A 103,280-nucleotide genomic window follows, 5' to 3' on the forward strand; every position below is an offset into this window, starting at 1 on the left:
GGTCAAATAATACTAAGAAGGGAAAAAATAATTATGAGAGCAAACTTTTAGAAGTGACTTGCTGGTAGCTATATCTAGCATCATCCTCAGGTATACCATCTGAAAAAGCTGTTCCACTTGGGGGGATATATTATTGTGTAATACAAAAATCAGAACTGTAGTAGTTTGTTTCATTTTAAAATCTATTCCTAACCAAAATATGTTTATTGAAAAGACTGCCTTAAAGACATAAGTAAGGGGCAAACAGAAACTCTCTTGTTAGCACCACTGGAGTAGAATTATTTGCATTGAGTAGTACTTGATGTACGGAGCAGAAAAACAGTTCCAAGGACATCAGCAGAGTTATTTCTGTTTAAGAGTCTTCTCTGCATCAAGAAGAGTATCACGATGCTTCGTGAGAATTTGGGTTCATTCTATTCCAGGTTTGAGAAAACTTTAGATTTTATTTCCCATCCACAGTGTACTGTCAGTTTTTATAGCTCATGTCCCGTTACATAACAGAGTGGGACTGACACAATGCAACCTAACTTGACAGAACCTGAGCCATCATCTGTGAAACCTGAAAAAGCACTTTTCTAATGCTGCAGTGACATGAAACATTTTTTTTTTAACATCAGCTTACTTTTTAATACTTAAGGCAAAATCCCTTATCAAATAAAATACTTAACTGACACCCGAATTCTCTAAACAGTGCAATTGCTTTGCCATCACGGTCATTCTCATGCATAGGGCTACATAAATTTTGTACCAGTTTAGCTGACATTTTTGTTCCATGTGTTAGTTCATGCATAATCCAGGGCTGAGTACCTATGAATACACATCACCAACAGCATCAATCACAGGTGTAAAGGTTAGTTAAGAACTGATTTCCACCCCTTTTACTCTATTGAGACCAAGTATTTAGAAATCATCAATGTCATACTGAACAGGACATAAAAGCTTATTAAAGTAAAACAAATCAATATTTACTCCCAAGACTTGTATGTCTGCATTTGTAGCTAATGTTGATTACAGTCATGAAACTCATAGATACGAAACTAAAACCTTACTCAAGATACAAAGCACACATGCAACATTTTGACACACATTTTGGTCTCTTCATATTGCCAGAGTGCCCTTAATCTGTCATCTACTACTCTTGGTGATGGTGAAGCTGATAATGTCAGTAAATTGACATGAACCAGCATTGGTACTGAAGACAAAGTACCGTATGATTTCATTATAAAAATAAGAAGATTCAGCAAGACATTTCTTCATAGATTCACTGCATTTCCTTAAGATTCTGGCGGGCAAATTTAATGAGCTAAAATAGCTCCTGATGATGACTGCTAAAGCCAATCCAAGTAGGAGGTGGTACTACTCTTCCTGGTAGCAAACCACTGTACCAGTTTAGACAATTTTTGACACCTCACCCAAAAGCATGAGGTTCCAGAAGATTCAGTAAGCAGCATAACAGCTTGTAAGCTCTGAAATGGGCAAGTTCTACTCTGCTCTACTGTACTGTTCATCATTTTTGTTTTGTATTAGGTCATACCACTCTCAACTCTCCACACATCAATTTAATGCAACGGTCCAGCAAAAAAAATCTCTAACTATTGACTCTGGGAAGACTCCAATATTCTCCACCAGGTGAGATCAAGTATGCAGTATGCAACTGCATGGTCACAATAAAGAGGAGAACAACCCCCCTCCCCTTCTTGTAGCAAAGACCCAACCCAGTATGGGTGAGTCTGCCATCTGTGAAACCGCCACCTTAGCTGTAACCTTGATCTTTTACCCGATTTAATTCATTGCCTTGCTGTACATGCATTTATGCCAGCACAACCGATAAAATGTAGCAGCCAAGAGAAGGGAAGAGAAAGATGTCTCTGGATGCCAGCACTGGCTTATACCGTGTGTTAAACCACTGCCTTAAAAGCAGACTGGTATGAAATTCAATCACTCGGGATGATCTTAAAGAATAAGAGAAAAGCACCAAGGAGAGGAAAACAGGGTTAAATAGAAAACAAGTGGTAGAAAATAAAGGACATAATGACAACTAGATATCACAAAATAAAAAAAGGGGGAAACTGGAGCAGAAAGTAACATTTCAAAAATGAAGTTATTTGCAGACATACTATTTTAGAAAAATTGCAAGTGAACATCTTTCTCTGCAATTCTGATACACTGACGCAAATCCATATTATTTAAAAATGTTTGACACACTGAATGTGTCAATGTAAGTGCATTTTGTAGGACTCACAGGGAGAAACAAAGTGAGAAACAATACTTCTTTTAACTTCATACACATGATAAAAGTTTAACAGCCCTGCTGTCCATCTATTCTTTTGCAATATGGCTCACTGATACGTTTCAGTATGTTTCATTTAAAATTGCAGTCAGACCACAGAGATCAGCTTTTCATGTTTAATTCCTGCCATGCTTTTCTTATTCTTGGCATGAACCATAAACTCCTGTCTAACTTCTAGTCTAATTGAATCAAAAAGTAATCTTTGATCTTATTCCTATGGGCCCCTATTGCTATTGAAATATTTGATGCTAACGTATTTTTTGTATGGCAATGTTCTCCAAAAATCCTCTTGGACACCTAAAAAGCATGAACCAAATTGATTGTTTTGGTAGAATACATTAGCAGAAGACTTGAACAAACTATTAAATAAGCTCAGATCTACTGAAAACGGATGTTACAATACTTGGTTTGCAAAGATGTTTTGATATCAACCCCTAAAATCCAGTAAACTGGGAATCTGTTGCCAGATCACTGCTTACATGAACAGGAAACTGCTTCTGGCATCCTTGCCTGGTGATTTAGCTGTTCTTGGCATACTGCTTCCACGTGTGGCCAGAAGTCATTTGCTACCTATGACCTGAAAGCACAAACCTTTCTGAGTTTTACCTTGCTCTAATCTTACTTCAGTTTTCATGACAAACCTTCAGTAAATTGCATAGACTAAAGCAACCAAACAGAACTATTTGTGTGGCAACAGCAACAGAAAGGGGAAAAAAACCAAGCCAACAAGCCCAATCCCCAAATGCAAATTGGCCTTGAGTTTAAAAACAGCAAATAGCAGCTAGGATGACAGAATACTATTTTCAAAACTTGGAAAGTTAACTAGGCAGAGATCCTTGAGGAAAAAAATCCAATATGAATTATGTGTAGAAGTACCATTTCCAACAGTGATGCAGACTTTATTACTCAGATCCTTACAAATATCTAGTCTCCCACAGCAAGTGATTTTGAAAATTTTATGCCTTATCACAGTCTTCTAAATATCTGTGAAAGCAGTGAAGAATGTTTCTCTTATATTCACCTTATATTTTTGGCAGCATCCAAAATGACTTTGTAGAAGTATATAGTAGCAGAGTGACAAGTAAGTGGGTAAAAACTGGCCCAGGTACATTCTGAAACTGTGCTATTGATAGAAGGTGGAAATACATTGCAAGAAAGGACTAGTTAGTGGAGGCTAGCATTAGCCTCTCTCTAACCTATGCAACAGGGACCTTTCCTGAAGTTATTTTTCTCCCTAGTGACAGGTGCAACCCCACAGCATCCAGCACTCATGCTTCATAAGAATGGGAAATTCATAAGAATGGAAAAATGTGTACTGACATTTACAGCTCACATAAGATTAATTAAAGCATCAGGAAATAAAACTCCAAAATTAGTCCTGGAAAAGCCGTAGGTGCCAAGCTGCTGTTTACAGACTGAGAGGATGTAATATTTTAAAATTAAAGATTGTCATGCATCATCTACAAGGAGATAAGAGGAGAAATATACAGCTAACTCAAAGAAAACAACACTCAAACATCAGCAAGAACATAACTACAACCTAGATTATTATAGTTTTGTTAACCTTTTCATGGCATTTCAATAGAGATAACATACCACTAACAGAAGCCACCAAACCTAGGGAGCTAGAAGCTTTTATGAAGTGATTATGTTCTCCCTCCCATTTTATTTTCTTAATTTTGTCTACAACATTACTTGTAGCTGTTTCTTAAAAAGCTGTACAGTATTTTAGAATAGTATCTCCACCTCTACCGGTCAAAGGGATAGAAGAAATGTCAGCCAAAGAAAAGAAACACCTGTAGTGTGCTTGTTTTATTTCTTTCCTCTCTCTGCACTCACCCAGAAACTATGGACTGCACTCTAAGCAGCAACCTTCATGAAATCTTAGAGCTATTATTTAGGAAGTGACAGCAATGGTCATCCTATGAAACACAGAGGACAGTCTCTCAACAGCATGCTTTTAATATAAGAACTTAATTTGGTTTAATGAGATCACCCCAAGCCTTCCGTGCAAAACTGCAAAGTAGATGCAAACTTGATGCAATCTTACATAAGCCCAACATTCTCTTAAGATTTAGGTATTTAGCGTTTGGGTGGCTCTTGGGGCTTGGGGGGTTTTTTTTGTTTGTTTTTTAAACTAGAATTTCCTCAGAGCAATCTGAGTCATCAACCATAAAAATGAAATTTAAAAATTCATCTGACAGTGGAGTTCTGATCTTTTTGCCCTCTACACAAATGCTGTGATTTAATATAAGATGCCGCTGCTATCTTTGAATAAGAATGCTTCTGGGTTTTGTGCACAAACTACTGCTGGCATGACTTCAGTATGCTTTACAACACTTACTGATCATGTATGTTAGATTTAGGTAAAGAAACGGCTACTTTAAGGATATTTATCAAGCTTAGGAGTGAGATAAGCAGCAAATGGTCCTTAATGCCAAAAGTAGCTCTACACATGTACAGAAGCAAAGCTTTGAGTTGCACATCAAACTTCGTACCTACTTGTAAACATCAGTGCTTTTCATTCTGTCTAAGGCTCATTTTCTACCTGCATCTCTTCTTTGTGTCTCTAAGTCAAGCACTTACCCTTAAGGTTGTGAAAACTAATGCTCATCACAGAAATATAGATAAGAAGAACAATGGAATAAAGAGAAATGGAATAAGCATTCTGTCTTGGAGAAAGAACAAAATATTCCCCCCAAAATGAAACAAGTTTGTGAATGGATCTGAAAGAGAATTACTGTCATTTAAAAAATTGTATTAACTTTCTGTGTTCTACGTAATGGTTCTACAGCCATTGCAACCTTGTTTCGAACTCCATTTTCTTATTTTTTATCTGTTACTCATTATTCGTGCTATTTATACAATCTATATTGTCAACTGCTTTATTTAATGTATATAAAAATCTTGACTAACAAGATGGCAAAGGAGGGTAGGGGAAATTAATATCCCTAGCAAATAAAATTCTTTAGGGTGTCAGCAAGTGCTGTCAGTCATTTATTTAGGACAAAGTCCACATTCTGGACAAAATATTACTATTTTCTTTTCTGATCATACTGAATTTCCATGCTCGATTCCTAAAGCCAGTGACTCTATTAAGATTGCTCAAGTAGAAAAATACTGTTTACAAGTAAAAGAAACTTGTACTTCAGTTAGCTCACAGACGGGTCTCCATAGAATCACTTTACCCAAGTACTGTTCATTAGAACACTTACCTCATTCCTTGTTTGTTATGTTCTAGAGAATGCTCATATTTTTGTATAAAGATTTCAGTTAAAACAACTGCTGTATTACTCATTTGTATATTGTCTGACTACCAAACATGAAATCTTTCTGACAGTTAAAAAGCCTAAACATTTTAGTGAGTCTCTTCAAAGTACCATTTCAGAATTTTATACAAATGAGTTCTTCCTGGGCTATTTGGTGAGCAATGTCAAATAATACTGAATTATTTTTGCTTTAAGTATTCACAAATTCTTGATGTGAAAATTGTATGAACTTTATAGCCTGAAATAACTTTCACAACTTTGAATTGCTAATTATTTAAATGGAATTTGTCTGGAACAGGTTGGTTTCATTATCTGAAGTTGAGACGTGCATCACAGGCTGTGAGTGGTAGGTCTTGAATTTAAAACCTCTTCCTAAATTGAAGAGTTCCTCCACTGTAATCTAAAGCACAGCAGGCATACTTTTTATCCAAATGACTTGAATCACCATGGGAAAATGTAATGAGGGTTTCCTCACATGAATTAGAGATTTGAAGTTTAGCAAATTCAGAACAAGCACTCCTTGATTTGCTAGCCTTGAGAGACAGTAGCATTCTCCGCTAGTACAACTGCTCACCTAAGCAAAAACCAGATTCACAACCCACTCCTTTGAACTCATTCAATTCCTCTCTGTGCAAAAGCATTCATCCAAGAATTGTCAGAAAAAGCTTTATGCCTTTTTAAAATACAAGATTTCACAAAAAAAGGACAGTACAGAAGATAAGGAGTCCAGAACAGCAACTTGGTAACAATAAATCAAATTGCAAGGAAAAGGTAAGAACCTGCAAATGGAAGAGAGAGAAGATACCATGTTTTTTTCCCTGAAAGTATGCTGGACAAAAGAAATAAATTACTAACACTGAAGAAGGAAAAGCTATTTACTTTGAAGAATGCTCTTTTTCAAGGTTTGCATCTTATCAACAATTAATCAAGATATCGGCTTACTTATAGCATTGCCATAGCCCACATTTATTTCTACTGAATTAAAGAGACTAGCTAAAGCAAAGTAGTATACATAAGCGAGGGAATTAGACTTTCTCCCTGTATTTAGGGGACAGTCAATAGATTCAATAGGTCCAGATTCTAGACTGACACTTATAGCTTACCTTATGTTCTTAGTAGTAATTGGGATCTCCAAACACTACTATTAGAAGGATTTAATAATAAAAGCTAGAATATTCTGTGTATTTTTCCTTACTGTACAGATAAAGATTATATAAAATATAATTTGAGGAAAGCATAGTTTTCCATAATGGCTATTCTATACTGGATTTGCTAAAGCTTACTTAACTTCTTATAACGGGAAACAAACCAGCAAAAAAACTCAGTAAGATATCATTCACTTTAAAAAGCAATCAACTTCTAATATGGAGGGCTCCCACACACAAACTCATTTGAAAAGAACTTACATATTGCACTACCTCAATTATCTGAATTGTTTAAAAACAACTACCACCGATCTTTCCATGACTTTAGCTCCTTTCCATCTCATGACTACTAGTTGCAGCATTTTTCAGTTAAGGTTCAGCCCTCTTGCAAAACCTGTTGGTTTGGGAGGAAGGGGGTTGCAGACTCTCCGACTTTTTCCTTCTGTTCTCCAAAGATAGCTGTACTTCTCACCCTTCCCCTTCTGTGGGCAATATATGCACACCCTGACCAAAAGCTTGTTATTGCATAAAGATTTTCAGGTTATTACGGGCAATATCGGACCAGAATTCAGCTCAGAATGAAAAGGCCACATTCCCCATCTACAACATGAAGAGTCAAGGGTGTAAGAACAGTACTTTCAGAAGCCATCAAGCTGAGCAGGTGTCTCCTACATGAGTCAGTGCTGCTAGTGTAGTCAACATAGTCATGTTTGTGTAACTGCAGATAATTATGTCATTATGAGATATGTGTGCCACACTACTTAGCAGTTGCTAGCGAATCAGTATGCTGACAATGCCAAGCACATATAGCCCTGATCTCCCATAATGTTTTTTTCCAACCAGTCTCTTGGAAGCAATAATTTGAGAAGTGAAAGAATATTCAAAATGAAGTCACTTTGCTATAGCCTCTAGGGGACCTAGGTTAGTTTTTCCCCTATTTAGTGATTCTATAGGACCGTGAAGTGCATATGAATGCACTGTTTCTGTCTTTTTCTGATTGAAGGAAAGCACGTTCACAAGGTTTTTACCTGAACCAATATACAAATAAAAAGTAAATTTAAATATTTGTATTGTGTTACATTTTGTCTACATTTATTATTTTGTCAGCACAGAAATTTTGCTCAACATATAAAAAGGGGTAAAAGCCAAGATTTTTAACTATTCAGGAGATTATGTTGTTGCCAGAATCACTGGCCGAACTAAATGGGGCAGTAGTTACTGCAATGCAAAAAAAAAAAACCCCAAATAACTCTCTTCCCTTCTACTAGGGAATAATTCCTTACTGGAATTATTCTACTGGAATAATTTTCATTTTATTGCACCTAAAATATTGCTACCAACATCTACAGCTTTCTATACAACACCTTATACAAACCATCTAGTGAGATTTACATATTTATACATAAAAAAACCCAACCCAGCTTATGATCAGGACAATAAAATACCATGTGTGTATACAGTAGTGAGAATACCAGAACTGTACCTAGGGAATCTCAGCAGCTCAAGCAGAAGCTTCCTGGGCTTAGGAAAAATGAAAGTGCTTGGAGATGCAGGATATTGGCTCAGACAACTGATAAGTCAGTCCGCATGCAGGACTGCCCATGTAGGTGGGTAGCAGGAGCCTGACAGGACTGGAGCAACTACTGGAAGGGCCTAAGTGTCTGAGAAACTGGAAAGTAACTTGTTACAGATGGTCCTAATGCAGCAAACTGCAACGGAACAGGAGGGAGATCATTGACAAAGGTGTGGCCTCACCTCCTTACAGCCGCATGTCACCACAGGCATGGCGTGGGCCCAACAGCTGCCCCATCAGAGAAGGTAGGGGCTCAGGTGGGCGAAAAGCCCAATCACAATTTCTGCCCCATGCTCAGAAGCAGGCTACAGTGCAGGCAGGCTGCAGGTTAAGCATCCTTTGGCAGCCCTGCTAAAACTGGTTCAGATTTATTCAGCTCAAATCCATTTTTCTCCTACATCAGTTTTCAGCTTTTGACTCTTCCATCCCTAACCATCCCAATGTGCAATAAAATACTCCATTTGCACATATACCCTATTCAATTAAAAATGCAAACAGCCCCCTACATACATAATTGGTCATTTCCGTGTTCAGCTATCTAACTGACATCAGGCACACAACAGGACAGCACTCGTACACATGCGGATCCTATAAGACGTTTCTTTAAGGCTGTTCTTTCCAAAGTCACTGCAGCTGCTTCAGCTGGGCAAGCAGAAACACCAGCCACCACACCGTGGAGGACAGCAAGTTCCAAACATGCCCTAACTCCTGTTCACTCTGTCAAACACCAGAAGACCAGAACACAACTGGGGAGAAGAAAAGCCCCACCAGTCCTACTGCTGTGCTTATTTTTAAAGACACGAAATGGTAAGATAGGATCCTTACAAGAAAGGACCGACTAACGGGAGCTGGTGTGTTCCTGCCTTACCAGCCACCCGGGGCCTGCCTGAGAAGGGCGGGAAAGCGTGAGGAGCAGCAGGGTCTCGCGCGGGCCATCCTCCATTTTGGGAAGCGTGGCTTCGGCGAGCCCGAGGGAAGTACCTGAAAGGGTGAAGTTCCTCTGCTTGGCGCTGGGGTGTGCCGGTGCTCCCAGCAGTCCTCCCGGAAAGCCACTCCGCCGGTCGCGGAGAGAGGGAAAGGCCGCCGTGCCTGCCCGAGGTGAAGAGCCATCCTCACGGCTGCTCTCGCCTGAGGGGAGAAAGAGGGCCCGCTCCCGCCGGAGGACTGGGAGAGGGGCCGCCCTCGCGCCCGCTCTGTGTGTGCCCCTGAGGGGAGGGGAAGGGAGGGGAGGGGAGGCCGACGGCCACTGCGGCTGTCCTGAGGAAGCGGTATGGAAAGCTCCCACTTTCTTGTGGGTGTCCTTTTGTGTCGGCTGCCATATAGTTACTCTTTTTTTCGGGGCTGTGGTCCCTTTTTAGTGCTGCTTTGGGAAAAGTTTGAGAGGAGAACGTACTTTACCTCAGTGACTACGAGGCGAGGGAGATGGAACAGCCCTGCGGTTTGGGGTGACCTTACTTCAGCCTCCTTTTTTACAAACTCCTGGTCTAGAAGAGGATGAGGAATCACTGAAGGTCTTCTGAGGAGGCATTCCTGTTTCTCCCCACTTAGCTGAGGAAGCGCCCTCAGGAGAGGGAAGGCAAAGGATGGAGGTGGGTGCTGAGCAGGTGAAGAAGGGGACAGTTCTGAGCAGTGCTGGTGCACAGGCTGAGGGGCTGCCCGTGTTCAGGGAGGAAGAAAGCATCACAGGGTGGGAAGGCCCTGCATGACCTTTCTCAAGAGTGTAGGGACTGGGGTCCTGTGGTACGCGTACGGTGGAGAAAGTAGAAATTTCAAAAGATAAAATATGTGCGTATGGTTTATATGGAGAGAAATAAGTGGAACGAAAGAACAAAATGTAGGAACAGTGATGGTTTACGACAGATATTCTAAGATGCAGTAATTCCACAAAAAGTTAATGTTTGTGTTTGCCACTTTGTAGACTTCAAGAAAGCGCTTAACATCTTTCATTTAAAGAGTATAAACAACTAACTAAAAGAGTATTTGAGTTATTTAACTTAAATATCAGTTTCAGCGACATTCTTCGTCAGTGTAACTTTTTTCAAAATCAGTTATTACACCTTCAGACTGTATTACCAGACTGCAATTGCCAAAGCTTTTTGTGAATGCCTATAACAGATTTTACTAAACCAAAAATGTCTCGATCGTTCTTTAATATCAGCTGCCATGTATATAACATTCATTATTGCGACAGATCGAATAATGTGGAGATCACAAAACTGCAAAGCGGTAGAAGAGAGCAAATTGGAAATGATTACATCAGATTATTCAGGACTTTATTCAAACCATAGTAAGGGTGACTAATATGTTTTAATTTTGGATCAAGAATGGGCTAGCTTGATCTCTTTAATAGTTTTAATGATCTATAAAAGTCTGTAATTTAAACCATTTAGATTTACTTGAGCGTGTTACCATTCAACAGCAGAGAAATTATGCGAATAGGATTATTGTTATATTAGAAGTGGTGCTAATTTGAGGCTTCTAAGAATACAGATGTACAGCTCAAATGTTGCTTTCTCATTAGCCGTGCAGTAGCATATGACATGAAATAGGTATTTTGTCATCGTTAGAAAAAAAGTGGCTTGAGTTAACAACAGATTCCACATCTTTTCATTAGGGGAGGGGATATACTTGTCAGCAAAACAAAGTGGCTCATAGGAAAACATTAGTGAATAAAAGTAATAAGGGAAAGTTGTTGCCCATGGAAGAAAAAGGGGAAAAATGTGACTCTCAGCTGTATTGTTATTTGCTGGAAACAAAAATGATAATACTACCTCCTATATAAAAAAGCCTGATTTTAATGGGTTACCTCCACTAGTGCAGAAATAATGCAGGCAAACTCCTTGTCATCCCAAGGATGAATTGATTGATTTCCAACTCCAAAAAATAACGTGGTTGTGTTTCAAGGAATAAGAAAGAAATTGCAGCTATTAGGTCTAGAGTGAAAAAGGACTGGGAGATCTGCTGCAGAAACCAGTAACTCAAAGTGGCATGACCACATTTGTTTACTGATACCTGGAAAATAGCTTATTCTTTCTGGGGTCATTTAAAAAAAGTATTTTGCTTTGCGGTGAATATTTTAGTATCAGGAAATGAGCCACAAAGTCATGTTCATTTTGTGTTCTTCAGTATTCTAGCAGAACCTTTCATAAATCTGTTTTGATTTATAAAGCAATAGAACAGTTTGAGAAATGTGCATGCACTAAATATTTTCACAAAATTGTAACCAAGCTAAGCAGATTTCACATTAGTTCTGTTCCAGGCTACTGATACTCTAATGTTTATCCTTGAATAAGCAACCTATTTTAATGAACTCTCACCACACCAGTATTAGCATTGTTTTTCAAGAATGAGTTGAAGGGTGTGCTGGTGTAGCCACTACATCCTGTCCTCATCTGTCCTGTCACTGGGCAAGCATGCATGAGAATTAGGGTTTCCATAGAGTTGACTTTGAGTGTCAGTTTTTAACACTTTAAAGTGTTACTCTTAACACTGAATAGCTAGGTTATCTTCAAGGAAATAAATAAAGGAAAAGAAGATACAAGTATCCTTTATTCATGGATGAGGTTTCTATTTAATTTTCATTAAGATCTTGGTACTCTTTCCTTGATAAAAATTTTTTCATATGCACAAATGCCATTTGGAATACTTGGTAACTAGAAAAAGGACACTATAATTAATGTTTCTTATTCTAATTTAGCCATGGATAGTTTTTAATTGTTCTACAATAAGATGCATTGAGAAAATATGTAATATAATTTAAAAGTACAAAACTGCTTTTGAACTTCTGAAAAAGTCGAAGCATGCTTTTATTTTGTATTTAAGACTGATTTTTCTGTATGTGTACAGTGAAAATATGGATAAATGTAACTTTTGTCATTTTGAAAGCAAATAAGTAATGGAGTACACTTTGAAAACACTTGATGCATCTGCTGTGCTAAATGATATATTTTTACTGTATGGGCACAGCTGTGTTAACTTGTGTTTCTTGATGACTCTTCATTTTGGTAGGATGCTGCTGGCCATTAATACTTCAGCTGCAGTTTTTGATTTCTATTGCTTTTCCCTCAGGCAGAATTAGTATTCTGGTGGACATTTGAGGATATCACTTATTTTTTGTGGAAATTCAGATATGAATTTCCTTAACTGAGGAGACTGTTGAGATAAAATTGTTAGTATCCTGTGTGAACTATGTGATCTTCCAAAACCCTCCCTTAGCTGTCAGCTTCCCTGGATGGAAAATACGTTTTGATAGGGAAGCTCTTGCTCACGGTACTGCACTGTTGTTTTCTTTGTTATTTTTGATTCTAAGAATAAAAGCCGTGTCTCTGTTACTCATGAGATGTTAGGTTTAAATAAGAAAAATGAGGACAAACAGAAAACAAGAGATGAAATATACTTTTCCACCTTTATTTTCATACCAGATCTCCTTTTAAATTGGTATTGCAAGACTGTTCTCTTTTCCTTTCACTGCCATTTTAGATGAATTACCTAGCAGTTGTTGCACAGACATAAATCAGTTCATCATAATAATCTGAGCTCTTTCATGTATTTTAGCAAGCTAATTGCTGTTCCTGGATAGTCTTGAAAGAAACAGAATATACTTTTCGGGTTATTCTAGGAAGGTTATTTTTATTATTTAATTCAGTACAGTCATTCTTTCATATTTGTTGTCTGGACATCTTGAACATGATAGTTTCTCCAGACTTTGTCAGTAGTATACTTAATGACCTTTAAGCTTTGTTGAAGTGTTAGTCTAAATAGATGTCACCTCTTAGCCTCCATTCAGAGTCATTCAGGTGCTGGAATTGATTATTTCACTTGTGATATTGATGGCTTTCTCCCTGACAGTTGGGATGGGTAAGGTCTCCTTCACTTAAATAGTTTGACTAAAATTCTTTTACTATCTCACTGGTAAATATGAGAGAACTATGCTTTAATCTACAAATTCTTCGTATTTTCTATACAGTAAAATATACAACCCTTCACCTCCAAATTACTGAAATATCATTGTTAATTTGAACCAATTTTAATAATATTACTGCAGTTAAACTACACATTATCTCAAAGCTGTTGCACTTACAGATAGCATATGCTCGTTATCCTTGAGGTTATGAGGCCAGCTTGCACCTAGGAGCTCATTTTAGATTAATTTACTCAAAATGTTTTGTTGTTTCCTTGCTATGGGGCTTACAAATCTTGTGAGTTTTCATTGAGGATCTCTTTGTTTTGATGTATGTTTCTGTTTCTAGAATAGTTAAAATAATACAAATATTTATTCAGTTTTAATGTTGCTGCTAGGGTGAAATAAAGCAGTGCTTGGCATACCTTTTTATTATTGTTACTCTGTTCTGAAATGATCTTTCAAGTGGGTGCAGTTTCGGTTTAACACAAGTCCTGCTGTGTCCTCCAGTTTAACCAAGGAAATTTATGAGAAGTGAGAAATAATAAAAGCCTTTGCCAACTCGTTTGTACTGGGATCTGTACTGGTAGCAGCACCCTTGTCTTCTGATCCAGCTAATCTATGTCAGCCTATTGCTCAAGAGTGACCCAGTGCTGTTGATCTTGCTATTGAATTCAGCCTGTTTCAGAATCTTCAGAGACATTTTCCTTTCTGAAAAAATCCTGTTTTACCACTTATGTTTAGTGTTTAAAGAAGAAAAATCAATGAAAATTTAGTAACTTCATGTTATCTTGTATAGCTAAGACTCAGAAATGTCATCTGCAGGAGAAGGCTTATTTTGTTCATCTCTTGGTAAAGATGAGTGTTACTATTCTCTGTATATGACACACTGTGACAACACATTAAAATAATGCAATACATTCAGTACCAAGTGGATTTCTGGTCCAAGTTCATTAATGTATAGATCATTTAAAAAGTATATAGTGTTCAGGATATGTGGTGGTACCTAATTAAAAAAAATATTTCAGACATAGCTATGTTTTAGCAAATTTATTTCCCAGAAGACCTTTTTTTTTTTTTTACAAGGATAACTGTTTTGTGTGTGCTTGCATGTATGCGTAGCTAAATAATACAGTGCAACAGTTTCGCTTGCGTAACTATACAGTCTTACCATGTTATATTTTGATCTCGTATGATGCATGATATCCTCAAATCTGAAATTTTTATCTCTGATAGTCACTGTATGAATATACTACATCACTATAAATTTATTATGCCAATTGTTATCTCCCATATTGGGGAAAATTATTTTTATGGATGGCAGAAAATGTTTTTAACACTTGTACTAATCCTTTCGTTTAGAATGACCTTTAACTTGTATGGTTGGTTTACATCTATTATACATTTCTTGATTCCTGCAGGGTAATGAGTAGTCCCACTTGATCTCAATGGTGTGTCGAGAATGGCTAACATCTGCTCAGCATGAAAGTGGTACAAAGATCACAAGTGACTGTAAAACTGCAGTTACTTTTTATGCATTTATCAGAAATAGTTTAAAACTGCAGAATATGCTAATACAAGATGAATTCTTGTGACTCTGGAATTCTGTTGGAGAAGCTATTTTCCTCTGTGGCTTAGCAACAATATTGGGAAATGCTATTTGGCCTTCGCAAAAGAAAAAGGTTTTAGACTCTGTAATCCCAAATTACATTAAGATGTGAACCTTTTGGCTCCAGTAAAGCTTGTTTTACAGCAAGTTTGTCAAAGGAGATTTTTATTTTGCAAAATAAAATCTGGGCATCCTGTTTTGCCATGGGATCTGGGAATAGTTATTCAAACAATTACCCTGTTGATAAACAATTTTCTGTCTCGTGGCTGAGCTGTCTTTAGGTAATGGGGACTGTGGGATTCCATTCTTTCAAGCTCCCTATTGTGGTTCAGGGAAATCCAAAGATGCTATCTTGTGTGTTTTTTGCATAGAAATTTTATTTAGTGAATGAATGCCCTGACTCTTTACCTGTCTGAAGTAGTAAGCTTGCTTTTCAAATTTATTATAACTTATGTCGATCTCATATTTAACAATTTGATCAATAAATTCATGCAGCGTTTCATGTAAACAAGATGACCTCAATATTCAATAGCTCCCCCCCCCATTTTGACAAATGAAAGGCGTATTTATCTTGCTTTCCTATTTACATAGGCATATTCTTTTCTACCCTTTTTTTCCAGCTTCAGGCATTCAACAGCTGAAACAGACATTTAGAACTGTATAACCAAGGTCTGGGCCTACAGTTTCTAGCCTCACCTGGGTTTTGCCTGCTTTATTCTTCTCACTTTGATGCAAGCAATCCTGTCAAATAACTTCAACCCTGATCCAAGTTCTATTTATTAACTCACTTTAATCAATGTGATGGAACAATGCAAACAAATCAGGGAAACCATGAGGATAGGTTCAGTCTTTTTTTTTTTTAAATGTCTGAATGCTTTTTCTGCCTAAACATTTAATGGGTATTACATAAACCTGAGGATCTTCTGAATTTTTTTTTTCAAGTTTTTCATTTGTCCTCCAAATAAGTGTCTGACTAATATTTCACAAATAGGTAAGTACAGTGGACTACTGCACCTTGGCCAAAACTTACTGCTTGCTTCAGTCTTCGGTGGCTTTAAATATATTTGGAAAAACCTGGATGTAATCAAGCTGCATGTAAAATGTCAGTTCTTCATGGAAAAAAAGAAAAGATCATTGTAATCAGATTTCTTAAAATTCCTTTAACGATGTTTACCTTGCAGAATTCTAAGGACAACGCTCAGTTCTCAATAGTGAGTGGGGTGCCCAGTACTGCTGGTACCAGATAACAAGGTGAAATAAGTGCATGAGATGCACAGTAGGCATGGAGTCCTAGCTAACATCTGCATGAAATCAGAATTTAAAACTGTTATTTGTGCAGAAGGCTATTTTGGATACTGTGAATGGAAAAACAATTCACTGAAAAGCAAATCTTACTGTCACATGAACAACTACTGATTGATAGAATTTCAAGTACAGTTCAGAGAGTAAGGACTCCAAACTGAGATTGTTTTCAGTCTCTGTTGCATCACAGGATTCAGCTTGAGTCTTCACATGGTGGGTAATTTGATAAACTCTGAAAACTGTAGTATCTAGGGTAGATAGAATGAATTGAAAGCATCAACCTTAATTATGAATTTTCTTGCTTTTGTGAGTGTAATTTTTGTAGTTTAATGTGATCACTGCTACTCTTACATCTGTAACAATAACTGTATAGATTAGATAGAGATGTAAGTAGTGAGGAAAAGGGCATTTAACACAATTTATAACTGTCTTATTCAAGTACTTTTTTTGAAGGCATTCTGTCAGAACTGCTAGAAAGCTGAACAAAGAATGCATCTGAGCTGAATTGATGTAGTATGCATGTTGATTACAATTAGAAAACTTTGTGGCTACTGTGTATTAATTGGAACTTCTGCTGAAAATGATTTAATGTGAACCATTTTTGTCAGTAACAGTATACTTGAATTCTCTTGAGCTGTTTTCTTGATGTACGAAGACTGGAATTCTTACTATTTTAGCCATACGGAGCACAATTATCCTGAGAGGATAAAGTGCTTTTAGTATGTTTTGTATTGTTTTTTGGGGAGTTGTTTTTGTTGGAGGGTTGTTTTTTTTTTTTGGTGGAAGTAGACCACCTAATCACTTTGTTGCAACTACTTTTTCATTTACAGCCTTTATTGTTGGAGAATTTGCACAGGGAGTTAATGGAATAGCATATTTAATGCCTGGCAGTAAAGCTGAAGTCTAAATTGTCAAAGATGAAGCTTTTAATGTCAGGGTGACTGCCAAAACAGGATTACTGAGAAGCTGAATGGATTGGCTTGGTGTCCAAAACAAGCTTCTACAAACTCAGCTATGGCATCTGAGGTATAATTTGTGCCTAACATAACTGTGCTGACAAAAGCTACTTGCTTTACGCTTGTACTACCAAAAATAGGGTTGTGATGATGTTGCCAATTACAGCGCTCTTATAATCTCTCATCTTGATCTGTATGATGATCATTTATCACAGATATAATGCGAGCAAGGCCCAAGAATTTGAATACCAGAAACCATATTATTAACTATCTTATGTTAATAGCTTTGAAATATGTTTTGGGGTTTTTTTGATACTGAGGTATATGTGGTTTAGGTATTCCTACTGTTCTATGTGTAGTAATACTACTGCAGTAATAAAAAGGAGAGAAAAAAATTGCAGATGGGACCAGATTGGCTCTATTTTGGCTTGATATTGATCATTAATAGTGATGCAAGTTCTGTGTAACTCTTGTGATGCTCTGTGTAAAGCCATTACACAATGGTTACCATTCTATCTTCAGCTTTCATTAGAATTAATTTTTAAAGATAATTTTAAATAATTTTAAGTACATTATTAGAGGGAACTTGGGAATCCAACAAAATGTTACCATTCTAACCCAGCAATAGTCAAATTAGAACCTTGGCTGTGTAAATTGCAGGTGTAGTAGTCTTCTAGCTCCTTATACTTGAAGTGTTGGGGAAGATAAGATCGTGGTTCTTGCCTTAACTGTTATGCCTAAGCCTTAGGGTTTCCATGTTGTGGAGGAGACATGTATAATTTATTATTGTTTATTATCTATATCCTCTCACCTCCATGACAGTGATATAGTGAGGATGATCAGGTAATTTCAGAAAGAGGTCTAGTTTTCTAGAACACAGTTCTTGCCTCCTAGAATGACTCTCTGCTGCTATGGTCATCAAGCATACTTCAAACAGGTCTAAGGCAGTTTCAGATTATACCTCCAAACCGATCTTGTGACAGATTCATTTTCCCATGGTATCTCTTCTGAACTCTACTCAAGTCATCCCTGATCATGAAAATTATTCAGAACCTTGGAGCTTGTCAGCACAGATAATTTTGAGTCCACTAAACCAGAATATGAAATGCAATGTCCTAGTTACTCTGCCAGCTATCTTTGCCACACACTTTCTGTCTGCAGCAAGGAATCTTGCAAGTAGGCATTCTTGGGTGTGCTAGGAGAACGTATGTGGGGTTGGTACAAAGTGGCTTGTGTGCTGCCAAGGCATGCAATAGTTCACAGCACTGACTGTTCCATGTTAGACAAATCCTGAGTAAATAAAAGTCATTATCAATAAAATGTCTTGACTCACATTTGACATTAACCTCACTAAAATATTATATTTTATGGAAGAATACACTGTTCCTTAAAAAGAAAAAAGAAGGGACCCCCCCCCCCCCCAAACATAGGCCTTTTTGTGGCTTTAATAGTCATAATGTTTTTGTTTTCCATCCCATTAGATATTCTAATGTGGCTAGAAATGCAGTTGGAAAAAATTGCCCCCAAATGGTATTGAACCCTTGAAATCAGAATCTGTATTTTAAACACAAACTGTATACAAAACAGGCAAGACCTACTTACAACATGTGCTCAATTAAAAATGTCAAAATATACACAGTCTTTTAAGAGTTTTATAAAATAATTTGCTTCTAATATGTATAATTATTAACAAATAGTACATAAGCCTTAAGTCTTTGAGAAATACTTTTCCAAGCATGATTCCAGGAAAAAATTTTAATATGAAGATGGTACTTAATAGAACTATCAATTCCAATGATAAATGATAATTTAAAACACAACTCCTTGTGCATTTAATATGCAGAAGAACATTTATTCTTTTTGATTAAAAGATCAGATCTAAACAAGCAATTCCTAGTATAGTTATCTGTTTCCTTTAAGCAAATTTTGATATGTGTATAAATTCTCCAGAACTTGTATACAGCTACACTGCAGATGAAAGGCTTTTTCAGGGGGAAAATATGTTTGCTTTTTAAAGTTGTTCTTTCTACAATATTAAGTAAGCTTGACTATGATTGCTTTAGATTAATGGTCGTGTTTAGTTTATATTCATTACAGTATAAAACCAATAAAGGTTAATCCAGTGGTTGAGGATGCTATATGGGTTTGAGTCACTTCCGTAGTTCAGTCTTGTCATAGCTCTCTTATTTTATGTTGTTCCAGGTGTGGGTTTTAGGTCTGTTAGATACTCTAACTGCATTTACTTGCATAACATATAACTTTAGCCTACAACTTCTCATAATTACAGCATCACTAAACTTGTAAAGAAGGTAAAAAGGCCAATAGTGTCATGTTTTTGAAGAAGATGCTTGAAAGCTGTCTCTCAAACTTACATGATGGCACTGCTTTTGCATGGCTAGATATAGCATAGGACAAGAGAACTAAAAAATGTGTTTGTTTTCTGAAATATAGAAATGTTAGAAACTGAACAACCAGACTATGCCTCACTGTCTTCTGAATTACCTATTTCACTGCAACATCCATTTACAATACAGTACCAAGAAGAACTAAGTGCCAGATCTTGTTTCTACTGAGATTGGCAGGTCAATCTACCACTGACCTTAGGTGACAATTTACTGTTTTTTAACCTACTATTTATAATTAGATTAAAATTATGAGGATTTGAGAACCTGATGAGCATTCTGAACAGTGAAAACTAATGGTAGGCTAAACACATTTTTAGAAATAATACATAAGTTTTTGAGAAAAAAACACAGTCAAAATATCTTGAGTCATTCCAGGCTGTCTCAACATATCCTTCAAATCTGTGTTGGAGTGGAATCAAGTCATAGATTGCATCAACAACCTGGAAATTTAGGGAACAATTTGGATTGATGTCTCCAATTGATAGTGCATGACACATCAAAAATTTTAAGAAAAAGATATTGATCTTGAGGATATGAATGGCAGCAGTGAGGAGATAAGGTTTGTATATAATAACTAGACTGTAGTTTGACACCTACTACAAGAGTATAAAATTGAAGAATGAATGAAAAGCAATTTTTCAGATTAAGATAATTTGACAGAACAGCTGGGAAAAGTGGATCTGTTAGATGTTAATATATAAACTCCAAGTAGTAGGCCACTCAGTGCAAAACACTTTCTACTTCTGAAATGGGTTTGTTAAAGGTGAATAAACCTAGAGATTAGGTGCTGTTAAATTGCTGTCACTTTACTGATACATTTTTAATTTTAGCCCAAGTTAAACAGTACTTCTGTTTGTATCATCAGGTTTTTACTGAACTGAGTTGACTTTGAAAATCTTGCTACTTTATAATCACACTTTAAAGTAGCTGCACTGTAGCATATTGTGATGGAAACAAACTTAGTGTTGGTTCTTTTGCCCTTAAGACTTTACTAGGCTTGCTGGTAAAGAAACTATGTTGTTCAGCTCGTGAAGCATCCTCAGGTTAGTAGAGCTCATATAAGAATTAACCTGCAGATTGCTCTTAACTGTGCAGTAGGACAGATTGACAGTATAAGGAAGGATCAGGGAGATAATATTGAAGCCTAAATAAATCTTGTATAGAAGGGATGTATCACAAATTTTGCAGTTGTTCTTGTCTGGAGAAAGGTAAGGGGTTTCATTCCTGGATTTGGGTGAATTTATATTTCCTGTGTCTATATAGGACCAAATATCTGACTGCATGCTAGTTAAAGGTATTGACCCTTTTTTCTTAGCAAATTCATGTAACTAACACTAAGATTTAAAGTTTGCAATAATATTTGTTTAAAATAATACATCTTATAAATATTTGTGTACATTTTTAGACTGGTTTTGTTGCTGTTTTCCTGGAATATTTGCTACTTATTTTACGATGTGCCTGGCTATTCTGTCTTTTTTATTCTCTGTACAGATTGCCAAACTTGCCTAAATATGAACACTGCTAGAGAAATCATTTAAGGGGAGGGAGTACCTCAAAGTGAAAGAGACTGAAGATATAACTCTTACAAATTTTTAGACTTTTAACATGTTTTCCTGTTATCCACTAAGGTTTGCCATGTAGGTAGGAACCTTCCTTTGAAGTACTTGTGTTCCTTTGTGACTGAGAGAACTGAACCAGATTTCTTAGTTGTCTAGCTAACATAATAGGAATTGGTCAAAAGAAAATTGAATGCCAAGTGCCGTAGTTGTGTATGTGTATGTAAGTAGGAATGGTCAAGTGGACTGTTCTTTGTACAATTAATTTCACTCAATAAAGGGAGAGTTCAGTTGTTCTCTCATGTATACTGTGATCCAAGCATAAAAGCTCATGGTTTTGTCAATGACTGTTCCAAATAACAGGTTTTTTTTTTTTAATTATGATGCAGCAGGCAGAGTTGAACAGAAGGGCTGTTAGACTGAGCCAGTGTGTTCAAAGCGTATTTTTTTCCCCACTTTCTCATCTGAGCCTCTGTGTCTTTAAAGAGATATTAGGTATTTATTATTGGAGAATCTAAGTCTAAACTCAGCCTGTCACCAAGAGGCTTTGACAATGAAGTCACCTTTGACAATGAAATCTTAGTTGAATCTTCCCCATTTTTTCCTCTCCTCGAGTCCTCTGTACCATATACTCTCACATACACAATTAATATAGGCAAAACTGTAACAGCAGAAAAGGTTCTTCCTCCAAATTGCTGCTCCTTTGTAGCACTGAACAGAAATGAACTTTTGTGGTAAGAGCTTCTTGAACTGGAAGCTGGTAGTTTATAGAAAGGCCAGAAGCAATAGTGTGGCAAAAAAGATAAGCATTTGGGTGCATATAAGAGAGTGAGTCTAAAAATATGGAAGATAAGTTGGTAAGACTAGAAGACAAAATAACAGAGAGGGGAAGAAAACCTTTAGAGCTATTTAATGAGAAAATACTTGGAATAAAGACTACAATAGGAAAAAGTTAGTTGTATCAGTAGCTGTGTTCTAAAACCATAATTGCACTGCTTAGCTGGGGAGGGAAGGAGATGAACTGAATTCATTGTCTTAATGATAAACTTAGCAGATGGGCAAAATGAATACATAATAAATTGTGCTTCATTTCTTACATACACAGCAGTTTCATGAAATATAACAATGTTCTGTATTTTCTCCATCTGTTTCTACAAAAATAAATTTATTTCTTCTGTTTTCCTCACTCCTCCTTCAAAACACTATTTGATTTGGATATCATCTAAACTTGAAGGAAATGGTCCTTTACATAAGAGGTCTCAATCAAAGCCTTGTCTTCAAAGGAAAGATGTGCCAGTATGGAATTCTACCCCAAAAGTTGATACAGATACAGTTGCAGAATTTTGAGTTGTCAAAACATAGTATATAATTTGTTAACACTTTTGGATTTGGCTGGTTTGAGTTTCTTTTAGAAGAGTAAGCTTTGGTGTCATAGGTGATCATTCTCAAAGATAACATGTTTTCTAAAGCACACACAGCAGGATTTATAGCTTTAGTCACACAACTAAATTTTTGATGTAATTGATGAGTCATTTGTAGGACACCTGGTATCTGACAGATGTTCATAGAAATAAAGTTTTCCTCTGTGCTATATTTACATATTGAAGTATAGCAGTACAATTTATCTGCGAGTGTTTTAAAAAAAAATGGTATATAATTTATCTTGAGGTCATACTTGGTTTCCTTTCACATCCATCTCTTTATAGAACTCTTTATTTAGCCCATCCTTCCGCACTAATTTGGTATCAAAAAAACCCCTGGTTCAGACCTTAGGTGCATTGATTGTATTATTATGTGTAATTAGTATTCTGCTGCTGCACTTTTTGTTTAATTACAACTGTACCTGGAGGCATGTTCAGAGTTGGGTTTGTTCTTTGATTGTTATTTCTAGGATGGTTTTTGCTAAAAGTCACTGGAAATGTCCAGAAAATCTTTTGTAAGCAGCTCACAATGAGGACAGGCTAGGTGACATTTATGCAAATGATGTATGAAATTCAAGTAGCTGACTGCATGAGTTATCATACCAAACCCTAGTTGTGGTCCTAATCCCAGTTTTCTGCAGTGGCAAACATTGGGTTCACCAGCAGTGAAAGGTGCAGAAGCCATTCACTCAAGATGTGTGAGAGAATCCTTGTCAGGGTTATATGAAAGACTTGTGAAAGCAAGTTATACAGTTTCTTAAAAGTTTTAAAAATTAATTATGATCTTAATTGCAAAGGGTTGTTAAACTAAAGAAAAAGTGTTGTTAAAGAAGTTATATTTCTCAGAATTTTGCAAATGTATCACTCTAATTAAAAGATTATGCCTGGAAGAACTGGAAAATTTTGTAAAATATGGATGAAGTTTAGCCATGCAGATAACTTCATCAAATGCAAAACCTTTTACAGTAGCTGTTAGCATTTATATAAGTGCTCTATATTCTGTCCTAGCAGATCTAGATTTTTTGCATCAGCTTCATACCATGTATCCAAAAAAAAGACTTCTGGTTGTTCTATGAATCGTGAATGTGTATTGATGTTTTATGGATATGACTGCATTATGTTATAATGGAAGCTATGTTCCATAACTACTGTAGTGGTCTTCCCCCCCCCCTTTTTTTTTTCCAATATAACAATTTAAGATGAAATCTAGAAACAGATGCTTACTTCTGATGCTCTGCAATAAAATGCAGCTCTGTTTCAGATATACTCCCATCTGTGAAGAGTTAAGCACCTGAAAGTTCAGAGTTCCTGTGAGGTTTTTTATCCATGTGGGGGACTGTTAGGCTGTAGGTATTGGGAAAGATCTCTCAACAATACTGGTTTCTGGAGAAAATTACCATAAAGGACAGGTTCAGAAATATCTTATTTTGTACCTAAGTGAAGTTATATTGGATGTTGTTATAATGAAAGGTTTTATGATTATATAAACAGCACTGGTGTTTAAAAAAAAAAAAGAAAAAAAAGAAAAAAAAAGAAAAAAGGCATTAGTCAGTAAAACTTGCTGCTTTTCACAGGTAAGTTGTATAGATACTGGTCCTATTTTCTTGCTATAGTTTATAAATCTAGAACTAATATTTTTTCTTTTTTTTTTTAAATTTATTGTGAACAAGAGTAATACAACCCAGTAATCCAAAAAGCATCCTGTGCAAAACATGTATTAAGAACTATACTGTGCTGTCTGAAAGTGATTCTGAATGGGTTTTGTGCTTAGCTACATCTAACTTTTAATAAAGAGTCCTTAATACTCTATATTCAGCCTTGCAATTTAAGAGGCTTGAGAAAATATATACAAAGGAACAAAGACATTGTATTGAATGGAGTGTTATCCTTTGTTGCTATGCTAATGAAAAATAAGTCTTACTGAAATTTTAGTTGCCTGTGTCCTTTTTATTTTAGAGTGTTAATTCATCTTTAAGTTGAATGTTTCTATCCCTATGAACCATTTATCTTTTTAGAAGACATTGAAAACTGCTTATAACCATATGCATTAGACCATATGCAAAATATTTAAATTCTCGTCAAGTACAATGCATTATAGCCTTTGACAATGTGACTTTTTCAAGTGAACTTACGTAATATTTGTGTTCTAGACACATAGTTCCTATGGCCCATCTTGTTGCATAAGGGTCTTTAGTTCTCTGTGTAGGTGTACAGTACCCCTATATGGAAAGAAATACCATCATCTCCATTTTACAGAGAGTAAAGCAGATAAATAATTTTTCCAAGGTTATTCAAGGATGGTTTCACGAGTTTTAGAATTGTGCTCTCGCTGCTAGGTTACTTTTCTGATTATTGAAACGTACCAGAGTGAGATTGCTCAAGTTACATGAAGCATTTTGAACCTGAGATTCAGTAGCATCTCTCAACTGGGAAAAATACCGTAACTTTTGTCAAAATCAATATTGTAGTTGTAGCTGCTTTAACATTTGGACTGTATTTCTACAGATGTGTCTATAAAGTGAGGCCCATTAATACACTAAGATGTACTAATGATTTCAGTAGGACTTGTCAACTGCTAATTAGACTTCTGAGCTGGTTCACCTCAGGCTACCTAACACAGGCTAAGAAAGCTTCTAGGTTCTCCATGCTTGGTGTAGGCTATATAGCAGGAATCTTGCAGACAATCAGGGGGCTTAATGTATGAATGATCAAGGTGCCCTTATGGTTTCGCTGCTGTATACCATTTAATAGCACAGTTCAGAAGTGTACCAAAATGATTTCTCGGGTAGAAGTCAAAACTGTATGATGAAGGAAATGGAAGATCATGAGAGCAGCAAGAAGCACAGTAGTAACAGATACTGTGCTTGTAAAAGAAGCATGTTAAAAACACAGGAAAAAATATAGTTTAGGGAGGTAGGTTTTATACCGCAAGTGGAGGGAAGAGTGTTACTGAAAGGTTTTAAGTGCAGTGACCCCAAATGGCTAATTGCCTAGTGCTTGTCGTTACTTAGAAAAGATTTTGTCATTGCTTTGTTATTCCTCCAAAAGAAGTGCAAGGTGCACTGAGAGATCTGGTGTTCAGATTCACACATTCTTTACCTGTCTCCTGCAAGTATATACAGCTGCTTCCCTCCCTTTTCAGATTCCCTTTACTGTGTACTGCTGATTGCAAAGGATGGATTTAACTGCCAGAGTCATATTGCAACATATATAACTTCAGTGACAGATTCAACCATTTTTTTACTGCAAGTTTAACTTATATGGATTTCATTTATAGGAATCTGGTCCAAAAAACTGCCTTTTGGATAGAAAAAAGCCTTGAAAGTTTGATTGACAAAAACTTCCTGTTCAAAACATTGAAGATTAAAAGTATTTAAACTTAGAAAGAAATTGAGATATATTAAGAACATATTTTGTAACAGAAAAACATATATTTTTCCTGAATTAAATGAAAATTTGCCTGTTGTCTTTCTCCAGTTCTTCTATTGAATTAACTTCAGTGAATTTGTAATGAGGTCAGAGGTTTGGCTGGTGCTTTATTAAGCACAGTACATGGCCCTGCCTCGTGGAATTCAAGAATTGTAAAAATTTCATATGGTAAGTCTATTAAGTGTTTTAGTTCTATTTTAATAATAAGGCTATAAGGAACCCAGAACTAAATCAGACTTCACATTTTGATTAATTGTGTGGCCAATCAAAGGAGAAGGTGAAAAATTGACCTTCACTGAGCATACTTTGCTTCCCCTGTGGGAAAGAGAGGAATCAAATGATGTTTTATTTTTTCCCCTCTGTCTAAGTGGAAAAAAGAACATTCATGCAGAGAAGAGGGTTTTTGTTGCTTCTGAGAAGTAATTGTGCCTTCTTGTAGAGATACACTTTAGATTGGAATGTTTTATGCTAGACAAGAGGCTTTTTGTTCCATATTGAACAGTTTTATAGAGGATGAGGATCGCCTAACAACTGGGCAACTAGTTTGGTAGCTTTCCCTAAGTACCCAAAAATGATCCTTGTGTCTTCATTGCTTGTGTCGAGAAGGAAGAGGGGAAGGAAGAAGGAGGGGGAAGAACAGAACTATAACATTTGTATTTGGTTAATTTTTATTTTTGTCATTGATCTTGAAAGTAAACAGCCCCCAAGATACTGTGGGGCCACAGTACACCCTGTATTCCAATATGATCTAGTGCAGTGGATATTTTAACTAGTGCAAGATAGCCCAGATTTTTTGTGGTGGTGTGGGGGGTTTTTTTAATAATAATTAAAACCAATACTGTCCTGGTTTCAGCTGGGATAGAGTTAATTGTCTTCCTAGTAGCTGGTACAGTGCTATGTTTTTGAGTTAGGTATGAGAAGAATGTTGATAACACTGATGTTTTCAGTTGTTGCTAAGTAATATTAGACTAAAGTCAAGGGTTTTTCTGCTTCTCAAGCCCAGCTGGTGAGAAAGCTGGGGGAACACAAGAAGTTGGGAGGGGACGCAGCCAGGGCAGCTGACCCAAACTGGCCAACAGGGTATTCCATACCATGTGACGTCACATCTAGTATATAAACTGGGGGAAGTGGGGGTAGGGGGATCGCCACTCAGGGACTAACTGGGCATTGATTGGCGGGTGGTGAGCAATTGCATTGTGCATCACTTTGTATATTCTAATCCTTTTATTATTACTGTTGTCATTTTATTAGTGTTATCATTATTAGTTTCCTCTTTTCTATTAAATTGTTCTTATCTCAACCCACAAGTTTTACTACTTTGCCTGATTTTGTCTCCATCCCACTGGGTGGGTGGGAAGTGAGTGAGCAGCTCCATGGTGCTTAGTTGTTGACTGGGGTTAAACCACGACAAATACGAACATAATCTTTGACTTTTAATCCATTTTCATTCTTGGTAATATTTACAGTACTGGGACATCAGTATAACACTGGTAATGATCATAGGTCACATGACTGTGGAGAAAGCAAAATACTCAAGATAATTGGACTGCCTATTACTCTGCATACATAATTCTGTTCAGTTCAACTGTTGTATCTATACTTCATGTGAGGAGCTGTCAGTGTCACCACTGGGTTGTCCATCACTCTGCTCCATTTATTTTCAGACTATAGAATTGATAACCATTTCTGGATTTGCCTTTGGGATTTGGATATCATTCTATATTTCCTAATAGCTGGTCGTTCATGTGGTGATCACACACACTAACTGCTTATTCAGAAATTCCATATTCAGCTTGAACTGATGGATGCACTGATAACCTGAAAAGTTAATGAGATAAGTTTACTTGACTCTATCCAGTTGTAATTCTTAAAATGCAGAGTATATATTTGGTACAACTGTGTTTGTAAGAACTATATATGTAAGGAATATACTTCTATTCATTGGGGTTTTGGTGAATAACAGCTCCATTTGCATGTCACATTTTATTATACTTCATTAGTATTTGATCAGTAGCAGTCAAATGGTGGAGAGTGCTAATAAACTGTTCATTGTCAGTTACTACAAACCAAGGAAGTGGTGCTGTCAAATGCATTCATAATGATTATAGCTACAAGCAGTTGTAGTCAGTCACATGAGGAGGAGGTCTGTCCAAGTCAGAAAGGATCACATTACAGATAAAAACATATTCTATAAAAGAGCAAGACTAGTTATGGTGGTGGTTCTCACTATTTCTGTATGGCATCTGCTCAAGTTTGAGAAGCCTTACTGCGGGATTCTGATCCAAACAAGAGCCTGCCTGTTTAACTACAGAGGTTCCTTAGGACTTTTCCAAACAGTGGAGTGTCAGTGAGAAGGATATGGTGCTGGAACTTTGTTTTCTTTTGTTTTCTTTGATTTACAGTATCTTAGACGTAGATACATATCTCAGTTTTCAGTTTTGTATTGCTTGTCACATGGTCCTGAAGAGAGAAGCTGTAAGCCAGGCTGTCTATTAAGGATAGTCCTCTGGGAAGCATGCTTAGAAAGGTAGCATGATTGAACTGTCTTCTCAAACAGTAATTTTTAAAGCCTCATAGGCATGGGGTTGGGACTTAGGCATCACTGGTTGTGCATACACAAGTGAAGCTCAGTCAAAGCTTTGAAATGGTAATTGGGATCTTAAAAAGTCCCTGTCCATTACTTTAACCACAAGATAAAACTTTGTCTGTTATTTCATCTGTATCTTAAGTCAAATATTTGCAGTAATAAAAGTTTACAGAAAAATCAAATATCCTAAAGATAATAATTCCTTTAGCAAAAGTACAATATAAATATATATAATATAATTGGGGGGGGGGGGCAAAGTAAAAAAATTTGACACTAGAAATTTAAAAAGCCCAACTAAACTTTTCTAATCTGTTCTGCTAGTGAATAATTGCTTAATGTTACTCTGTATTGTCTGTTGATCTAAGGTTTCTTAAGAAATTAGGCTTTCAGCATTCCTCTCTAGAAAGCCTCTGTATTTTTGTAGATTTCAAGGATGGGGAGATTTGTGGGGCTAACTTTTTTTTCTCTTCTGATTTATTCCATTCCAGCAAAATGCACCAAATTCTTTTTCCTGTGATTCACCTGTGGTCACTGATAATGGTCCTCTGAGAACAACAGAAATTACTTCAGAAGTCACTATCTGAATATTCTCATTTTTACACTCCTTAAAACTTTATTTATAACTGAATTCTAGCTAATTCAACTTATATATCTTTTTTCACAAATCTATCCCTTTCTCTGGATTGTCTATAGTGCATTTTCTTGGCAAAATATTTTCCAGAACTGTGCAGAGTGTTCTAGTCTGATTCCTCATGATGAAAGTGAAAGGTGACTGTAAGGTAGTATTAAATATGTGTATCATTTAATGAGTATTTCCTTTCTGCATTTTATTTCCTTTCACCTTTTTTAGAAAGTGCAGCTTAGTTCTGGTGTAAGAAAAATGCAAAATATTATGTACTTTTCTGACTTTCAAGCAAGATTTTTGTATAAATTGGCATGAAGCAGGTTATGAGAAATATCTTGATTCATTCCAGCTGGGTCAACTTTTTTGTTCCTAGAAGTACGAGACACCTTATTAGAAAAATGTGAATACGGATTAACTCCCAAGTACTTGCTACTTCTAGAGAAGCTAATAAAAATGAAATGAGCTTCTCATCAGAAAACAAGATTTCCTTTTATTAGAAAGGAGGTATTGTAGTATGTGTGTGTGTTGAGTGCAAGAGAAATAATGTACAATGATTTTTCGAAGACAACCAATGGAGTACTTTTTCATACCTATGCAGGAAGAAACATGATTGAGTATCCCAGAACGTTATTGAGCTTTTCTGTGTGAATCTGTTGAGAAAGTAGTTACGTTTCTTTATAGGTTGTATTTGAATGTGTTTGTATATATCTGAACTATTTTAAGAAATTATAAAATAAATGCTATACCTGTACTTACTTACTCTGTGAATGAAACAGCTTTTTTGATTTTACTGCTTTTCATCGGTCAAAAAGGGCAATATTTTAATGTGCACAGAATTAATCTTATCGTGCATGAAATACATCTCACCAACTTTCAAAGATTTTTTTTTTTCTTGTAGAAAATAAGTGTTTTCATTTTGGTGCACATTACTATCAGAAATTATGATATCATTCACTGGGTATCTGTTTTTTGAAACTTTTTTTTTTCAGATGGCCTGTATAGTGCATTATTTCAATAAAAATTCAAGATGCCTTGGTACAAGACAAATATCACTTATGCAGCTGATATCAGATGTTAGAGGTAACTAAACCAAATTCATTTAAACTGCATCATAATTCGCCTGTCTTTCCATTTCCAAAAGAGCAAAGTGTACTGTAAGAGTCAGGTTTTGTTGCTTCAATCTCCCTTGATAATGATTCTAATTAGTGTTGTGATAATTAGATACAGATGGTTTGCAGGTGGGGAATGCCAGGCTTCATCTTTTCTGAATTGCTCAATGTGTCACCTGTTTCACAAAATAAACTCTAGAGGGCTCTGACCAAAAGCATGTTGACATAACTAAAAGACTCCACATGATTTCATGGGCATTTAGAATAGACCATAAATTCCACTGTGGTTTTTGATACTTTCTACTTTGCAGAGCAACTTGTGTAATACTGGACATTCAGAACTGTGTGAAAACATCATCTTGAGGAGAAATGGTGTTCCAGATGAGTTATGTTTATGTAATCTTCCTCTAATTGTACCCGTTCTTCTCTGCTGCTGAGTTCTGGGGAAAACCTTTCCCCCTACTCATTCTCATCTTTTCATAAGCTAGTAAATTACTTGGTCCAAAATGCATGAGGGATTACATGAAAATCATCTTCAGCATAGTTTTCCATGGAAATAGGTGTGTATACTATGTATCTTTTAGATCCTGAAATCAGTGACTTTATTTTACTAAGTGGGCTATTTTGTGTAAAGGTGGTGACAGAATTGCAGCGAGAAGATTTCCACTGTCTCTGGAGAGGGGGAGGGGGAAAAAAAAAAAAAGACAAAGCTGTTGTATGTAATATCGTATGTAAGTCCTTACCTTATTTCCCAAGACAAAACATTTTGCAGCTTAGGTGTATTTTGTGCAAAAAAAGTGTGTTTAGATATGTTGTTCATCAGATGTTAATTTATGAACAAGGTAAAGTGTGAGAAAGGACTGCTATCCTGGAGATGGTTGCATTTCTGATATTCTTGCTTGAAAGGACTTCAGTGATCTAGAAAATTTGAACCTAGCCCTTACGTACCTCCAAGCTTCTATTCAGGGCACTTCTCGCATATACCGGAAAAAGTTTCCTGTTATAAAATAACATTAAAAAAGCTAATTTGATTTTTTACAAATTAACCTGATTAAGCTTTGCAATATTGATTTATATGGTTTGTTTTGTAATTTTTTTGAGTCTGAAATTGCTACTGCCTGGAAGGCCACACTTTGCAGAATTCATTAGCATGGCCTTTAAACTTCAGCGATTGCATTGTTCCTTGCTAGTGTGTGCTGGCAGGACCCAGCTCTTTGGCAATGAAATGGCTAGTACCAGCAAAGAACACTTAAAAAGGAAAAAAAAAAAAAATCTTACTTCAAATGATTGCTAAATACCTGTGACATGATTAGGTTCTTCCAGTATCCTATAAAGACAGACATAGAATATTGAAGATCTGTCTCCTTGCTCTTGCCCTTAGGAACTGCAGTATAGAGCAATCCAACACCATCCTTACCAGAACTTAAATGCTAAGAATGCAGCTCAAGAAATGCATCTCAATACATCTACTGTGGCTATATATATCTCCATATTAGCACACCATGATTTGTTGATGCTTACAGATGAGTACTTGATAAACAGTTTGCATTTATAATTGGTTTATGGCCAGTCCGAGTGTTGAGTGATATTTACCTCAGCTAAACTACTTGTCTTCCTAAATTGTATTTGAAATATTGAAACCACACAAATAGGGTTACTACTCCTTCTTTTCTTTTGTTCCTTAAAGGCCAATTGTTATTTTCTGTTCTTAAATACACAAGCATGTTGAGGAGTGAATTTGGGGTGAGTTTGTCTGAATAGAAACTGCTGTGGGTCTGATGCTTCGGACTTTTTATATTGCAAAGCCCTTTTGTCCTTGTCTGTGGTTTTGTATGGGAGATAATAATTCTGCCTTTATTACACACTTGACATGGCAAAATACTCTTGTCACAGGGTAGTCAGATCCAAGGAGGGTCTTGCCTCAAGATAGTATTTCTGCCACAAGGCAGTATCTTAACAGATGGACTTCTCATTGGATATTCATGTCACATTCACCAGGACTGTCACCTTTGGATCGAGAATGAAATTCAATTCTGGCTGCAGATAATTACTTCCTCACCAAGCAGAACTGTGAGATCAAAGATCAGAAGTGGAAACTTGTCAGATACTTTTCCTTCAGTATCATTCCTTCTCTCCTCTTGGCTGTTGCAAATACCAAGAAATTATGCAAATTTAGTTGCATTTATACAACTTCCTATAAATCAAACATATTAAAAATTTCAGAAGTTTAGATAATGCCAGGTATTATCACAATCTAATTAATAGGGAATAGTGTAAGCATTAGGAAACCTTTATCTTGTTCCTTGCTTTACCAAGAGCTTTGCTTCACTTGTGTGAGACTTTCTCTTTTGTTCATCTTGTCAAAATATCAATTTTTTGTGCCTGGACTCTCTCTTGTGTATCTATGATGGAGGCATTGCTGTGACCACAGTGTAATGTAGCTCTGCCCAGGCTAGCTAGCTTGTGGGTGTGTATATCTTATCTGTTTATCTATCTGTCTGTCTCACTGTAAGTATTACAGCCAGAAACTCACTGTGTGCTATTTGAGTATTTATTCAGCTTCTGATAGATTTTACAGCTTGCACTACTGATCCTGTAGCTAGTTTGCTATTGGTGCCTAAGCAACCCAGTTTAAAGCTAGCTCAGTAGACTGGTACTGCAGAGTAGTCCCAGAAGATAGTTTCACCCGCTCGATTAAACATTTCATTTAACAAAGCTCTCAGCTTATCAATGTGTTAAGTCCAGTCCTTGCTTATTGTTGTGTACTTAATAAATAGGAGTGATATCGCAGGCTTATGTGGATTGGAGGTTTGGGCCTTTATTAAAGATTCAGTAGGCCCTCTTGTAGAGCAAATGTCAAGTCACATTGTGGATTTCATTGCAACAGCTAAGAAACCATAACTTCTTCAGTCCTTGATACAGATAAAACTAATATAAGCCCCTAGCTGGGGATGTGTTTATTATTTGAAATGCAAATATTGGTTGTTTTTCTATGCATCTTATCAATAGGTTGTTATGACATTTTTTCTTGTTGTTCCTCTATTTATATTTTCACCCATTCTTTTCCATTGACTCCCCCCCTACAATACAGAGGATATCTTACTCGTCAAACATAGATGTTTTTTCAAGGTTGAAAAAAAAAAGTTTAAAGTAACTGTCTTTAAAACATTCTGCACTATGGTGCAAGGTAGTCCAGGGAGACACCGTTATCCTTGGAAAATGTACAAGCTTAAAAATAAGCATTAATTTGGCAGCAGTTATAACCTAATTTATTTTATCCTGTACTAAATTTCATTGTGCAGCTGGCTGATCAGCTGTGGCCTGATGATGCCTGAGAGGCACAGTGCTGTGCGATGGACCGTATTTCCATCTTTTCCTTGACTCTCCTGATTCTCTTTTAGAATGCTTTGCTCCCGAGGGACAGAGAAAGGGCTGTTCTTTTGTTTTGGAGTGAATGTGCCTTTCCTTGGACTCCCACACAAGAACTAGACATAAGAGGATCTGACACAGTGATGTCAAGAAACCTGTAAACCTCCTAATTAGACATGTCTTAAGTGTGAAACAATCAAACTTGGGGTTCTGCCCACCTCCAGGGAGCAGGCAGATAGAGAAGCTGCTGTTTTGCCACTTCATTATCACCCAGTGCACTGAATAGGAAAACTCTGATGTCACACAGTTGCTATAGCAACACCATCCTTGCTTATCTTTGTTTCTCTGGCAACAATCCCTTACTTTCTACTGTACTCACACTCTCTTTGTTACTATAAAATTCCTTCATCGTGGTTTATATATTCACAGCTCATGTCAGGTCATTCCTTAGATTCAGACTCGGTGTCTTCCTTATACAGAGGATTACTGGACTTCTATCAGTTCACATTAATTTTGGTAGGCTTTGAAACTGGAAAAGAAAACCAAACCATTTAGGAGGCTATAGAGAGCTGTGGTAATAGAGTTGCTAGAAATGAAATTTCATTTTATAGGGTGTAGGATTCATTTAAGCCTGTAGGGTCTGGATTTCATTTGGGAATTACCCTGGTTCAAAGTTAAGAGTCCTTGGGAGGGTTTAATCCCTGGGTTCCAATTGGCTGCTCTCCCTCAGAAGTAGACAAAACTTATAGTCTGAAATCACAAGGTACTTAAGGAAAGCAGCCAGAAGTGATATTTATGGGCTGGGATTCTGTGAAGAGTTCCAATGTGTGTAGAATTAATTACAAAATAATGTTTATACAGAAGTTGAGATTTGTAGCATATTTTAAGTTAGAAGGGACCTCCAGAGGTCCCCATCTGTTCTAACCCCTTACTTATAGCACTTCTAATCAGATCAGGTTGCTCAGAAAAATTGTTCAGCTCAGTTTTGAACATCTTCAGGAATGGAGATTCCATAACCTCTCTGCGTGACTGTTCCAGTATTTGACCACTGTTATTAAAAAAATTGGGAACAAAAAAAAGGAATTTCCACTGTTCCAACTTGTGTCTGTTGCTTTGCACCTCTTGTCCTATTTTTTGTTGTGCACCTCCAAGAAGAGTTCATCTCTGTCTTCTTTGCATCCACCTACCAGGTAGTTGTCTCCCTGACCATCATGATGGCCCTCCACTGAACTCACTCCAGTATGTCTTCTACTGCAATGCTCAAAACTGGATGTAGTACTCTAGATGCAGTCTGACAAGTGCCAAATAGAGGGGGAGGGGAAATCTTCCCTGGGCCTGCTAGCTACAGTTTTACTAACAGCTTGGGATGTAATTGGCTTTCTTTGCTGCAAGGGTGTGTTTCTCACTCATGTTCAACTTGGCATCCACCAGGACCCCCAGCTTCTCTTCTGCAGAGCTGCTTTCCAGTCAGTCCACAGCTATATTGTTGCACGGAGTTACTACGTTCTAGATGAAAGATGGCATTTGCTTTTGTTGAACATTAAGGTTCTTGTCATTGCATTTTTCCAGCCTCCCCGGGTTCGTCTCAGTAGCATCCCTGCCCTCCAATGTATTGACCACTCCCCCTGTTTGTGGTCATCCACACACTTGCTGAGAATGCCCTCTGTACAGTCATCCAGGTTGTTAATGAAGACATTAAACAGATCCCTGTAGGAAGCCATTTGTTACTGGCTACCAGCTGGACTTTGCGCCTGACACTTTGAGCCTGGCAGTCCGGACAATTTTCAACGTACCTTGTTGTCCACTTACCTAGCTGGTACATCACCAATTTGGGGATAAGGAGGCTATGTCAAACCTTGATAAAGTTTAGATATACAATATCTGTTCCGCTTGCCTTTTTCACAGTACCTGTCACCTCATCATACTAAGCAATGAATTTGATCAGGCATAATTAACATGCCTAAAGGCCTTAGCTACTAGGGACAAACAACGTAACTTGGAACCAGAAGGCAGCAAAACTAGGATCACTTTAGTTGTTTCTCTTCTCTATTTGCTTTTTGGCTACAGTGGAGATTCTGGTTCAAGCACTTAGGGGAACGAGAGGGGGAAAGAAAAAAAAAGAATTAAAAAAAAAGGGAAAATGAGTCATTGTTTTAATTAAAGTTAATACCAACCTAGAATTTTCAGAACAAGTTAAAGATTTTTCTTTCTATGGCTAATAGGTTGATGACAGTATTCCATAACTGAATATTCCCATTCATTATGAACTGTTGATAATAAACAACTGATCTGGTAGCTGAAGGGAAGGTAAAGAATCTTGATATTGTTGGTAGCAGCTACTTTGGTCATCCCTTCCCAAAGATCCATTTGATCACAGAGTTGTAGAAAAATGACCCTTGCTAACATTCACGTGAGTCTTTTGTGTAAGTATTCCTGTCCATTTCAGTGAAAATTTATCACTCCGTATTCTACAAGTAGAATTACAATCTGCATTGTGTTGTGTATGTGCAGAGACATGTTTATGTTCATGTAATATAGTGCAGTATTAATCACTGGAAAAGTAAAAGAACTATTCCTAAAGCTCTTAATCATAGCTTTTACATTAGCTCTTTTCAGACTTATGGATTGATGGATGCTGCATATTTATGTATTGTGTCAATGCTGGAGCAGTTTATCATTTAACACTTATCTCACTGAAAAGTAATATGCTCTCTCCATATTAGGTAATTTTTGAAACCCTTGTATATAGTAAAATACATACACTATAAATTTATAAAGACAAATTTGAATGAGCTTCAAAACTGACTACTTCCTTTTAGGCAAAGTAACTACTTTTCTATTATTATTGCTGTCTGATGTGTCAGTATTCTGTCATTGTCTGTATGATTGTCGTGGCCTGCATGATGGTATGAAGAAGGAGATACAGAATCATAGAATCATTTAGGTTGGAAAAGACCTTTAAGGTCATCGAGTCCAACTGTAAACCTAACAATGCCAAGTCCACCACTAAGCCATGTCCGTAAGTGCCACATCTACATGTCTTTTAAATATCTCCAGGGGATGGTGACTCAACCACTTCCCTGGGCAGCCAGTTCTAATGCTTGATAACCCTTTTGGTGAAGAAATTTTTCCTAATATCCAACCTAAACTTCCCCTGGAGCAACTTGAGGCTGTTTCCTCTTGTGCTATTGCTTGTTACTTGGGAGAAGAGACCAACACCGACCTCGCTACAACCTCATTTCAAGTAGTTGTAGAGAGTGATAAGGTCTCCCCTGAGCCTCCTTTTCTTCAGACTGAACAACTCCAGTTCCCTCAGCTGCTCCTTATAGGACTTGTGCTTTAGACGCTTCACCAGCTTCACTGCCCTTCTTTGGACACGCTGCAATGTCTGTCTTGTAGTGAGGGGCCAAAAACTGAACACAATATTTGAAGTGCAGCCTCACCAGTGCCAAGTACAGGGGGATGATCACTTCCCTAGTTCTGCTGGCCACGCTATTTCTTATACAAGAATCAATGAAAGGCAGTTTCATTTTTTTGATAGAATAGATTCTTGCTATCAGTATATTTCCAAGTGAATTGTGTCAGGGAACTTAACTACACTAGAACTCCTCTTTAAATTTAAATAGCTAAGTAGCAGTTAAGGTTCCATATATAAATACAGGAAACACAGTATCTTTACATGTTATTCTTGACACTCTTTGTCTATCAAGTCATAATGAGCACCTGAGCTCATTCACCTACTAATTGGAGAGACCCATACCGTCTTTCAGTTCCTCTCCATGTCATGAGAAGAAGAAATGGACTGTATTTTTTCCAACTTTTGTTATGGAATTAGAGATTTCCAAGAAACTAGTTAAGTGCAGGCTGGATATTTCTTGCTGATAAGCTAGTTTGTTGTTTCATTTTTTTTGGTATTCCTGTGTTCGTGCCTATTTCTCTCTTACTAGTTTGTCATCACTGATCCTGGATGAGATGTTAAGGATATGTTTGTAACCAATTGCAAGAGCTATTTCATGTAATATTTCAGTGAGTAGTGTAGAGCCTGTCTCAAGGCAACTTCTTGTGTTGTGGTTTAAATGTTCTGTTCAGGAATGGTGCTTAGCACTGCGCTAAAGGACTGCTAGTGAGAAAACATTAGAACTATTCTCCTAGTATTTTCCTACACCCCTTTTCCCAGCGATCCAGTGATCTTCACCCCCCTATACCACCACCACCACCCCGCCCCGAGGATTTAACAGAAGAGCCAGGGTGGCTGTAGCCTGTCAAGCTGAGCTTTCAAAGTTGAGTGTATACCAAAGAAAATAGGCTGTCACCTATGTGACAAGGAGTCTGGAGAGGAACAGAGGAGATATTACCCTTCTGAAACATTAATTGAAGATTTGATTAGGCCAGGGAGAATGGTCTCTGGCATCCAGGGTTTGTCTTTTTAAAACATAATTTAAAAAAAAAAAAAAAATCTGACTCTTGCTTATTGCATTTTATGACCCTTGTGTGTTAGTCATTGTTCTTGAGATGAGATCGGAAATAATAGTTGAGAAGCAATCAGAATTTATAGTTCTAAATAGCAGTCTTAACAGTTTCTCAATAAAAAGTAATTCAACAAATTGCCAACACTTTTCCTGATCAGAGTACTATTCATAATGCAACAGATAAGTGACATCAGGCTCGGCAGGCTAGTAATCAGCATCCAACACATAATGATCTTTGTAATTTGGTATGTATCTGCTCTGTCACATTGGCAATCCGTAGTCATCCCATGTCTGTTTTGTTCCTTGCCCTGCAGCAAGCCTTTTGAATGTAAAGAACATCTTACAGGAAAACTAAATGAACCAATCACTACTCTACCACCTCCATTCTTGCCTTGTGGGATTAAAAGATGTAGTTGAGAATTTAAATTATATTTTAAAACTTACATTTGTAATTGTATGTTTTAATAAATTATATTTGTTATCAGAAACTTCTGAATTATTTATTCAAGCTATGAATTTTGTGCTTTGCTGCTCTGAGTAGTCAAAGGAGAGTATGTTCTGGCTACTTGAATTTCCTCACTTGGTTTTCCCCACTCTTTTTTTTTTTTTTTTTTTTTTTTCTCATGTATGATAAAAGATTTCCTAGCAATTTAGCACTGCCTTAGCAAGATTTTACTTTGTGGTATGTTTTGGTTTTTTGGTTTTGATGGGGGTTTTTTTTGGAGGTCAATTAAAATGGGAGTGTGATCTTTTCATGCTGGAACATTTAATGTAGACCATGGAATCAGGACTGCATCTGCTGATTTTGGTAGGTTAATTATGACAACAGAAATCATATTCTTTCAGTACAGTAGGAGTTGCATCTCTGTAGCTGTAAGTAAATAAAGCATTACTTAATTGTTGCAGTGTTATGCTGCTTTTAATTTCTGTGTGCCTCCCAGTTTATCAGGACACCAAATACAAGGTGTTCAGGATGTGCCTAGATTTGTAATACTAAGCAGATATATCATCTTACACTTATAAGTTCTTTTGTTCTTCAGTATTCCTGCTGTGTTTTGCATGGTGTCCGACCGTATCTTCATGCACCATCTTTCTCTGTCTATATTTAAATACTGTCATTTGAGGTGGTGGTTGCACTTTGTGTAGAAAATCTTGGGTGGACATTTTGGAAAGTACTTCTACTGTCTAGCTGTTTGCTTTTAAGTTAGCCAAGTAGTTTTCACAGGCTTGCTTTGTAGCCAGTATAGAAGACAGAGAGGATTTGAATGGTGGTTAAGAATTTGATTCAAGTTTCTTCTCTAGATGATCCTCTGTTTCCATGAATACTGCAGGAGTCTAATGAGACTGGCTAGCCAAATTAAGTGCCTAAATAGTGTAATAGGAGTATTTTCCTCTTATACTGCATGTAAGACCTGAAAGCATCTTAAAACCTCACTTTGGCTGTACAGACAGTCTCAGAGCTGCAGATCAGCTCCCTCTGGTGAAAAGAAACAGAGGTGTGAAATATGATGGCTGTCTGGGGATGTAGTCAGTGGTTAATGATTTATGTGACTCCTTATTTTTCCTGACATAATTATGACAGTTCTTCTGAATGCATATTCAGGTTGTCTAGACTTGAGGACTGTGTTCCTCATTGCCAAGGAGTTGCATTCCACAATTTCTTACTCATGTCTTTCAAGTCTCTTTCCAGCTGTTAGCTTGAGACAGAAGAATTTTTAGTTACTCTTTGTATAAATACACCCAAATTACAATGTGTGAAAATGCCGTAGTAAGTCATCAAGATGGCAGTTTATAGCTACTGTGCATTTTAGACCACATCATGCTGTTCCTGTTACTTCAGCCTGTGGTTAAAAAAGCAGAATTACAACATAACTGTTGAGAGAAAATGAGTTGTATGATGCCAGTTTTGTTTTGCAACACTGGAAGTCAAGACAGTTAAGTTCTGGCACCTCGTTTATAGACTGTGTATCTGCATTTTAAAATGCTTGTGTGAGACCGGGTATAGAAAGCATTTTTTATATGCTTCAAATCTAGTAAAAGAGAAAAATTAAAAAGCAGAAGAAGGAGAGTTACCATTGCTGAATTGCTAGAGGTGGCCAAAAAAGGGATCAAATAAATAAGTTTTGCTGGTGAAAATATGTGTTTGTTTAGATAGTAAGAATAGCTAGAATGTAAAGCAAGCTGTAAATACATTCAAAAGTAGCTAGAATGTAAAGCACATTGTACATACATTCAAAAGTAACAGGACTAGATCATGAATACTTTGAAGTGGGTAGAAGATACTGGCTAAAGTTTGTAAACATAAGCATGTATTTTTTTCATCAGTACGATAATTCTAAAAAAAATACTTCCTATCAATATGAGACCTTAAAATTACATAATCTTGATTCTCATTTACATTACACTTGTATACTATTCAATTAGAATGAATACAAATACTATGAAGTGGTCTATTTAGAGGAGGGAAGAAAGGAAGGATAAGAAGTAGGAAATCCTATTGCTGATTCAGCACATGGCACTCAGATGTGACAAATTCACTTTCTAGGTCAGACTGAATCACTTGGCTACGTTTTGTTTGCACATCTTGTTGGTGACCTGCTGCTTCCATTTAGCACTTTAAAAAATATAGCAGTTTTCCGTCTGCTGTTCTCACAACAGACTTTATAGCCCTGTCATCTACTTACATCTTCTAGAGAAAAGTAGTTGCCTGCAATCTTTTCTACTGTCAGTACTGTCAGGAGTATCTGCTTGGGTTTCTTCTTCTGTCCCATAAGAAATGGGCAATGCAGGCATTGTGAAATCATCTCCCCTTTTGTGGCTATTGCTATTTTAAGGCCAATTTACCGATCAAGGAAATGTAATGTTAAAGGCTTTTTGTTACCAAATAGATCCTGATAGTAATCCCTATTGTGGAAAAGTAATTTACGTGTTTAAATATAGAATGCTTTTATAAGGAAACCGGTGACAACAGTTTGTCAGTGTACAAAACACACGAATGTCTTGTCATGCTAATTTTAGCATCTTTTGCTCATTTGAGTCTATTTATGTAATGTTGATGCACAACACCTATTTTATCTTATTCCAATACTTTTATCAGTTTCTACATAATCTTTTAATGACATTGATTTATAAAAATGTCAATCATGTATTCTTTGTAGCACAACAAATGTTAAAGTGATTCAATTTCAACTTCTTTGCTAAGCTCTTCACCTTTCTGAAGAATTATTATAACCTACTTGTTTTGAAAATAAATTTTTATTTTAAGTAGCTTGACAAACTTGGTAGTAATCTCTGGTGGTTCAATGTAACAGCAGCCATATGGAACTAAAATTTCAAAGTCCCACAGATCTCATTTAGTTTTATGCTATGTTGAATTACATGTCAAAATTGTCTTCATGCCATCTGTAAGAGTTCTTACATTCTGAATTGTTTTATTGTAGTTTTACTGTAGTGCTTGCTATCTAGAGTTTCATTCTTTGCATCAGTTACCAACATTTGATTTCTCACAGGTCCTATACAGCTTAATTTTTCCCGTATCATGACTTGGTCAGGCTCTAGGAATTTCCTGAAAAAGTCAAAGTGACTCTAAAGATGGGGTAACATGCATGTAAGTGAATGTGGTTAAAAGGAGGAATTTATTTGATTTAGCTTCAGCATTTGAGAGTGCTGTTTTGCTTGTGCTTACCATTCTGTTTTTCTGTAGTACACTGAGATACCTTCCCCTTCATGGGTAATTGCTTGGACTTTTCCACTGAAAATGTCTTCTGAGGACAATTACACATACTGTCATGATGGCCATGTTGAAGGGGAAGAAATGTGAGGAGAAAAAGAAAAAAAGGTGAGTAGTCCTGAAAAGAAATGAAAAGGTAACTGCCTTAAATGTTATTTTGGGGTACCAAAGAAAGCTTTTCAGAGCCAAATAAGGTGGCAGCTGTTGTTTTCACAGCCCTCAGTTTTACCTTATTAACACAGTCTTTTTTTCTTTTACACAAATGCTCCTGGTCACCCACTGGAGTGCCTCAGTGACTCTGCAACCTGTCCGTGTTTGTATGTGCAAACTTATTATTGTGGTCAGAGATTGGGTAAGAGTTTTCAGACTGAGTCTGCCCTGTGGAACTGCTGCAGGCTATGCAATCGTTTTAGAATACTTTGGAAGGGGAAAAGTGGGAGAATCAAAACAAAATCTCAAGTGGCTGTTTAGCAGATGTTTTAATTCTTTGTTCATGGTCAAGCTTTTTTGTCCTTCAAATGAATGTCTTCTATTTTCTTTCCATTTCACTGTCCTCTCATCAAAGTTCCATTGAAAAAATTAAGCACATCAGCATACTAAGCAAGTAGTAAATTGCAGCACTAACATAACAATTGGAGACCTTCCTAGTCCTTTAGCTTATATTATGGGGGTTTTTTGGTTGTTTTTTTTTTTCTTATGTCTGTTTTTTCCATTTGGACTATTAAGCAAAATCATAAAGGGGCTACATCTTACTTCATACTCTTACAGCATTTGATACTGTGGGTCTCATGCCAATTACTGGTCTTAGATGCAGTTACAACATGAAAAATAAAATCCAGAATTTCGCCTGTATGGTATTTTCTTTTTTCTTTTTTTTTTTTTTTTTGATTAATTTTTTTTTTCAAGGAAGCAGTTAAGAGCACAGGTCAAATATAAGCAAAAAGATTCACTCTAAAATAGTATTTTCTAACATATGTCTGCATACATATTACCTCACTGGGGTATCTTGTTTGGTAAGGCTTTAACAGTTCTTTTCACTTTTGCTGATAGATCTACCATACATCTTTAGTCTATCAGGCCTCAATAATACTGCTGATACCATCACTTCCAGTGTTCATGTTTTGGGGTTTTGTTTCTTTGTGGGGTGGTTGGTTTGTTTAAACCTGCAGGTCTTTTGCTTGTGTGTCAGCTGTAATTTAAAGGCACTATTTTAAGTTATAGCTGTAAGACAAATAGCAGCTTGTGGTTCTGCATGACTGACTTTTCTATTGCAGCATATACAAAGTGTTGGCTGCTGTATGGATTCAGTCAGGATCTCTTGCAGTTTGACATCTACTTCACACTACCTTCAGAAAAGTGATTTTGTGGAGGTAATACATGGATGCAGTTTTAGGTCCTGAAATAGATAATAAACAGTTTTAATGATTTGTAAATCAGCAAAGCAAAATAGTCCATGATTGCCACAAGGAGAGGCTACTTGCCTACTACCAGAATTACATAAGACTACTGATATAGTTTATAGCTAATAAAACTACATGCATTAAAGATTTGATACATGGAGACACCTAAGCCTGTGTAGTGGCCTTAATTGATACATGCTAATTCTAAAATCAATAACCTCTGTCTTCAGTTCTTCCTGAACTGAAACTTTGTTCTAGAAGTGTATAAGGGATACCTTGTCATTAAAATTTTCGCCTATGCATTTCATCTCCTACTGCTTACACCACTTACACAAGTTTGCTTTCTGGGTGATCTTATATATGAAAAGTCAGTTGATTCAACTTAAGCTATGATGTATTCTGCTGGAGTTTTCTTTACCCCACCATACTGGAGTCTGGTATCAGCTCTACCTTTAGCATGGCTTTTGTTAAAACTTTCATTTTGTAGTAACTTGCTGTGTTTTGGAGAGGTTAGAATAACAAGACAAACCATAAGAAGGTAGGACAGACAGAATAATAATGTCACTTAAAGAATTTGTACAAAAAATGGGGTTTTTACTTAGATAAGAACATTTTGTAATACTTAAGTCAGAGACATAAAACCTGAACTTTCTCTGTTTAATCCTGTCTTTGTTTTGGCAAAAGCGAGAAACCAAACCTTTAATGGTCAGTTTCACTCTGAAATGAATGTATCCAAGTAAGTGGATATGGATACTGGTTTTGTTCTTTAGGTAGACAAAATACAAGATCCTGCTGCACAAAAAGAATGTCAGAATATATGGGATATTTTAAACACTTTGGGGATACTGAGAATGGATCCAGCTTTATTAGACTGATAACATTTGAAGAGTGGTACTGAAATCACTTGACTGTCATTTGATAGTTGCTCTTGACTGCAATTAGATAGTTGACATGCTTTTGCCATAGCTTGTTATGTTGATCATCATCACTGCTTCTCAGTATCTATTCTCTGTTATTTCCCATTTTATTTTAGACTAAACTTAGAACAATCCTTAGGGCTATCCTTTCTGTACTGTTGTTTCAGCTACAGTTATAACAGATGTTTCATCTGCAATTGCAGGCTTTAAGCACTATCTCCAAATAACAGTATTTATTAAGAACAAACTTGGTCTTAAAAATAGACACTTTGTTAGGGATTTCTAGAGAAATCTTGACCTGTATGTGTATAACAAAATGGGATGCATCTGAGTGTGCTGAGAGAACTGGCTGATGTCATTGCGAGACTGTTCTCTGTTAGATTTGCCAAACTGTGGATATTGGGAAGGTTGGAGATTGGGGGAGGTGGGAATACGTCCCAGAGAGGTTGTGGAATCTCTGTCTTGGGAATTTTTCTGACCCAGCTACACATGGACCTAAGCAACCTGGTCAGAATTCAATGCTTATCCTGTCTCAAGGAGGATGTTTAACTTGGATCCCATACTAAGGTCCCCTCTGGCCTGAAAGATTCTAAGAGAACAGATTTGTACAGATTTGAAATGTCTATGGGAAGATGTTGGATTTTTTCCCTCACTCCTGAGGTAATTGTGTTTTATTTTGTAACTTATCTCTACCAATAATGAAAAAAATGAAGCAAAACACCTACAGAATTATTAAAACGTATTACCTCAAAATTTTGGTTTATCTGTCTTTTGGAGAATCCTTTGGGTGTGGGGGTTTTTGTGTCCCCCCCCACTACACACGCACACTTACTGTGGCAAAGGAAGACCTTGGTGCTGTCTCAGATTTCTGTGATTTATAAAAGCCATGTGTATACAGGGATATCTAAATGCAGATTAGGTACAAGACACGCTTTGGAAGAACAAGAAAAGAGAATGAATACGTAACTGTGGATTTGATAAAGTACTCTCTTCACTTTACAAGACAAGGCTGAGAGATAATCCATCAGCAATCTCCTGTTAAGAGAATTATGAAGGCAGCAGTCTTGATGGTTTTAATGTTACACCATGCTGTAAGAGACACTACTATACTTGCTGACTTTCAGAATAAAAAACTAAAGATATTTTGAGTTGCAGAAGCCAGACACTAGCTAGGGATATAACAGGTTCCTACCATATGTTTGTAAAAAATGGAATAAATGCATACACTCTACAGTTCTTGCTGACTGCTAATCAATAGAAATTTGCCCAATGCAATGTATGAGCTATCAAAATTTCATCTGTAAGTTATTGGAAGAAGGGAAAAAGTCTCGGGGGTCAGAGGGGAGTAAAGAGAACCTGTGTTTCAGGAAGCATGAATTTTAGGATCTTGACTGAATAACCTGCCTTCCGCTAATTTTGAGAACCTTGTTAATGTTTCCCTTTCACTGGCCTTAGATCAGATAGCTATTTCTAAGATCTCCAAATTATTGATTAAAAATACCTTCACTTCACATGCCTGCATTACCCTGGCAGCTAAATGCATTACAGCTTCATAGCTGTCATCACTGTTCATTCTTATTTCCTCCGGCGATACAGACAGTTCCCATGGCTGTATTAAATGCATGACCTCAGGGCTTCCCTGCCTTTCTGCATTTCATAAGGTTTAATTCCATTTTGTGTGTATTTTCTTTGCTCTAAAAACTATATTCACAGTATCTTTAAACCTTGTTTTGCTTCCTTTTAGGTGATTATTGTTGGTGTTGCTTCTAAAATCTAACCTGAAGCTGTATTTTTATATCTGTTTACTAAGCTCTTGTAATACTTCACATTTTTCCTCTCCGAACAAACACTTTATGCTCATTGCAGAACCAAGGAACTAACCTATACCTTGATCAATTTGAAAAAGAAATGCCTGAGGCAGTGCAAAAATATATTTCATGAGATTGAAAGCCAGCTACGCAAAGGAATTTGATGTTACAGTTTACTGTGTAATATTTCTGTACCATGACACAGTGCAAAAGGCATTAAAGGACAAAAGATAAATATTTCTAAGTGAATCTGCAATATATTTCAAATCATATTAGAAAATGGAGGCAATTCTGTTACATGTAAGTGTACTGGAGCAGAGGAAAATACCCATTGCACTTTTTTTTTTAATTAAATGCTCAGTTTAAGTTTTACATTCATCTTGTAGCTGCATAAATGTTGAATCTTTTATTACTGTTGTGTGGAAAAGCCAATGAAATTACTGGAAGTTCATTGTACTGAAAGGGTGATTTTTAAGTAATAATCTGAAAAGCTGCTGAGGAAAGGGAATATTCATTAAGCTGTTGCAGTGTTGCCGTTTATAGTAGACCACTGAGGTAATACAATGTGAATATGTATTTATGCATTGTGTATCCCTGGATATGTATCTTCTTGCTCCCTGGGGAGTCACTAAGTATCTTCAGGATACTTGCAACTTCCCCCAAAGCTTTTTTTTTTTTTTTTTCCCCTTCCTTTTTTCTGTCCTGTCATGCTGCCTTAGCCACTTGCCCATAGATCTATGGAGATGGCTAAATAGTTGGAAGAGCAAAGAAAAGCATGGAGATCTGTATGATATATACTTCTACTTCTCCTGATTATTTTGCCAAAATTTCCTTTTTCTTCTCTTTTTGCTGCCAGAATTCTGAGTGCTTCTAAAAATATAGAGAACAAGGAAATTTCTGCAGCAAATTTTGACAAATTAAACCTGGATGGGTTTAATGTAGAAAGGTAAATATTAATGCACTCACAGTGAGTAATTGCTTTCATCATAAGTACATTGAAGAAGTGCAGATTGGTCTCCTTTCACACTGCTCCAAACCAATACCCCCATTTATAAAGTAAATATGAGAGTTTTCTAACAGTTTAGAGTAAAAAGATATGCTTCGATCAGATGCTGTCCCCAGTACTGTGCAATAAAGGTGGTTAAAACAACATGTTGTTCGTGAACGGAGGGTTTGGAAGGGCAGCCAGTGCCACCTTTGAGTTACCAAGCACTGCTGTGTGTCAGTTCCTTGAGGCATTCTTTTAAGACTGCCTAGCTCACTGGCTAAGACAGAAAAGAAATGGCTGGTTGAGTCATAGCTGTTGGTATCCTTTAACCAGACCCCTTATCAAGAACAATTTCTGGTAGTCCACAGGTTATTACAGCAGCTGTACCAGATGAATTCTGGGAGAATGTCCTCTGTAGAGCTAGTTTTGTATCTGATATTACTGCTGGCTATCTGATTGTAAGCGGTTTTATAATAGATTTCATAAGAAAGAAAGGACTTACATGCTAATGATGTAACTGTTCTGGCAACTTTGGCAGCAGCTGTCATGACACACAGTTTCTATGAATTCTGTGAATTATTAAAGTAGTATAACTTTCTTCTCAGCATTTTCTTTTTCTTTTGGAAGGCCTAAACTCTGTAGGTTTCTATGGGAGAAACTCTCAACTCTCAGAAAGCCCTCACAGGGAACAGCTCCGAATCAAAAAAAAAAAGCAGCAGTCAAAACTTTCCTTCTACTTACTAAATATTTGCAATCCAGTTGTGTAGTGCTCTCTGCAGTTTTATTAACAGAATGAGAGAAATTGACATCAAGGGCTTTGAATTTTTGCCTTTGGAGCATCAGCTTGGATCACAGGTAGTTGGAATGAGTATAAAAATGGTCCTGGTCTACATAATAAAACCTTAAGGATCTTGCTTTTTTGCTGTTTGCTGTTTCAAGTCAAGTTACTAATTTTACTTAGCTTACCAGTAAGATGTTGTTTGGATGCCATGCTTCCTATACTGTAAAGAGTAATTTTCAGTTTCTGCCACAAAGTCAAGCTTTATGAAAAGCTTGATATGAATTAAAAAAAAAAAAAAAAATCAGTTCTGAATTTAATCAGTGCATGAGACTTCTATATCAAAATATTATTGATAAAAATGTCTTAAATGCAGAAATGGTAGAATGAAAACATTATTAGCTTCTCTGAATCTTACATGATATGTTTACTATATACATAATATATAAAAATACATATATAATCTTACATTATATATGTGCGTATTTTCATATTCTGTTTAGAGACGTGACTGTCCCAATGAACATGAAGCATAAAAAAAAAAAAAAGACAAACAAGCATTCAGCTAAGCAGTGGAGCAAAAAATGAAGTACCATTTTTTTTCTTACCGATTGGTTAGTGTGTTTCTAGGTAACAAAATGTTTGTTGATGTTTCTAGAACACCAAAAATTGTAGACCAGCATTCATATCACGATACACAGAAAGTGTCTAATATTCAGAAAAGACACAGGTGTAATTTGATATGATTTTAAATAAAGGGATTTCCCCACACTTATCTTAATTAACTTATAAGCTAACCAAAAAATCTTATATACTGCTCTAGAGAGAGGTTTCCTGTGATGTTTTAGACAGTGATTCTGCTCATGGTCCAGAAGAGAAGACTTGAAAACCTGAAAAGCATACTGTTTGATTCATTACATTATTATTAAATATTATTATTAATTCTAGCTTAGCAGCTCTAGTGATCTAGAGGTGGTTAGTGAATGTGATATCCTAGTTTCATTAAGAGAATGGCAATAACATGTAAATAGTCATACTTGCTAATTGATTGCACCAGGTTTTAGAAGCTCTGTGTCTGGGGGCAGGCCTTCTTTCTGTGTCTTCCCACAGAAGGTGGATCATGCATCTTCCCAAATACTCCAATTCCTGGACAAAGTTGGTGGAGCTCTGTCACAAGTCTGTCATGGTTATATTAAAAGTTGACAGAAGTTGAGTTACTTCAAGTGAACCTGCTGCAGTGTCACTGAAGCAGTTTCTCATCAAAGCTGCTTTGCTGAAACATTTCATAATAGGAGTTTCCATCTGAGTATCTTCTGGTATTGTATAGATGATGCTTTCAGAGTGCAAGGACCCTTCAGATACATGATTCTGTTACATGATGGTGTCAGTTCTGTACAACATAGCATTATAATGAAAGCAAGGAAGAATGGTATGAAACACAGGTAGAAAAATAGTATACATGCCATTACAGATGTTACTCAAACCACTTTCAAATTTAAATGTTTGCGATGTTACTCAGCTGTTGTTTTGTGAGTCTCTGTGGGTATTGCTTCCCTAGGGATTTGTTGAGGCACTTGAGTAACTCAAGATAATTCTTGGCACTGCTGGGGTTCGTTTAAGTTACTACCATCTCATGCAGGATGTTTCTGCTAGTCAAAACCAAACATATATTGGGTGACTGACTTCATGAAAACTCCTAAAACTGGCGAAGTGCCACATCTCCTCCTGAATTTCGGTGAAGGCTCCAATGCAAGAAGCAAAAGGGGCTTGTAGGTTGCCATTTGCCTACAGCATGAAAGCCCCCTCCTGCCAAACCATTGTGCTTTGTTATATAAAAAACATTGTTCCTGCTGTGTCTTTTTATGCCAAATGTTTTCTGTGGTTGGGCACACAGGCTCTAACTACCTTCTCACAATTGCTTATCACAAGAGCAAATGAGCTGTGACACTGCTTGCCTATTTTTAAATAAGCTCAATGTTGTCCATCTAATGAAATGCTAAAGCATAAAGCATAGTCTGCCTGTGGGAAAAGCAGGGTTTGCATGGAAGAATAGTTAGGGAGAAGGTTTGTGTATTTTATATTTAAAAAAAACAACCAAACCAAAACCCCCCAAACCACCAAGTGTATGTTCTGAACGTGGCAATAAACAGCCATTGTTTAATTTAAGTAAATCCCGAGTTGTTGATTTTTAGTTAGAATGGGTGGCATTGGTAATATTGAAGAATTATGTATTGACTGTGATAAATGTGTTAACCGCATTTCGGGGGCACTTCGGGAATTGTAAGCATGGAAGTTCTTGTACATGGAAGTAACTGTTTACCTTTGTAATGGGAGTGTATGGTTGTGCTGTGGATAGTAGATTAATGAACATATGAAGATTGGAAGATCATCACTGTTTTTATGTAAATCTAATTTGCTTGACTGACATGGTATCCCATTTAAATGAATAAAGAAATTTAATTAAGAGATGCTCTGCCTTCTATTTAGTTTAATGTTGGGTCCTGCGATCCTGATAGTTTTGTCTTCTGTACTGAAGTCTGGGTTTTGGCTGCTTGAGATAATCTCCTTATTCCTCTGCACATTTAGCAACTGCTTATTCTGGTTTTACATTTTTTTCATTAACTTTTTATTTTACTTGAAAGTCTACCGATAATCTGTTATAGAGTATGAGCTCATTTCTCTCCCTGAGTACAGAACTGCACTAACTGATTAAAGGACTACTTTTGGGCTGTAACTGATGCAGCTGACTGACATGCAGGGGATCAGTTTGCAATAGCATCACAGAGAGGATTTTCAGAGCACTTCACAGAAGGTGATGCAATCATCATAGTTATGTGCTGGTTATCTATCTTGTTTTAGGATACTGCCTCAATTGGTGGTCATTTATATCTGTAGAGAAAAAAGATGCAAAACTGATGTTGGATCAGTAACTGCCCTTAAATTTTGTTATGTTAGAAAAAAGCATGTTGCAGTAAACAAAGTTTAGTTTAAAAAAAAATAATTGATCTAATAGGTGCCCTTTTTAGAGCTTTACAGATAGAAATTACAAGAGCAGTAACAAATTCTCACATGCACAGATATTTAAGCATCATATAGTCTTTTTATGTGAATAAGTCAAAGCATATATAAAATAAATGAGATAACAGCAAGTCTCCCAAAAAGTCAGATCAGACCTGGGAATAGAAGGCTTTTTTTCCCATATCCCCATTGTGAGGAAAGTTTTGTAGAACAGCATAGTTTTGAAGAATTACAAAAAAGAAGGAATGAGTGGTAGGGGAAAGCAAATGTAGAGAACTGAACCTTTTTGTGGGCCAGCATAGGCTAAATTATTTCGTGACAAGAAATTATTATTAAGAGACTAATATTCCCATAAAGAAATTCAATATTACAGGCCTATTAAGTGACCAGCATTAGAGGTTTGGGATAAATTGTTTAAAGTGTTTGTAATCATCTAAAATAATCTGGCTGTGAGTGGGTTGAAGTTGAATGCAGACAAGAAGGGGCTGCGTGCCAGGGAGCTGTCCTGGAAGTTGGCCATGACAAGAATGTCACAAGCAGAGATAGAAACAATCCCTCAGAACAATTAAGTCAACAGTAGTAGCCCATTCTCACTGATCACTTGATGTTTAGAGAATTTTTTCCAGACAGCTTCAGATTTTCAGATGGGTAAATTCGTATTGTTATACTGAGAGTCATTAAAGCTGTGGTGTGACAGCTATACAATCTAAGATGGGAAGTCTTTTATATGTTCTGCATATAACAGCTGATTTTTAAAATTGTTACAAATTGACTTGCATTCCTGTCTGCCTCACTTGTATACATTATTTAGGCAGCTGTATGAAATATTTCATGGGAAGTCTTTGGCCTGTGAAAATTAGACATGCATTTCAAAAATCAGACACTTGATGTGCAGTGTGCTTCTCTAAATATGCCACTGCTCTCTTAGTGGTGCTACAGCTAGATAGAAAGCTTCATTGATAAAGCTTCGTGTAATCGGGTGTGAAGCAGATGCCAGGACAAACAGTGAAAATGCAACAGGTCAGGCCTGAGATGATAATCACACTTCTTAGCTCATTAGCACCTTTAATCCAAGAGGCACAGAGCATTTTGAATTTTAATTAATTTTTGTACTATCTGTGTGAGCTGCGAGTGCTGTACTATTTCTGCATTTTGTAGGGAAGAAACCAAATGAGGAAAAGGTTAACAAAGTAACCTGCAAGCTCCTGACCAAGCCAGAACTACGTCTTTTACTCCTGCTGTTCTTTAAGAACTAGCCCAGTAGCTTTCAGCATGTTTGGAGACCGCAGAAGAACGCAGTATTACTGCCCTGTTTCAAAACAGACTGTGACTGGTAAACAAGAAAACAAAGTGTGTTCCTCTTAGGCTTTAATTTATTTGATAGGACCCTGTCTTTCTGTCAGAAAGTATTTAGGGGTCTGCAAACTGAGAAACGTTGAGTAATAGTGAAGTAAGATATCTCCAAAGATATTCTGGCAAAACTAGCCTGGATGGAAGACAGCAGAGATTTCTGAAGACAAAGGGTGAAACTAGCAGGAGAAGCAGGGGATGAGGCATGCAGCAAATCTGAGAGGGTATGTGAATAATGAGAGCTGCCATAAGGAGAGCAGTGGAGCACTCACTGGAAGAGCTGTTTTCTCTAGCAAGAGGTGTGAATTTATAATTAGAACATCTGTGGAGACTCTAATCCCCAACTGTAGCTTTTACTTACTAACATCTGGAAGTGCTTTTCTCTTGAGTCCTTCCTGCCAAACCTCCAGCCATTGGTGATTCTTAGATTTGGGAAACTTAGACTTGACAATAGTCCATTTTGAACCATACGTATCTGAAAGTGAAAATGCAGCTATATTATTGGCAAAGTGAAAAAGAATGGAATAGGAAAGTAGCTCTTTTCCCTTCCATAAACAGCTGCTCTACTCCTCTGTAATCAAAAGCTAACACCAGTTTGAAGTTTTTTCTAGCTGTGGGGTATTCCTAATGGATTTTTCCTGATAAACTGTAGATGTGATTTCTTATACCGGAATGAAGGATGTATATTCCTGTTTAGTTAATCTGTTAGACTACCTTCCCTTTGTTCTTATTCTTTTAAGGTTTATTGAATAAAACCCTAATTTTTCAGCCCCATGATAATCAATCAAGCATGTCCTATTCCAGCCTAAAGCAAGCTGCTAAGAAATAAGTGTGCGTGGGAGGGGGTGCTAATTGAAAGAGCAAACACTTTGTAGGTAACCTTATTTTGAACTGAATTCTTTTATCTAATTTAGTGTGCTTCTGCCAATGCTGTTTTCCCATGAAGACAATGCCTAAAATATAAAACATTCAATATTAGCAGGTCTGCCTATTATTAAGGATCTAGGGGAGTTTTGTCCTAGGTCAGAGTAGAATTAAGGCTAGACTTTGGAGAATATCAACCTATTTTAGTTTAACTGCAGACCTAACCATGATGCATTATGTTAATCAAAGTGTTATGTGTACATGGTATTTGAAAGCAGATGCTGGTTGCTCTGTCTGACCTTCAAGCTATCCAGGTGCACATTGGAACTATGCAGCCATGCTTAAGATAATGGTGGTCCAGAGTTGTGTAGGGAGCATTGCTGAGCTGGGGCTTAGGACTTGGCTACACCATTTGTAGCTTGTGCAGCACCTGGGTGAAAGTGCTGCATTCTGTTCTCTTACTCTGATCTACTCTCACTGTAGTGTAGGCTTGAATATCAATTGAATGGGGTCCTTCTACTGTCTTCCAACTCATTAATTTTCTTGTGAATGATAAACAGTTACCAGTTTTGTTCTCAGCACAAACATGTTGGACCTATTGTTGGTCATTTGAGTTTCGTCCTTCTCCTATTTATGTGCTTTGTATCTGAAACAGTTCACTATTACAAAGACAAAACATGTTTTTAAGCGCCATATAAAATTTTCTTACCTGCTTTCAATTTTGTTCTGATTCATATGTGATTGACTTGACTTTCATGGAGCTCTTGTTCTCTGAGCATGAACAGAAGGGTATGCATTGGGTGGGGGTTTTGTTGTTGATGTTTTGGGGGGTTTTTTAATTGTATCTTGTTCATTGCATTTAAAATTATAGTGACTGAAAAACTGGCAGAATATTGTCCTGTAATGCCAGTGTTTTATTCAAATAAGTGTTATGTCTGGTCAGTTCTTAAAATGGCACAACTCATTTTGAAAAACCTTAGCCCCAAAATTTACCTGCAATCTAAATTGAGGGATATTATTGTGTACTCTATAAGGTAAAATCAAATGCAGTTGGTGTTGCATAAATTTCCATTATTGGCTACATTAAAAATATTGCAGGTAGCTGATAAAGCATTTGCTAGTTTTCCATCTTTTTGTTGCTTGTGAAATGCATAGTTTCCTCTCAGACTAGTATGCTTTATTGCAAAGTAGTTTATGCACAGTTTTTATTTGATCTCAGTTACTCTTATGGGAAAATCACAGCTTTTGAGACTTTAGCATTTTGTGTGTTCATCAGTTATTCAGGAGCACTCTGTCCAGCTTGAGAACAGCTTCAAAAGCTACAAAAGGATTTCACTAGGTAGTAGGATTTCACTAGGTATTAAAATTTTACTTCGTATCTTACTATCTCACTTATCTTTTTTAATATCTTACTTAACTTGATATCTTACTTAGGATCTCTAGTATCACACTAAATATTAGTATTGCACTTAAAAAAATGTTAGATATGTCATAGAATCATAGAATGGTTTGGGTTGGAAGGGACCTTAAAGATCATCTAGTTCCAACCCCCCTGCCATGGGCAGGGACACCTTCCACTAGAGCAGGTTGCTCAAAGCCCCATCCAGCCTGGCCTTGAACACTTCCAGGGATGGGGCATCCACAGCCTCTCTGGGCAACCTGTTCCAGTGCCTCACCACCCTCACAGTCAAGAACTTCTTCCTTACATCTCATCTAAATCTACCCTCTTTCAGTTTAAAGCCATTACCCCTTGTCCTATCGCTACATGCCCTTGTAAAAAGTCCCTCTCTGGCTTTCCTGTAGGTCCCCTTTAGGTACTGGAAGGCTGCTGTAAGGTCTCCCCAGAGCCTTCTCTTCTCCAGGCTGAACAACCTCAACTCTCTCAGCCTGTCCTGCCATGTCATATTAAATCAAGTATTCTTGCTTGGTTTACTGAATCATAGAATGGAATCATAGGATGGTTTGAGTTGGAAGGGACCATCAAAGATCATCTAGTTCCACCTCCCTTGCTGTGGGCAAGGACATGTTCAGTCCCATCATGAAGGAAAGGAAAATATCAAAGCTTCTAATAAAAGCCATTGTTAAGAATATATGAAAATGAAATGTACATGTGCAACAGTGTTTATTGTAAGAGCTTCTGAATTTGCTATTTTTTCTGATGCATCCTCCTTCACTTCCACAAAGGTGAATAAGAGTGTAGCTTTTAAAGGGAGAAATCTCAAGAGGTAGTAAAGATCTTTAAAAGACAGAAGTTTAATTCACAGAATTCTTGTTTTAAACGTGTCTAATAGTCAACCCCCAAAGTTTTACAGTAAAATACCCCTCTTCAAAAGATGAGTGAATATACTTTGCACTTTTAGAAATTGCAGTTGTTAAGATCTAAAAGGGATTAAATTATCTTCAACCTACATTGCTTAGAATGTAGAAAATGTTCTCCTTTCTACTGTAAAAGAATCATATATATTCTTTTGTCTTTTTTTTTTTTTTGACTGCCTGTATTAAGACATATTTTTTCTTTATCTGCTACAAGAGATGTGTGTATTACATGTTTGGGCCAAAATATAATTAATAGTGTGGACAGCAGTTGGCACGCTGGGCTACCACATAGGAGTTGGATATTGTGAGAAAGGGTAGATAAACTGAAACAAGATGAAGGAAATAAGTACTAAACAAAGAGATGAGGAATGGGTGGAGGGTAAAGAGAATAAATGGTAGATGCTGAAAAACACCAGGAGATGCAAAGAAGGGAAACAAAAACAAAAAAATAAAGAGCAGTATAGGCAAAAATACAAGTAATGAAACAAATTCTGAGTTGAGATCTTTATATAATCACTGAGTTGATGTTTGATGTCAAACATTGCAATAAAAGGATAAGAAACCTTATGCAATTTCTTTGCTGCTCTTAAATTGAAAGCTTTAGGAAAAAGAACTCTGTAATGGTATTTCTGAATTTTAGATCACTCTCCTTCTTTAAAGCAGGGTGTTATTTCTGTAAGTAACGTGTTTTCCAATTCTGACCTTGCTACCTTAATTCCTACAAGGAACTTAGAAATGTCAGTTTTGCATGATTGAAAGTTGGGAATGGCTGTTTTTATTGATACAATCAGTAAAGCTTATGTTGTATATTTTCCAGAAGTGTTTGCTTCAGTGACTATTTCAATTGAGTGAATACATTTTTCTTAATTTAAGAAGGGCAACTGATTTCATTTAACAGAAGAATAGCTATGCTAAGTATTTCAGACTTCCCTTGAAAAGAAAGCCTTAATTCTTTCTTTCAGCTAATAATGTGGTAGCTGAAATCTGAACTGATACAACTGTCATAGTAAAATTTGTTATTAAATTACTGCATCAGTTAAGAAAATAATTTAGCTACAAGTTTGACAATAATGCTGTAATGTTGTGCATCCTTTGGATAGATTTGATTTATTATTGTAAGAATAAATGAAAATGAATGTGATCTAGTAATATTCTGTAGAATTCCACTGCTGTTTTTCACATGCCAGCTGATAAGGTGAAAATAAGCATCTTCCCAGAAAAAATATGTTGCAGTATTCCAAGAAGCAAACTATTTATTTATAATCATAATGTTTCAGAGCATTTAGAAAAGTTTCAAAATATTCCTTAGTAGATGCACATGGATCAAAAACATATTCAGATGGATTATAACTAGTATCAGTTTAGGATATTGGTGCATGTCATGAATTTAGACTGCTTTTGTGAGTGAGTAGTGTGTGTATGCTGTTCACAGTGTGTACAGTTCAAACCAGTAACTGTTTTCTGAACCAGATCTGTGAGCCCTTAGATTTTCTAGCACAAAAGTGGTTTGGTTTTTGTATCACAGTGATAGTTACAGATATTTCAGATATTCTCCCCCTTCCCCTTTTTTCAAAGAAACACAGCGAGTTTTACCACATTCTGGCAGTTACTTTTACCACAAATGCTGTTACAGAATTGGGTTGGGAAATGTTCTAGGAGTCTAGGTCAGTTTCTACTTTGATATTGCGGGGCTGAGTTTGTCAAGAGAATGATTCTGCTCCCCTGTTTTTTATTTACTTTTCATAATTTATTTGTGTTTAAAAAAAAAAAAAAGTGAAAATTGCCAAGTGGCATATGTGGAGAATAGGCATCTCATCCTTTTAGGAAAGATACCATCACATCTAACATGCTTATGTTTCCTGGTTTTGTTTAAAGTTTAGCTTTTGGATGTGTTCAGTGAAGGACTCCTGAATTACTTGCACATTCCTATCTTGCAGCAAAAGTCAGTATGAGTTGAGGGTGTAGAAGGAGTACAAAGATAAGCTTGTCCCTCCACTGCTGGTGGGTGTTAAACGTAAATTATAGGATATTGCCATTGCTTATTAAGAGCTAGATGGTGAGTTGCAGTCCTGCTCAGGTACAGCAGACTGTTGAAAATTCAATTTAATTGCCAGTCGGGCTCCAGCAACAGAGGCAGTTTTGAAATAGAGGAGTTGGGAATGATGCTAAAGAAGTTAACTGCTTTATCAATGACTTTTTAATAGTTCTAATGAAAAATGAAAGAATCCAGATCATGAACAAATTCTTCACTTGTTAACATTCTTGTCCATTGTTAGTGAGCTACTTTGAGAAGTTATCTGAAAATTATTTTTTTCCTTCTTTTTGTTTTGAAATGGCTTTGGTGTTTAAGCTAATTTTTTATAATTCATCTTAAGCTTTTCAGAAATATGATTGAACACAATATTGTGACTCCACCTACTGTTCCTATTACCTTCTTCAATATTTCTGAAAAGGTATTTATTTTTTTTTAAAGTCCATTTGCTGGAACTGCATTTTAAATAAAATTATGTTGGCCTCCCTGTCAATGTTTAGTTTATACTGTCTTTTCAGTGGGTATGTAGAAGTAATTGTTAATGGTTTCGTTGCTTTCATGCCTCTCCTTTTCAAGAACACAGGAAATAAACTGTTTCTGGACCTGTGGCTGTCACTGTAGGATCCTATTTCTTGACTGTGATTCACTCTTTCCCTTCTTCTTTTTCTTCATGTGGGAAATGCGTCTTATTTTCAGAGTACATCTGTCATTCTTCTTTTTGAACACAGAACTGAAGAAATAATTATATGTCAGGCAATGTGGTGAAATACACATATGCAGACATAGCAAAAATCTACTGCAGATGAACACAAAATCCAGTCAGGCATTTGTTTTGCAAACAAACTTGGATTCAATTTTATCCTTTACAGCTTTCAGATTCACAAAGCAGTATTTTGTGTGTCATCCCCCACCCCCAAACAGACATATGTTTAAAAGTGAAGACTAAGGGGAAAGGGCCATGTTTTCCTTGTAAACTGTGTATATGCCTAGAATCCTTTGTCCACCAAATCACTCTCCTTGTCCCTGATCTGACCAGCTCTTTGCATTTTTTAAATTGTCTAGCCTTTTTCTATGGCTTGAATAGACTGTACAGTTTTCAGAGCATCGACCGTTTAGTTTCCTGTGTCTTGTACGTTTGTGTTGCTACATAAGGGATATATTGTTATGACCTTGCTGGAGGATGAGACAGGGATAGCGTAGGAAGACAGAAGTTTCTGGCACAAGAACTAGCAGATAAGGTGGTGGAGATGAAATAAGTACAGTCTACCGCAGGCTCTCTATTTTCAGAGCGATAGAAGGCCTGTCCTTATACTACAATGCATCTAAATGCGAAGATCTCAGTCTCAGATCTTTTCTTTCACTCTCTAGAATGTCTGTGTACGTGTACAGAGGCTGGTTGAAATAGTGTTGTTGGTGTGGGTTTTTTAATTTCCTCTATCCTATGTAGTGACTCTGGATGAGAAAGGACACTCCACCAATGGTAGAGTGATCAGTGTTCCCTGGTCAGTAGCTCTGTGATTCTGCCAGTTACTCAAGATGATGCTTCAATGATATAAAATGGAATATGAATTCTTAATTATTATTTCTCTTGATGGCATGATTTTTAGTGCAGCAGCTGAGTTACAAAGAACCTTGAATCCCAGTAGACAATGGATTTTCTTCAGGGTGTGCTGTTTATGAACAGAAGACAATAATGTTGTATGTGTTTGTTTTAAAGGTACCTGGATATTTTACAGAAATATATAAAAGAGTGTTAAATTCTCAATAATTAAACTGGTTAATTATTGCCTGATATCTTTCTGTTAGACATAGGTTGTTTCTGCCTGCTTGCATCTAATGTTTAATGGCTTTATGAGAATTATGTACACGCACTTGAAGGCAAAATCTGGACCTGTTATGTTTTTCTCATTTCTTCAATGCGTTTCATGAATGTTGCCAATGAATGGCTCTGTTCTGGGAGTATGCTTATAATTTTACCTCTTGGATTTGTGTTCTCAAAAGACTAAAGCAAGCTGTTACAGTAGTGTATGAAGTATGTAAATGGCAGCATGATGTAAATTAAAGACGATAAGTATTTATGATATATTCTAGGAGACTATTTCTGCTAAATAGTTGCTTTTATGATTAAGTCTAATTTGGGACCTGTATTGAAGAGAGAGCTAAGCCACTTTTTTGTTCTACAAATTCTGGATCCTGGTACTACATACCAGTCCAGCTACTGAATGATACAGGTTTTGAGTGGTGGATAGTGAATTCAGCTGGCTGTTGCAGGTGTCAGAAATTTCTGTAGCTGCAGGTTAGTCCAGCTACACTTGCAGGCAGCTTGTAGGGGGATCATTAGTTGTACATTTGTACTTAATGTGGATATCCTTGTGCTAGGCTGGGACGGTCTGCATAAATAATCCTGGAAAAACATGCTTTTTTCCTTTATTGTGTTGCTTTGCCTGTTGTGATTGTAAGTCCAGCAGGAAGCCCATACAAGACAGTAAGATTATTGCTCAATAAAGTGTTTTGAATATTTTTTCAGTGATACTGTATTTTTAAGCTATAAAGTAACATAAGGAAAAATGGAAATAAAAATATTTTTCCCTTTAGTTCTGTGAAGGGATCATTCACTCTGCCTCAAAGAGAAGCAGGAAAAAACATTCAGCAATGGTGATAGTCTTTCAGTGTATGTCCATATCTGGTGGTCAAAAGGTTAACGTGTTTGAGGAAAAAATAATCAGTGTGGAGGATTCAGTTGTTTTAAAACAATGCACATTATAGGCAAAGCTCTATGCCCTTAACGGAATTTTCCACAGAGTGGAAAAATGAATTTGATGGTATGTGTTCTAACTGACGCTTACATCATTTCAAATGTTAATAATTTCTGTTTTAAAAGGTGACTTTTTCTTCATTCTTTCCACACACTAAACGCTTAACTGATCTAGTCAGATTTCTATATACTATTTACACATGCGTGAATGTTTTTGCCTACAAATTTCCTAGGCAGATTTACAAATGGGAATTCTGTTCCTGCTCTACCCATCTCTGCATCTGAAGAAGCATGGGAACTAGAACGTATATACAAGCAACTGTGTACTTAGCAACATAGACTGTGAATCTTATTGCAGTCATGCTTATAAAAAAAAATCTTGAGGAAGGAGATGCCTCTTACTTGTCATAGTTTTCCATCCTAGAAATGTAAAGTTGGAGGAGATCTTACATGGTCATTTGCTTTGAGACAGTTTGTGTGTGCCCATACTATCTCTGATGGATATTTAATCAAGGTGATCTTTAACAATCCAAGAGTGAAGAGGAAGGAGGAAGCTTTGAACAAATCGGTTAATTTGACCAGTGCCTTAATTTCTCCATCCGCAGTCATCTGCCTGGCTTTATGTATTTAATAAATTATTAGAGTGAATGCAGTAATACTTGAAAAGAGGTGGTGTTGTACAGGGTCCCAGTCACTGGTCTCACACTCTACTTTATGGAGGAAAGTCTTTTGTAACAACTAGGTCATATTGCTAGGTCATATATTTCAAATCATAGGGAGCTACAGTAAATTGTGCTGTTTCTAACCAACATGGATCTTTGGAACCTTCTGTTCCTTCTGTCATCTTTCATTCTTTCACCACTCCAGACAGTTGTAATGCATTTATGGCTTCTTCCAACTCAACAGCTGTACTGTAGCCTATCTCCAACATTGACACTGTTTTCCTATTCGTTTTTGGATACAGTTCATGATTATACTTATTGTGATTGGAACTCTGTTGTTTTATTCCAGTCCAATTTACAGATTCCTTCACTTTATCTTTCTTTCTGTAATTCTCTCTGAGCTTTCTCTCCTAGTCTATCACTATATCCTCTTTGTCTGTGTCTATCATTTCCCAACTGCACTGTAAAAGGGAAGGTAAGCCTTTATACACCTCTGCATCACAGTATCTTCACCTTCTTGAATGTCCAATCCAAAAACTAAATGCTGTAGGATCATGACGTGATGCAAGGAAGTTCTTAGAATTCGATCTTTATTTGTTTTGGATCATGCTTCTGTCTGATACTTTGGACATATCACATAACAGCACTCTCTACCTGTTTGTAAAATGTTTACTATTTACCTAGCTCAGAAGCATATAGAATGGATCATGATGTCTCATTACTTTGCGACGGCTGCTTTACAAATGAATCACTGTGTAGTTCGAGTTACCACAAACTGATTCTGCTATACATTCTACCACTAAGCAGAGCTTTACCTTCCAAATAATCACATAAGCAGACTTCTAATGTAATATGGCTTGGCACAGACTAAGGACAAGAGATTCAAGAACAAATTGTAAAGCTCAAGATCTAGCTTGGCTTCCTAATATCAAGGCACCTGATTTTTAAACAGAATTATCCAGTAGTATTTTAATATGATGTTTTCAACATTATGTAGAATTTAAAAAATGGGTTGTTTACTTATATCCAAAAAATTAATGAGCTGTGTGTTAGGTAAATGATTTTTCTTTGGTTAGGGCTGACTGGTGAGGAAAGTCTGGGGGGAATTTGAATTTTCTTGGTGTGATTAAAAACTGTAACGAAGCAATTCCATTGGCAACAGTGGGACATATCACTTGAAACTAACCTCAGGCTGTTACTTATTAGATCTTTTCAATAGAAAACAGGAGATTAGGGGAAACAGCTCCTTTAAATTGCTTGTATTTTTACCTTTTCCAAATGATCCCCTTGCTACTGCCTCCAGCTAGGCAGCTTCCTGAGATGTGCACAGACTTTATGGAGGTCAAAATAGTTTAAAAGGAAGAAATAATTTTAACGAGAACTGCCTCTGAGTATGTAATTTAACTTGAACTAAAACCAGCATTCTGGAGTGCAGAAGAATTGGCCCTTCCTATCTGAAATGAACAGAGCATTGGGGTTGACAGAACATTCTGAGTTACCCATCGCATCATTAATTAATTTAGAATACACTGTGCTTCACTGATGTAACAGTGATCATAATAAATTCATCTAGTAATAATGTGCAGGGCATAGAGGTTCTCATATCCACACACCCCCACCTCACCGCCCCAAACGTAGGCTAAGTATTTGTAGAGGTACTAGCTGCTTAAACAAAGTTCAACTGGCGGCAGTCTACTTTTTATATATGTTCTTTTACCTAAGGGTAATAAACATGAGTTCGTGTCCTGTTTGTGTGCTTGTCTTTTGTGCAAGAAAGAAGTGTAAAACATCTTTCTTGCTCTTTGCCTGACCTTTTCTTTTGCCAGTAAAGTGCAAGAAAACCACCTTTTTTATGTTTCATGGAGTGTTACAGACACAATGTGACTGAAGGACTAATATTACGTTTAATGGATATAAAATGTATGCCTGAAGCCCTAAATGTTTCCTAGTTCCTATAATTTGCACAATTTTTATTATCTGATCAAAAGAGCAGAGAGTAAAAAAACCCTGAAATCGTAGGATTTATGTATCTTAGGTGTGCAAATATTAATTTGTTAGATTATTAATTAGGAAGGCTTTATATTAGTATGTAACTTTTTAATTTGAAAATCTGAGCCATCTAGAGTTGGGTGAAATGACTTGCCTCCTGTCTATGAATGGTGTCACTGTTAAAAAAAAAAAGTCTTCTCCTGTGTCTCTGCTACCTGCTCTCTTCCATGCTTTTTTTGTGTGCTTATCGCAGGCTTGAAGGCAAGTGTTGGAAAATGTGGATAGACGAGGTGAAAAATCTTGAGTTACAATTGCAGTCATCAGTTGCAGATGACTTCCAGTGATGTTACTAGGCTTTCTTATTTGTTAATGAGCCTTTGAAGGGTCTCCAATTAGTTACCGAATCAGCTTATTGTTGCTCCATTGTCTTCATCATGTTCTTGCACTCAAAAGCAACACCCCCCCCCCCCAATAAAATTAAAACAAACCTTATTTTAAAAAAAAGCTCATAAACCTCAGGTGATAGTACATGGTGACTGGGAAATGCAGACCATTTCAATTGTGGGCACCAGTGGAGTTGGTAAAATGGATGAGGCCAGTCATGACAAAAGCTCCATTTTGTAGATATGATTTTTATTATTTTATATAAGGAGACCCTGGAAGCAGCAAGTGGTTCTTTCAGAGATTCAGAGTAGAATGAACTGCTTCAAATAAGACAGGTACAGGGGCTTGAGGGTAGAGTACAAGAGATATGTAAGGCCATCCTTCTCGACTTCTGGTATATGTAAAACAAACAAACGAAAGTCCCCAAGAGGTGATGCCATTAAATCTCAAACCCCACATTGTTCTGTATTTTGGTGAAGCAGCCAGGAGAAGTATGAGGCTTTTTCCCAATAGGGCTCTGACATGCTCATTTTATTTTATTACCTTGCTCTCAAACACATTTAATACTGTATGGATATGAGAACAGGACAGATCCCCCCGATAAGTCCTTTGAAGAGTAGAATGTAGAGGCTAGGAAAGGAAGCACTTCAAAGAGTCCCAAACAGCTCTTTCCAGTTTTCCTTTCCAAATGGAGTGGAGCTGCCACTTCAACATAATGAACAGGGATAAATAAAGTAATAAAACTGTCTGCATCTACAGCCGTATGGTTCCTATTCCCATAGGCTCAGCAACATCAGTCAAAAGTGAATTAGAGACACACGTTATGCTTCTGTTACATATCAGATAGCTGTCCAGGCATTACCAAATGTAAGTTCATTTTAGAAGCTTGAAATGAGACAAAAGCCTGGTAACAGTGTATCTGAAAACTGTTTGCTGTGTTCTGGAATAAATGAGGGTAACATGAGAAATGTGCCACAGCCCTTCCTCTTGCAGTAGAAGCCAGTGGGGGACGAGGGGTGCTTCAGGGGCAATTGAAAAACAAATATTGATAGTCAAATTATTTGAGAAGTTATTCACTGTCCTCTAGCCTCAACCTCCAGTGTGATGCATCTCTGGTGGACAAAGCTATCTTAGCAGTGATTTATTTAGCTGACTATCAGATGATTTTCTTTCTGGATGGTTGTGCAGTCACAGCATAGGTGTATATGCTGCTGCTTCTAGTTTACTCAATAATGATGGTAGTCTGGATTCAGATGAGGGCTTGAAGCACCTGCCTTGGATATCCTGAAATGGTCTAAGTTGTTCTTGCCTGGTAAGGACTTGTTTCTTCTTGAGAGAGAAACACACTGAATTAAATTGGTTGAAATTCTGTTCAGAATGTACTCTAGGTCTGGCTTCCAGAAACAAACATTCTAGGTAATTTATATGCTGAAAAAACATTTACAGCTTTCTAGTATTTGATTATGACTTTTTAATCTAAATCTGTGTCCTTGCTACCAGGTTACTGGTATACAAGATCCCATAGAACCTTTTATGTGGATTCAGCATACCAGCAAAGTTGCAATTTATATTGATATAGTGAAACAGATCAGTGAAAGCTCATCTTTACTAATACATAAATGTATGAGCATTAGGGGCTTCTACTGGCACAAATATGCATTGCAGTAAAATATCTAACTGGTGCGGTACAGATTTTTGATGGCTTTGTTACAATTTGGGGATGGTGTTGCTTGTTTTTGCTGTTGCTTAGAGGCTCTAGCCAGATTTCATGGATGCTAACCCCAAAGCATTCAATTAACATGTTACAGCTTACTATATAGATGTGCAGGTACTATAACTATACAATTTTGGTAAAATATAGCTCCCAGGCATAGCATTACTATTTGTTTGTCCACCTTTATAAAATGAAATGTTAATCTCCATTTTGGAAGATATTGTGCATTTCAAGTGATTAAATGAAATACCTTTGATTGTTTTCTGCACTGTGCTCCCCTTATTTCTATGAAGTAGCAAGGATGGTACTGAATGCAGTTTCCATACAAAAAGAATTACCACTGTGTCCTCATTTAATACTCCTCCTGTTGCTGTTATTTCTACTTACTCCTGATGCTTGGCTGGTTACAATCTGAGATTTTCTTCTCCTGAGCCCAAAATGCAGTCTTGAAATAAACTGGTGACATGTACATGCTCTTCTGGAGACAACAGACTGTAACATAGTTTTAGACTGAGTAACAGTGGACAAAGTTACTGTATTTACATCTCTGTTATCCTAGAATATTACAGTGGGGTTATATTTAGATAATATACAAAAATATCTGGATTTTAACTCCCATGAAAATGCAAAGTGAAGCAATAGCCAGTGAAAAAACACTTAAATAATATATGGCAAATAGAGGTTGTTTGCTAATCTGTAAGGTGATTTTTGGCCAGTTACTTCACCTCTGCATGTTGTTTCATCTCTTTATCTGTGTTTTGTTTAGACCGTAGTTCTTTGGGCAAGAACAGTCCCCTTTTTAATGCCAAGCCCTGCCATACTGTGTCACCTCAGTCAAGAAGTAGGTTCTTCCATTTTGTACAAATTAGAGTAGATTTAGAGGAGCTAACACAGACTAGAGATGATTCTGGGTTATGATCTGGATTCAGAGTGCTATTAACCAAATATTAATAGGAATTTTCTCATTTTATGGTGTATTTTGTTTTTCCACACACTAAATGTATACATAGTTAAGATGCAGTCTGAGCCCCAAGGAACATTTACTCTAAATGCAGAGACTGTGAAATTTGAATTCACATCTTAGTTCATATACCTGATATGTCTATTCTGATATAGAAGATCTAGCTATTTATATATATACACATTATTATATGGATCTATGCATATATATATGTATATATGTATGTATATACTGATGCATCCCCATTTGGGTCTCAGATTTAAGTTATGGCCAGTAATTTAAACCTGTGATGTTGGAACTTAGTTTTATGTATAAACAGGAGAACTCCCCCAAATCCAGGGAAATAAAGAGGTATGATATTATTGGTGTTCATAAACAAAGCAGAAATAGTGTATTTTGGTCCCAGGACAGAGTCCCAGGTTTATTTTACATGTTTATTAAAATATTTTTTTTGTTTGTTTATGGAGAGGTAAATGCTTTCTCTGAGGTAATTATTGGGACAGATTATTTTGTTCTCAGTGCTAACGTGGAGCTTCATTTTTGAGATGAGAATGCTGATAACTGCATATGGAAAAAAAAAATCACTTATCTAGCTTTTTACTGTACAATTTGGATGGGACAAGTGTGTGAAGATTCTTCTTCAAAAGAGGGAATTCATTCTTATTTGACCATATCAGGAAGACAATAAGAGACATTTGTGTGCTCCTTTTTTAATTGTATGGTGGTTTTATCCCACAACAAAATGTTGCATTACCTATACTCTTGGCCAATTATTAAATCCATCATTTTTCTGTAGATTCCTTAAGCCTTCTGATTAAGCAAGGAAACGATTCTTTTTATGTACACTGAATTCTAGCAGGGAAGATTTTATGATGACAAAATGAAAAAAAAAGCTGGAATGACATTACAGGACTTCAGCTGAATTTGCATAAAAATTGAAACTGGCAGGCGATGAGAAACTACCTTAGATTACTTTTTAAAATAAAGTTATGTAATCTCTGAAAATGTTGATCAGGTAATTTTTTTTCTTAAAAACTCAGTGCACACAAAATTGATAAGTCCTTTAAAATGTGGGAATTCATTATAAAGGTAAAGATTTTCAGGGTAGTTTTACATGTTGCAATGCAAGCAAGAAAGAAAGAGTTAGAGCACAATCAGGTTTCATGTCATCATTCTTAGCATCTCATGAAAGATCTGTCACAGCCTAGACTAAAAGAAACCAGTGGAAACAATCTTCTTAGTAAACCTGGAGTAAAGTTTTAAAAGAAGCTGTTTTACAAAGGAAATAGTGGAGTAGATAGTGAATACTGGAACTACACGTTCATGTCATGAAACGGTCACTAATTTTTCTTTTTCATGGTTCTGAATGTTCTGTTTTCCTCTAACGAGAGCAGCACCTAGTGGCTGTAAAATACCCGGCTCTGCAAACAGAGCAGAGTCCTGGTGTTTGGCGAGCAAGAGAGAGAGACTTTCTGATCGTGCATGGAATAATTCCATAGCAATGACCGTACGATTACTATGGCTCAGTTAAATGCTACAGCAATTTACATAATATTTTCTGCTAAAGTATTTTAAATGTTTTTGATTGCAAACACCAAAATAAGTCTCATAAAATCTTCAGCTCAAAATCTCAAAACATGTTGGGACAAACCCAATGCAGCTCAGAAGCACTTTGAAGTCAGTGACATTTAAAAAACAAACAAACAAACAAAAAGTTGCAGATGCTTAACATATTTTGGGATTTATACCTATTCTGTGTAAAAAAAGATTAGGTTTGAAAAGTGATGTTTAAATATTAAATATTATTTCATATTTGTATGCTGCCTTTGACGTTGGTGAAAAATATACAACAGCTATGTTTATAGTTTGAATGCAGTATTCACTTTGATCCTGGAATACCTTCCTTCTCATTCAGTTAAGATGACATTAAAATCCAGGTGCTTATCTGTTTATCTAGATATTATGTTTGTTTACATTAAAGAGAAACATTTTGTAAGCTGCTGTGCATCATTTCTGCACTGGGATGCAGTCACTATGTATCTCCCACAAACTCAGGATGATTTAGGAGGTTATACTGGGGGAAGAGTTAGAAAATGTCATTTATATCCTATTCCTGTATTTGCTTCTTTTATCTGATATGATGGAGCTTTTATCTCCTTGAGGTGGTAGAGAGTCCTGCAGATTTTAGTGTAACAACTTACACGAGTAAACAGTAAGACCATTTCAGTCTGTTTTTACCTTGGAAGCTTCTAGCACTTTAGCAAGATAGAGGGCTAAGAATAGATTTTTTTTTTTTTCCCAAAAGAACTCAGAAAAATCATGTTCTGAACTCTTAAAAACCTGGCATTGACTGTCACAATGGCAGCTGATGAGTGATTTGCTTGTGAGTTTAACTTCATTTAAATGTTGGAGTTAGAACTAAGGGGTTTTCCTCTCTTGATTTATTCCGGTTGTATATACACAAACAGAGGTGTCCGTGATTTTGAAAATCCATCCACATGTGAAAAACTAGAATCAAGACAGGATTTGGGGGCTGCATTAGATTCCTTTTCGAAATAAATTTGCTAATGAAATGTAGACTACCATATTGACTATTAATAAGAAAAAAATGAGTGTATTCGTATTTATTTCTTCAGCCTAACTAGGGGGTTTTCTTCAGCCCAACTATGATTTGTTAAAGGCTCTTTGACATTGGCTCTGTGATTCTGAAGGTTTGCCTGATTACAGTTTTGTGCAGTGTAAAGCAGTAACTGCTTATTTACAATTCTTTTTGTGAGAAATTTACCTGCTGAGTAGTGGAATGATAGCTCTTGATCTACACTTAATTAATACTGACATTGTTCACATTTATTTAAATAGAGCTAAACACAGAGATGTGTAATTTTTATGCCAATTATTCTGGTCAAGTGAGGTTAGCTAATGAAAGACTATTTAACTCAGAAAGGAATTGGGTATTTGTTTATTTAAAAAAAAAAAAAAGTTTCACACTGTTCCAGCCTCTTGCATCGTTGTAGAATGTACAATACTGATTACATGCGTAGGAAGGTGCTTAACACTAGTGAAGTTTTACATATCTGGAATCTTGGGGGAAATGGGGGTAAGGGAACAAACCTGTTCTTTATAAATTAATGGAAGCAGGTGTTTTTAATGGCTAGTGTCTAGCCAGCTTTGTATTACTGTTGGTTCTAGCTGAGGAGAAATCTGGCCATCTCTGTAAAAGCCTGACAACATGGAATAGGTGTAGTTGTCAATTTTGATTGTAAGCAGAGGAAAACTAAAGAACAGTGTCTCCTTGTTAGAACAGTGGGAGAGTCTTGGACATTGAGTGGCTGTGTTAGTGTTTTGTCATGAGACATTGCCTCAAATTTAGCTTTTGAGAATTTCTGCCTACAGGAATTGCTTAGAAAAACTGAAATGTGGAGAATGATCATCCATGGGAAAGGAAAGGACTGTGGTGGTGCATACCACCCCATCCCCACCACCCCAAGGCCGCTCTATAATCTCAGGAATTCCCGTTAGGCCTTGGCCTTTGGGTAATGAGTTGGGCGGTTAAGCATCCCTTGACTATACCAGAAGCTCTTGCATGGCTAAGGTGGTGAGTGGCTGTACTAAGAACCTGTGCCTGGCCAAGGTGACGAACGAGATTGGGAGTAATTAGTCAACCCTGACAGCCTTGGAACATCCCTTACCTGGATCATAGCTTGAGTGCAACAGTACTAGTGTTACTGGAATTCCAGTAATTTTCTGATGACTAAAGCCAATCATCTTGCAAGCCTATAAACAGCAGTCCTAAGTGAGGTCCTTTGAGCTCTCCTGGACTGCAGGGGGCTGCAATTGACATTTCCCTCTGAGTGGGATGCCTCTCAGAGCTCACAAACTCTCCAGTTTGTGAAGTTCGGAGGACCATCACCGAAAGCCAGTGACAGCACCTGGGCTGATACCCTTTACTCTTTGAGGCTCAATCCTCGCCCGCTGAGAAAAGCCGAGACATTTGAAGCGAATATTTCACTGAACTCGAGGGGAATTTTTAACAGGTATACCTTTGTTTATATCTCTCTCTATATATATCTTTGCGTCTGTATGTGTGCATGTGTGAATTGACCTAGGTATCTGATAGCAAGTATAGCATAAATACTGCTATTTCAAATCTATAATTAAGTCACTGTTGTGATTGTATTAAATTCTATTGAATCACTTTGTAAATGTTAAATTAGTCAATGATTAAGTGCTGCTAAATCTTGTGATCCACCTTAAACTGCGAATGAACCTTAGACTGCTGCTTACACTCATATAATCTCTTAAGACAGAAACCATTGCCCAAGTCTGGTACTAGGAGTGGATCCAGCTGCACCTAAGCTCCATCAGGAGTTTAGAAAGCAAGGGGGTCTTCTCTGAACCTTGTGACTCAACAGGAGGGTATCCCTTACCCTTTTGCATCTTCAGTCTCTGTATAAATCATTCTAGTTTGATTCTAACTTGATTTTCCTTTGTATGCTTCATCCATGTATTAAGTAACAGAGTGAACCTTGCCATTGAACTTTGAAGTCACGCTTTTATAAGCTCCTATTAAATCACTTTTGCTAATACCCTTAATGGTGATTCTTTAAGAGGCCCAAACCACTCATTCACAACAAGGAAGTCAGTATTCTGGATATTTGGGGTTGAAGTTAACTAAATCTGGTCTGTGCTATTTGTCAAATTCTAGACATGCAGAAACTAAGGCAGAGGTCTGGTCCGATCATTGTTAAATAAATTGGTAGAGAAATCCATCTCTGTGTGAGTGGGACTCAAACTTATACATGGCAAATCCTGTCAGTAATATTTTTACATATTTTCTGTGTGCAGTCTGGTCACATCAGTCTGTATACATGCAGCAGGTTTCTAGCCTTTATGTTCACCTTTTGGGGGGATTGATTTGTAATTGAGGAATGTTCATTTGTTGAAGTTGGACTTTTCTTCCATAGCTGCTAATGGATTGATAAAGTAAATTATGAAGTTAGTTACATGTAGCATATCTTTCAGGTGACTAGTACGAGTAGAAAACCAAAAATAAAACTAGTGTTAAACAGAAGTGCATTAAAACAATCCTGCTGGCTTTGAGATTTAAAAGACACATTGTACATCTAAAAAGACTGCCTCCACAGTCTTATTATAGTTCAGAGACAAAATTAGAAAAGGATTTGGCTTAACTAAAAGAAAAAAAATAGTCTCTACTCCTTGCACACCACCTCTGGCTCAGCATTCAGCAACAGACATTTGCTTCAACCGTATCTGTACCAGACTAGAAATGGTGCCACCTTAATGAATATATGAGTCATTTGCAGTTTCCTGGAGATGGTTATACTGTACACTGTTGTCCTGGTTTAAGCCCAGCCAGCAACTAAGCACCACGCAGCCGCTCACTTCCCCCCTCCCCCCCCAGTAGGATGGGGGAGAAAATAGGGAAAAGAAGTAAAACTCGTGGGTTGAGATAACAACAGTTTAATAGAACAGAAAAGAAGAAACTAATAATGATAATGATAACATTAATAAAATGACAACAGTAATAATAAAAGGATTGGAATGTACAAATGATGTGCAGTGCAATTGCTCACCACCTGCCGATCGACACCCAGTTAGTCCCCCAGTGGCGATTCCCCCCGCCCCCACTCCCCCCAGTTTCTATACTAGATGTGACATCACATGGTATGGAATACCCCGTTGGCCAGTTTGGGTCAGCTGCCCTGGCTGTGTCCCCTTCCAACTTCTTGGGCCCCTCCAGCTTTCTTGCTGGCTGGGCTTGAGAAGCTGAAAAATCCTTGACTTGAGACTAAACATTACTTAGCAACAACTGAAAACATCAGTGTTATCAACATTCTTCACATACCTAACTCAAAACATAGCACAGTACCAGCTACTAGGAAGACAGTTAACTCTATCCCAGCTGAAACCAGGACAACTGTTCACCAGCCAACCCCATAGGGAAAAGCCATGCCCTGTTTTGGACTGAAGTACTAAATGTCAGGAGAAGATTTCAGATTTTCAGTGGAGGGGGCCTCCCTGATCTGAAGCAGGCTGTTCCAGCTGTGTCTGCTGAGGCTCAAAACTTGAAAAGGCCCTGAGGGAGGATAAGCAAAAGTCAGAAGTAGAAATGTAATAATGGTTCTGTTTGCATGGAGTTTACAGACTGCACGGCTGCATGAAAGGATGTAGTTGGAAGCTTTGCTGGTCTGTGTGTGTCAGTTTGGTTGAACAAATGTCCTGTAAATAAATGAGAAACCCTAGAGAGCCTTTGCTAAACCTGGTCCTTCTGTGAGCTCTCTTGCTAGCTGCTCAGAGCATGACTATTACTGTCTGTGCAGCTGATGGGGTCTTGGCTGGTAATCCATGTATCCCTACCATAAAGAAACAGGGCAAATATTGGCATCTGGAAGCATTAAGTGAATTTGGAACAATCAGCAGTGAATTTCAGTCTGATTAAACAATTTCTGTATTTCAGCAACTTGTGCTGTATAATTTTGATCCTACATAATTCATGCAGTTTAAGAAAAATACTATATATGAGGTTATGACCGGTACTGCAACACTGCACACCTTTCAGTGTGATTAAACTGTGGAATTATATGCAGCATTGATTTGGAATTTGATTTAAAGCTTCAGATATTTGCAGTGGTCAGATTTCTTACTCAACTGAATTCACTTCAATTACTTTTGAATTTTGAAGTGGTGCTCTTGCCATGCAAAGTAGCTGCCATGCCCCTCCATTTTCAATAGCTGCTTGAGGCTTCCTGGCAGTTTTAACATCCAGAGTGTGTTTTTAAAAAAAAAACAAACCAAACAAACAAAAAACTACCAAGACTTTTCTTATGTTCTTTATACTGATTGTGCTCCACTGCGCATTTGTTTGATTTTTATAATTAGTTGTCATGTATCTCTAGCTATACTGTACTACATAAAAATGGAGGAAAGTGCCTTTTAGTTATAGTACACTCATGCTAATGAGAGTACTCATTCAGTATTGTTGTTGTAGCCTTCATTAATAATTATATGCCATAATTCATTTTAGTACTTTTATCAGAAAATAAACTGACTGAAAACCCAAAATACATACTGTATCTTTCATAAAAGTTCTTTCAAGTGCTTGCCAGACCTGATCATCTGTACAGTTGCTGAAAGGATCTAAACTGTAGCTGAAAGAGGAAGAGATAGCATTTAAAAAAGGCAAAAAGTCCTGTTTTCCCAGTGTCTTAAGTATTAACATTTTGGGAATCATTACTATTCTAAAGAAAAAGCTATATTCTTATAAAGTATACTAGCTTCCTATAAGCAATCTTCCATAATTAATCCCTGCCTCACTTCTAAGAATGGCTGCATTTACCTTTCTGTTTAATTATTTTTCCTAAAAAGATGGCATATTATGAAGCTAGATTTACAAAGGTCATAATGCTAACTTTGTCAACAAATTGAGCAAGGTTTTCCAAGGCTACGTAACAGCATGAAAGATGACACTGATTATTTTGTGAAAATGAAGCAGAGTACTGGAGAAGAGTTTAAGGAAAAAAAAAAGTTAATGGAGACCAGGCATTCATTAATTCATTATGTGTTCAGATGCCATTACTCAGTGTTCTGAAGGGAGGTTCAAGAACAGTTGTACACACTCTGAAGCCACTGAAAAGAAAGGCCAGAGATTGTGCTAGACTAACACTTTGGATAGGCTAGTACAGTAACATCCACATAATGGGAAAAAAGGCTGCTAGAGAAGATTTAGGAACTCAGTTTGAAATAATGTCTATTCAACCCAGTTTGTTGTGGTACACGGTGACACATTTCATACCAAAGAGAGAGAATTTTTTTAAATGGTTCACTCATCCATAATTAAAAAATAATTTTACTGTAAAAGGGGGGATATTTACATGTTTTGAAATAGTTTGTACTTTATATAGTTCCCCAAAATTTAATTTATTGTGGATGCCTAGGCAAGTGATTATGAGATTTGGGTTTAGTTTCCAGCTTTGTCTTGACAAAGTCACTTGATCTGTCCCTGTTTCCAGTCTATAATGAGAATTAGTGCTTCCCTTCTCCAACCTTCTGTTTGCTTTGATTGTTTGCTGTGTACAGTCTTCATCTTAGAACCGTGTAATGGAGCTTGGATCTCGGTATTACCTGAGATATTACTAGAAACAAAACAGTACTTGGATCTCAGAGCTTTAAGCTTCTATAATAGCAGTGCAAATTTTAGCATAAGCTAAAAATATTGTATTATGATTTTTTGTATTCCTTTGGAGAAAAAATGTGAGTGTTTAATCATAAAACAACTACCACCTTGTACCTATGAAGTGAATGGTGTCTTCAAGAATGACAGAAAATTTTGTTCTTAGGTCTTGCAAACTAATTATACAGATGTTCACATTGTCTATTAGGACAGTGCCAGCAGTTGGTTCTACTAGTTGAAACAGTGCTACATGTACTGAAGACTTGTCTGCAGGAAATAAAACATGTAATGATGTTTTAAATAGTTATTTGTAGTGGATACTGACCATAGTTGCAGGGGGGTCTACACTGGCAGACCTCTGACTGAATATCTGTGCTCTATTTCCTACAAATGAAGTAGACTATAATTGGCATGACTGCAAGATGCTAACAGTTATGTCTCTTTGCCATTGTATCGTTATGACATGTCTATCATTTGGAGTGTGGAAGAGAGGAATGTATTATTTTTAAGATGTGTGAGATTTGTTCATGCTACTTACTTGCTCCTTTTGGGCTCTCTTGTTGAACATGTTAATAAGTGCACCGGTAATATTAAAAATGGTTTAAAATAAGGGTATTCTTTGAAATTTGCTGAAAGCTACTCAGAAGGTTTCTAATTTTAAGAAAGGAGCATTAATATCTTAGAGGAGCAATGTAAAAATTGAGCCTACACAGTTAATTCTGCTGTTATAGGACAATTTACAAGATTAAATTAATGTACAGCAGACTGTGTGAGCAATCTGGTGGATTAGACAGTTTCACAACTCATAAAGAGTTCCTTCAACTGTAAATGGACAAATACCAATGTGCTAGGATAATCTTTTCATTACTTTCTGAATAGGCAACATTTTTCATGGTTTGTGTGTAATTAAAGATGAAACTTCTAGACTGCCCTCCCTCTGGATATGTTTATACAGCATAATGAAATGTTGCATATCAATAACAAGGTTGGATCTAATTGTGTGAACTGAGATATTAAGAGTAATGCTGCCATATTTACATACTGTTTCACATACGTTAATCCCTGTTTCTCAGCATCATTTATTTATGTGTATGGAGTATACTACACTTAATGCATTGCTTTTTTTTTTTTTTTTTTTCTTTTTTCTTTTAAGCTACTTTATTTAGAATTGTCTTAGGATGTCATTTTATAGACTTGCAATATGTGGTGTGGATCTGTATAGTATAAAAAAATCATAATTTACAGATTAATCTACTTAGAAATGTAGATCTGTGAGAAATACGCCATTAGGTGGCACAAGAAAAAGCATACCCAACAAAAAAGAAGGTGTGTAACATCAAAACATGTTCTTCTGACAATACCAATAGTTTCTTGACCATTAGATTTAATATTTAGTCCTGTGAGCACCACAGAACTGTTTTCTCTATATTTGATTTGATAATCTTTAAATATAATTTCTCCTTGACTTAGCCAGCCTTTGGGAGATTTCAGTGACTCAGTGTTTTGGGTTGTCAGGCATATGTCTCAGAAATTGGTGGGAAAAGTATATTATTCAATGCATGCACAATGTCCTTAATAATACTATTACTTTTTAACAGAATTTAAAATAACTGTATAAACTGTAGTCTTGCTGCCACATTTAGAGGTAGGTCTTCCCAAAGGCATACTCCATTATCTCTTCAACTGAAGTAAATTTTGAGTCTGTCTCAGTTCCTGTTCTCACACACACCTGGAGAATTCCACTCAGCTATAATTTAACCAGAAAAAAAAATCTCATATAATTATTGGAAAATCACCTTTTGTTCATTTTTATCTGTAATAGCTCTGTTGATGAAAGAAAAGTGACTATCAAAGTAAGAGGCTGCTTAAGAGTGAAGCAATACAAAAGCTCATCAACAACAGAATTCAGTGATAGACCCTGAGGCAATTTCCAAGCTATTAGAACTGCCTGTGGAGACTGCCAAGCTGCAGTAGTTACAAAAATATCTTTCACAGTTTGATGTTTTTCTGGCCTCTCTTCTTATTTTAAGGAGATATTGCATAGTTACTAAAAGGCAATAAACAGTATATTTAGTGTGAAATTTTAACTAAATATATTGTAACAACACTAACAATCAAGTAGTAATGCTACTATAGTGTGTTCATTTCTCTACACTAATTTTTAGTAGGTGTTCGAATTTTAAGCATAAATAGAAGTACAACTGAGGTGAAAAAAGGCTAAGATGGAAAAAATGCTTATTGCACATAAGCGTTTTATTATGATTTGAAATATTTGCAGACTGAAAGATTATTTAAAAAAACAAACAAAAAACAAAACAAAAAAACAACAGAAGCACTAACCTGAGATTGCACGATGATGATGATGAAGACAAAAATAACACAATTCTGTTTATTATGAAGGAAGCAATTCTAATTCCTTCTATGCAATGAAGCAAACTAAGATTCATTTTTTCTTATGCATTCTAAAAAACTGAGTTATGTTCACGTATTCTAAACACCCATGTTTAGAACAGTTACTTTTTTTTTTTTTTTTTCCTTAACAGTACACAAAGAAAGTAATCAAATTTGGGGCATACTGTACTAAATGTGATACAGATACAAAAAGAAAACAGTCTCTGCTTTGCCCTTAGTGAAATACTTCCCATCTCATTTTAAGAAGATACTACAAGTGAGTTTAACAAGCTATAGAAGGGCATTAATGTGAAATGAAATACATATTCAATAACAACGTGTTGTGGTTTAACCTCAGCCAGTAACTAAGCACCACACAGCTGCTCACTCACTTCCCCCAAACCCAGTGGCATGGGGGAGAGAATTGAAAAAAAAAAAAAAAAGTAAAACTCATAGATTGAGATCAGAACAGTATAATAGAACAGAAAGGAAGAAATTAATAATGTTAATAACAGTAATAAAATGACAATAATAATAAAAGAATTGGAATGTAAAAAACAAGTGATGTACAGTGCAATTGGTTACCACCTGCCGACTGGTGGCCAGTTAGTTCCTGAGCGGCAATCTCTCCCAGCCCCATTCCCGCCAGTATATATACTAGGCATGACATCACATGGTATGGAATACCCCGTTGGCCCATTTGGGTCAGCTGCCCTGGCTGTGTCCCTTCCCAACTTTTTGTGTCCCTCCAGCCTTCTTGCTGGCCAGGCATGAGAAGCTGAAAAACTTAGTCTGAACATAATTGGCAACAACTGAAACATCAGTGTGTTATCAACATTCTTCTCATACTGAACCCAAAACATAGCACTACCAGCTACTAGGAAGAAGATTAACTCTATCCCAGACGAAACCAGGACACAATGGCATATAGATTAGCTACATGTATAAGTTTGTGTTGTACAAGATCTCTTTGCAAAGTATGGACTTCTACTGCTCTCCTTTTTGTTGCTGTGCCTTGGCATGCTTGCAAAATGCTGTCTGAATATAAGTAGGGTACAATGTGGCTCAAGAGAATTTAAGTCTTGAGCTATGTGTTATAAACAGTGGCTAGAATAAGAAAATTACATGTAACAACGTAATTTAATAACTACATTGACCTGTAAATAATTTGTTTTACCTGGATGGTGTAAGGTAATGTCAAATATTTTGATGCAGCGCTTAACGGAAGGAGAGCTCAAAACAACAAATAATGCCACAATCAAAGTCAGGAAGCTCACAAGGATATCTGTTGTAACTGCAAAGCAGAATAATGCACAATTGAATAACAGCACATGTTTGGCATTTTCATTAGTTAAATTTTTAACCCTGAAATGAAAGCAAAAATGAACATTCAGTTTTATATAAAACAGTTTTTAACATAAGCGGAAGTTTCATGTCAAATGTTGCAGTGCTGATTTTTAATCATAAGCTTCCTGAATGTTTTCACACAAAATACTGTGCAAGCACCATTTACTGAAGCAGGCGTGTTGATTACAAACTTACAAAGAATCAGTTTAGATTGCCACATTTTTTAAGGGAAGTACTAAATTCTGAAGAGAATCTGGCAGGTCAGGTGTTCTTACTACTATGCTCCCATGTGATAAAGATACTTGGATTGGTATGTGCTGCTTGGGGAATATATTTTCTAAAAGATGCTGTTTCCAGCGAAACCCTATCAGTTTGAGAAGCACTCTTCTTGGGCATACTTTATCTTTTCTCTTTTTACTGAACGTAAATGCACGTGTGAAAGGACTAATATTTAATATGGTAATAAACCTGTTGTTTACTAAGTCTGGCAGATTGGTGGGTAAACTTTACTTCAGTACACACATTGAAAGGTAAATTCTATGCAAGCATGGAAATTGAAGCTAAACTCTGTTCAAATGTAGAAAAGAGAATTACGTATGTAACTTATTTCTGTCTCCGTATACAGATGAGGCAAGAGGTTAGCCAAGGAACTCTGGAGGTAAGTTGAAGAATAATGATCCTGTCTTGCAGAAACTGTGATAGGCATCTATAAATTTCACTTATATTGACAAAAGTGTATGTGATATCTTCACTGTATTTGGGTAGGATCCACAGTCCTCAAAGGGGCAGAGTATGTACAAATTTGAGATTTTATGAGTATAAAGGGACTACAACTAAATGTAATCATGCGGTGTAGGGCCCTTTCATTGTTCCTGAGAATCAAATCTCTGCATGGATATGAACTATCCTATTTAACATTTCTGTTGGACAGTGAGAGAGCCTCTGGTCTGCACGGCATACCTTGAATATACTGATGTCTCACTGTTTAGAAACATGTTAGATCAGTATGTTTTAATTAGCCTAATAAACCACTGGTTACCAGTTTAAACTGCAGTGCATTCTCTACTCCCTTATATGCTGGGTTCTGGACAAACCTTCTTACTCTCTTTGAGACAGCTTCCCTGAGGATAGATGTAGCAATACCTGTTGCTTTAAAAACCCACTAATAAGAGTCATTGAACCTTATCTCTTTAAAAGGGTTCTAGAGATTGCTTAAAACTCAAAGGTAAAAGTATGTGCTGTGTTTAAATATTGGCACAATGAGATTGGATTTAATGGTGTTTGTTAAATTCTTTTGAGGGTCTGTAGTGGAAACTGGTAGCATTCCTGTGGCTGCTCATTTTCTAAATATAAAAAGCTCTGGGATCTTTGCTGCTTGTGTAGCATGGTAACTTTGACGGAAACATTCTTTTATCACTCTGTCAAGGTTTCGTCAAACTCAGTGGGGATATCAGCCTACAGGATCCACAATCAGCTGAATTTAAAGGTAGTGTTGCCTACCTAAATTAGAGGAAAAATGAAACAAAGAATGTCAATTGTATTTGTCTTACTGGTTGATAGAGTCGTCTTTTCTGTCATAAGCATGAATTATACTAAGACCTTGCACAGAGGAGACTATATGAGACAACAGTGGTGATCTGCTGATTTTCATTCTTGTTAGTTCATGGATAGTTCTCAGAAAAAACCTGCAACACTATAGAAACACAATGTACTAATTCTATGTGCCAGTAAAACCCCCAGGTGTAAACCACAGCTGATAATTTGGTAATGATACTGCCTCATGCAGGTGATTTGAACTGAAACTTTGCAATGTGTGTACAGTGACAGCTCTCAAATGCTTTGTGCTGTATAATTTTGCCTGAATGTCCCAAGAATGCAGAACTCTATATTCTTCCAGCCTCTGCTTTGCTTTTTCTTATCAACTGAGTTCTGCTTTCAAGTTGGAGAAAATGGAGACTATGGCCTTATCTCTTACTTTTAACTTTTAAAATATTTTGCACCCTCAGAAACCTACAAGAAAGTAGTCCCTCTATTTCTGGAGCAGGGTGACAATAATTTTATCTAGGTTTGGCATAGTAATAGAAAGTTAGGACAGCCTTCTGGCTTGCAGTTTCAACAAATACCCATTTTAGGAGTCTAGCCTAGGACACCTTTAAAAGCCTGTTTGAGGGAGTAGCTACCAGTATTTGAATTGGTTCCCTTCAGGTTATCTCAGGTCACTAGTCAGTTGAAAACTGTGGCCACACTTGCTATTTCTGTACCTACTTTCTCCTCAGGTCCTCCCTGAAGGTTTTAGCATAGAAAAATGTTACTAATACATTTTTCGTATTCAGAATCTCCTGTCATGTTTCAGTGCTCATAATGCATTAGTAACAAAATAATGCAAGATCCTCAACCTTGCAAAATCTCTCTTACATTATTTTGTGTCCTTCCATTGATGATGTATTATGAATATTGAAGTATGACAAAACATACAAGAAGAACAATGAAAATGCTTTAATTGATAGTCAGAAGGGGAGAGAGGCTTGAAGAATAGCAATACATCTAATCAAGCATATGCCCTTCAAAAAACCCCTGGGTTCTCTGGAGTCACGGTTGAATGTGAGAAAGTATCTTTGAATTTTCTAAATTCTTGCACTGCTGGATGCTCTCTGTCATGTGCTATAGCAGTGAATTTCCAGCCACTTCAATTTGCCATTCCTGCTAACCTGGCCTATTTCTGGAGCTTTGTTGCTATCCGTAGGACTCTGGGTGAACAGGCAGTAGTGGTTGACATGTACCTCTGTAATCATACTCTGCACAGATGAAGAGACTTGGCTACATTTGGAAAAAATGGTTTAACCAAAGCCTGAATGCAGCCCTTTATACAAAAAGCAGAGAATAATTGACAGCTTGCCATGCTGGATGTGCTTGCTATTTAAGATACTTGGTTCTACAGTTCTCAGCTTCTGATAAGCCTTTACAAAATAATCTGCAGAATTGAAGTTTAAGAATAAAATACAAAAGCACACACTATAAATTTCTTTAGGTCAAACAAAAAGGATAATTCAAATCACTTAAAATATCTTGAAGGAATAGTACATCAACTTACTTGAAAAAACCAAAAATAATAGCTGTGATAGCAACTGCAATTAGCAGAAAAGGAGAAACGAGCTATTTTGACTAGAATAAAGAAGACTTGAAACTGCTGCAAAAAATTCTCAGCATGAAATGGAAGGCTCACATCCAATTCATCCATATTATTAGAAAAAAGGTTCATTAGCCTGCCAGTGGGATTTGTATCAAAGAAACTCATTGGACTCTAAGATCTGTGGATAAAGGGAAGGAGCAGGATCAGATGGTAGCCTTTGTCTTTTACTGTAGTGAGAGTTTATGTAGTAATGCATACAATATAATCTTGGCTAAGATTAAAATTATAGGAGTAGCAAACAATTTTATTACAGCTTTTACAATATCAGCATTTATAAAGCAGCTTTTGAAAGTAAAATAAATTTCATAAAGTCTTTCTGTTGTTTTCATAAGTAAAGCAAAAAACGAAATAAGTGCATGAGAGTCAGGATATCAAGGATTTGATGATTTTTTAGCAAAACCTACTGCCTCCACTCAGCTCTGATTTATACACGAATAATAGCAACTTAAAGCAGATTAGAGGTGCTGTTATAGACTTAGGTTACACAGAATGATAGTTTTTACTTAGAGACCTTGTCAGAGGGTTTTAGACATTTTGTGAAAATTAACCAATTGAGAGGGTTTTATAGGTAGTACTTTTTGTAATATAATAGAAAATCTGATGCAAAAGACTGAGATTCATATAATCTGCTTCAGGTACCTATAATGTAGATGTCTGCATCCAAGCCTGTTATCTAAGCTCCCTTTACAATCAGTGGAAATAAGTACATGCTTGTAGAGGACTGTTCATCTGACATGTTTCAGGCATTTTCTCTCAGGATGGGATGAATTTCACTTAAGTTGCTAGTTTTCTCCTTCAGTTGTTAAGGAAGTCTAGATAAATAAGTATTCTTTACTAACTGCAAAGACCAAGGTAGTTGCTTTACCTTATAAAATACATTATAAGATAATGTAGAAGGAGCCTTTAATGTTGCCTTTGTAAAATATAAACCCTTTAATGATGCTTAGTATGATCATGGTCACCATGCTGATTCCATAGACTAATAGATAAAAGTATGTTCTAGGATTGGCTGAGATACTTTGCAGCACAACAGTTTTTGTTTCGTTATCCAAAATGTTGTAGTTTTCCTTTAAAAAATACAGAAACAGAACCATGATCTAAATCTTTGCTGATCTTCACTGATACAATGATAGATAGGAGTGGACAAAGACAGGGCAGCCGAAATAGAAGGCAGCTCTTCTACACTGCTTTATCTTTTTTTCCCCCCCTTCTTTTTTCTTTTTTTAAAATTGGAAAACGGGTCCGAGGAAGACTGACGTATAAAGCGGTTTGAGGACATCTTATGCATAGAAAAATCCTTGGATCTATAGGCTTTATACAAGGCGCTCTTGTATCACACAGATGCCACATTTTTATTGTATTGAGTTATGAAACATTTGTAATAATTTTACTGATTTATTAGTTAAGTACTCTCTATAAATTTTTACAGTATTTAGTTTCACCATCTAAAACTGCATTTTGACCCGAATCATACTCCCTTCTTCTTTTAATACCTCACTTTCCATTTGATGTAACTGTCAACTTTACTTTTTTTTATGCTTTCAGACTTTTGTTTTAGGTGTCTGGATAGCTTGGAAGTTTGTAGCATTTCCTCCACTAAACACAGTGAAGTTTTTTCACAGGCAGTATAAAGTTAAGTTACAGAGGGTAATTCTCTTGAGTTTTTAAAGATGTGTTTGAGCTCCGTGTTATTGTAACTAGATTCAGATGGCTGTGATGTATTTCTTGTTGCTATGTCTCTTCCTCTAGAAAGAATACATTTAAAGTTCTACGTGCCTCCTATGCATCTGTCAAGTTATATAGAATCATGGAGTGGTTTGGGTTGGAAGGGACCTTTAAAGGTTATCTAGTCCACCCACCCTGCAATGAGCAGGGACATCTTCAACTACATCAGGTTGCTCAGAGCCCCATCCAACCTGACCTTGAATGTTTCCAGGGATGGGGCATCTACCACCTCTCTGGGCAAATTGTTCCAGTGTTTCACCACCCTCATCACAAAAAATTTCTTCCTTATATTTGTCTGAATCTACCCTCTTTCACTTAAAAACCATTACCCCTTTTTCTGTCACAACAGGCCACGCCAAAATGTCTGTCCCCATCTTTCTTATATAACCCCTTTAAGTATTGAAAGGCCACAATAAGGTCTCCCCAGAGCCTTCTCTTCCCCAGGCTAAACAACCCCAACTCTCTCAGCCTTTCCTCATAGGAGAGGTGTTCCATCCCTCTGATGATTTTTGTGGCCCTCCTCTGGACCCGCTCCAACAGGTCCGTGTCTTTCTTGTGCTGAGGACTCCAGAGCTGGATGTGGTACTCCTGGTGGGGAGCAGAGGGGGAGAATTGCCTCCCTCAACCTGCTGGCCACACTTCTTTTTATGCAGCCCAGGATATGATAGAAATACCTTGAGTTAAGAATTTTTCATAGTCAAAGCTTTAGGTGTTTTCTAAAACCCACACTTGTTCAATTCAAACTATTTACAGTTAAGATAGAAGTCAGAATTCTTAATTGGATTCTTTGGAAAAAGGGGGGAAATGTTGCAAAGTGCATGAAATATTTCTTAAAACTAGTGGTTTATAATTCTAATTTTGGTTTGATCAATGTAGTGACTATAGTAACAACACTGGTTATTGTGAAATGAGGTTGATGACAATAGAATAGGGATGTGCAATTACTGAGATGGAGATAGATGACTAAAAGGTTAATCTGTAGTAGGATTCGAGAAGAGCAGGGTTGTATGTCATAATTGTCTAATAGTCAATATATTATAAATATGCTAAATTTGACCTTTATTGCTCATATATTTCAGATATATCTACAACTATCCCTCTAAGAATCAGAAATCAACTAGAATATTACTTATATTCCTGTGCACGTACCTCTGAGCCTTGCTGTACCCAGGAACTCAGCCACCAGTTACTGAAGGCTGAAGAGCCCATCATCAGCATACAGAAGGAGTACCATGAAACACAAAGTGAAACCCAGCAATGGAAAATAAGACCACATTGAGGGAGTAGAAGTAATTTCACACATGAAATTTATTTAATGTGCTGGGTAGCTTCTCAGCAAAGACATTATTACTTAATCCTTACTTGTTTTTCATTTTTCATATATGTGGAGCTTCTGTTTACAAAAATTGGAATGAAGAATTGTGCTGGTTTTGGCTGCGATAGAGTTAATTTTCTTCATAGTAGCTAGTATGGGGCTATGTTTTGGATTTGTGCTAAAAACAGTGTTGATAATGCCGAGATGTTTTTGTTACTGCTGAGCAGTGTTTACACAAAGCCAAGGCCTTTGCTGCTTCTCACCCCACCCCACCAGCGAGTAGGCTGGTGATGCACAACAAGTTGGGAGGGAACACAGCCGGGACAGCTGACCCCAACTGACCAAAGGGATATTCCAGACCATATGATGTCATGCTCAGTATATAAAGCTGGAGAAAGGAGAGGGAAGGGGGGAACATTTGGAGTGATGGTGTCTGTCTTCCCAAGTAACCGTTACGCATGATGGAGCCCTGCTTTCCTGGAGATGGCTGAACACCTGCCTGCCCATGGGAAGTGGTGAATGAATTCCTTGTTTTGCTTTGCTTGTGTACGCGGCTTTTGCTTTACCTATTAAACTGTCTTTATCTCAGCCCACGAGTTTTCTCACTTTTACCCTTCTGATTCACTCCCCCATCCCACTGTGAGGGAGGTGAGTGAGCAGCTGCATGGTGCTTAGTTGCTAGCTGGGGTTAAACCATGACAAGAGTATAATCTTTTTTACTTAGTGACATTAATGTAAATTCTGCCCAAATAAAATTTGAATAAGAACATCAAAACTTAGTTCATATACAGGGGAATATCTAGCTTGATGTTTATCAGAAGCATGCCAAAGGGCAGATTCATATTAAACAAAATTATTCCTGTGCGTATACGTCTCATGCATGATCTGTGAGTGACTTTTCATTAAATTAGTGACTGAGAGAAGATGTTTTGTGTGTTTATAAAGAGGAACCACTGGACACTGCATAAAGAATCTGAACCTTTTAAAAGAACTGGCATTCAAACAGTTAGCAAAAACACACTGGGCATAAATCCAACAAGGATTCTAAAAATTTGTAATACACGTGTAAAAATTTCAGTGGGTCTCAGTCCTTTTTTTAGAGATTGATCAACAGAATAGAACTTTATTGATAAAGGTATAAAACAACAACAAAAATCTAATAATTCTAGATTGCAGTTGCCAGTAAACCTAATCTTGTTTTTAAATAGCCTGGAAATGTCCCCACCGTATGTAAGTTCAGCTGACCAAGATGTTCCAGATTTTGATAAGTCTAAAATCCGAGTGAGAGCCAAGTGTTAGCTGCTTTATGTTCATGCTGGCTATACACAGTTCCTTTTTTTTTTTTCTTTCAATGATTTTCTCTACTAAAATATTTCTTGTTGAAGAGGAAAAGAAGCAATCTGCATTTTTAGTTTATAGATCTTTCAAAAGTTTATTAAGCTTTATTTTTTGGAAAATACATTCTTTAATGTAGTGCATTTGTCACATTTCAATAAAGTTAAAGCAGGGATATTTAGCTGAAACAGAGAATAACTCAGTTTGATACTGTGCACCTTAGTTTTGAATGAAAGGAGGAGAACTCCTGTTTCACCTTTTCTTGAACAAGTTGGTTTATAGGAGCTGCAATACAAATATCTTTCTAGGACTAGATGTGGTCATTTTTGTGCTAGTGTCAGCCAATATTAAACATGTTTTAGCCCAATAACCAGACAAAAGAACCTTTGTGTTAGTTATTTCATGGGAACATTCTGTCAAATGTACTTATTCATATGCTTTTGCTAGATGCTGCTGTATGGCAAGTACTCCTTCCAGTTTTGTAGCAGTTATTGAATGACTAACAAATTGTGATAAATTATATGTACTTACTAAGAGTGATGAGTAGCTTTTAGGTCTGCATACAAAAGTGTATTGATATTCCATTTTTCCCTTCTCATCCTTGACAGAACAAATGTCAATAGAAAGAAATGCAAAACCCAAATTTTGTTCCATGAAAAAGTAGTTATAAATCCATTTCCCCCTCCCACCCTTTTTTTTTTGTCTGAATTGAACTAGGAGGGCAGAATTTTTATAGATTAAAAAGTGATTTGTCATCTGTGAAATGAATGTTCAAGGTATAAAGAAAATGGCTGTGGGATGATGTAATAGAGATCTGCAAAGATGGGAGTGAACTGAAGAGGATGAGTAGGAGGACCCAAGGGTGATGGTTCTTTGTACCATATGCAGTAAATTTGTAGAACTTGCTGTGGATGCTTTACATGGTTTCAAAGGTAGACTGGACAAGTTCGTGAGGGGGAAATCTATTGAATATTACTAAATATTCAGAAATTACAGTTAGTTCAGGAATTACATAACATGGCATTTAAATAGTTAAACTCAATCCCACTATCTGTGTCATTAATGGAAATGTTAAAATAGTATTCATCCTAGGTAAAGACTTGTACAGTGTTTTTGCCAAGGGAGGAGTGAAGCAGATGAAGTAGAAGGATGGTTCTGCCTGTCCATTGAGGCTGTAGGAATTTCAGAGTCCAGGATTGTGTTGGGTGCAAAGGAGGAATCAGGTCAAGCTAGTATAAAAGGTCAAAAGAAAACAGCTGTCAGCGAAGACAACTAGCTTAAGCCTTTGCTTAAATTGTTCTGGAATGATCAGTAGGCAGAACCCACACAGGTGATGCAACTAGTAAATATTTGCTCTCATTTCTTGTTTTACCTTGTTGATACAAGATAATTAGTTAGCTTGCCAAACAAACAAAAAAAAGGTTCTTTTTATTTAATGATTTACCTTTCAAAACAGTTGGGCGCTTAGACATTTATACATCAGCTAATTGGTTTTTATGGCCACTCCTTTTATTTCCTGAAAGGTACTTGCTCTTAACAAACAAACCACCAACATGTTTCCAGTCCTTAAGGCCACGAAGAAAACTCAAAATCAAAAGAAACAAATGTAACGCCGTGGAGGTTTGTCTTTTTTTGAGATGAGACTGACAGAACTCATAAGCTCTGTTCATCTCAATAGATACTATGTGTGAAGTTAAAAATTACTTTTTAGTGTCAACATTGTCTTGTTACTGATCTTTGTAGTGGATTTGCCACAAAAATATGTCTCTCTACTCTTGAAAATGTAATCACTTTGTATTTACATATTATTCCCTCTTTTCTACCCCCAGTGCACCTACAGCAATCTTCAGATGTATTGCTCATTTTCTATTCTATTTCTAAAAAGAAAGCAGTGTCCCTTTGATGCTTATTTGCTTATATAGTTTGAAGAATTTTTACTATTTTGTTAAAATACGTATACATCTCTTATACCACAGTATTCATAAGTGAAAAAAAACCCCCTCTGTTTACCTCCTGTAGTTGATGCATTACCGACAGTATTGTTTTTCTCCTTTAAGGCCTCTTTTATGCAGTGTTCAAAAATATGCATTCCAGCATGTGCATTAACTGCTGGTAAGGGATCATCCAACAAATAAATATATCTTTTGGCATAAACAACATGCACAATGATGATCCTTTATTTCTGATCATCAGAAAGGTAGAGACCTCTTTCATCTAAGAGGAAGAGAGAACTACGTAAGTTAGAGGACAGACACCTACACAAAACACAGTATTATAGAAAATAGCTCTGCATTCATAATTACAATTGATCCATGATTTACACTGGATGTGTTCTTAATCAGATGAGGATTTACTTATCTAATACAGTTTTAGCCTTCCATGGAGCAACACTATTGAATGACACACAACTTTTGTGAGGCTTGATTCTGAGACTCGGTCTTTGTTAGTGTTGCAGTTGCTGGCTTGCACACGTTCATAAAAGAGCACTGTCACCTGTCTCCTGATCTTTGATAATTTTGATAATACTATGGTTATGAGAAAGTATTCTCTCACAGAGATAGGCATAACGTGATAAACATGTCCCTGAACCTTAAGGGAATTTGTAGCAAATTTAGACTTCAATTTCATGTTTTTCATTACTTCAGCTATCGCATCTTTTAAGTCCAAGAGTCGCTGAAATTAAAATTTTTGACAGAACAAGACATAGCTCTTCACTGCAGTGAATTCTGAAAAAAGGGGTGTGGCTGTCTAAAGCTACTAAAGGGCTATCATAACAGGAGGAAAAAAAAAGTAGTATGGAATCTTGTGTACAGTAGCAACTTGCATTTAAAATTACTTCAAAGCATTCTACAAAATGGCTATTGCTCAGGCAAACTGCTACATATTTACTAAAATTCTGCATATTGTTCTTGACCTGTTTCAGCTGAATCACATGAGGATTTAGTTTTCAAAATGGGTAAGTCTATCAGTACTTTTCAGAGATGATCACCAGGTGGTAAAAGGGGCAGAAACAAATTGGGTAGAAAAGTGGTTCATGATGTCGCTGCCCCCCAAGTTTAACATTTTTCTGGCTATGGTACAGCATTTGATCCCAAATCTTTCTGAAGAATTTAATCCTGTCTTTCCCAAATCTGAAATAAGACTTGCAGCTATCAGCTGTTTAACCACAATGCACACCTGAAGAAATTATTATATGAGCTTCAATTGGGAGTTGAGGGGTATAAATTTATAAAACTTCTGTTTAAATATATCTTTCTGATAGCTATTTCTCTAGCCAAGGAGGAGAAAAAGACTTTTCTCAGAACAGGTCAGGTCAGGTCAGTAACTGATCTATTATAAGCCGGCATGGAGATGTCTCCACTTCTGAAATTTGGAAGTGGGTCATTCTCATTCCAAGATTTTTGAAAGAAGAGGATGAAATCTTAAGGTGAACAAAGTGACTGTGTAACAGGGTGCTCCGATTGCATCGCTTTTGTGACTGATCACATTAGCATTTGCTCTGATTATTAGGAACAACTATATAATTTGAAATGCATGCCTCTGGAGTAGTTGAATTAACTTAATCAGTTATAGTATAATTTTCTACTGTAAAATTTTTCATCTGCATTTTGAATCCCTAAATGCAGATCAGGGATTAGTCACTTTAAAAAAAATTTTGACTAACTTCAAAACATTTGAGAATGTTTGTTCCTACATGCATGATCAGAAAAAAAAAAGGCAAAATTCAGTAGTTAATTCACCATTTGGAAATAACTGACTTAAACATTCAGTACAGATGCTTAGCAGTTGTAATATTGTATAGCTTTATTCAGTTTACCCCTGCTGAGACACTGTCCCTTGTTAATGGACTATAAATGACTCATAGACAGTAACCACACTGAAATGGCAGAAGAGAACACCATCATTCTCCTTAGTCTGCTAACAAGTTTCTTGTTATAAAGACACTCAGTGAACTTCTCTATATTTCATTGTTTTACCATCTTGATTTCTTAATCTGATAGGATGTGGATGAACTTTATTGACAAGAGTATAAGAAAAATATTACAAGATGGTAAAACTTGTAGCTCTTTATATGCAGTATTACCTCTAAAAGGAATAGATACTGAATAGGTTATTTGAGGTTCTTAGAGGCAAACCCACCAATATAAGGAAAATGTATCACAAGATGATGTGCACTTAGGAGAATACATGCATACACAAAAGGCATGTTGAATCCTAAGGCCTACTAACATGGCAAGATGTCTGACAAGCTAGAGTCAGTTATGTCTGAAATAGGCTTTGATGCAATTGAACATGTGCTGCTGTGCAGAATTTTTGAGAAATTTAAGTGTATAAAAGAAATCCTGGGATACAAAGTGAGTGACTTTGTTTAAAGCCTTTTCTTCTGGGTAACAGTTCTTAGGGTTAATTCTATTAATAAACTTGCTATAGGAAGATTGCTCCTACAATACAGTTTTGGGTTTTCTTCACTTAAAAAATTATAAGCATTTTAAAATCTAGTCTTTCTCCTTTATTCTTTCTCCCTTTTTCTTAAATGGCAATATAATTGCTTACATTTTAGAATGAATTGTAATACTTACTTCAGTCATATCTCCATGAGGAAGAATTTCCATACCTGACTCCAGGCTGCATACATTGAGTGCATAATTGTATCTGAAAGTAAGAGTTCAGCATTTCTTATTTTTCATCATCTGAATAAAATCTCATGCATTTTTATTAATTGTGGCATCTGTGCTCTGAAACAGTGCTTTAAACCGTATGGATATATGACTAAAATTCAGTCCTTCATCTAGCTCGCATGTTTTCTGTCTGTAAAATTGCAGCTTTTTCATGCTGTGAGACCTGTGGTATTCTCTTTAGTTCTTCTATGATATTTTTTTATGAGAAGAAATAAATTATTGCACTTCCTAGCTTACATTTTAGACAAGAAGCACTGGATCTATTTGAAATTTTGAGCACTTACAAACCAACAAGTTATGGTCTTGACATAAGATTTTACTGAGGATATACAACGCACAGGTTTTTTTCCTGTAATAGGCCAGTTTGCCTTAACAATCAAGAGTACAAATTTACCAGGTTGGTTATTTGCCTGTTCCATCACATTTTCACAGACACTGTTACCTTTGCTAGTTATCTTAAGCCAATATGGGTATGGTAGCCCATTCTACAAATGCCCCTTTATTTTGTTGCATATGGCATGCTCAATTTTTATTCCATGGTGAATCCCTCTTCACTACTTTCTCTCATGTTTTTAATTTTTTAAGTACATGTATATGAATATTCTGTTCTCTCTGTGTATATACTAGTTCTGCTTTATGAATTAATAACTTAAAAACGAGAAAAATGTTAATATCATCCTTTCCTGCATATTCTCCGTTATATACCTTTCTTTATCATTCCACTGAGTATTTGGCACTCCATCGCATTTCAGTGTAAGTGTTCACATTCACAAGTGAATACAAATTAATACAGACTGATCTTGTGACCAGAATTTTGAGGCATTATATTTACTCCTTAAGAACCATACATTCAATACTTACTATCTTCCTATAATTTATGAGAAGTCAATTCCAACAAGACTGAGTTGCTCCTTATCTATCAACATTTCAAGATTAATGGGGAATATCATTTCAAGATTATTAGGGAATTTGGAGTGAGTTTAGAAAAATGCATGAAAAGTTATTTGGAGAGTAAGGGAATAATTTATAAGAAAAGATAAAGTGAGTTAAATATGCATGCCTTAGTTAAAGAAACACCTATGTCGTTCGTAAAGGTCTACAGATATTTAACAGATATAAACAGCAAGGAGAATGTGAGTGGAATTATTTGGAATTATTAAGGGGCTGTCAGTTATCTGACTAGAATAAGGAAATGAAGTGGGGGTTTTGGTTTGTTTGTTTGTTTGTTTGTTTGTTTGAAATGTCATCTGAAAATCTTTGGGCCAGCGTATGTAACCTTTAGCATGCTCCAAGATCAGGGTCATGAAATAAAAATAAATCTCTGAAGAATCATGGCAGTTTGAGACTGTTATCACATTTCATCATCTATCATGGTTTTTAAGACAGAATTTTGATTTTAAAATGGTTGGAATTATGAGTATAATTAGTTTAAGTGCTTGGAACATTTGAATTGGATGTGAATCAAGTACGAAATAACATATGTTAGGAAAAAACATGCATTGGGAAAGCATTAGCATAAATGAGTTTGGTGTTTTGTGGGGGTTTTTTTGTGGTTCGTTTTTTTTTTTTTTTTTTACTCTAGAAGTAAAATTGTAAAAAGCCCCCAGTGATTTAGAAAACTAAATTTAGAGGAATGGAACTGTGAAGAAAAATCTGTAGTACCTGAATCTTCAGATCTGTTACTATTGGCTTTTCACATAGTAGGAGATTCTTTCCTACTGGTGCAGAGAACTTTTGTTGCTCTGGGATGGAGCAAAAAAATACTACCCTCCTGAGATAATTTCTGATACTTTGTTCTCTTTGCCTCTTATTAGGAGAGAAAACTCTGAAGAGCAATGTATAAAGGTCCTTCCCAATAAAAGTGTTTTAGAAACTACAATAATGCATATTGTTTCTGTGAACTCTTGATATTGGAAAGAAAGCCACAATTGCAATTGTGTTTGCTACTTTGCAATCACAGTTTTCTATACCTTAGGTGGTTGTTGCAAAAGCTATTTCCCAATAGTACATTATAGTCAATTTAATGCATGTTAAAATCTCATCCTTTATTTGCATACACTTACCAGTTACTGAAATTGCTTCTTGTTGAAATTCAGTTGTGAATTTAGACATCTTCATCTGTAATCAAGCTGTAAAAATCTTGTTAAAACATTTCCTTAGTACTAAAATATCTGACAAAAAATTAACATAAGTGGAGATAATTGAACATGAGTGTTACAAAGTAGAAATGTTACAAACCATGTGCCACACTTTTTAAAGTGGTATTTGTTATCTCTTTTTATGGTTTTTTTTTTCAAGCATATATGCTTCCTCATTCCCTACTGAATATTCATTTATTCCTGTGACTTCTATTACATTTTATTTCTCATTATAGTGTTCTGTTGCTCACTTAAGAACATTAGTCAGGTTTCCCTTTTTATACTTATCACTGTATGCTAGCAAACGAACCTGGGAAAAAAGCTTTTTTTAAAAAAAAAAAAGCTTGTTTAACGAAATAGCTCCGTGTTAATAACGGCTTGAGTAGGAATATATATAAGATATATTAGATATATAGAGGTTATATGATATATTAGAGTTATATATATGCTTTACAAACATACAGAAAAAGTAGAACTTCTGAAATACAGAGTGATTCTTTGCACATGAAATTCTTCTATGTGTTTCAGAAATTTCTTAGGATTTTACCCTGCATCTTATTTTTAACTGAAGGGACTGTCTAGATAATTGATGTAACTGACTACAACAGCTTTTATGACCCAGATGACTTTGTTGTGAAGAACCTCATCGACATCATCTTCGTTGATATCCTAAAAATAGCTGACATGAGATTAATTGCTTTGACAGACATGTGGGCATTTAATAAATAGTCTGGCAAATAATCATATTCAAATCATGTGATACAGCCTGTCTTTTAATACTGTGCAAAGTTTTGAGTCATAGAACAGGATTCCTTTGGTTTAGCTGATGCAGTCATTGTGGATCAAGTGGAAGCTTTAGAAATGCTGCAAAGCACATGTAAATGCTTAGGTGAGCAAAAGAATGTTTGATTAACAAAACATGTTAGTGCCTCCTTTCTTAGTAAAAAATGAAGGAGATATATTCATATTAAATAACAGAGAAGTTCCATTCTACTGCAAGAAGCTTTATAAACTATTAATAAATAAAATGTGTTCTTTAAATAAAAAAAATGTAAGCATCAGAGTATAGCTTAATATCTTAAGAATTATTTTTTTTTTGCTCCTACATAAAACTTTTGCAGTGATGTGAAGCTGAAGAATTGTTTTCCTCTGACCATTGTACCCAATATCTGGCCCACATATTTTCTTCAAATGATCCACTCCAAAGTGGATGCGAAGAAGTGGATTTAAGTGGAAATCTGTTGGTTTACTCCTTACAGAATTGTCCCTAGTTGTAGTAGCTGAGTATTAAAACATTTTTCACTTCAGTAAGAAAAGGCCATTTATTTCTTGGAAAGGTGTTTTTGTTTAGATTCTTTCACATGTTGTAGGGAGGAATAGATCCATGAAAGGACTGGGAAGGAGAGCAATCACTGAACTCTGGGAAATGCAGGTACTGAAGTTTTGTTCCTGGCAGAGGAGGCGTGCCATGGCTTTGCCTTTTCTTGCTCATTAATCAATAACACTGGCTGATGGTATCAAGCAACTAAGTCATGTTTGATGCACGCTGTCTCTTTCCAAGAAAGCACCAGGCAGTTATCCTCTATCAACAATGCATATATTTTTGTGTGGTGTTTTTATCTAGTTGTAAGTTTGTGCTATGCATAATCATTCTTCTAAAACCTATAACGTCTAGTCATTAGGAACAAATTTGCTATTCGTACTTGGTGAAATAGATGTAGACAAACCCATTAATTTTCAAGTAGAAATACTGGAGTAAGTTTAGAGAAGGGCTCCTATGGCACCATAAGAAAATAGTTGAAAAGGAGTTATTCCCGATTTAATTATTATTACTATGCATACAGAATGTTTGAGAATAACTTGAATAAAAATGCTAAATGTCTTTTATAAAAGAATCACATGAAAACTTGTACAAGTACAATAAATATCAAATAAATTTTCCTTTTAATAAATTCAGAAAAAAGGTTTTAGAAGTTATATGTAGTAGAATGTTTTACTAATCTTTTATTTTCTAGCTTGAGTTATATTTCCTTGAACTTGAGCACTTTTCAAATCAGTATTAACTCATCAAAGAAATGGAATGTAAACCTGTGGTGGATTAACCCTGGCTGGATGCCAGGTGCCCACCAAAGCCATTCTATTACTTCCCCCCTCCCCAGCTGGACAGGGGAGAGAAAATATAACAAAGGGCTCGTGGGTCGAGATAAGGACAGGGAGAGATCACTCCCAATTACTGTCATGGACAAAACAGACTCAACTTGGGGAAAATTAACTTAATTTATTACCAATCAACTGGAGCAGGGTAATGAGAAATAAAACCTAATCTCAAAACACCTTCCCTCCACCCCTCTCTTCTTCCCAGGCACAGCTTCACTCCCAGATTCTCTACCTACCCCCCCACCTCCAGCGGCGCAGGGGGACGGGGAATGGGGGTTACGGTCAGTTCATCATCACACGTTGTCTCTGCCACTCCTTCCTCCTCAGGGGCAGGACTCCTCACACTCTTCCCCTGCTCCAGCATGGGGTCCCTCCCATGGGAGACAGTCCTCCATGAACTTCTCCAATGTGGATTCTTCCCACGGGCTGCAGTTCTTCGTGATCTGCTCCAGCATAGGTCCCTTCCACGGCATGCAGCCCTTCAGGCACAGACTGCTCCAGCGTGGGTCCCCCACGGGGTCACAAGTCTTACCAGAAAACCTGCTCCAGCGTGGGTCACAGCCTCCTTTGGGCATCCACCTGCTCTGGCGTGGGGTCCTCCCTGGGCTGCAGGTGGATATCTCCTCCACTGTGGACCTCCATGGGCTGCAGGGGGCTGTGACAGCCTGCCTCACCATGGTCTTCCCCACGGGCTGCAGGGGAATCTCTGCTCCAGCACCTGTAGCACCTCCTCCCCCTTCTTCTTCACTGGTCTGGGGGTCTGCAGAGTTGTTTCTCTTACGTGTTCTCACTCCTCTCTCCAGCTGCCGTTTCTGTGTGCCCTGTAACTTTTTTTCCTTCTTAAATGTGTTATCCCAGAGGCGCTACCACTGTCGCTGATGGGCTCGGCCTTGGCCGGTGGTGGATCCGTCTTAGAGCCGGCTGGCATTGGCTCTGTCGGACACAGGGGAAGCTTCTGGCAGCTTCTCACAGAAGCCACCCCTGTAACCTCCCTGCTACCAAAACCTTGCCACACAAACCCAATAAAAACCCCTATACTTAGTTGCCTACTACTACTGATTTCTTTAGCACATAATGCTTGAGTGCCTTTGAAGAGCTGGACATCAGATACTGTAGCAATATGAGAAGGAATCAGACCCTTTTTAGAATAATGAAAAAGTACTACTAGAGTCTTTGTGAAAACTGTGCTTTAACATTAAAAATTACTTTTAATTCCCACTTTTTGGTCACATAGAATACAGAGATTCCGGATGACTGAAGTTCTCACTGGTCTTCAATCAGACTATTAAAAATTTATATTCTGTGTTGTCAGAAATCTTCCTTACATTTGGACTAAACCACCAGGTTTCATTCACAGCTTCCATATCATAAGATAAAAAATTACTTTTGTAATTTACAATGAGATATCACGTTATGGAAAATGTGGAGAAATAGATTTTCTTTTGCTCAGGGCAGTCCTAGGCTCCTCTTTTTACATACAGTAAAGGTGGAGAGAATAGTCTTTAAGCCTTTTTAAATTTCTGAAAAGTTCTTCAATAAGTATGGAGCAAAAGTCATCTGGGGTTTTTTTTAATTATTTTTTCTTATTCAAGATAGGTAGTTAATTTCATCATACTGAAATTATTCCATAGTAGCAATGAAACCTGCTCTTCTCTTGATAATAGCAGCTTCCAATGGAACCGGTTGTGGGCAAAGAAGAGAGAATCCAGGAACTGTATATCCCTGCTTTTGAAGATCAGATCTGTGTACTAACATGTGTGCAAACTATAAGATGCAAATGGGGAATGATGCTTTTGAAAAGGAAAGATGAGGAAAAAAGGTCTGCTGCTGTTATTCTTTGCCATCTTCTCCCCATTAGAGAAGCAGAGTGTCAAAACAGAGATGATGCAGAGACAAAGATACTCTCAGCATCTGCTTTCCACCATTCAATGTAGACTTAAGGAGACACTTAAGGTTAAGTGAGTTAGAGATTGAACAGTAGGGCCTTTGCATCAATTTAAATACATTGGGGGTTTTTTATATCTATTTGCTTATGGTGGTGTGATGTGGTGTAAAGCAGGCAGGCTGAGATGCACCATTTCTTTGTGGAGCACAAGTATTTTGTGTTCATATAGTTGAGGAAACTAGAGTATACACACTCTTCTGTAGTCTCTATATTGTGGTCTCTGTTCACGTGTAAGAGGAGATAAGCATACAGATAAGAGAAACTTCTGTAGAGCCAATGGTTTTGTATTTGGTGGTTTGAGGTTATGTTAACCTGTCAGATTCTAAGAGCATGAAAATACAGAAAATTAACTCAATTTTCATGTGAGGTTCATGGTTTCCTATAACAATTCTGCAAATACATCTGTAGAAAAATGAAGGTCAATGATTAAAAAATGAACAGTCACTGGAGGACATGTTGGGACAACTTATCCCATTGTGCTGTTACTTATTCATCGTAGGTGTGATATATTCATCTCCTGTGTTGTTCATCTTGCTATGGCATAAGAAAACCCTGAATTGTAGCTGAGGATTACATTCACAAAAAAGGATTGATAGTTTATTAATATTCATTCCTAGACCATATAGTTTACGTTTCCAAAACCAGACTGTATTTTAAGTGTTTAAAATATTTTCATTTTAAGTATTTATGTGGTAATAAAGTATAATAAGAATATTAGTAAAATCATTCATAAATATGAAATAGAACTTACAGGTATTAAAGCAGCAAATATAATGCTAACTGAATGTGCTATGATATCCATGAAAAGTCTTGTTCTTTGGAATTTCCATAGTACTTTGCCCAAGGAAGACTTTTTCAGGCCCAATGCTTGCAAGCTGTACTTTTCAAAGGTGTTGAAATCTGTAAATAAATAAGTAAATGTCCCTGATTCAAAAAGTGAAATATTTGATGGAATTTTTTCCAATCCCAAAAATTTGTAAGACACTTGTGTGGGGCAACTGCTTAAGTAATAAAATTCATCTTCTTGCGCTGTTAATCAGTTTATTTGAAGACATGTTTAGACGTAACATACAAAGCCCATTTCCACAGAGCAACATCTCATGAAACAAATTTATTATGCAAAATGACTCCTCTAGGAAATTAGTAAAATGAAGCATTAATTGAGAAATTGTTTCATGAGGACAGACAGTCTTGATTTTTGAGCTAAATGCCGACCACAGGGGAATAGGATGAAATCATTGGTTTTTTCAACCCCTGGAGTGAAGTCACAGAGCGCTAATGTTAAGTTGAAATAAATGTCAGGTTCTAGCACTAGAAACTGAAGTTTCATGGGGTGTTTAATATCAAATGTAAAGCTCACTCATTTCTTTTGGACTTGATACTATAAAATTCTGAGCATTCTGATCCCACCCCATGGTGCTATGAACGTGAATTGAAGGTTATAAATAAATTTTACAGTATTCTTAAGTATTCATGCCAATTATGAGCAGGACATTTGGATTCAACTTACACAAAACCCTTTTGCAGCTTCAGCTGGTTTTTGATTGGGACTCTACACTAATTTGGCTGGAGAGGCATGCAGATTGATGAATTTTGAGAATTTTTCACAGCCTTTTTCATTTTATGGGTATAGACTAGATCTTCTTGCATAATGTTTAAGGAGGGATGCAGCAAACCTTTTTTATTTTTGCTTTTATGTTTGTTTCTCTGTTTTTCTGTATATTATACACAACTCCTACTTGTCTTTTTCTTTTATATGTTAAATACGTTATGTTCCTCCCACCTTTTTTATTTTATTATTTTCTGAGAATCATGTACTAAGTTAAACAATGGGAACAGCACAAAACTTTTTGTAGCTAAGAGCTGTGTCTATATCCTTTCATCATTAAGGGTGAAAGCCAAGAATATGTAGCAGATGAGAACAACCTTGCATCATCCATTGGATTAACAGCCAACCCAAGGGAAAACAGGAGATATTATTATGTATTCACCAAGTTCATTTTATGGTTGTCGGACTGACCTTACAAATGTTAACTGTAGAAAATTATGTGTTCTGAGGCATATAAAGATCTTTTGACACTTCTAGACAGAGATTACAATACATTTTTTTAGGAGCAAAAAAGACAACCCGAATACACCACTTACTAATTAATTATAAGGTAAAGTCACATTCATGGGCTAAGAATGAAGCCCTTCTTTCCAGTGAACACTGTCTGCTCTGTTTCTGTGCTGAAGGATACTCTCCTTCTTGAAGAAAACTGGCATTTGCTACACATAACCAGTATCCTCCTCCTACTGCTACAGGGCGTGCACAGAGTATTAGGGCATATGTTCACGTTACCTTTCAGCAATGCTGAGATGTCATATTCTGTGAGTTTAACTCAGCTCAGGTTGGGGCTAAACATTATCTTGACAACATATTGACCCAGTTAAAGAAACAAACTAAAGAAAGACACTGTTTCATAATAATGTAGCTAATGAAATTTCAACTGTCCTGTATGTTTCTGCATTTCATTTTTCAGTTACAAACAGATGTGACTGACTTTGTTTTGATGTGGATAGGAATCAGTGTTTTAAACAGGGTTTATATTTCTGAAGAAGAGAGCTTTTATGTACTTAGCAATCTGCCTCGTGTGGTGCTGAACTGATTGTTATGCCAATATTCCATTTCCACAGTTTCTTATCCCTGTTCAGATTTTTCTTTGGAGCAAAAATTTGAAAAGCTTATAATTAGCTTTAACAATTTTTAAGTAACTATTTAAACCTGGTGGCAAACTCCCTGGGATTTTTCCAGTCATGACAGAATGTTATCATTGGAGATAAACATGGAAAGTGTTCCAGCTGAATATATGCATGTGTGCATATATGTGTTACATCTGTGTATCTTTGTGTGTATTGGGGAATTAGAAATCACAGTGATGGGAACATTTTTAGAGGGCAAATAAATAAGGCCAGTTTCAAAGCAACATTTTATTAGATTGATATTCAGTAACAATACACATTGCCAATGGTTAGTTCTTAATCACTGTCAATCATTATCAACACACGTTCAAAGTATTACTTCTTAACAATCTTGTAAACTAGCTGAGTGTAAAAATACCCATGGACCTGATACAGTGTGGTTAGCACTGACGGCTGTAGTCCTTGATGGTCTTAGTTGCAGAAATCAAGTTGATGAGAGTTGAGAGCTCTTCAACAAGGAAAGCTGGAACTGAAGGAGGCTTTTTTTTTTTCCCCTGCAGTCTTTCCTCTGTCCTTAGTTTTTTTATGCTTCTCACACCATCCTGTCATAGTTCTTTTTATTTTGAGGTCCTGGAATTCTGGCTTTTACCAGGCATGTTTCTTGCTTATTTTGCAGGATTACTCTGGTTTTATGAGACACTTTCTGCTTTTCCTGCAGGGTAATTTTGGTTTCCCTGGACATCTTTCCTGTCTGCCCTACTTGCTTTGTCTTTCATGCAGATTTTACTGCTTGCAGTTGTTTTTCTCTACCCCATTTGTGCAGCTGTACCACAAATCTCTGTATGCCCCTTTGCAGTATGTATATACATACATATAAATATATATATGCTTAGCTTTGTTACAAAAATGCTTTTTGCTTGGTTTTGTTATTCATATTGTTAAAATGTTACAAAATCCTTATATACTCTCGGTGGTTAGGCTGTTTTAGTATTCGTAGGTCTAGGTTTAAGACAAATATTAATTATACGTTAGTTAGTCTGCTTCTGCTCTAGGGATGCATCAGGCCTCTGCCTGGGTTACAAAAGTCTCTCCATCATCACTTTTGTTTTCTCCCTTCTTAGAATATGCCATTATGACAGTACCACAGTGATAAAAATTAGAAAAGCATGTAAAGGAGTATAAAGGGTGTGCTTTCCCTTTGCATTTTGATCTTCAGTGCAATTTCTTTTTTTTAACTGAGCTATAATATACTTCTCATTACCATCACAGTTTTTCTTGAAAACTTGCTACTTGTGTTGTCCAACTGAGAATAGAGAAGCTTAAATTTAGGAACTTTTAATTCGAGAGACTTTAGTCTGTGTGGTTAACATTTCCAGTGATGATGTTGACAGTCCAACGTCTCACTGGTCTGATAAAAATGAAAAAAACTTCTAAAAGTCTGCCTTTTGTTTCTTCTGTGTTTTGTTAATCTTTATAATTTGTTATTTGATATTTACTAGGCATAAAAAAATGCTACACTCTCTTTTTGTCTTACTGCTCAGTTAGAATGTTCTTATTTCTTGTCTCTGTTATCTTTCCATATGTTGCTATACTCACATCATGCCCAAAAACATCACCTCAGTGTCTGAATTGCGTAGACTTTAATTGGAATCAGTGGGATTTTTTCCCAGTAGTGCTTTAGAATTAAGCCCCCACTCTTTTTATTTTGGTTGCATTATCTCATTTATTTATGCAGATTTCTTCATGTGATTTTTCTGCTAAAGAGTCTTCAAACTGTAACTAGAGTCATCTTGTACCAAAGCTGTATTTTAACAGCTAAAGTGTTTATCCATATAGGTATGTGTGTATATATATACATGTATGTATGCACACGGATAGTTTATATTTTTACAATATATGTCTACATGTACACGCACATATATTTACAAACACTGCAGAAATCTGTTTCCTACTTGCTTCCTAGTGTTTCTCTGTCACTATATTTCTGTTGTATTAAGTGTCATATCTTTTTCCTCTACAGAGTTTTAGATCACCTGCATATTTGATCAAGGCACAATACAGCTCTTTCCAATCTTCATAAATATTAATTATGTTAATTAAATATTAAATCAAATAGTAAGTCATAATTAAAATTAAATTATTAAATATTTATTGAAAGTGATCTAGTGTTGGTGACTTTGAGATCAGATCTCCAGAAATTATCTCCTAGTTAATGTTGTGCCATTTATAATTGTTGTGATAATGGTCCAGCAGCCAATTATGTATTTCAGACTGCTATATTCATGTTCCAGTCACATCATTCTTTCTCCTTAAAATAGATTTGTTGAGCTATATTGAAATCACTGATAAAATTTTAGCAGTAAATTTCCAGTTTTGGGGCCAATGATTATAGTACAAGACCTGAGAAGTATGCTGATCAAAGCTGACACTTGCTCCGCAGTTCAAAAGCTCCTGGCCTTGTAACTTGGTCTTTGAGTAGTTTAGAACATAGTGAATGAATGCTGTACTTTAAACCTAATCATCACTGGGAGGGGAAAAAAAAAAAAGAAAAAAAAGTATTACATATCTACACTTTTTACTGATTATGCTTTCTACTCTTGGAGTTCTCACAATGGAAAAGTCAATTCATGCTGGACATTTGTCATTTTATTTGACTGGTGGATATTATGTTTTTAGCATATCTGAGCTTACAACTCTTACTCTAACCTGTATTCAGTGTTCTAAAAAGGACTACTGGTTTTTCTCTGTTTTCTACTGAAAAAATCCTGAAGGCGTATCACCTGGTCTTGTATGTTCAATTAAATTGCCAGTATCTTGACAGTTCTATTACCTTACTAAATCATCATTAAAGCTAAACTTGTAGCATGTGTTAACATGAATTTAAAATACAACTTCACAAGTTTAAAAAAAAATAAATAGTGATATGCTATAGCTAGGTTCATTGCATTTGCTTCATGTTTTCTGTAACAGTATTTTCTGTATCTTTTCTGCAAAAGATTGATTACTGGGGGAATTTGAGCTGTAAACCAACTGGGGCAGAAGAAATTCCTGTTTCCAAGTTCCAGCCTCCCACCCTGTCATAACTGTCAATCTGTTTTTTCTGTGGGGATCTCTTGTTCATCGTTTCAGTAAGGAAAAATAGCTGCTAATTGGGAGAAGGGAGAGCTTTCAATACTCCAAAGATTTTAATGTTCCTCCCCTTGATTTCATACTATAGTAAGTTGCATTAGGAAGACTGGGCTCCAGTAGGAAGAGAGCTGCTACCAGATTGAGGGAAATGATCCTTTCCCTCTACTCAGCACTGGTGAGAGCACATCTGGAGTTCTGTGTCCTAGTTCTGGGCTCACCAGTACAAGACAGACGTGGACATAGTGGACTGAGTCAAGCAAATGGACACAAAGGTTATTAAGGGTTTGGAGCATCTGACATACTGAGGGGAGGTGCTGACATTGTTCAGCCTGGAGAAGAGAAGGCTTGAGGGAGATGTTATCAATATGTATAAATATTTCTTGGAAGGATAGAAAGATGGAGCCAGACTTTTCATGGTGATATCACGTGAAAGGAGAAGAGGCAGTGGGCAAAACTGAAATAAGAGAGATTCTGTTTAAGCAGAAGGAAAAAGAAAAAAAAAATTTACTGTGAGGTTGACCAAACACTGGAACAGGTTGCATAGAGAGGTTGCAGAGTCTCCATCCTTGGAGGTATTCAAAACCCAAATAGACATTGCAACTTCCTCTAGCTGACCCTGCTGTGAGCTGGAGGTTTGGACTAGATGGTCTCCAGGGATCCCTTCCAACCTCAGCTATTCTGTGATTATATAATTCATAGCACGCACGTCACAGGAGTTGGTATTTTTAGTGCAAAATCAACACTAGTTTACTAGAACATGTAAATTATGATAGCATGGAAAGTCAGGCTATTAATTCCTATATTGTTTACTTTTTCCTCTGTTTATGCTGCTTGATTTGAACTGTTTATAATTTTCACATATTTAACCAATTTTCAAATATTCAAGAAACCTGTCTTACATTATTTTCACTAAAACAGCATTCAGAAGAAAAGTATAAAGAACTCTCATAGTTCCTAGAAGCATTAGAAGCATAGTGTCTGATATGAAATTCTTTGCCTCTTATCTTTTTCTTCCAAGTTTAAAGTGTTAAAGTGTACATGAAACCTAGAAATCCAGCATGTCTAAAACCATTTATTTTTCATGGAACAGACTAGCTGTCACAGGCAAATTTGAACAAAGCACTTGACGCAACAGGCTGAATACTGAATATGCAATAAATGAAGGTGAGCTCTTTTTTGGTGAACCAGGTCTGAGACTTTCAAATACCAGAAAATACTTGAATATCCTATCCTGAGTCCTCAATATCCCAAATAAAGCATATCTTAAAAGAAATAGGGAAAGTCTGCTTTTTTTCTGCATTAGTGTTCATAGGACCTGGTTTTATTAGATTTTATTTCTGGCCACATTTTTATTCCCATACGAAAATTCTATTCCA

At 36.6% G+C, this 103,280-nt stretch overlaps 1 long non-coding RNA gene across 2 annotated transcripts; it reads left to right on the forward strand.

Moving 5' to 3' along the window:
- The first annotated feature begins 9,757 nt into the window (after positions 1–9,757).
- LOC128146257 (uncharacterized) lies at positions 9,758–84,191 on the forward strand. 2 transcript variants are annotated; one of them, XR_008236715.1, is made up of 5 exons: positions 9,758–9,866; positions 30,057–30,147; positions 78,235–78,267; positions 79,036–79,095; positions 84,067–84,191. It is a non-coding gene; the product is annotated as an uncharacterized LOC128146257 (long non-coding RNA). The 2 variants fall into 2 exon arrangements; XR_008236716.1 differs by lacking the exon at positions 30,057–30,147.
- The last annotated feature ends 19,089 nt before the right edge of the window (positions 84,192–103,280 follow it).

The sequence above is a fragment of the Harpia harpyja genome, chromosome 9 (assembly GCF_026419915.1).
Source record: "Harpia harpyja isolate bHarHar1 chromosome 9, bHarHar1 primary haplotype, whole genome shotgun sequence".
NCBI classification, from domain to species: Eukaryota; Metazoa; Chordata; class Aves; order Accipitriformes; family Accipitridae; genus Harpia; species Harpia harpyja.